The sequence below is a fragment of the Ornithorhynchus anatinus genome, chromosome 20 (genome assembly GCF_004115215.2).
Source record: "Ornithorhynchus anatinus isolate Pmale09 chromosome 20, mOrnAna1.pri.v4, whole genome shotgun sequence".
NCBI classification, from domain to species: Eukaryota; Metazoa; Chordata; class Mammalia; order Monotremata; family Ornithorhynchidae; genus Ornithorhynchus; species Ornithorhynchus anatinus.
Genome location: NC_041747.1, coordinates 29,880,081 through 30,001,976, shown reverse-complemented (window position 1 = coordinate 30,001,976; position 121,896 = coordinate 29,880,081). Strand labels below are relative to the sequence as shown.

The 121,896-nt window shown below is 57.4% G+C and overlaps 3 protein-coding genes and 1 non-coding gene across 5 annotated transcripts; 3 read left to right on the top strand and 1 right to left on the bottom strand.

Annotated features, from left to right (window-relative positions):
* The first annotated feature begins 1,264 nt into the window (after positions 1-1,264).
* On the top strand, positions 1,265-18,012 carry DGAT2 (diacylglycerol O-acyltransferase 2). Of its 2 annotated transcripts, none has more exons than XM_029048336.2 (8): positions 1,265-1,406; positions 5,343-5,471; positions 7,166-7,273; positions 8,388-8,458; positions 13,890-14,094; positions 15,056-15,230; positions 16,228-16,430; positions 16,759-18,012. In XM_029048336.2, exons 1-8 carry the CDS (start codon positions 1,367-1,369, stop codon positions 16,911-16,913), a joined length of 1,086 nt encoding a protein of 361 aa, XP_028904169.1. In that variant the 5' UTR covers positions 1,265-1,366; the 3' UTR covers positions 16,914-18,012. The 2 variants fall into 2 exon arrangements, with proteins under 2 accessions (XP_028904169.1, XP_028904168.1); XM_029048335.1 differs by lacking the exon at positions 1,265-1,406 and adding an exon at positions 4,611-4,641.
* A 5,316-nt stretch (positions 18,013-23,328) lies between these two features.
* UVRAG (UV radiation resistance associated) lies at positions 23,329-72,946 on the top strand. The gene is made up of 15 exons (XM_029048324.2): positions 23,329-23,489; positions 30,536-30,659; positions 30,998-31,032; positions 31,358-31,549; positions 33,165-33,239; positions 34,185-34,270; positions 38,439-38,544; positions 41,384-41,510; positions 45,927-46,011; positions 46,266-46,353; positions 47,173-47,233; positions 47,746-47,911; positions 53,985-54,063; positions 63,472-63,563; positions 71,087-72,946. The coding sequence occupies exons 1-15, from the start codon at positions 23,391-23,393 to the stop codon at positions 71,754-71,756; spliced, it is 2,085 nt and encodes a 694-aa protein (XP_028904157.1). The 5' UTR covers positions 23,329-23,390; the 3' UTR covers positions 71,757-72,946.
* Positions 72,947-80,573: 7,627 nt separating this feature from the next.
* On the bottom strand, positions 80,574-97,110 carry WNT11 (Wnt family member 11). Its single transcript, XM_029047826.2, has 6 exons — positions 96,781-97,110; positions 94,652-94,821; positions 88,308-88,543; positions 87,385-87,662; positions 84,488-84,780; positions 80,574-81,864 (listed from the first exon to the last, which is right to left on the bottom strand). Exons 2-6 carry the CDS (start codon positions 94,738-94,740, stop codon positions 81,690-81,692), a joined length of 1,071 nt encoding a protein of 356 aa, XP_028903659.1. The 5' UTR covers positions 94,741-94,821; positions 96,781-97,110; the 3' UTR covers positions 80,574-81,689.
* Positions 97,111-112,426: 15,316 nt separating this feature from the next.
* Positions 112,427-112,498, top strand: TRNAP-AGG. Its single transcript has one exon. It is a non-coding gene; the product is annotated as a tRNA-Pro (tRNA).
* The last annotated feature ends 9,398 nt before the right edge of the window (positions 112,499-121,896 follow it).

Sequence of the window (121,896 nt, the reverse complement as noted above, 5' to 3'; positions counted from 1 at the left end):
CCCCTCCACAGATTGTAAGCTCCTTATGGACAGAGATCACATCTCCCAAATCTGCTATATGGTTCGTTCCCGAGTGCTCAGTACAGTGGTATCTGCACATAGTGTTCAATAAATACCATTGATCGATCGATTCGATGAATCTCCATGCCTCTGAGCACCGGTGTACTCTCAGTCTCCAGCAGCACTTCTATTCATTTCTTACATACCCATGCTCAAGTCTATTTTTCCTTTCCCTTCCTCTCCCATCTCCAAATTATTTTGGTGTCTGCCTATTACACTCTAAATTCCTTGAGGTCAGAGACCATGTCTACTAACTCTATGGAACCCACCCAAGCACTCTGTACTCGGCTCTGCACTCAGTAAACGTCTAGTAAATACTACAGATTGATTGAGAACCAAACCCTTTGCCGAGTGTCCCTTCTCAAATTCATTCATTCAATAGTATTTATTGAGCGCTTACTATGATGATCAAATAATCAATCTATCGAATTTTGAAAGCCTGCTCATAGCCCGGGGCCAATTTCTGGGTCAATCGGGTACCGGCCTACTCCATCATTCCATCGTATTTATCGAGCGCTTACCGTGTGCGGAGCACTGTACTAAGCGCTTGGAGAGTACAATTGGGTAACAGAGAGGATCCCCACCCGACGAAGGGCTCACAGTCTAGAAGGGGGAGACAGATGCACCTCAAGCCACCCCTCTACGCCCATCGCCCCACTCAGGGAAGCGAGACGAGGGCCGCGGAGCGCAGGCGAAGGGTGAACGTGGAACCCTCGATTGTTCTTCCCAGTGTTTTCCTCCCCCACTTTTCCCGCCCTGTTCCAGCACGTGGCTCTGAGCTCCCGAGAGGTACCACCCCTGGAGGGAGGGGGGATGCAGAGGAAGAGGGAAGGGCTGGGAGCCCCTAGTTTATCAAAAACCGGGACATCCATGGAGTGTGTTTCTACACTTTTTCGGATCAGGTTTCTCCTGGCCTAAAAAAAGGTTTGATCGATGTGTGGATTGATTTGCCTCATCTTCGCCACCGATGCCTCCCTCCCCGGGTGGCAATGGTTTGAGCCAACCTGTCACTCGATGGGATGGAATTTCCCTAGCAGGGGGCGTCCCCTTTCCCCGCCCGGTCCCTCCCCTCCCCGCCCCCTCCCCGCCCCCCATCCCGCCCCCGCCCCGGTGAGGTTATTAATCTCCCCGCTCGGACGGTCCTCCCGCAGAGCAAAGCCGCTCCGCCATCAGGGGTTGACCCCTACCCCCGCCAGGACCCCCTCCCCACCCCTTGCTGCCCCCCACCCCCCGGGAAGCGCTGGCCCCCGAGGCGGGGGATGGAGACGGACCTCGGGAGGGGGCGGCTTCGAGGGAGGCGGTCACTATGAAGACCATCATCGCCGCCTATTCGGGGGTCCTGCGAGGTGAGGCCGGCAGGGTGACCGGGGAAGGGGGCAGGACGGACCGGGAGGCCTGGCCGAGCTGGGAAAGGGGTGTCGCCTTCGACGCCTCTCGGCTTCCCCGGGAGGCGGGATGAAGGGCTCAGCCGGCCACCGGTCCCCGGGTGGGACTGGGGATCCGAGCAAGGCGGGCTCTCCGGGAGGAAAGCGTATTAGACACCCCTGAACGGGCTGGGGGCGGCCGGGCAGGGTCAGACTTGCCCTCCCCAAAGCGCAACAGCTCCGGCTTAGCGCGGAGGACCGGAGCTGGTCCGCCGGAGAAGTTCTGGTCCTGCCAGACCTGGGGGGGATGGAGGGCTCTGACCACACCTGGCCGAATCCCGAGTATCGGGGGATGAAGAATGGTGCTGGCAAATTATCCGGCCCCTGAGCCTTCTCCTCTCTTCCCCGCTCCCCTTCCAGGTGGCCCTCCCCGCCCCCCGCCTCCGGAGGGGAAGAGGTGACCCCCCACTCAAGGAAGAGATAACCTTCCATTCAGGGACGAGATCACCCTCCACTCAGTCCCCCTTAGCGTTGAGTAGGGAGCAACTTGCAGAGGTCAAGGAGAGAATGATGGATTTATTCTAAGGGTCTTGATTATCTTGCCCTCTCTTTCTCTGGGGGAGAATGGACTGGGCAGAGATGTCCAGAGAGCCCCCAGGCTTCGGTGCATCTCTGCCTTCCCCCCGCCCCCACCGGGCAGGGGAACCAGGTATTCCTCAGGGAAGTGGGGGTCCGTGCCAGCAGGCACCTGCTCACCTTTCCTGTTTCTCAGTGCCACGGGTTCAGATTCAGCGCAGAGTCGCCAGGGGCGGTTGCCGGCTGCTCTGATCCAGCTTGAACCAGAGCTCCGAGTGAAACCCTACTGCTTTTTTTAGCTGGCGTGAGCCCTCTCCTCACTTCCCCCAGTCTCCCGGGGGGCCAGGGAGGGGGCAGCGGGGAGACCAAGCGGGGGCCAATTGGACTTACTACAAACGTTTAGTAAAATGCTCTAGTGCTTAGTACAGTGCTCTGTTTAGTAAGTTACTGTGGTATTTGTCAAGCCCTTACTATGTGTCAAGCACTGTTCTAAGCACTGGAGAAGAAGGAAGGTGATCTGGTCAGGCGCAGTCTCTATCCCAGCCAGGGCTCACAATCTAAGTGGGAAGGAGAATAGATATTGAATCCCCATTTTACAGTTGAGGTAATTGAGGCACAGAGAAGTGAAATGACTTGCCCAAGGTCACCCAGCAGGCAAATGGCCGAGCTGGGATCAAAACTTAAGTCCTCTGACTCCCAGGCCTGTGCTTTAGGCTATACTCCTCCTCTGCACCCAGTTAAGCCTTAATCAATGCCATTGATGGATTGGCTGGGCAGAGGGCAGATCTCAGCCTTCTTCCCATCAGACTCCACCTGCCTCAGAATCTGAATTATATCTGGGGAGGGAAGAGGGGCTTGTCCTGAGGGACCCCAGGAAGCAAAGGGAACTGAACATCCCCTCTCTTACAAGAGCTTGAGGGGAAAGCACCTGGGTCTTGCGGGGAGAGAGGCCGGGTGAGGTGCGGGGTTGGGCAGGAGGAGGGAAAGATCTGGTGGCCTGCAGCCTAGATGCCCTGCTCGGCCTCAGATGAGGCCCTACCTCTGCTCTTTAGTCTTTTCCTTTGTGAGCCCCCTCTCCCTGGGCCCCCAGTTCATGTCTGTCCCTTCCTGGTCCTACTGATCTGCCCCACGTGAGTAGACATGGAGGCTAGTGGGCAGGAGGCCAGTGACCATCTGGAGGAGAGATCACTGGGATGCAGGGAGAAGGGAGCCACAGAATTCCAAAGAGAGTGGAGGCTGGAATTCCCAAGTTCCCACCACATTCTCTCCATCTGTCCAGGGCGAGGCCCTTCCCTTCTTCCCACAGGTGGGGCTGAGTAGGGGAACTGGACCTTGTCTACAGGTCCGTGCCGGGGGTGTTGGCACATATTCGAGCCGTGGGGGAATTGGTTCCTCCTGTCCCCCAACAGCTGTGGGGGGCTGGGGCCAGTGCTCTGGGATTCCAGCTGTGAGGACCACTTCACTGTTTCCCCCACAGCTGAGGACCGTGGGACTGCTGGACTCCAGCCCTCCTCTTCCCCAGTCCCCCAGGACCTCCTGGGAGGGGTTTCTCTCACCTGTTTGCAGCAGCCATACCTTCGGGGTAGAGGGGGTGGAAGGGGGCAGGCAGGTGGGGTAACAGACACCTGCCGGAACCCAACCTGTGACTGCAAAATCTGGGTCTCCCGCCTGTAGTGCTAACTGGGTACGACCCCCTCAGGGAAGGGGCTTCTGAGGTCATGTGGGCCATTCCCCTACCTCCACACAAGACTGCTCCTGTCCCATCCTGGCAGATGTTGGGGTCCCCCAACCCCTACATCGGGACAGATTCCGGCAGCCCCCGCTGGGAGCCCCACAGAGGCTGGATTGTCCCACTAACAGATCCGAAAAACTCCCTCTTCACCCAGGCCACACCACCTCTGACACCCGAACCACTCTATCTGGGAGCAGGGAGCAGTGCCCCAGGGCTGGCCAGCTTGAAATCAAGGGTCAAGGGGAAGCTGAGAGCTGGGCCCGTCCAGATGGGGAACTGGATGTTGCATCAGTTCATGCCCTTGGACTCTTTGGGGCAGAACAGTCACTGGGCCTCTGAGCCCTGGCCTGATCTCTCCCAATTAAAGGAGGTGGGGAGGCATCCCCTTGGGGGAGATGCCCATGGCACGGGGAATAGTTAGCCCCCAAACCTGCTGTTGGCACTGCGACTGAGGGATGGCCATTTTGGGGATAGAATAGGCTCCTCGATGCCACCCTCCTCACAGGGACAACCCATAGTTGTCTCCTCTTCTCCCCCGACACCGGTGAACTCTGCCCGCATGAGATCCTACTTAGCATTCCCCTGCGGGCACGGACTGGTGTGTGTGTATGTGTGCGCTTGCATGCACGTGCACGTGTGTGCATACATGAGCATGCGCAAGGGGTTTCCTGCCTGCCCTGGTTGGGCAAGCCTGGCACTGGGGGCTCCTGTGGGTGGTGGCTGGCAGATCGAGTCAGTGAACAGTCACCTGGGCAGAGCCTTTGACCCATTGGCAATGCCCCTGCTCCCATGGATTCCAGATGCTTGTCGGTCTGGAGAGGTCCCGGGCCTGGTGCCGTGCCTCCTGTCACGAAGACGGGCCCAGCAGACCTAGTCAATGGCCCCGGCGGCAGATGGATGGGACCGAGGGTGCGTGTTATAGGCAGGAAATTATGGTAGTATGCTGTGCCACCTGGGGGTCCCGGAGACCTGGGCCGGACAAGGTCTGGGCCCTCCTAGCTCCTGGCCAGGCGAGAGCTGGCCCTCAGCAGGGTCGGCGCAGGATTGACTCTCTGTGGCCAGAGAGAGGCCTCAGGGCAAACACAGGGATTTTCTCAGCTGATCTTTGTCCAAGGCCCAAGAGACATTAATCGTGGCCCAGGGGGGCAGTGGGGGAGCATCGGGATGAGGGGCCGCCCTGGGGGGCAGCGAGGCCGGCCTGGCCTGACCAAGGAGTGGGTGGGGAGTCGGGGCCTGTGTTGGCTGTGATACCCGAGTCCTGAATCTGGGCCAGTGGCCCGCCGCCCTGTATGTGGGTGGTGGTTGGGCTGGGCCAGGGGGCGGAGGGGATGCCGGGATGTAGAGCCCAAGGGAGGAGGAGGGGTCTGGAGCCCTGTTTCCCCTGCCCTTGGTGCCGGGGACCCCTTCCTTGCAGGTTCTGGGGGGCAGTGGGGTAGAGGGCGTTCTCGTGACCAACTCTATCCGAGAAGCAGTCGAGGCAGCCGGGGTGGGGGTGGGGAGAAGCTGGTTTTGTGGCCCACACGCTCAGCCTGTCGGGAACCCTCTGCGCCACTCTGCCCAGTCCCCCCCGGGGCATCGCTCACCTTCTGTCTTCCCGCTGCCCACAACAGGCACCGGCTCCAGCATCCTGTCCACCCTGCAGGACCTGCCGTCCGTCCCCTGGCTCAGCAAGGCCGCCGTCAAGAAGCAGCTGCAGGTGATCTCGGTGCTGCAGTGGGTCCTCTCCTTCCTGGTCCTGGGTAAGGCTGGGTGGGTGGGCTGGACTGGGGGTGGCAGCTGCAGTGGTCCTGGGTCAGGCTGGAGGTGGGTTGGAGTAGGGGGAGACCAGCCGTGGGTACTTCCCCTGGCTGCTGAAATGGGTCCCCTCGTTGATGGGCAGGGGGTTCAAGGTGAGTGTGGGGGCTCCCAAAATTGGAGACGCTGGGGTTCAAGTCCATATTCAAGTTGAAGAAACTGAGGCCCTCGGTGCCCTTCCCAGGGAGACTAAGGCGGGTCCGCCCATGGCAGGCAGAGCACATCCCCCCTTCATCCCCTGCCTGTACCTGCCCATTCTCTTCTCCCCTATCACGCCCCCCTGCCCCCACTGGGGGATCAGGTCAAGTAGAGCAAACAGGGCAGAGAGCAGGGCGTCCGGCCACACGCCCGCGGGCTGGGTGTCTAGGATGCAGGTTAATGATTGAAACCAGATCACCCAGGTCTTGGCACACTGGGCGGGTCCTGCCGAGGCTCGGCAGGAAGGGGCCGGCTCGGGAGCCGGTGGCTGGCTATCTCGTGGGTTTGTGGGGGTGGATTCCAGCCCCACTGGGGTGTCTGTGGACAGCCAGAGGATATAGATGCAGGGCAGGGCTGGACAGATGGACAGGGTGGACTGGGTAAGGGCCACTCAGTTGGATGGATGGCAGAGGTTGCAGTGGCTGGGGCCTTTCTGGCATCAGCTAACAGTGGGTGGGTGGTGAGGGGAGAGTCTAGAAGTGTGGCCTGCTGACTTGGGCTCGCTGACTGGGAGAGGGAGGAGGCGGCAGATGGTGATTTGTCTGGGGACGGTTGGTCCAGGACGGACCCGCTCGTGGCAAGGTACCAATCTGACTGGGCAGTGGACAGTGCTTGGTTTGAACGATCCAACTTGATGTCTGCCCGGGATCTCTCTCCCCAGATATTGACTTCTGATTGCCACCTCTGTCTGCCACGGACCTTCCTCCCACTGCCTTCTCTGCCCCATCAGTGCCTCGACCCCTCACTGACTCCCCTCATCTCCCCATCCCCCTGCCTGGCATTGGGCCACACCACCGATCCTGGGTTCCTCCTCTGCCCCATCCCCCGACACCCCTCACCACCCCCTCCCGGACCCCAGAAGACAGCAGCCGCTGGCCTATAGTTTCTATTCTCACCGGCTCCGGGGCTGTTGCACGTGTTTAGGTATAAACCCCGAGGGAGGCAGAGGAAGATTAAATCTAGGGTTCCTGGGACTACTATTCCCAGCAGACACGGATGTCCCCTTCTCCCTCCTCTAGCTACTACAGATCCTGTTTCGGGTCCCTCTCCTGGGGTTGCCCTGGGTCCGCCTGCCTGCCCCAGGGCTGCTGGCATTGGTAGTCTCAGGAACTCAGCACTTTGGACCCAGCAGTCTCATCCAGTCTGAAAGCCTAGCAGGAAGATGTCTGGGCTGGCTTCGTGCTGGACAGACCACCTAAGAGGGGCACCTCCTCCCCCCTACCCCAACACGACGGTGCCCACCCCCTTGTGGGGTTTAGCGATGGGCGTCAGGTCACTAATCCCAAAAGGGCAGCTAAGTCGGCTTTAGCACTAAACCCCATCCAGGAGGGGTCAGAAGGCAGCGGCTGTCCTCGAGGAGGGGGAACCGGCAGGGCCGCAGGGGAGGCTTCTTACCCTCTCTCCCCCGCCCCTCTCCTCACCTGCCCGACCGGCCCCACAGGCATCGTCAGCACCGGGATCCTCGTGTACACGTTCTGCACCGACTGCTGGCTGATTGCGGCTCTGTACTTCACGTGGCTGGTGTTCGACTGGAACACGCCCAAGAAAGGTACGTCTGGCCTTGCGCCCGTCTGCCCACCCACCTTTCCCTGGGCTCTCAGTCCTGGCCAGGAACCTCCCGGCCACAAGAAAGCAGCAGGGAGAGGAGGCTAGAGCAGAGGCCGACTGGAAGGGTGGTTGAGAGACACTGTGGGGTTACGTGTGGGGTTTGTGTTGTTGGTTTATGGTACTTGTTAAGTGCTAACTATGTGTCAGACGCTGTTCTAAACGCTGGAATAGGTTCGGGTTAATAAGGTTGGAGACAGTCCTTGTCCCACATGGGGTTCACAGTTTTAATAGAAGTCAGTCAATCAGTTGTACTTATTGAGTGCTTACTGTGCCATAACTATTATTACTGTCTGCAGTGCACTGTATTAAGCCCTTGGGAGAATACAATATAACAATATTCATTCATTCAGTCGTATTTATTGAATGCTAACTGTGTGCAAGGCACTATACAAAACGCTTGGGAGAGTACACTGTAACAATACAACTGTCATGTTCTCTGCCCACAGTGAGCTTACAGTCTAGGAGGGGAAACAGGTACTGAATCCCCATTTTACAGTTGAGGAAACTGAGGCACAGAAGAGTTAAGTGAAATGCCAGTGTCCCACAGCAAGTAATTGGCAGAACTGGGAGTGCAATCCAGGTCCTTTGACTCCCGGGCCTGTGCTTTTGTCACTAGGCCACACTGATTCTCATGTGTGTGTGTTTGCATGTACCTTGCCAAGGGGAAGGGGCTCTGCCCTCAACTCCTCTCTGTGGAGCATCTGGGGGAGGGCTGGGGGGGCCCTGATTGACCTAGTCTCCACGCTCAGGCAGTTCACAATATACCCCTGAGCCCGGGCATATCTGAAGATGTGTGAATGAGTGAATGAGTCATGTCGCTCCTTTTAGATGGGCAGCCCCTGGTGTCTCATCTTCCCCACCTTCCCCTGACCCTCGGGGTGTAGAAGCAGGTTGGGGCTTTTGAGGAGGGAGCGAGGTGAACTTGGAGAAGGGGATGCAGGGTATAGGGGGAAGATGAAGAGGCCGAGCCCCTTTGGCTCTCGGGTGTTCCTCGTGGGGAGGACTCGGTTCAGATCGACTCTGCCCCTTGACACCACCTGTTCTGTCTCCCAAAGGTGGCAGGAGGTCGAAATGGGTGAGGAACTGGGCCGTCTGGCGCTATTTCCGAGACTACTTCCCTATCCGGGTAAGTCCAGCAAGCCAGACTCCCTGTGCTGAGACCCTTCCCCTCTCTCCTCCTCATCACAACATCAGCCCTCCCTGGGCTCTGGGAGCTGTTCCCAACAGGGAACAGAAAGGCGAGACCGTGAGCCAGGGGCCAGCAGCCAGGTGAGTGGACACCCACCGAGAGGGAGAGGGAGCAGGGGGCCGGGAGATGTGGCTCTCTCTCCCTTGGCCAGTGTGGCGGCTTGGGGATTGCTGGGTCTTCCCACTTCCTCTTAAGCCTGCTGTGAAATTAAACTCTGTGCCAAATAGAAACCCGGCAGCAGGACTAACGAAACAGGGGAAGCAGAGCTGGTCCAGACTGTTTCCTGGGGTCCCACTTGCCTGGAACCAGGAGGGTCTAGGGGTGGGGGCAGAGCCCACTGCACAAGCTCAGGCCACTTGGGTCCAGGCCTGGGCATTTGCCTGTGTTTGCCCACTCTGTGCCCCATGTCCGTGGCTCTGATGGTCACACGCGACAGGGTCAGGCTGCTCCCTTGCCCATCTTTGTGCCCAGTTGGCCCCCCTGGCTGGCTTCTTCCCTGGAATCTCGGGCAACACCACAGGCAGCCCGGTTTTTCCTGCTGGCCGGGTCCCCTTCTTCACCCCGCCCACGAGGGTTCCCGGGTTCTGCCCCACCCACGCGGGCTCCGGGCTGCCTCTGGATCACCGTGGGGGTCAGCTGGGATTTGGGATTGGGGAGGAGCGTGGAAGGGCCGTGTTTGGCTTCGTGGAGTGGGGGAGGCAGGTGCTCTCAATTGCCCAAGGAAAGAGGGAGGGAGCCACCCTTTCTGGCCCCGGGCCCGGTTTCCCTGCCTCTCTCCCCTGGCAGAGATCCAGCCTCGGGGGTGGCTGGGGCAGAACCAGCCAGGGCTGTGCCCTCTGGGGAGGGGCAGGGACAGGAAAGGTGGCCAGAGAAGTCATGGGCTGTTAAATGGACGCTGTCCCGGACTTGGAGTCTGAGGGGATCCTGGGGTGGCGCTCTCATTCATTCAGTCGTAATTATTGAGCACTTACTGTGTGCGGGGCACGGCACTAAGCGCTTGGGAGAGTACAGTATAACAATAAACAGACACATTCCCTGCCCAGAAAAGGTTATCCCACTGGATCCTCAGGCATTGATCTAGTGCTTCTAGTGAGGATGCAGAATTGCCAGCTGCCCACGCCTTACACACCCTTCCCCTCTCCCCACAACCTCCACCATCCTCTGGTGCCATCCTCACCCCCTTCCAATTAACTTCCCCTGTGACTCCCCTGCCCCACTCCAAGCATACGGCACTCACTGGGCTCGATGGGGAAAATGGACCTCTGGCTGCTATTGGCTCACTGGCTGCTTCCTGGGGGCTGGAGGGCTGGTAAGAATTCCAAGTGGGCTAGTGAACTCCTGCTTATCTACAAGTTTCCCCTCCCTGGGCCCCAGCGATTCAGGAGTGACTTGGTTGGGGTGTGTTTGTGCGCCCAAAGGCAGTGTGGGAGGAACGCCTTGTGCCAGGCTTTCAGCTGGAGCTCCTCTTGTCGTTTCTCTACCTCCATCCTCCCTGGCCCTGAGATCAGCCATCAGAGGAATAGGGCGAGGGCCGCAGACCCGGGTGCCCTCCGGAGGGGCTTCAGCCAGGAATTTGGCTGGTGAAATGAGGGGGGGAAGGGCAGGTTTGGCGGGCGTTGACCCCATTCCACAGATGAGGAAACAGACCCAAGCTGGGGGCAGGCCTGGTATCCTGGCAGGAGTCCAGAGTTCTTCCATCCCTAAATTGTTCACCCTCCCACCCGACAGTGCAGCCCAGAAGGTAAAGGATGGGTGAGAGGCTTTGTGCCAGACAGAGAGGAACCCTTCAGCTTGGGCAAGGGGAGGGCAGAGGGAAATGAAGGTCAAGGACAAGGGTGGAAAGGGAGTCTTACCTCTCCTGTTATTGTGGCTTCTTCCTGAGCATCCTCAGGGCGAGAAGGAGTACTTCCTTTCAATCAGTCGATTGTATTTATTGAGCACTTACTCTGTGCGGAACACTGTATTAAAAGTACTTTGAAGAGCATTAACCCTGGCCAGGTGTGGATTAGGTCCAGCTCTGGACTGAAGGGTGGACTTCGGGTTTCCCACACCATTAGTGTCTCCATGTGCTCTTGTCTCTGGACCCTCTCTCCACTCAGGCTGCGGCTGAGAGCGTGGCCTAAAGGTCGAGGAGTAGAAGAACCTGCCGCAGGCCCCACGGCGAGAGTAGGTGCCCTCTCCCCGATCTGGTTGTCTCGGCTGAGATGCAGGACCCGGGGCAGGACGGGTGGCTGAAACCAGTTGATCCCTAGAAAAAGGAAAACATGTTTATTGCCTCCGAATTCACGGAAAGCCGGGAGGGCATCCTCCCGCCCTTCTGCCTCGCCTCTGGGACCATCCCCCGCCCCACCCCCACAGCAATCGCTGCCCGACTCGGGTTCTCGGGTCCCTCCCGTGTCCTCTGCCGGATGGGTGAGGACAGTTCCTTGGCCACTCCTCTCGAAAGCTGTCAGCCCGGTCAGCCGGGGACAGCCACCCCCAGGGCACCTGGTCAGGAGCTGGGAAATCACCTCTGGGGATGTGGGGTGGGGCGGGGGCACCTCAATTTGAGGAGACTGAGGGGCTCGGGGCTGAGTTGCCCCCCAGCTCCCATCCAATCAATTATGATGACGATGATGGTATTTGTCAAGCGCTTACTATGTGCCGAGGACTGTTTTATTTATCGAGCACTTACTGTGTGCAGAGCTTACAGTCTAGAGGCGGGAGCAGCAGCTCAGACCACAGGAACAAGGGGGTCAGAGGTGGGCAAAGCACGACCCTGCCTGTGTCATGCCTCCTGCAGCTGGACACTAGGGACTGTGCTCTAGTCTGTAAGCTTGTTATGGGAAGGGAACGTGTCTGCTAATTCTGTGGCACTGTACTCTCCAAGACCTTAGTACAGTGCTCTGCATGTGTTAAGTGCTCAATAAATACCACTGATTAATTGGAGAGGGTCCTAGGCACCAGGCCAAAATTCCGGTGATAAGCCATGCTGGGGAATGGGCTTTACCCAGCCACATCTTGCCCCGAACCTTCTCCTGGAGTGTTGGACACCGAGTAGGAGGTGTGTGGGGTGAGGGGGGTAAGGGTGTTGACCATCGAAGGACCCTGCAATTTGCCATTTCCTCCTCCATCCCTCCATAGCCCTGAGGAGAGGACTCTGTTGAAGGCTCCGATGGGGAAACTGAGCCAGGACTGGGAGAGACTCCGTCGCCGCTCGTCCCTGTCCTCCATCCCCCAGTCAATGCAGGGCACCGCGGGGAGCTGGGGCCACTGGTGGTTGCGTAGAAGCAGGGCAGACCGGGTGTGGGCGGAGGGCAGAGCCAAGCTGTCTGCCCCAGGCGGGCATCTCTGCATCTGCGGTGGCACCCAATTTTGTGGCTGGGGCGCGCGGCAGAGTGGGGGGAGCCTCCTGGCAGGGAAAGACTCGGCTGACAGGGCTTTGGCCCTCTCTGTCCATCCGTCCCGGAGGCCTGTGGACAGACCTGGGGCATGTGCTGGGAGGCGCTGGCTTGAGGGGCCAGGTTGGGGTGAGAGGGCGAGTGGGGGGCGGCTTTAAAGGGCCAGGCCGGGGTTCGAGCACCTCCGAATCCATTCTGCTGATCCTGGGGCAGTTCCGAGTCTGTCGGGGAGGCTTGGCGCTCCCCTTTTCCCCTCTCATGGAGGTGCCTTTGCGGCCTGGGGTACCACCATGCTCATCCACAGGAATGCGACCGGCATCCCTCCCCTCCACCCCTGCTCCCCTGGATTCTCTGGGCCTCTTGGCTCCTCCTCCAGTCTGCCCACCAAGCCCAAGGACCCTTTTACTGTCTGTTAGAAGTTGGACTGGGGGTGGGGAACGGGGCTTGGTCAGCGCAGTGGTGGCAGTTCTGACTGGTGGTTTGGAGGGGGAGTTGACTGACCCTATTTACTTCAAACTGGCCACCTCCATTCCCTGAGCCCTCCCTATCCCTGGGCCCCATGGAGGGGGCTGGGTGGGCTGGACCCTGGGCTGGGGTCCTGGCTGTAGCCGAAGTGGGCCGAGTGACTCTCCTCTCTCCAGGGACATTATGCTCTTCCCTCAGGTAGATACAGGGATCGTGAACAAGGGACTTGAGTTGCAGCTGGAGGGATTGAAGCTAGGTAGAGAGGAGATGGCTCTCTCTCTCTCTCTCTAGAGATGGCTGGGAGATGCCAGTCCCCGGGGGTGGTGGATGGAACCCCCTTTCACTGGAATGGGGGAAGGGCTCTTGGAGACACGCCCAGAGAGCTGGCACATCGAGGGGGGCAGGATGGACGTGAGACTTCCCTCTGCCCACATCCCAGGGGGCTCGGCTGGACAGCGGTGAGTGGGCGGGCGGCCTGCTTCTATGGTGATTGGAGGCAGGCGGCTCTGCCCCCTCTCAGCTGAAGGTCTTGGCGGGTGGCCGGGGTGGGGGAGGAGCAGCCAGGCTCTGCCTGCCGGGTCGACCTTTCCCCCTTCCCTCCCTTGCTACTTTGGTCTCTAATCTGCCAGACGGTGAGAGGGGGGATTCCAGGTTAGGTGTCACGGGCCTGAGCCTGGGGCTTCTTTCTGGAGTGTGCCCACCCGGGAAGGAGGTGTGCCTGCACCCCAGTGGACAGTGGGCACAGAGGTGCCCGGGTCCAGTGCACTGAGTAATTTAGGGCTGTCTCTGGGCCTTAGGTTTCCTCACCGTTAGCAGTGCCAGGGGATTGCTTGGGGGAACCCACCTAAGAGTCAGGAGCGGGTCTGTCTGAGGGGCTCAGAGCTGCCTCCCCCTTCCCGCCCCTCCTGGTTGTCAGTCAACCTCGGGCACCCGTGCCAGTGCCTGCCTCCCCTGACACCCCAGCCCTGGGGCTTTTCCAGGGGCAGTGCCTGGACTGGAGGAGAGGTTGGGATAACAGCTGGAGAGACTCGGGTCAGACACAGAAGTGGCCAGGGGTGGGCTTTAAATATGTATAAAGTGCCTGTGCCGAGCTCAATCAATTTACTGTGTGCAGACCACTGTGCTAGAAGCTTGGGAGAGTACAATAAAGCAATATAATAGACACATTCCCTGCCCACAACAAACTTACAGCCTCCACATTTAGACTGCAAAGCTTCTTAAGGGCAAGGGCGGTGTCTCCTTTGGTATGTTGCCAAGGGCCTAGAGCAGCGCTCTGTGCCCAGGAAATCCGGGGCTGATACCCCAGCCCCGGGTGGGCGTGGTCCGAAGCCAGTCTGTCGGATGTGGCCCCCCACCCACCCCCTCCACACCTGCCTTCTCGCCTGGGAAGCCTGGCTTTGAGGGTCTCCTGTGGAGGAGGGCAGGGTGCCCCCTGGCCCCACCCCAGGCTCGGCTTTCCTCTAGGGTCTCCGACTGCATCCCAGTGCTGAATTTTGTCGTGGGGGTGGGGGGTCTCCCTCCAGCTGGTGAAGACCCACAACCTGCCGACGAACCGGAATTACATCTTTGGCTACCACCCCCACGGGATCATGGGCCTGGGGGCCTTCTGCAACTTCAGCACGGAGGCCACGGGGGTTGGGAAAAAGTTCCCCGGCATTCGGCCGTACCTGGCCACCCTGGCTGGGAATTTCAGGATGCCGGTGCTTCGGGAATACTTAATGTCTGGAGGTAAGAGCCATGGAGTGACAGGAGAGATCATAAGCTCCTTGCCTGCTGTAAGCCTGCTCCCTTTTTTTCTTTCTTTTTAAATGGTATTTTTAAGCGCTTACTATGTGCCCAGACACTGTTCTTAAGCGCTGGGGTACATACGAGATAATCAGGTTGGACACATGAGGCTCACAGTTTTAATCCTCATTTGACAGAAGAGGCAACTGAGACAGAAGTGAAGTGACTTGACAAAGGTCACACAGCAGACAAGTCACAGATCGGGGATTAGAAACCAGGTCCTTCTGACTCCCAGGCCCACGCTCTATTCACTAGATCACACTGCTTCCCTTTCATCTCGGTGTGCAAACAATGCTTCTCCTTGGCTGGGACGAGCCCCTGTTTAACCCGACGTGAGCAGTGTGTTCCCTTGGTTGGCAAAGATGATTGAAACTTGGTTGCAAAAATCCAGGCTCTTCAGTCTGTTCACCTCATGCCTCTAAAGGGTCCCGGGAAGAGAACCGTATATCCTTGTGGATTCCGCTTCCTATCTACCCCCGCCTGACTTCCTTTTAGTCCTGTCTGACTTCTCACAGGCCCTGTGATCTGCGAGTCCAGCTCTCTCCCGAGACGAGTGTCAGTCAGTCGTATTTAATGAGCGCTTACAATGTGCAGAGCACTGTACTGAGAGCTTGGGAAAGTACGCTATAAGAATATAAGAGAATATAAGTAAAATATTAGACTCTAATAGACACGTTCCCTGTCCACAGCAAGTTTACAGTCTGGAGGGGTGACGGACATTAATATAAATATGAATATTTATAAATGACGTCCCCCACCAGCCCACGAGACCACCAGAGACTTCCTGAAAGAGGCGGTGGCCGGCAGTATTTAGGCCCGCTGCCTGGTTTCACAGGGGTGAGGGCCGGACCCGATGGCCTGCAGCCCGGCACCCCCTGAGCATCTGGCTCTGCTCTCCGTACAGGTATCTGCCCCGTCAACCGGGACACCATCGACTACCTCCTGAGCCAGAACGGCAGCGGCAATGCGGTCATCATCGTGGTCGGCGGCGCAGCCGAGTCCCTCAGCTCCGTCCCCGGCCGCAACGCCGTCACCCTGAGGAACCGTAAGGGTTTCGTGAAGCTGGCCCTGCGGCACGGGTGAGCCTGGCTCTGGCGGGTGGCTGAGCGGGCACATGGGGCCATGGCGAGACTCCAGGGTGGGGGATAGGGAAGACCGACGAGCACAAAGTTTCAGGTTAATTTTCACAGCCTCTGCAGCGCCGCCCCCCATCACACAGCCGTGGACCAAGGGCAGCTGATTGTGGAGGCAGGGGGATAGACTAGATGATTTGCCATCACCATCCCCTCTCCATCCCCTTGCTCCCTCCTACCTCACCTCCCTTCTCTCCATCTACAGCCCACCCCGCACGCTCCCCTTCTCTGCCGCTCCCCTTCTCTGCCGCTAACCTCCTCACCGTGCCTCGTTCTCGCCTGTCCCGCCGTCGACCCCGGGTCCACGTCCTACCTTTGACCTGGAATGTCCCCCCTCCTCACATCTGCCAAACTAACTCCCCTCCCCTCTTCAAAGCCCTACTGAGGGCTCACCTCCTCCAGGAGGCCTTCCCAGATTGAGCCCTCCCTTTCCCTCTGCTCCTCCTGCCCTCAGCACTTGTTTATATTTGTACATATTTATTACTCTATTTATTAATGATGTGTACTTATCTGTGATTCTATTTATCTATTTTGATGGTATTGATGCCTGTCTACTTGTTTCCGTCTCCCCCTTCTAGACTGTGATACCACTGTTGGGTAGGGATTATCTTTCTCTGTTGCCCAATTGTTCTTTTCAAGCGCTTAGTATGGTGCTCTGCACACAGTAAGCGCTCAATAAATACGATTGAATGAATGAATGAATGAATTCCAGATGAGGGGTTTGCTTTCAGCCCTAGGATTCTGGCCTCATGTCGAGGCTGGAGCTTCCATGGATCCCTTAGGCGCCTCTTCTGTAACCCCCGCCACCAAGGTGCTGGGAGTTCGTTGACACTGTCTGTCTTCCCCCACCTCCCCTTCTTATGGCCCTGTCTCTGCCTGCCCCCTCCAAGGTGGGTTTATGGACCTTGTCTTTCTTCCTTTCGTCCTTCCCTGCACCCCACAGGGCTGACCTAGTCCCCGTGTACTCGTTTGGCGAGAATGAGGTCTACGAACAGGTGGTCTTTGAGGAGGGGTCTTGGGGAAAGTGGGTGCAGAAGAAATTCCAGAAATACATCGGCTTCGCGCCCTGTATCTTCCACGGCCGCGGCCTCTTCTCCTCCAACACATGGGGCCTGGTGCCCTATTCGAAGCCCATCACTACCGTCGGTAAGAGTGAGGGGTGGGGGTGCCCGGGGTGGGGGGCGAAGGGACCGGGTTTTCTGGGTGGCTGGAACTCTGGGATGGGTCCGGGGGTGAGGGGAAGACCTCCCTTGGGACAGACTCATTTGGGGCTTCGCTAGGTGCCCTCCAGATCCCCTTTCTGCCTTGGCTTGCTGTAGGGCCTCAGGCTCTGAATTTAGCTTCTCTGGACCACACAATTTCCCCAGCTGTGTAGTGGGGAATGAGCTTCCGGGGCCCAGAAAGCAACCATCCTAACCCATAAAGGGGAGGGGTGCGGAAACAACTTGTTGACGGCCCTCGTGTTTCTCTCTAGTGGGGGAGCCGATCACCGTCCCCAAAATCGAGCGGCCGAGTCAGCATGAGATCGACTTGTATCACAGCTTGTACACGGACGCGCTGGTCGCCCTGTTCCACAAGTACAAGACCCGCTTCGGACTCCCGCACACCGAGGTCCTGGAAGTGAACTGAGCGTGAGGGCGTGCGGCCCACTCTCTGCACCTCCACAAGAGGACGGTCCCCCCACTTCCTCCTGGTCCCCTTCCCTTCTTCCCTCCCCCGGCTCCCGGACTGACTGCAGGGCCTGCTTGGGGCTGCTGGTTATTTAATACTGATTATGCTAATACTGATAATGCTAATTTTGGTAAAAATGGGACCCTGACGGAGTGTCTTTAAACTCAGAAACTGGACGCTGAGCTCCTTGGGGCCAGGAGAAGACGGGGGAGTCCCGGAGTCCGTGCATCTCCTCTCTAACCCCCAAATGAGGATGGGGGGGCCTCCTGGCCAGGCATTCCCCCACTTCCAGCTGTGTACGCGCCGCTCGTCAGGGCCACAGCTAGAGGTCTCGTACCCCCCACAACCTTCCGTCCCCTGGGACAGGCTAAAGGAGTCCCCCGACCAGATAAATTTTGACTCCACCCACACATGTGAATGTATATGCCTGGTTGAGGGAGGTCCCTCCTCCCTCCTCTTCATCTATTGGAGCATCCGTGCCCCCCTTCAAGGCTATGGGCGGCAGGCAGAGGCTGAGGGTTACAGTCCCAGTCCTGATGCTGCCTTGCTAGACTTAAAACCTGCTCCACCACACTCTCCCCACCTAGGGACAAGCGTGACATGATGACAGTCAGGAGCCAAAACCTCACTAGGGGCAGGAGCCCCCAGAAACCTTCACCCTTCACCACGCCTTTGAAGAGGAAATGGGATTGGGGAGGGGGTGGCAGGAAGCGGGTCCCACCCTATAGGCCATCCCCCAACACCTGCTTCAGGGAGGGGAAGCTTCCTCGGGGGGCTAGCCCCCCACCAAACACCCCTCTCTGCACTGCAGTTTGGGCCTGGATACTGCAGGCCCCCGTGCCTTCTGCCGAACTCACGGCGCTGCCCTTCTGCCCAAGCTGAGGCCCGCCTGGATGGTTCCGCGGGCCTGGTCCGGATGGTTCTGCCGGGCCGGGTCCGGACAGTTCGACCGTGCCCGGTCTGGATGGTTCTGCCGCCCCCCCGTCCTCGGGCTGCTATGCCCGAGCCAGATGTTTTGTACAAATTTCTAGAAATAAACTCATATGGATGAGCCGGACGTGGGTTATTTCCTTGCCAAGGTGGCACGTGGTACTGGTGGGGTGGGATGTGCGGGCTCTGAAGTCCTGACTCTGCCGTGGAGGGGCTCGGACCCCCTAGGCAAGGTGGGATCTGCGGTCAAGGCCTCTGCTCTGCCTCCGTCACTTGGGCCTGGCCCATCTGTCACTCCCTTGCCGGATAATAAAAAGTAAGAGGCCTTCTTCCTTTCCCTGCTCTGCGCCTCCCAGATGCCTGACTGTTTCTTGCAAGCGTTGCCACCTCCTTCCGTCCCCTGCCATCCCTCCAGGACCCAGTGGCCCTTCCAGCCAGTTCGTTTGGCCACCAGGCCCTCTGGCTCCAGGAAACCTTCCCGGCTTACAGGCCAGCTTCGAGGGGAAGGAGAGCACGCAGCATCCCAGCCGGTTCCCCAAACGGGAATGCCGGATTTCTCCCAGCTGTCTGCTGGTCGGTCTGCAAGCATCCACGGAAGGGCTGGTGAGCCCCGGGAGGCGGGGCGGTTATTTTCCAGCCCCCACGTCCCTGGTTTGGAGGCGGGACATCAGGAAGGGCAGAGCAGTGAGTGAAGGGCTGCTCCTGGACGCTTTGGGAACTGACGCTCCAGAGGCAGGTGTCCAAGTGGGAAGACCACTGGGAGCCCGGCACTGAAGTCTTAATTCCAAATACGCGTGCTCCAATCCCTACCCAGCCGAGGCTCTGGCTCCCTTGCAGGCCCTGAGGGACAGTTGGTCCTGCGTTCAGTGGTGTAGCTGGGAGGGATCGGTTGCTAATGTTTGATGACCCCTCCCTAAGCCTGTCCCACTCACACTGGAAACCCCCAGCCCCGAAACACCTCACAACCCGCTGCTTCTGCTCCTGCATCCAATGCGGCGGGCTGTTGCCAAATTATAATAATAATAATAATAATGTTGGTATCTGTTAAGCGCTTACTATGTGCAGACCACTGTTCTAAGTGCTGGGGGAGATACAGGGTAATCGGGTCGTCCCACGTGAGGCTCACAGTTAATCCCCATTTTACAGATGAGGTAACTGAGGCACAGAGAAGTGAAGCGACTTGCCCACAGTCACACAGCTGACAAGTGGCAGAGCCGGGAGTCGAACCCATGATCTATGACTCCGAAGCCCAGGCCCTTTTCACTGAGCCACGCTGCTTTCCAAGCGCTTAGTGCAGTGCTCTGCACATAGTAAGCGCTCAATAAATACGATTGAATGAATGAATGAATGAATGAATGGGAATCCTCTCACAGGGCCGCCTTCACCCCTGCTCTGCTCTGCCACTTTTATTTCTTCCTCTTTCACTCCCACACCCATAACCCCAAACCAACTCTTCCAAACCTTTCATTCCCATCTTAAACCCCCTAATAACTATTACTAGCAACTATAATAGTCATTATTTTTTATTATGATTGCTGAGGTTGTTCCTATTATTATATGCTGCTTGACCAGTTGTAAACTATAAAAATTTTAAAGGAATAAAATGCCATCAGTGGAATTTGTGTAGGTGTCCAGGGGGTCGACAAGGGGGCACCCCATTTTCCTGAGTAAGGGGCAGGTCGGCAAAGAGGACGGCGCATTTCTGAGGGTCGTCGGGGGTCGCCCGGGCTTCTAGCCTGCTCCTAGAAGATCCCGGGCTTGGGAGTCAGAGGTGGTGGGTTCTAATCCCGGCTCCGCCACCTGTCAGCTGTGGGGCTTTGGGCAAGGCACTTCACTTCTCTGGGCCTCGGTGACCTCAGCTGGAAAATGGGGATGAAGACTGTGAGCCTCCCGGGGGACAACCTGATTCCTCTGTATCTACCCCGGCGCTTAGAACAGTGCTTGGCACAGAGTAAGCACTAAAGAAACACCATCATCGTGGCTCAGTGGAAAGAGCCCGGGCTTGGGAATCAGAGGTCATGGGTTCGAATCTCGGCTCTTCCTCTTATCAGCTGCGCGACTGTGGGCAAGTCACTTCACTTCTCTGTGCCTCCGTGACCTCATCTGTGAAATGGGGATGAAGACTGTGAGCCTCTTGTGGGACAACCTAATTACCCTGTATCTACCCCAGCGCTTAGAACAGTGCTCTGCACATAGTAAGCGCTTAACAAATACCAACATTATTATTATTATCATTATTATTATTATTATCATCATCATCATCATCCTAGACACGCTCACGACGGCGGCCGGGCCAACCAGGCTCCAGGCTCGTGGCTCAGTGCTGCCACCTCGTGGCGCCATCGTCACACCAAGGGCGCGACGAACCAGCCTGCCAGGGCTCTGAGTTCGAGTCCTCCTAATCCCGCTCCGCTCTCCCCGCCAGTAATAATAATAATAATAATGTTTGCATTTGTTAAGCGCTTACTATGTGCCGAGCACTGTTCTCAGCGCTGGGGTAGACACAGGGTCATCAGGTGGTCCCACGTGAGGCTCACAGTCTTCATCCCCATTTTCCAGAGGAGGTCACTGAGGCACCGAGAAGGGAAGTAATGATAATTCGGTTGCTAATACGCTGGGTGACCTTGGGCAAGTCATTTCACTTCTCTGGGCCTCAGTCGCCTCCTCTGGAAAATGGGGCTTGAGGCCGTGAGGCCTGCGTGGGACAGGGACTGAGTCCGAGCTGATTTGCTTGTATCTACTCCAGTGCTCAGCGCGGCCCAGTGGAAAGAGTCCGGGTTTGGGAGCCAGAGGTCATGGGTTCGAATCCCGACTCCACCGCTTGCCAGCTGCGTGACCTTGGGCAAGTCACTTCACTTCTCTGGGCCTCAGTCCCCTCATCTGTCAAATGGGGATTAAAACTGGCAGGCTCACGTGGGACAATCTGATCACCTTGTATCCCCCCAGCGCTTAGAACAGTGCTCTGCACATAATAAGCGCCTAACAAATATCACCATTATTATTAGTATTACAGTGCCTGGCACGTAGTACGTGCTTAATAATAATAATAATAATAATGTTGGTATTTGTTAAGCGCTTACTATGTGCCGAGCACTGTTCTAAGCGCTGGGGTAGACATAGGGGAATCAGGTTGTCCCACGTGGGGCTCACAGTCTTAATCCCCATTTTACAGATGAGGGAACTGAGGCACAGAGAAGTTAAGTGACTCGCCCACAGTCACACAGCCGACAAGTGGCAGAGCTGGGATTCGAACTCATGAGCCCTGACTCCAAAGCCCGTGCTCTTTCCACTGAGCCACGCTGCTTAACAAATACCATAATAATAATAGAAGAGCAGGGTTGCCAAGTGGGAAGAGCACGACCCTGGGAGTTAGAAGGAGCCGGGTTCCAATCCCCACTCTGCCACTTTCCTGCTGTGTGACCGTGGGCTAGTCACTTCACTTCTCTGTGCCTCAGTTACCTCCCCTGTAAAACGGGGATCAAGACCGTGAGCCCCATGTGGGACAGGGATTGCGTCCAGCCCGATCGGCTTGTCTCTACCCCAGGGCTCAGTGAGAGCTTAACCAATACCAGAATTAGAAATTATTATTATAAATATCGCCAAAAATAAGCGATCAGGATTTACCTCTCGGTCTGGACGCTTCCAGAATTATAGCCGCCGTAGGACACCGTGCCAGGCGGGCACCCGGGGCTGCTGGGCCCCCTTTCTATCCAGGGAGGCAGACCGGGCACCACCTTGGCGCTGCTGTGCTGATCGCTCAATGCCCACGCCGGCCGCAGCGTGGCTCTTTCCACTGGGCTTGGGAGTCAGAGGTGGTGGGTTCGAATCCCCGCTGCGCCACTTGCCAGCTGTGTGACTTAGGTCAAGTCGCTTCACTTCTCTGTGCCTCAGTTACCTCATCTGTCAAATGGGGATTAAAAACTGTGAGCCCCATGTGGGACAACCTGTTCACCCTGTATCCCCTAAGCGCTTAGAAGAGTGCTTTGCACATAGTAAGCGCTTAACAAATACCACTATTAATGAATTCCTTTCCCCTCTCATCCAGGAGGAGCACGGCCTGGGGGAAAAGGTACAGAATGGGGAGCCAGGAAGTCTGGGTTGTTGACCAGCGTGCCCTAGTGGATAGAGCCCGGGCTTGGGAGTCAGAAGTCATGGGTTCGAATCCCGGCTCTGCCCCTTGTCAGCTGTGTGACTGTGGGCAAGTCACTTCTCTGGGCCTCAGTGCCCTCATCTGTTAAATGGGGATGAAGACTGTGAACCTCACGTGAGACAACCTGATGACCCTGTATCTCCCCCAGCACTTAAAAGAGTGCTCTGCACATAGGGAGCGCTTAACAAATACCAACATTATTATTATTAAAACGGGGATTAACTGTGAGCCTCACATGGGACAACCTGATGACCCTGTAATAATAATAATAATAATAATGTTGGTATCTGTTAAGCGCTTACTATGTGCAGAGCACTGTTCTAAGCGCTGAGGTAGATACAGGGTCATCAGGTTGTCCCACGTGAGGCTCACAGTCTTAATCCCCATTTTAATAATAATGTGGGTATTTGTTAGGCGCTTACTATGTGCAGAGCACTGTTCTAAGCACTGGGGTAGATACAGAGTCATCAGGTTGTCCCACGTGAGGCTCCCAGTCTTCATCCCCATTTTACAGATGAGGGAACTGAGGCCCAGAGAAGTGAAGTGACTTGCCCACAGTCACCCAGCTGACAAGTGGCAGAGCCGGAATTCGAACCCATGACCTCTGACTCCCAAGCCCGGGCTCTTTCCACTGAGCCATGCTGTATCTCCCTCAGCGCTTAGAACAGTGCTCTGCACATAGTAGGCGCTTAACAAATACCAGCATTATCATTATTATTATTATTAAAACGGGGATGAACTGGGAGCCTCACAGGGGACCACCTGATGACCCTGTCTCTCCCCCAGCGCTTAGAACAGTGCTCTGCACATAGGAAGCGCTTAACAAATACCAACATTATTATTATTATTATTAATAAAAAGTGTTGACCAGGGATCCAACACACTTGGGCCTACTCTTCGCCCCCGCCCCATGACTTGTTACTATGGTTACGGTGTCAGGGCGGAAGTGGAAGAAAGGGCCGCGGGCCTCTGGGTCAGGTGACCCGGGCCTCCACTTGCACGTGACTGGAGAATCCCGGCGTTGCCCCTCCCACCTGTCCCCGCCCGCCTTTCCTGATCGATGTCCGCCCCGACCAATGAGCGTGAGAGCCTCCAGGTTAGCCCCGCCCCCCCGGCCGCGCCTCCGCCAATCCCCAGCGGGCCCCGCTGGCCAGACGCCCGCTCGAAGGGTCCCGCCTTTTCCTCCTTCCGGGAGCTGACGGACAGGCGCTCCGTCCAATGGGAGGCCGTGGCGTCGCCCGCGGGTCCCGCCCCCGGGGGAGACGGACCAATCAGAGGCGGCGGGACCGGTTGGGGCTGGCATTGCGGTAATATGGCTTTTCCTTAAGGAGCGCCCGGAGCGGCCGCGGCCTAGGATGAGTTGCCCCGCGGCGCCCCCCGGCCTGTCCCCGCTGCCCCCCGGGCCCGCCGCGCCCGCCCCCCGCGCGCTGCACGTGGAGCTGCCCTCCCAGCAGGTAACCCCTTCAAGTCACCCCCTATAATAATCAGGTTGCTATTTGCTAAGCGCTTCCTAGGTGCAGAGCACTGTGCTAAGCGCTGGGGGAGCTGCAGGGTCATCAGATTGTCCCACGTGAGGCTCCCAGTCTTCGTCCCCATTTGACAGATGAGGTCACTGAGGCCCGGAGAAGTGACTCGCCCCCAGTCACGTGGTTAATAATAATGATGTTGCTATTTGTTAAGCGCTTCCTATGTGCAAAGCACTGTTCTAAGCGCTGGGGGAGATGCAGGGTCATCGGGTGGGCCCACGTGAGGCTCCCAGTCTTCGTCCCCATTTGACAGATGAGGTCACTGAGGCCCGGAGAAGTGACTTGCCCCCAGTCACGTGGATAATAATAATGATGTTGGTATTTGTTAAGCGCCTACTATGTGCAGAGCACTGTTCTAAGCGCTGGGGGAGATGCAGGGTCATCAGGTGGGCCCACGTGAGGCTCCCAGTCTTCATCCCCATTTGACAGATGAGGTCACTGAGGCCCGGAGAAGTGACTCGCCCCCAGTCACACCGATAATAATAATGATGTTGGTATTTGTTAAGCGCTTCCTATGTGCAAAGCACTGTTCTAAGCGCTGGGGGAGATGCAGGGTCATCAGGTGGGCCCACGTGAGGCTCCCAGTCTTCATCCCCATTTGACAGATGAGGTCACTGAGGCCCGGAGAAGTGACTTGCCCCCAGTCACGTGGATAATAATAATGATGTTGGTATTTGTTAAGCGCCTACTATGTGCAGAGCACTGTTCTAAGCGCTGGGGGAGATGCAGGGTTATCAGGTTGTCCTACGTGAGGCTCACAGTTGATGCCCATTTGACAGATGAGGGAACTGAGCCCCAGAGAAGTGACTTGCCCACAGTCGCACAGCTGACAAGTGGCAGAGCTGGGATTCGAACCCATGACTTCTGACTCCCCAGCACGGGCTCTTTCCACTGAGCCACGCTGCTTCCCTTTCCCCCTTGAGGACCCTCCCTCTTTCCCTCGTGAAGTGACCCCCTTTAATAATAATAATGTTGGTATTGGTTAAGCGCTTCCTATGTGCAGAGCACTGTTCTAAACGCTGGAGGTGATACAGGGTCATCGGGTTGTCCCATGTGAGGCTCACAGTCTTCATCCCCATTTGACAGATGAGGGCACTGAGGCCCAGAGGAGTGACTTGCCCACAGTAACACAGCTCACAAGTGGCAGAATCGGGATTCAAACCCATGACCGCGGACTCCCAAGCCCGGGCTCTTTCCACTGAGCCACGGTGCTTCTTTTTACCCCGTGAGGACACCCCTCTTCCTCCCCTGTGAAGAGATCCCTCCTTCCCCCCGTTGAGAAGACCCCCCCCCCCTTCTCCCAATGAGGAAACTCCCCTCCCCCCTTTGAGGAGCCCCCACTTTCCCCCTTGAGAAGACCCCCCCTTTCTCTCGTAAAGAGATCCCCCCTTTTCCTCCGTGACACCCCTCTTCCTCCCCTGTGAGGAGATCTCTCCCTTCTCCCCTTTGAGGAGACCCTCCCCTTTCCTCCATGAGAAGACCCTTCTTTCCTCCATAAAGGGACCTGCTTTTCCCCTTGAGACCCCCCCCTTCCCCTCATTGAAGAGATCCCCCCTTCCCCCCGTGAGGAGACTCCTCTCCCCCCTGGGAGGAGACCCCCTCTTTCCCCCTATGAGGAGCCCCCTCTTCCCCCCGTCAGGAGATCCTTCTTTCTTTCATAAAGAGACCCCCATTCCCTCATAAAGAGACCCCCTTTCCCTCATAAAGAGACCCCCCCTTTCCCTCTTGAGACCCCTCTTCCTCCCCTGTGAGGAGGTCCTTACCCCCATAGAGAAGGCCCCCTCTCCCCCCTGTGAGAAGACCCCTCTCCCCCCTTTGAGGAGACCCCTCTTCTCCCAGTGAGGAGACCCCTCTTTCTCTCGTGAAGAGACCCCCTTTCCCTTGTGAGACCCCATCATTCTCCCTGTGAGGAGACCCCTCTTTCCCCCGTGAGGAGACCCACTTTCCCCCATGAGGATAGTCCCCTTTGCCCCTGTAAACGCCCCCCTTTCCCTTACAAGACTCCTCCTTTCCCCTATAAGACCCCCCCTTACCCCCATGAGGAGACCCTTCTCTTACCCCTATGAGGAGACCCCCCTGCACACCTTTTTTCCCCCCCAAAGAAACTCCCACTTTCCCTGTGAGGAGACTCCCCCGACTTGGGGGTCTCATGGGAAGACCCACCTTGGAGAAGGGGTCTCGGGACATCCCCTGCTCCCATCCCCAAGTCTTTGGACAAATGCTCTCCCTTCCCTCCCCCAAGGTGGGAGGGGATCCCTAGCAGTAGGAGCGGGGCAGGGGAAGACCCCCATCGAGAGTTTATATCCCAAACTCTCACTTTCAGGCCATCTACCCACTAAAGTGCTCACACCCGTCTGTAGTGGTGTCCTCCTCTTTACACTCTGTTAACCCGTACCCCCCCTTATCTATTTCAGTGTTTGTTTCCGTCTCTGGACTTGTCAGCTCCTAGAGGGCAGAGATCAAGTCTTCCTGGCACAGATATGTTGCAGGAGGGGTTGTAGTTGTAATCGTATTTATTCAGTGCTCATTACGTGCTCCAGATTAGATTTGTGGGGGCCGAGCGTTGGAGAGACAGCAGTAGCTGGTACTATAGATGCTAATGTGTGGAAACAATCGCTGGTTGTCTCTTCCGAGGTCTCTCTAACCATGGCTGTAGAGATCCGGCACAACCAGCGCTCATTTCTTCCCAGAAACAGAGCCCTGGACCCACTGGGTCATCTTGCTCAGGTCTTTTCTGGGCAAGAAGGAGGACCCGGGAGCTTTGGTAGAAGCCAGGCTTCTAGTTCCCTATGAATTTTGCAAAAGGGCCTTTGCTTTCTCCCCCTTCCTTCCTCCCCACCAGTGGCCGAACTTTTCCTCGGCTGGCAGCTTGGACAGGGAGTGTGAGATCTCGGGAGAGCCTGCTCGAATCAGGGGCAGATTAAAACATGATCCGGAGCCCTGGGAGAGGGTCTGGTACGAGGCGGGGTCCTCTTCTGTGTCAGAGCCCGGGAGAAGGGAGTTCTAGCCCCAGGAACCTGTTAGAGGGATTAACACTGTGTGAAACATACTGGAACTGTGTATATTTGCTCGCCGCATCTCAGCGGGAAACTGCCTATCCTTGATCTCCGTCTCCTACTGCTCGTACTGTCCTTTTCCCCCCACCGGCCCGGCTGGCCGACTTTGCAAAGACCGTTCTGTCTTCTGCCTGTTTCCGTTGCGGGTAATGATTGACTCAGAATCCTTGGGGATTTGACCACTTCTGCATCCTCAGAGGAAGTCAACTGGCGGTGAATTGTTTCGGCCTTTTCCCAGAGTCTGGTTCTGGGTAGGATTGGGGCTCAGTCCTTCTCCAGCCCCCACTCTCTCTTTCTCTCGACGGACCCTAGAGCCTAAACCGCCGGGGCCGACCTTGGTTGAGTAGCCTGAATGGTCTGGCAGAGGGGTATTGAATTCTCTGGTGGCAGAGACTGCTCAGGGACTCGGAGACTCCATCTCCAACTCAGTTCACCACCTGCCCCCACGGGAATGCCTCACGCCGTCGTGCGGTTTGCCGAGAGAGCCCAAGGCTGGGAGCTGCAAGACCTGGGTCCCGGTCCCAGCTCTGCCCTGGCCTGCCGTGTCACTTTGGGCATGTCGCCGAACTTCTGTGGGCCACAGTTTCCTCATCTGTAAAATGCCTGCCCTTCTGCCCTCTTAGACTGGAAAGCCCCTGGTTGGGTAGGGACTGAATCTACTGCAAAACATAGCTCAGTGTTTGGCCTAGAGAAACACGATTCTTCCCATCATTGTAAGAGGGTTTGTGAATGCACAAAATGGAAGAGATTCGTTTCTGGTAACGTCCAGCTACTGCTTTACCAATCAACAATATAGGGGATTTACTTTACCAACCAACAATATAAGTGATTTCAGAAGCTTCCAAGGAAGCAGCCTGAGTGTCCTCTGCTAGAATGTTAGGTTCCAAAAGGAGGGAACGTATCTGCTAACTCCACTGGGTCTCCCTGGCACCCGATATGGGGCTCTGCACACAGCAGGTGCTCAAATGCCATTGATCAGTTAAGCTGCAATGGTTACTCTATAGTTGGGCTGGTGTATCCCCAGCACCCTTAATAATAATAAGAACAATGGTGATATTTGTTAATCCCTTACTATGTGCAGAGCACTGTTCTAAGCACTGGGATAGATACAGGGTAATCGGGTTGTCCCACGTGAGGCTCACAGTTAATCCCCATTTTACAAATGAGGTAACTGAGGCACAGGAGTTAAGGCCCACAGTCACACAGCTGACAAGTGGCAGAGCTGGTATTTGAACCCATGACCTCTGACTCCCAAGCCCGGGCTCTTTCCACTGAGCCACGCCGCTTTCTCCACCCAGTCACTCAATCAGTGATATTTTTTGAGCACTTACTATGTGTGGAGCACTGGGAGTGCAGTAGAGTGCAATAGAGTTGGTAGACATATTCCCTGCCCATAAGGAGCTTGTAGTTTAGAGAAGGCAGCTGCTCTTGGACACCCTTTAATCTCTTGCCATTCACCCCTGCACCTCAGTCCCATAGAATTATGTCTGTATCCATAATTTATTTTAATACATCTCCCCCTCTAGACTATAAATTCCTTGTGGCAGGAAAGGTGCCTACCAACTCGGTTGTACTGTACTCCCTTAAGAGCTCAGTACAGTGCTCTGAACACAGTACACACCCAGTAAATACCATTGATTGATTCGAGTTTTGTTGCAGGAAAATCCCTTTCTCCTTTTCTCTTGAGGAGGAGGAGAGAGAGTAGAGTATGTGATTCCGGCTTCACTGATGTCCTCCAGGCCCTGGCTGAGGCATGAAAATCAGAATGAAACTCGCAGGAATTAGACCAAACCAGAAGTGAAAGTACCTACCTGTCCAGCCTGAGAAACGCAGGGAGGGAACCAGACCAAAAAGATCAGTTTAGGTTTGAGTCATCTGTGGGGGTGCTGGGGTGGGGTTGAGGGGGAGCGGAGGAGCAGAGTGGATGGGGTAGGTTGTAGCAAGGGGTCAGGTCAGTCCAGATACCCCCAGAGGGTGCCCAGGAGGTGTTTTGATGACAAACCTGTGGGGGTGGCTCGGGGGGCCTGGTCAGGCCGGATCCACCACCTTGCCCGTGTCAGTGTGAGGAATTCCAGAGGGAGGGAGTAGCGTTCGGATGAACGGTTCTTAGTTGGAAGCTGTCCACGTGCAGTCAGATGATCTGACCATTTGCCTGGGCTGACTAGCGGTGAGGCGACGGAGCAGGGGGTGGTTTCTAGGGTAAAGGCAGTCCAGCCGGCATTGCCTAGGGGGTGGGGCAGGCCTAACCCCACCTTAACTCTCTCCTGGCCCCCTCATAGTGAGCCGTGTGTATTCATGCAGGTGAGATGGGGACGGGGCTGTCGCTGAGCTCCTGTGCCCGGTATTTCCCCAGGTCAACGGGCCTTGCCTGTCCATCCACCTGCCCGGTTCTACTCAAAAAGTTTCATACCCACCTGGGATGCCTGTGGCCTCGGGGAACTTGTCAGGGAGAGAGGCCGTAGACACAGAGATGAAAAACGATTCCTTCCTTGGCCTTTTCTTTGGGGTTGTGGGGACCTGGGTGGCCGGGTTGCCCTTCCCTGGTCCAGAAGACTGAGTGGCCCGGTGCCACCGAGCACCAACCAGCATGACCCTCCCTGTTTAGCCCAGAGGCTTGGGGGAGGAGCTCCGGGCACCTGCAGCTGGCGCGTGCCGGAGGAGCCGGAGGAGGAGTATTTCCCACTGGGTGTGTGTTGGCAGGCGGGTAGACTGGCAGGCAGTCTGATGAGAGGCCAAAGTGTGTGGTAAAACTGAGCAACCTGACCCCAAAAGGTCAGTTCCTTTCTGACTTGAATACTTGCCCGTTGGTGAGGTGGGAGCTTAAGTTTCTGGAGGGGCAGGGAGGCATGGGTCTTGCTGGGTTGATGTTTTGGTCTTTCTGTGTCCTCCTGCCTGGCTGTCTTCTCAGTCTGGGAAGCAGCATGGCCTAATGGGTAGAGCTTGGGCCTGGAAGTCAGAAGGACAGGTTTCTAATCCCTGCTCTGCCACTTGTCTGCTGTGTGGTCTTGGACAAGCCGCTTTACTTCTCTGGGCCTCAGTTACCTCGTCTGTAAAATGGACATTAAAACTGTGAGCCCCATGTGGGACACCGACTTTGTCCAACCTGACTAGCTTGTATCTACCCCAGCGCTTAGTATAGGGCCTGGCACATTCACAAATACCATTAAAAAACAACAACACGCCCCCAGTTCTTGGCTACTTCCCAGCAGCCCATGGCCGGCTCCGATGAGCCCACGGAATCCCGACCAAAGGCCGCTGGGCAGGGAGTTGTGTTAACGGACGTTGTGGAGGCCAGTGGATTCTTTCTTATTTGGGCTCTTGTCCCCATGCTGCTGTGACAGCATCTGGCTGTCAAAGCTGGAAACCTCAGGAGTCCTGGGGCCAGTGCTCTGGGATGTCATACCTCCCTGGGCTAGTGGTTTCCCCACCCTGAGCAGGGGGAGCTGAGCGATCAGAAATGCGTGTCCCGTGTGTGCTGGGCTTGGGGAGAAGGGCGGGACCCCAGCCAGCACTGAGGCTTCTGAAATCCAGAACCTACGTGCCACGAGGAATGGAGACATGGAGGTCGACTCTGGCCACCGACTTTCTTCTCTCATCCCATCCCCTCACCCTATTTTCCTTGCCTACCGCCACACCCGTGCATGGAGTCAGCCCCCTCCCCCCAAGCACTTAGGTTCCTACCCCATCCCCTCAGTAATTATTCACATATCTTTCTTTCTAATTGGTTGCTTCCCTTACCTGCAATTTACTTTCATGTCTGTCTCCCCTGCTGGACCCTGAGGTCCTTGAGGGCAGTGATCGTGTCTACCAACTCTATTGTAATGTGCTCTCCCAAGTACTTGGTACAGTGCTCCGCACTCAGTTACGCTCAGTAAATATCGTTGATCGATTGTCTCCGGTTCTCCTCTTGGGCTGCAGCGGCGCCTTCGCCACCTGAGGAGCATCGCTGCACGGAACATCGCCGTCGCCGGAAGGAACGGCCACCGGCTCCTCGACACCTACTTCACGCTACACCTGTGCAGCGACCGGCAGATACACAGAGGTGAGAGCCCCCGGGCACGGGATCTGGGCGCGATGGACCAGCTGGGTCAGGCTGCCTTGTGCTTGGGATGCAGCAGCGAGGGCAGAAGCTGGTTCCTTGGGGACCTGGTCGGGCTGTTCTGATGCCAGAGGGTAGCAGAGAGAGCAGAAGCTGGCCGCCCGGGCCTCAGGATCGCCTATGGTGAGGGCCTTGGCCACTTGGACCCAGACGGAGGCTTATCCTTCCCTCGCAAAGCACCGACTGATGTTCAGTGACTGGCTCTCTGTTTCTGCGCAGAGGGGTTTCACTTGGGGCCTGTGTCTTCCTCCCCACTCACTGTCCTCTCTCCTCTTCCCCAGAGTTCTACCGGAGTGAAGTGATCACCAACTCTCTGGTAAGGGTGATGGCCCGAGGGACTCAGGGCCATCACACAGGGGGCTTAAGGGTAGGGAGGAGTCCCGGGCCCCGGGAGACCTGAGACTTGCCCTGTTCAATCCTGCCGTGTACTTTTGCCTCACACTCTGCGATACGTCCCCGGGGAAGCAGCCCAGTAAGACCAGCCCGCCAAGCGCTTCTCCTGGAGCCACGGCATCCAGAGACTGAATCGGCCACAGCTGGCCGGTTTGGCAAATTAGCCACTCCGCGTTCCAGGGGCAGAAGGGGCAGGGCAGAAAGTTGGCTCTCGGTTCTGCTTGAAGCCTTTTGTCTGTGTTCCCCAGAACCCGACGTGGAGGAGTCTGGATTTTGGAATCATGCCTGATCGGCTCGACACGTCCGTGTCGTGTTTCGTGGTGAGGGTCTGGGCCCGAAAGGAGAAGGAAGAGGAGAGGGAGCAGAAGGAGGAGGTGGCCCCGCAGCTGCTCATTGAGTGGAAAGTCTCCTTGGACGGGCTGAGATTCCTGGGCCAGCAGGTAAAGGCCTCACTGGGGTCGCCAAGGGGCTGAGGGCCATTTCCGCGGAGGAAGGGCACTCCCAGGGGCGGCTGCACTCGGCCAGACCCCACGAGCCCGGGAGAGCTGCGGTTTTGGCTAGAGGCCCCTTCCAAAGTTCTGACGGCTCCAGGGGTTGTGTGCTTTTCCCGGCCCTCCCTTAGGATGAACTCTCCCCAGTGCTGACCACAGCATCTAACGCTCTGCAGGCCCCTGACCTCTAGGCCTGCATGCCGGGGAGCCTCCAAATGACATTAGGGTGGACCGAGCCTGGGCCGGCAGCTGCTTGCTCTGCTCCTGAGCTTCCCTTGGGAAAGAAGGAAGGAAGGGAGGACAGGCAGACGTCCTGCCGCCTCCTTCCATCACTCTTCTGGGACCTTAGGCTTCCTGCCAGGCCAACTTCCTCCTGACTTCACCCTGAATCCCCTTTAGCTACTTCAGCCACTAAGGGGGCAGATGAGAGAGTGTGATTAGCAGCTGATGACCAGGCATGACCAAAATAGCCCCAGGGATGGTCTCGAGAAGTCGATCAATAGTACAGATCGAGTACTGAGTCTGTGCAGAGAGCACTGTTCTCAACCCTTGGGCAACTGCAGTAGAATTAGTAACACAGTCCTCGACCATCCAACATCCTTGTCCCTCCCCTCTCCATCCCTGACTCTCCCCAAGTGGCCCAGCACGGACCCTCCAATACTCCTGACTCTTCTCACAGTGACCCAGCATGGACAATTTTTTTTTTCCCCCAAATGGTATTTAAGTCTCAAACACTCTTCTAAGATCTGGGGTAGATACAAGATAATCGGGTTGGACACAGTCCCTTTCCCACAGTGGGGCTCACAGTCTTAATCCCCATTTTGCAAATGAGGGAACTGAGGCACGATCAAGTGAAGTGACTTGTCCAAGATCACAGCAGACAAGTGGCAGAGCTGGGATTAGAACCCATGTCCTTCTGACTCACAGGACTCTCATAGACTAGGCCGCGCTGTTTCTCAGGGACCCTTGACCGGGAATCTGTCCGAACCCCCCGGGACCCGTCGGCGTTTCTGACTGAACAGGCCCCCGTGGGAACAGATTCCCTATGCTCACCCCGTGTTAGAGGAGGAAGTGTTTCCCGTGGTTGGTGTGAACCTGCTATCCTCCAGCTCCAGTGGGCACCCCTTGCCCTTTTGGGGGAGGGTTCCTGGGGATCAGCAGTTTGGGTCTGACCTGGGAAGCTCGTTTCTACTGCCTCTGAGCCGGTCATCCGGCTGGAACCGGGATGCGGTTTGAGTCAGGGATGAGGAGGCCGTCGGTGGCTGCTGCTGCCGCTCCTCCTGCCCGCGAAGCCAGTCCGTCACATCCATCTCAGCCTCTGACTGATTACTGGTTTGGCGGTCAAAGCCCTTCTGTTTCCGGGCAGGGCTCCGCTGTCCGAGGGAACTCAAGTCACCCTCCGACGGCTCCAGCCAGACCATCGGGCTCAGGTAGACTGGCCGCTGCAGTGGGTGCCGGGAGCGGCCTGGCCGTGGGCCTGGTTCTCCACTCTCTGCTCCATCTTGATCACATAGCTGGGTAGAAGCCGAGGAAGCTGACTGCCCTGTTGTGCGTCCCTTATTAGATCCACGCCCGCAACCAGAATGAACTTATTTTCGGCTTGAACGATGGCTACTATGGAGCCCCGTGGGAACAGAAGGTGAGTGTCGTTTGGTGGCCACAGGTGCCCGTTCCGCTGTGTGGGGCGTGGGGTCAGGCCTCCGCGGGGACCCCGTGCTGCCCTCCAGACCCCCTGGGATGGATATCGGGAGGGCCTGGAAGGGCGGGAAGCCGGGAGCCACTCTTGCAGTGTCATCCAAGCTCTGTTGGTGCGCTCCAGTGGAGGCTGCCCTTGCCACGTCTTTGGCTGTCTGCCCTCCCTGTCTGCCGGCCATCACCACTCCCGGTGTGGCCCTGAACTCGGGCGGGCGGGGAACAGCTCCCGATACTCAGATAGGGGGGCGTTAGTAGCAGGAACTGGAGACTAGTGAAAAATCACTGCTCCACTCGCTCTCCATTTGCTGCTTTACTGCCCGGCCCTTCTGTCTGGTCTCCATCACCGCCACAGCGCTGGCTGGTGAGATCTTCGTGGCACCGAAGCAAGCTCCCCTGCTCTGAGGAGACGCCACCCACCTACCCATCGTCCTTCCTAGTTTTCTGATCCCTTGTTCCGGGCCCAACTCTGAAGGCGAGTTGATGGGGTTGGGAGACGCTGGACTCTGGAGTCCTAAGTGTTGGGGCAGTGAGTGAGGTGTGTGTGGAGGAGGAGAGTAGGATGAGAATGGGTTGGACCCCTCTTGTTCTGTCAAAAAAAAAATGGAGGTTGCCGCCCGTCTTGCCTGGCAGCCGTATTGTGGAGTCACTCGGCCTGCCTCGGTTTTGGCCCCGATTGTCCCCCGCCGCCCCCGGGACTCCCTGATTTCCAGGGGCCAGGCTCCACGGGCCTCCCAGCTCCATTGTGCAGGCTGGCGTTTAATTGACGGGATAGTGGCCGATGCCCCTCCCCCTCCCCCCCCCCGGAGCTGTTCGGCTCCTCCCCTCTTCCAACTTCCAGCCTTTAGGGACTGGGTCTGGGCCACTTCATCTGTGTGTTGGTGTCTTTCAGGGCTATACAAGCAGCCACAAGAACAGCCTTCTGCACGTGGACCAGAACTGTGTCCGGAACTCCTACGATGTCTTCTCCCTGCTGCGGTGAGAACCTTCTGATTCTCGTTCGCTCATTCAGTCGTATTTATCGAGTCCTACCTGTGTGCAGGGCACTGCACGAAACGTACTCGAGGTTCCGGTTCCCGCCCTGAGCGTGGTGGGGATCGGGACGTGCGTTTGCTCCCAGGTGAGACCTCGGGTGGGTGGGGCGGCAAGGAGCTGGGGGTCTGGTTCTGGGGTGTTGCTGCGCTGACTGTGGGCCTGGCCCGTGCCAGCCTGCCCGACTGGGCTGGTGTTCTTGGGGCGGCCTGGCACGGCGAGTGGCACGGTCAGCAGTCCCCCAAGGATTGGATTCCAATCTGGTGGGTGGACCGAGGGGCGAGCCTAGATCTCATCCTTAAAGACTTTGGGTGGGAGAACTGGTGCAGGGGGAGAGGCTGCTGAGACTGGTGGGATTTGGGCAGGGTCCAGGCTGGGTCTCCGCGTGCCGCCGGGCACTGATAGTCCGTGCCATCCCCGGCCGGGGACGACGCCGTCCTACGGCCGGGATGGCCCTACGCCGCTGCTGTCGCCCTGGGGATCGTTCCGGGCCAGTCAGCCCCGCCTCCTTGGCAGCAGAGGAAGTGGAGCTGGGACTCGAGGCGTCCAAAGCATAATCTTGGACCTCAGCGACGCCCCCGTCCCCGCGCCCGGCAGTGACTCCTCCCGGCCCTCTGTCCGCGCCACCAGGGGTCACTGTTGTCTTTTGTGAGGCCCGGATTTGGCCGAGCAGAGTTCTGGCCTGGGGTCCGCACCTCAAATGCCGAACCGGGACACTTTTGAGAACCAGATCTTCAGTGCCCCAAACCCGAGACGACCCCTCAAGGGGGGCTGCGTTGACCGTCGCAGGGAAGTGCTGTGGGTGTGGACGCTTCCTGCCTGGACCGAAGGCCTAAAAATGGCCGGGATGACGGGGGTCCCAGGGCAACGGGATGCTTTATTTCAGGGAACGGGCAGAGCTGTCACCTCGGGGACTTCCTGGGCCTAGTTTCCCCTCCCTTCACATTCCCTTGTAATAATAATGTTGGTATTTGTTTAGCGCTTACTTTGTGGCACGCACTGTTCTAAGCGCTGGGGTAGATACAAGGTAATCGGCCACGTGGGGCTCAGTCTTCATCCTCGTTTTACGGATGGTGTAACAGAGAAGTTAAGCGTTTGCCCAAGGTCACACAGCTGACAAGTGGCGGTGCGGGAATTAGAACCCACAACCTCTGACTCCCAAGCCCAGGCTTTCTTCACTAAGTCACGCTGCTTCTCTTTCCTTTCCCCGTCCCATGGGGGGAGGGCAATCTCCACCAGAGGAGGAGGACATCTTGTTGCGTGGGTCCCGCGGATGAAGTGGGTAGGACCAGTGAGGCGGGTGGAAAACCGGGAGCCAGGACTCCTCAAATTTGACTCCAAATGAGCGCGTGTGGCCGTACGGTCCGGGACTGAGCCCGGCAGATGATAATCACCGTCTCTGGGAAAATGCAGTGGTGAATGATGGCCGGCGCCGGGGAGAGCCGATCAGGACCTGGTAGGAGGAAGCCAAGTCCAGGAAGAGGGAAATGGGAAAATCATCAGTCTTCCGATTTTTGAGTCCACCCAGTGGCGGATTTACGCCCCCAACTCAGGGGAAGGGCCACCAGCCTACTGGCCTTTCTGACTCCTTGTCTTTCACGGTCTCTCCAAGCTGCTGTCCGTGTCTCCTTAAGTGGTTTCCGTGTCCCAGTTTTAGAAACAGAAGTGTTCACGCCGCCTCTCCCCACCCCCTACCCCAAGAGAATGCCACGTGTTTAGGGGTGGCTACCAGCCCCAGCGCTAAAGTCTGCAATCTTTCCAGGCTGTGCCTAGGGGTAGCGGGGGGCACCCGGGCTGAAGGGAGACTCAGGGATGGAGAGGGGAGAGTTTGGGGTGTTGGCTGGCCTCTGCTGGGGCTCTTCCCCCTGGGGAGGCAGAGCTGGGTCAAGCCAGTTATCAAGAGTGCCTGTGAACATGCCGCTCTGCTCCCGGGGGGGCAGACTGCCCAGGCCACTGACTACTGCGGGACGAGGGCCCGCGGCATACGTTCCCAGCACTCCGCTTCGGGCGTAGTGCCGCCCTGCACTCAGCCTGCAGGACAGTTGGGTGGAAATCTGGGAACAATTTCACCTGCTGTTAAGCCCATGCGGTTACCCGGAACTGTATTTTCCTGCGGCCCGATGTTATTTGAGACACTCAGAGCTGACTGTTGTCCCCACAAGCTCTGTTGCCTTCCGGCATTTTTGTCACCGCCTCGCTAACGACTGGGCGAGACTCCTCTGACCCGCCAACTCCTCAGTCTGTGCAGACCGAAGTAGCTCCTGCTCACCAGACCATCCTCTCTCCCCAAGCCATATGCTAGGATTGAAGGAAGGGTTCTGATGGGACTTTCCCGGTCTCATCCTGGGAGGCAGAGGCATGTTGAGACTGTCAGCTCCTCAAGGGCAGACACTGTGTTTTCTAACACCTTTGTATTCCCCCAAACATGGAGCGTGATGGTCTACGTACAGTCCGTACTACAGACTGACTAATCAGCAGAAGAGCACTTTCTCATCCCAGCTCCACCACTGGCCTGCTGTATGTGTCCTTGGGCAAGTCACTTACCCTCTGTAGGCCTCAGTTTCCCTCTGTAAAATGGGAAAGCTTCCTCTCTCCCTCCCTCCCTCCGGGGATGTGATGAGAATAAAGGAAGAGAATCGATGTCAAGAGGCTCTGGGGGAAAGCAGACTCCGCTGATTGAAGGTGTTGGAATAATGATTATTTTTGTTGTCTAAAAATATGCAGAGGGCTTAGGCTAGGAAAACTGCGCAGGGAAGAGAGTGAGGGAGGGAGAGAAAGAGAATGAAAGAGAGAACAAGAACAAAGCTTTGAGTTGGATCTGTCTCTGGGGGCTGCTTCTATGCTTTCTGCTCAGGCCTTGGGTTGGCTGGGGAAATAGGTATCTGGACTCAGAGGGGAATGGAGAAAGAGGGAGGGAGAGAGAGAATGTATGTGTGTGTTGGGGGCAGAGGGTGTCCCACGCCTCGTGGGGGGCCACACTGGCCTTGTCTTTCGCCAAATCAAGGAACTGCCCTAAAGCTAGGTGCTGACTCAGTTCCCTCTCCTCTGACTGGCCCTTCCACGCCCTCTCCCTCCCTGCCTGCTTTCTTCCTTCCTTCCTTCCTCTCACCTTTCCCCAAGCCCTGCCCCAGCCCAGGGAGTAAGATGTCCTATTGAAAGTCAGAGGTCCCCTAGCCTTCATCCTCCTTATCCCCCTTCTCCTCCTCTTCATCCTTGATATCGTCATCCTCCTCGCCCCCACCATCCTCCTCCCCAATCTCCTCCTTGTCCCCCATTACCAAGGAAGACGCTCGGTGGAGAGCTGTGGTGATGTAGTGAAGACTCCGAAATGCTGTTTGGATAGCACTGGAGATTGGGGGAAGTGGGATTCTGCCTGTATGTTTTAAGCCCCTAAGGTAAGATCAGAAAGCGTCTGGGGCAGAGAGTGCCAAGTAGCTGAAGTCATACGTTAATTATGGCCATGAATCATTTTGATTTTCAAAGCCGTTCCCTTTGACAAGGCTGTTTGCCTAGTGCCAGGGCTTCAGACGGCACTTTTTCCACTGCTCTTTGAAAGCTGCAGGACACGCTATTGCTTCCCCCGGTCGGTGGCTATCGTCCACGACCACTGCTGGGAGCCGAATGAGCCGGGCGCCTGACCGGTCTTCTCTCCGTGGGCTACTTCCAGACTCTCGGCCCAGCGGGATCTGGACCTGGGTGGGAGGCCAGGCACCCTGGAGAGCTGGCGAGGTGGCCACTGGATGCAGACACTGGGAAGGGAGACTTCTGGTAGCCGAAAGCTGGCACGGTTTACTTTCAGGAGGTGCGTCTGCCAGCAGGGCAGTGCGGATGCCGACCGAGGCCCCTGCAGGCCTCCCGTGAACAGTGGGGTCTCCCGTTCAGTCTCTTCATGTGGGGAAAGATAATCGAAGAGTCATACTCAGAAGAGTCATACTTCGTCTCCCAAGGGGATTGGTCGGGGGCATCGGCCCGAGGTGGGATACCGTACCCAGGCCCCTGGCGGATGAGGCCCCTGCTGGGACCTCCTGGGCCACCTGCGGGGCTGGTGTAGGGAACGGGGGAGCCCCAGGCCCAGCCACGTGGATTCTGACTGCCGTGTTGCTTTCTTTCGTAGGCTCCACAGGGCCCAGTGTGCAATCAAACAGACTCAGGTAACTGTGCAGAGAATTGGGAGGGAGATCGAAGAGAAACTGAAACTCACATCTACGAGCAACGAGCTGGTGAGTTTGGATGATTTTTTTTCCCTTGGAACTAGAGGGTGGTTTCTGGGGGAGCCAACTGGTCCCGTGACCGTCCCCGAGTAGCGTGTGGTGTTCTATCACCACGTCGGGCTGAGGGATCGGGTTCTGGATCCCATGAAATCATTAACAGGCTCTTTTGTTAATACCCTGTAAATGGGCAGTGTAAACGCAGACTGTGTGGTGAATACAAGATGGCTGCCAGAGAAAGCAACACCCTGGGAGCTGTCTCGGGCTCTACAGAATTAATTAAAGATATGTTTGGATCAAGCCAGTGGGTCTGGCTAGTGGCCATCTGCCCCCCGGGAAGGGGATGAAGTGCGGGGCCGGGAGAAAACTGGCCATCTGCCCGGCAGGCCACCGGCTGGCTGGCATCTCGTGGTGGTAACGAGCGATGCCTCTGCCCTTTGAGCTGGAGAGAGGGACTCCTGGGCCCCGGAGCTTGAACTTGGCCGACAGCGGGAGGGCACCCTGGCTGGCCAGTGTTTCCGGGGGTTGGAGAGCTGTTCCTCTGGACTCGACTCGGCTGCCCTCGGCTCCCTTAAATCCAGCCCGCTCCGCTGGGTTTCCCACCGCCCTCCCGCCCCACGTCTCACCAAACACACTTTCTTCTTCCCCGCAGTCGGGGACCTTGAAAGGCCATGTATACTGAAGCCCCTGCCCAGGACCGGCCCTTCTCCACAGAGGCTTTATTCTCCCCATTTCCCTGGCCTGAGGCCAGCCCCGCAGATGCCCGATTCCGTTCTCCCGCAGCGCGAGCTAGGTCTCTGGCTGGGAAACGCATGTTTCCTGCCGTTTCCCCTAATCCCGGGCGGTGGCAGTTCCCCAGAGCAGAACGGAGCGGCCGACCGGGGTGGCTGGCCGCGTTCCCGGGCGGAGGGCTGCCGGGAGCTGCTTTCGACTCGACACGGGGCTGCTTCTCTCCACCAATTTTGGGAAGAATGTTCCACCCGGCTCCCCGGGAGCCGCTGGACGGTTCCGGCCAACGACCGTGGGACGGGGAGAGCTGAGAAGAAGGGACTGTCACCCTCAGATGCTGCAGCCTAGTGTGGGCTCATTTCCTGTAATCATCCCTGGACACTGCAGTTTGGCGTGGGTGTCTTTCCCATGGCCACTCCCTGGGCACTGCAGCTTGACGGGCTCGTTCCCTGTAGCCGCCCTGGCACTGCAGTTCTTTCCCGTGGCCGCTCTTTTTTTTCTTTTCCTAATGGTGTTTGTTAAGTGCTTTCGATGTGCCAGGCACTGTTCTGAGCGCTGGGGTAGATACTAAGTAATCAGGTTGGATGCAGACCATGTCCCACATGGGGCTCGCAGTCTTCATTCCCATTTTACAGATGAGGGAACTGTAGCACAAGAAGTGAAGTGACTTCCCAAGGTCACACAGCAGACAAGTGGCGGAGCCGGGTTGGAGCCCAGGTTCTTCCGGCTCCCAGGCCCATACTCCGTCCGCTAAGCCTCGCTGTTTTTATTCTCTGGTTACTGTGGCCTGAAGTAGGCTCGTTCCCTGTAGCCGCCCCCGGGCATCGCAGTCTGGCGTGGGCTTCTTTCCCGGTGGCCACTCGTGACCTGAGGTGGGCTCATTCCCCGTGACTGCCACTGAGTGCCGTGTCCTGAAGTGGGCTCATTCCCTGCTGCTGGCCTCGGGGCTCTCCAGTCTCTCCCACCTCTCCCTGCCAAAATTGCCTTTTCTCACTGGAATCCCGTTCTCCCGTCCTTGATGTTAACACCTGCCCACGTGGCCCGCCGGTCTCACCGGGACCCAGGAGGGATCACTCGGACTCTGGCCGGCCAGCCTCGGGCACGCTAGATGTCCGCTCCTCGGGCGGCGTGCTCCGCCTGACGGCTTTCCCAGATGATCTTGCCATCTGTTTGGAATCAGTGTCGGCCCACGTTGGGGGAAGAAAATATTTTGGGTGAGAAATTACCAGTCCAAACCTTCGCACATTGCTGCCAAAATCACTTTCCTTGCCCGCTGTGATGGTCCTGCCATTCCCCGCCTTCCCCAGCGCCCTCTCCCCTCCAGATCCAGCAGGAACTTGGGGTTCGCCGGACTCACCCTCCCCTCTGGCCGTCTGCTCCCTCCTCGCCCCGGCCTGCGCTCTCTGGCCACTGCCAGACTGAGCCCTCTCCTTGGTTCGGCTAGGCCTCGCCCTCTGGCCTGACTGCGCTGAGCCCCTCCTCAGCTTCTCTGGATGCGTGGGGAGACCCTCCTCCCTACTTCCCTCCGCCGCTGCCTCCCCATCTTCCCCCCACCCCCTCCCTCCGGCCTCCTTCCCCCCTCCCTGCCGTCCGGCATTCCTCTCTCCCTGTGAATTTCATCTCCAAGAAGTCTCTTCTCATTAACCCAGTGCATTTTCCAACCCCCGGCCCCCAGGTCCTGCCCCCCTCCTCCCTCTCACACAGTCCCGGAGTTGTCAGTTCTGTCTGCCACATCTGGGTTTGTTATCTGTGTCGGGTCTCAGCTCCTTGGCCAGGAAATCAACTCGCTGAGCGCGGGAACTCTGCCCAGTCACTACCCCCGTGGTGTCACGCCACACACCCCGGGGGCTCTGACTCCCTGTGAACGGGAAGCCCGGGCCCTGGCTTCTCCAGCCCTGCCAGTGTGTGGCCAGAGGAGCTGGGCCCGGGTCCTTGGCCTCTGCTGGTCTGGGCCGTGGAGTTCGGGGGCCTGTTGTTGTATTATTACTACCACAAGTCCCCAGTGAACTCCTCCACGCCTAGATGCGGGTGGATGTCGGCTGTTCATTTCCTAGCCTACGTCGTCCGTCGTGTAAGATTCCCTCAAGCCGAGTTTCTCCATCTTGCCTTTTTTTTTTTTCAGAAAAAAGAGAGCGAGTGCCTTCGACTGAAGATCCTCGTCCTCCGGAACGAGCTGGAGCGACAACAGCGGGTCCTGGGGCGCGAGGTGGCCCTCTTACAGAAGCAGGAGCTGACGTTGAGGGACCAAGGTGAGGAGGGAGAATGGTGCAAGCAGGGAACTGGAGCCCTTGGTCGCCCCATCTCTCTACCGTGTCCCTACCCCACGCCTCCCCTCCGGCCGGATCTGAGCAGACGATGCCGGGAGAGTCGTCTGGGGAGAGGGGCTCGGCTATGGGACCGGCCGGCCGTTCGCTATGAGGTCTGTGTGATGGAAACAAGGGGTGTGGGCCCGGCCCACGAGAACCCTATGGTCTGATGGGAGAGACCAGGACCCTCGTGGATTGCAAACGGCGGGGACTCGTGGGGAAAATACAGGAACGGCCGCTGACTTCAAAATCAGCCCAAGGATGTATACATCCAAGGGTTACGGTGTGGTTTGCTAAGGGCGGCTTGGAAATAACCCGATTGTGAAGGTGTGGGGGGTGTCCATCAGTCAATCAATGTTATGTATTGAGCATTTGCTAAGTGCAGGGCACTGTACTAGGTGCTTGGGAGAGTACAATACAACAGAACTAGTAGGCGCATTCCCTGCCCATGGTGAGTGTACAGCCTAGAAGGGGAAATAGATATTAACGTGAAGCGGTGGCTGGGGGGGGTGCCCTTGCCAGGAAAGTGGAGGTCATTTGGAGCAGGCCTGGGAAGAGGCCTGACCAGGATGGTAGGGGTCAATCAGGGAGGCCTCTTGGAGGAGGTGGATTTTTAGGAAGGCTTTGAAGATGGTGAGGAATCCGTCAAATGTGCTGTACCCATAATGACCCCTGAGCTACTGCTGCACACATGATTCCTCCAGAGGAGGAACTGGGGTTGATGGTAAAATTCCACGGGAGAGTGGAGAAGATGGTTTTCCCCCTCAGAGTTGAGACGTCGGTAGCTAGGTCGAGCCATTGCTGAAACAGGTGGAAACCCATTCCCAAGACCTCCCTCCCTCCACCTGGAAGGAAAGTTAATCCGCATACATGCCGGGTATTCAGCTGGTGACTCTGCCTGGAACCTAGCCAATCCCAGGGATGGATTGGGAAGGAGGAAAGGGTTAGAAAATGTGCAAGGGAAGGAAGAAGCCCACCAGCCATTTCAAGTCGGGGGTGGGAGAGCTGAGCAATCCTGGGAACAGGATGCAAGTGAAAGAGTCTCCAGGTTGGGGTTCTGAGCTCCGACCCCTGACTGGGAAAATGGTCATGCCGACTGGCAGGAGTTCTGCCCTGGCCTCTGCCGACCTTGAGGGTGCTCCTTGTGGTCAGGGAACACGTCTACCAACTCTGTTATATTGTACTCTCCCAAGCGCTTAGTATAGCACTCTGCTCAGAGAAGCGTTCAATAAATACCATCAGTTGATGGCTGTGGAGGGGTTGAACCGGCTCCTGGAACTCCCCCAGAGAAGGCTGAAGAGAATGGGCCAGAGGGGGCCCCAGGACACGGCAGAAAAGTAGAAAGGCTCCTGAGAAAGTGAACGTGTTAGAAGAAAGGGGCATTCGGATCAGAGTCCTCTTATTTGTTACCCAATTGATTCATTAAAATCCCTTCAATTTTTCTAATCAAGAGCCAGAAAGAGCTCTGACCTCGTGCCTACTTTCGGAAATGGGGCTCCAGGGATTCCTAGGGGTCGGAGAGATGTATCTGTAAGGGAAGCAGAGGGACGGGGGGAAGGTGAGGCTCCTCTGAGCTCCCGGCAGCCGACCTCAGGTGGGAGGCCGGCTGACTGCACCCGAAACGATTCCCTTGCTTTTTTAGTGTCCATCTGAGAGCCGGGGGCCCGTGGCAGCAGCCGAAGGGGTGGAGGATTGGGGTTCACTTGGTGGAGGTCTCCAATTCTCACCCGTTCATTTCTAGAAGGAAAAAGTAGAGGTTTTTAGGGCCCAGTGAATACACCTCCAGGGTATGGCTCCAGGGTTTCTCTCAGCCAGGAGAGGGGCTGAGGGGACCCCAGTATGTTACGGCCCCAGTGCCTTCGGAAGGTCCAGCGAGTGCCCTTGCTCCCAGTGCTCAGACGGATGTGCTGGTGTGTGGATGGGCAAGGGGAGGAGGAAGCCACCCGCCTTGGTGTGGGTTGGAGAGGTTGGAGGGAGAGAGAGGGAGCAGAGGGCACTCGGAGCGACAAGTGGGATACTCGAGGATGAACCATTCCATTTTCCTTGGAGTTCGGGCTGACTCGGCCACGAGTGTTTCTCTGTTTTGCTCTGTTTTTCACGGTCCCTGGATATCTCTGAAACCACATCAGAGAGCGGGAGCCGTCTGCCCTCCCCTGTGTAGCCCACATTAGAGAATCAGCTGGTCAGCTGTGCTCCGTCCTCCACAACGTAAACGTTTTTCCAGGCATCTGGACATTTTGGGGGTGTTTACCGGCTCTTTTTTCAAAGAAAACCTTGACAGATTGATGGTAACATTCCACTTCATAACACCTCCCCGGCGAGCAGGATCGAGTCCCTTATGCCGCTGAAGCCGTCAATCAACATCCGGGTTCCTAGTGCCGCCGCCGTGGCTCTTGGAGGGACGGGTCATCGGCCGGCTTGGTGGGCGGGCGCCGAGCGTGTGCCAGGCATCCGCCGGTGCCGGGCTGTCACTCCAGCTCGGTAGGACCCTCCCGGGAGCCATGTCCGTCAGTGCCCCGTCTGTCAGCACCGTGTCCATCTGGCAGGGCGGCCCCATGTGCTACGGCGGGTTCGGGATCGGGCGCGGCCTTGGTCCAGGGGAGAGATCCTTCCTCCTCGGGGACTCCGGAGGAGCCCAGGGAGCATCTGCAGGAGGTGCGATGCCATAGAAGGGTGTTTGCCACACTAGCAGACCAGTGGGTGTGGGTCCCACCAATTCTGTCCCCGATCTCTGACCTTCCCCCCCCCGGGAGCTTGGCTCCCAGGGCCTGGCCCTTCCTCAGAGCCTCGGGCATCTCTTTCCTGCTTGGCTCGAGGCAGGCACGGGGTGGCTCAGAACTGGAGCGGCTAGAAGTACCAGCTAGCCAGGTCTTGATCCCAGGGGCACTGAGGCTTGTGGGTTGAGCACTTGACCGAGTTAATGCAGATTCAGCGGCAGTGGGATTTCAACAGGGCAGTCCTTGGGCCATGCCGAATCGTACTTTCCAAGCGCTTAGTACAGTGCTGTGCACACAGTAAGCGCTCAATAAATATGATTGAATGAATGGGAAGTTGAACTTTCTCTGCTACTGAATCCCTGTTGGGTTCGCCTTGCAGCATGACTCCTTTTCGTTCCCATCAACGAAAGTGTCCAAACCCCAGCTTTGAATAAAACAGCTTCTGGCCTCTCCGAACTGGGTTAAAATTCTGGGGGTCGAAACCCACACATCCAGAGAGCGGAGACGCTGCCGGCATCGGGCGTGTCAGAAAGCCTCGCGGACTAGAGCCCGTGCTTGTGCCAGCTTTCCACCTCCTCTCTTCCCACTTCCTCGTCAGACACGCAAGCTGCCGGGTTTCTGGCTGAGTGTGCGGGCAAGTCTGCTTTGGGCTGCCTCTCTTGGCCCGCATCTCGGGTCAACCTAGCCCTGCCTTCCTCTGCCGGGGCGGCTGCCGAAAGAACCCCACCTCCTCCAGAAGGCCTTCCCTGAGGACCCCCCCCCTCAGGGGCCAGCAGTCTGTGTCATCCAGGGCCACCCAGCACAGTGGCTGGTGACTGGCTCTGGAATTACCCCCTTCCGGGTGGGGGTGGAACTGAAAAGCCCACACCCCACTGGGCACACGCGAAGACGGTCCCTGGTTGTGCCGCTGAGACATTTGCTATTTGCAGGGCTGGTCTTTCCTCTGAGTCTCATGATCTCTGGAGGCTTCTGGTCAAAGCCTTTCCGTAACAGAGCCCACCAAGCTGGCCGGTCTGCCGCAGCCGTCTCCTTGCTTTCAGCTACCCTACGGCCCTGGCTGACGTGGGCCAGCTGCTTTTTTATAAATGGTATTTGTTAAGTGCTTACTATGTGCCAGACGCTGTACTGAGTGCTGGGGTAGATATAAGCTAATCAGATCGGACATGGGGCTCACACCTCTAAACCTTATTTTACAGATGAGGTAACTGGGGCACTGAGAAATGACTTGCCCGGGGTCACAGAGCAGACAGAGTTGCGGAGCTGGGATCAGGACCCAGATCCTCCGACTCCCAAGCCTGCGCTCGTTCCGTAAGGCCACGCTGCTCCTATCTGGCCTCCCCGGGCCCGGAGAGCATGGCTGGAGGCCTGGATATATGTAGCTTGACAACCAGACCTTTCTGACGGGCACCTTAGCGTCCGTCTTGGAAACATCTGTGGGACTCGGGGTGATTGTTGTTCGGATACGTGGCACCTCCCGTGGGGCCGGCTTCAGGGAACACGACTGGGAGACCTGAACCTCGTTCTTGGCGGTTGTTCTGCTGACCTATTCTGCCCGTGACCGCCCCGTGCCGAGATGCGGGGAGTGCTCCTGGCTGTTTTCCCAGCGCCGCACTCTTGACTGAGCTACCCCATCTCCCTGCAGGCAGCGCGTTTGAGGCAGAGCGCCTGAAGCTCCGACTGCATCAGGATGCCCTGCGGGAGCTCAGGAAGACATGCACGGCCAAGAGGTGAGCACGACGCTGCCGGGCACCTGTCGGCGGCCCACCCTCCCGGGGTCCCTGAGCCAGCAGCAGGCCACCCTGAGGTTGCCCGCTCCCAAGCCTCCCCAAGGAACCCCGAGCCTGCTCCCCACTGCTCTGCTGTGCCCTCGCCCGCCGCCCCCCAGTCCCCGGGGGCTAACCCTCAGCTCTGTAGGCTGGAGGGGATGGCTGGGGTGGGGATCCCTAGCCCTGACAGTTCCCCGATTCTCCCTCCCGGACAGAGAGCAGTTCCTGAAGACGAACGCTCAGCTGACCGTCCGCTGCCGTCAGCTGCTGTCGGAGCTCGCGTACATCTACCCCATTGACCTGGTAGGTCACCACCCCTGTCTGAAGCTCCCACTCCCGGCCTGCCTACAAGTCAGCCCCGAGGACAGACTGGACCGTGGGCAGCCAGGGAGGGGCAGAGGTTCCACCGGGGCCAGAGGAGGTCCTGCTGACTGCTTCTTGTTGGATTCCATCTGGCCAGAGGCTGAAAACCCAGGATTTGGACTCTGGAGCCCGTATGGTTCTGTGGGTGAGCTGGATGTGCAGTGATCCATCCCTGGCACCCTGACCCCAATAGCCCACCCAGGGCTTATTTAGCCTTGAGGCCGCTTGTAGGCTAGAAGACCTTGTTCTTGGCTAAGCCCTGAGGGGAGCTGGCTGGACCTTCCCGTGGGACTCAATGGCCAGCAGATGGTTCGGATGACCTGACGGGCCTTCCTCCATGAACCCAGCCAAATCCAAGGTAGCATTTTGGCAGGCAGAGCTGCGGACCCCGGGGGAGCTGGAGTGGTGGACAGCCTGGACCTCCTGGTCTCAGACCAATTGCTGGAGTTTTTCTTTTTTTTGGCATTTCTGACATCAAGTGTTATTTTGAACCCCGGAGTCAGGTCCGGGGGAGGAATTTGACATGGCCCTCGCCCCGTGGGGCCGACTGGACCCTTCAGCCATGACTCATTATTCAATCAGTTTGGGTTTCAATCTGCCGGGGAGCCCTACCTGCCCCCCGGCAAGAGATTTGGGTAGATGAGTTGCAGCTGCAGGCCCGGGAAGGGCGGCAGCAGTGGTGGCGACGGGTGTTTGGCCCGACTTAGCTCAGCACAGCATCGCTCGCCTTCTGACGGGTGTCTCCTCCTCGATCCACAGAATGAGCAGAAGGATTATTTTGTCTGCGGAGTCAAGCTGCCCAATTCAGAAGACTTCCAAGGTATTCTGCTCTTCTCTCCGCCACGGGGCGGACCGTGGGACACGAGGGCAGACCGTACCCGGGGAGCGGAGAAACTGAGCCGGGGCTGGGAGCAGAACAGAAAGTGAGAGAAGGCTGGGAGGCAGGGATGTGGGTGCGTGATCCTGGCACAGCAGTCTCCCTTTCAGTTCTCTTTGCAGCACCCCACCTTTCCTCCTTCCCTGAGCCTTGGTGTCCCCCGTTTTGGACTTAGCATTAAAGGGCACCCAGGAGTGTTTGCACTTTGAAGCAAAATCATTCCAGCCATTCGAAGACTTAGAGGCAGGTGAAATGTGCTGTGTCTGGGCTTTAGAACCAATCGAAGACTAGCCGGGTGGGGTGGTGGGGAAGGCAGTTGGAGGGAGGGAGAGAGAGGAAACTCACAAGAGATGCCAGGTCACAGCAGGAGCTCCTTCCCGGAGAAGGGAAAAAAAAGGACTGAAGAAGTAGCCAGGTTTTCACACGGCGCTTCCCCCCTTGTGTTCCCCTCGCAGCGAGAGACGACAGCAGCATCGCGGTGGCCCTTGGCTACACAGCCCACCTGGTCTCCATGATTTCCTTCTTCCTCCAAGGGCCGCTCCGGTACCCCGTTGTCCACAAGGGGTCCCGGTCCGCCATCAAAGACAACATCAACGACAAACTGGCGGATAAAGAGCGCGAGTAGGTGATGCTTTCTGCAGAAGGCCCCGGGCGGGGGGGTGGGGGCACAGAGCCCTACTCTGTTCCAGTGAGGAGGTGGTGGCTTGGGAACCGGGGACTCAGCTCTTGGTTGTAGCAGAAGTCATTCGGGTCCTGCTCGGCGACAGAGTTGAGGCTGAGGCGGAGACGAGCTAGAGATACGGTGGAAGGGAAGGGGCTCGAGGAAACCAGGGTGTCCCGTTTCTCCTATCACCTCACGAGGCTGTGGACTCACCTTCCAGGCTCTCCACCATCTCGCCCCTTCTTTCCCATCTACCCAACTCCTCCTCTTTGCTCCTCCCATGCAACTTTCCACTGAGGCTCACTCTGGCCTCTCCCTCCTCCATCCCCTCGCTCATGCTGTTTTCCCAGGCTCTCCCGAATTCTGATCCCTCCTGAGATCCCACCTCTTCCAACAGGCCTTCTCCGACTCATTCCCAGCAGCCTGAGTCATCTAAACCCCTGAGCCATTTCTAGCACTTAGGAACTTACTGACACTAATCCTTGGCACCTGTATATGTGCGTTTCTTCAATCCGACTTTTATTTATTTTGATAACTGTGTTTGTAAACACACATTTCTGGCTTCTGCATTTTTGTCATCTCCTTGTGGGCAGAGAATACGTCACTTGAGAAGCAGCATGACCTGGTGGAAAAGAACCCAGGCCTGGGAGTTGGGAACTGGGTTCTATTTCCGGCTCCACCACTGTCGGGCAAGTTACTTCCTTTCTCTGGGCCTCTTTTTTCTCATCTGTAAAATCGATGTCATATTTGAGTGCTTACTCTGTGCAGAGCGCTGTACTGAGCGCTTGGGAGAGTATATTTTAGCAGAGTTGGTAGACACATTCCCTTCCCACGACAGTCTTACAGTCCAGAGGACGAGCTAGGGGTTCACTTCTTGTTCTCCCTCCCCCTTGGACTCTGAGCCCCATGTGGGACAGTGATTGTGTCTGATCTGATTGTAGGACGTCGACCCCAGCGCCCGGTGCCTGGCACATAGTAAACGCTTAGCTAATGCCACAATTCTCATTATTGCTTTAGTATGGGGAAGCAGCGTGGCACAGTGGAAAGAGCTCGGGCTTGGGAGTCAGAGGTCATGGGTTCGGACCCGGCTCTGCCGCTTGTCAGCTGTGTGACTGTGGGCAAGTCACTTCCCTTCTCCGGGCCTCAGTGACCTCATCTGTAAAATGGGGATGAAGACTGTGAGCCTCAATGGGGGCAACCTGATTACCCTGTGTCTACCCCAGCGCTTAGAACAGTACTCTGTACATAGTAAGCGCTTAACAAATACCAACGTTGTTATTATTACTTTCCCAAGAACTCAGTATAGTGCACTGTCCCCAGGGGAGCGCTTAAACAATACTCTTGTCAATGCCGCAAGGGTGGGAAATAGTTTCCCTGACCTGTGACCCCTGACCCCCAGACCCCCTAGGCATCTCGCAGCAACTTCGTTGTCCCGTTCCCAGTGTCTGTGGTCATGCCGTCTCCCAGACCGGGGTCTGGCTCTCCAACTTCCGGCCATAGCCAGTTGGGGAGTGGGAGCCGGGTCTGGCATTCTGCAGCGACCGGCCGGTAGAATTCCACCCTGCCCGAACTCAGCAACCCTCTGGGCCTCCGGTCACCTTCCAGTTTGGGGATGGCAGGGTGGCCTGCTCGAGGCTCCTCGCCGGAGCCAAGCATTATGCTCCGTTCGGAATGAGAAACAGGCGGACGCCGTTAAAGTCTGCCAATTGCTTGCAAAAACCTTAGCGCCCAGTGGGTTGGAGAGGCAGGTGGTTGGATGGAAAATGAAAAGCAGTCACCAGCACTTGAGGCGCATCGGTACATATGCGACTGATCTCTCTGGCTAAGGAGGGCGGAGTTGTTAAATCACCGCATAAAGCCATAAAGATGTTCGGACCTGAGATGGTGTGAGAGCGGACGGAGAGTCTGAAGGAAAGTTCTGGAGTGGAGGTTCCTTTAGCCTCCCTTAACTGTTAACATCTGACTGAGCCAGGAGGACCGGCATGTTTATGGCGGGGCCAGGCAAATATCGAAGCTGTCGTGTGATGTTGAGCAGGGAGAGATTAGACTAGTAACAAATAGGAGACCATAAAATAGAATGAGATTTCGATGACGGGAGAGCCCGGGCCCAGGCTCAGCTTCGAGCGAGCAGGCCAACGCGGCAGAGTGAGTTTGGACCGGAGGAAGGTCAGTCGGGCCGACGGGATGGTCTCAGTCATTGTGCTGGTTCCCAGTGGCCGTGGCCGGGCAGGTCCCTGGGCATCCCCCTCAAGCGCGGTATCCGAGCCCGGGGGTGGGCAGGAGTAGCCGGGCAGCGATCGGGGAGCTCATGTCCACCTCTGCTTCCTGGTGAGACTTTCCAGAGTGCCTCACACCCTGGAACCTTCGGCCTGAAAAATGCTCTTTAGTGAAAGTCACCGTCTACTTAACTCCCCTCCCCTACTCCCTAAAGTTAATCCCACCCTGGCCCATCCAGCCTGGGATTCTGCTGGATTCTCCCAGGTACCAGAAACCTGGGAGGGACCATGTGCTGGTCGCCCTCCTGGACCCCTCGTCTCGTGGTTTAAGGATGGGCCCTCCGTCTAACACCCCGGGCTCTCCCCCAGTGACCCAGCGCGGATCATCCAATGCCCCAGACTTTCCTCTCTCTAACCCTCCCTGAAATCTTTGAAAGAATCACAAGTTATTGTGGCTTACCTTGGGCGCTAGCCTTCCAGATCCCAGCTCTTTTTGAAAATGACTCTGGCATTGTCAAATTCTCCAATTTGTGCCCAGCTCCAATCGTACTGAGTTTTCTCCCTCCCATAATAACCGTGGTATTTGTTAAGCACTTATTTTGTGCCAAGCACTGTAATAGGTGCCGGGGAAGATAGAAGATAGCGTGGCTCAGTGGAAAGAGCACGGGCTTTGGAGTCAGGGCTCGTGAGTTCGAATCCCAGCTCTGCCACTTGTCGGCTGTGTGACTGTGGGTGAGTCACTTGACTTCTCTGTGCCTCAGTTCCCTCATCTGTAAAATGGGGATTAAGACTGTGAGCCCCACGTGGGACAACCCGATTCCCCTATGTCTACCCCAGCGCTTAGAACGGTGCTCGGCACATAGTAAGCGCTTAACAAATACCAACATTATTATTATTATTAAGATAATCAGGTCAGACAAAGTCCCAATCAGTCTGTCGGTGACGTTTATTGAGCACTTAATGAGCACAGAGCACTGTTTGGAGCACTTGGGACAATACCGTAGAATTGATAGGCACGTTCCCTGCCCACAAGGAGTTTACAGTCTTTATGGGGAGAAAGACAGTCAAATAAATTGCAGAGAAGGGAAATGGGAGAGCAGAGGGATGTGTACATAAGTGCTGTGGGGCTGGGGCAGTGTGTCGGGGGAGTCCTTATCCCACAGGGATAAGGAGACCAATTGAAGGGGGTCAATCCAGGTGATGGAATGAGATCACTAGGCACACCGCAAGCCCCCAGCACCGGGCTCTGCACCTTGTAGTCGCCCAGATTGGAGCTTGACACACAGTAGATGCCCAATCAGTTGTGTTGATATGATTACTGAGTGATTATCAGACCTCTGCCTTCCCGGTGCGATGCTGTCATCCGTGGCGAGGGCTGGCCAACGGCTCTGACAGCCAGGCTTTTGAAGACTATCTGGGCTGCAGGGGGAGAGAACCTGATAAAATTCTTCCCAACTTCTCCTCCCATCACTCCTGCCAGTCAGCCTGACTGACTGGGTTCTCAGAGCCCATGAAGTGCAGTTCTGGGCCATTTCCATCTCGGTGACGATCCAAACCCCCAGTTGGCTGAGGCCTGGCTTGGGGGGTTGACTCCGGCCTGGGGAGCTGAGAGCAAGCCCGGCCCCGGGGGAAGTGGAGGGAAAACACCCTTTCCCGCCGTCCCCGCTCCCCCAACCAGTGGGTCAGAGAGCCTTCAGCTGCTCCTCTAATCAGAGCAGACACTCTGGCCTTCAACCCACAGCTCAGACTTGCCCAGAGGGCACCGTGCACTGCTCCAGTGGTTACGTACGCAGAGGGTGTGTATTCATTCATTCATTCATTCAATAGTATTTATTAAGCGCTTACTATGTGCAGAGCACTGTACTAAGCGCTTGGGATGAACAAGTCGGCAACAGATAGAGACGGTCCCTGCCGTCTGACGGGCTTACAGTCTAATCGAGGGAGATGGACAGACAAGAACAATGGCAATAAATAGAGTCAAGGGGAAGAACATCTCGTAAAAACAATGGCGACTAAATAGAATCGAGGCGATGTACAATTCATTAACAAAATAAATAGGGTAATGGAAATATATACAGTTGAGCGGACGAGTACGGTGTTGTGGGGAGGGGAAGGGAGAGGTGGAGGAGCAGAGGGAAAGGGGGAAAAGAGGGTTTAGCTGCGGAGAAGTTGGGGGGTGGTAGAGGGAGTAGAGGGAGAAGGGAGCTCAGTCTGGGAAGGCCTCTTGGAGGAGGTGAGTTTTAAGTAGGGTTTTGAAGAGGGGAAGAGAATCGGTTTGGCGGAGGTGAGGAGGGAGGGTGTTCCGGGACCGCGGGAGGACGTGGCCCGGGGGTTGACGGCGGGACGGGTGAGACCGAGGAACGGCGAGGAGGTGGGCGGCGGAGGAGCGGAGCGTGCGGGGTGGGCGGTAGAAAGAGAGAAGGGAGGAGAGGTAGGAAGGGGCAAGGTGATGGAGAGCCTCGAAGCCTAGAGTGAGGAGTTTTTGTTTGGGGCGGAGGTCGATAGGCAACCACTGGAGTTGTTTAAGAAGGGGAGTGACATGCCCAGATCGTTTGTGCGGGAAGATGAGCCGGGCAGCGGAGTGAAGAATAGACCGGAGCGGGGTGAGAGAGGAGGAAGGGAGGTCAGAGAGAAGGCTGACACAGTAGTCTAGCCGGGATATAACGAGAGCCCGTAGCAGTAAGGTAGCCGTTTGGATGGAGAGGAAAGGGCGGATCTTGGCGATATCGTATAGGTGAAACCGGCAGGTCTCGGTAACGGATAAGATGTGTGGGGTGAATGAGAGAGACGAGTCAAGGATGACACCGAGATCGCGGGCCCGAGAGAAGGGAAGGATGGTAGTGCCATCCACGGTGATAGAGAAGTCTGGGAGAGGACCGGGTACTGTCTGTGGTGTGGCTGCGTGCACTGAAGGCGCAGGTACCACTCTGGGGATTAGGTACTTGAAAGATGGCCTTGAGGGAAAAGGCAGAGGGGCCTCACACGTTCAATCTTGGCCTGCCCCACTGGGGCTGAGCGTGCGTCCTGCTCTTGGCAGAGGCTGGGGGCACCGCTTCGCGTCCTGCCCCAGACGGGTCTGCAGCAGATTTAAACACTTCCAATTTGCAGTAAACAAGTCTCCCCTTTTGCTCCGCGAGACCTTGGGGAGTCGTTCCAGCACTTCCTCGCCTCTCGAGGACGCGCGAGGGGCCTGGGACTCAGGCAGGGAGGCCGCTGGGCTGGAGTGTCGCCTGCGTGACCGCGCGGTTCATCCCCGGGGGCCGCTTCCTCTCTTCGGCTCACGTATTGGAAGGCAGAGTGGGGAGACAGCCGGGTGGGCAGGGCGTGGGTTTGGGGGAGCCGGGCCAAGACCCAAAACTTCAAGGTGTTGTGAGCTGCTGGGGAGCTAGCCGAGCCCAGCAGCAAGATGATGATGATGGTATTTAATAAGCACTTACTATATGCCAGGCACTGTTCTAAACACTGGGGTAGATACAAGATAATTGGGTTGGGCACAGTCCCTGTCCCACATATGGCTCACAGCCTTCTTTCCCATTTTACAGATGAGGGAACTGAGGCCCAGAAAAGTTAAAGGGACTCGCCCAAGGTCACACAGCAGACAAGCGAAGGAGCCAGGATTAGGACCCGTGTCCTTCTGACTCCCAGGCCTGAGCTCTATCCACTGGGCCGTTTGGGGGTCCCGGACTTGTCCAGGGTCCCCAAGGCCAGTGGTTGATGGGAAAGTTGGATTCTTTGGGCTGCCAAGCGACTTGGATGGTGGCGGCCATCCAGAGCCCCGATGGGTATCCGATTGGCTAACGTTTCTCCCTCTCCCCAGGTTCCCCCTCTACCCCAAGGGGGGAGAGAAGTTGCAGTTCGATTACGGCGTTTACCTTCTGAATAAGAACATCGCTCAGGTAGGTTCCCGGCAACATCCCTCCCTCTCAGGCGCCTCCCCCCGGTCTCGGAGAGGCCAGCGTGAACTCGGATGCCCTCGATGGGACTGGTTGACTGCGGGAGCCCGGGTGGGCTACAGGTCAAGACCTGGCCGTCGTGCCAAGTTTGGGCCGAGAGCCATTCCGGTTACGAGAACACCGATACCTTGTCCTTCCCGGAGCCACCCGGGAGCACGTTCCTCTCTCGGTCTCCAGCCCTCTATCCGAGGTGACCAGAAGCCATAAACTTTGGCCAGTCCGTGCCGGGCACCCTCCATAGGTAGAGGGGCTCCCGTCCTCTCCCCACTGTGGTCTTCTGCTGTCCGGTCGGATCGCCGCCGCCTGGGCCGAGCCGCTTATGGGTCTCACCCAGTAGGCTGGGAAGCAGGGACCGGTAGAGTCGGTGCCTCCGTCCGGCGGCTGGCCACACCGACCACGGGCCCCCAATACTTTCTTGGCTGGACCGTGCAACAGGCCCACCGGTCAGGAGGAGGGAGGAAGTCCCGGGGCAGGAAGCCGTGTCCCATGTTGCTTGTCTCAAGCGAGCTCAAGGGTTTGAATAGTCAATGGGACCTTTCATCACGGCAGGACGGGCAGAAAAGTCTCGCCTCGGCCAACCGGCATACTCAGCAACATCCGGTTCGTGAATGCCCGGGATGGGCCTTGCCCAACCCTCAGCTCGGCAGAGGCAGACTTGGCGCCGACGCCTTTGAGGCCTTTCCTCCGGCCTGGGGCCGTGGGGCGCCAGGCTTGGGAAAAGAGTTTGGGCTCTGAGTTGCCCTCAGCGCTCCGGAGGGGTGGTCGGTCCAAAGATGGTCTTGCGAAATGAAAGGTGGCAAGCGGGGTTGGGAGGTGGGAAGAGAATCCTGCACCCGGGGCAGATTCAGAGACAGGATTAATTTTGGGGCCGGGCTGACCGCTACTGGGGAGCTGGGGGGGGCGGTAGTGGGCAAATATGGGGCTGTGGACTGTGGTGATGTGGATCAGGGAGACGGGAGGCTCTTGAAGATTGGTTCGGGGGGGAGTATCGCTGGGGCCAGAGGTCAGGAGAGACGTGGAATGTGAGGATGTGGACCATGGGGGCGAGGCTTAGGAGTTGTGGGATGGGGACTGAAGGGCCGAGGTTGGGAGAGGAGACCCTTGAGCACGTGCCAGTTGATGTATGATCCTCCGTACCCCCAGCCGAACATAGGTGAATAACGGATGAAGCGGATTTGAGAGCACAGTGTCATTTGGGCTGAGTTGGGAGTGGTCCAGGTAACCCCTCGGGGACTTTTCCAGCCTGAGGGAGCTTAAGGTGGCCAGACAAATGACCCCAGACAAGGCCCAGATGGCAGGGCGCCGGTCCAGACCCCCTGCCCTTGTATGCAGAGATGAAGCAAGATGTAGCGTTGAGCTCTGCTTTTATTCGACGTTGCGAGGGATGGAGTCGGGGGCTCGGAGAAATGAGGGTACCCGGTTTCTGTCGGGACACCCGGGTGTTTGTCCGTCACTCTGATCTGGGCCTTAGGTGGGGAGAGGGCAGATCTCAGTGAGGGAGAAATGCCAAATGGTGGCTCCGACCCTCTCCTGGGCACTGTCCCTGAGCCCTGCTTGAGCCAAGACAGCGTTTTTCGAATGCATGGTGGGAGGACGCTGCTTTCTCATCTCCGCGGAAGAGAGAGCAAGTGCTTCGGTCCAGTTTGGTGCTGTCCCCTCCCTTCCTCGCCCCTTCCTTTCCTTGCTGTTGTTGCTCCTGCTTTCTCCTCCTCCCTGCTGCTGCTCCCCACCCCCACCACCCGGCTGCTGCTCCCCCCCCCCCCCGCCAACCTCCACACTGCTGGGACAACGCCTTTCACTGTTCCCTCCCACCGTTTCCTCCCGCCCTCGCTGGCCTCTCCCCTGCCCTGGATTCTCTGGATTTTCAGCTGGAATTCACTCGAGCTGCAGCTCAGACTTGGCCCCGGACTCTGCCCGCTTTAAGGGCCAGACCACGTGCGGTGGGAGTTTCTCCGAAGGCCTCTGAGAGTCCATCGGAGAGGAGCATTTATCATTTCAGCGTGGAGCAGGAAATGCGGAGCTGGCGCACGATGGGTCCCGAAGAAGTTCTGTGGTCTCTTAAGAGGCCATTCTAGCTCCATCTCCCTGCCAAGAGAAGGTCAGTCGCCTTCCCGATGACGTTCTCTCTCTGGAAAGCGGAGGCTGAAGGATGCCCGGAAGCTGTCTGGGCACTCGATTGGCCGGAGCACGACGTTGGCGCTGCCCTGTCTCCCTTTCCTTCCTGGCCCCCGGCCTATGGCGGGGGGTGAAGCTGATGCATCTCGGCACACGAGGGCAGGGAGTCTGGACCGGCACCCTGCCATCTGGGCCTGGTCTGGGGTCATTTGTCTGGATCTTGGCCCTTGCCTGAGAACCCCGAGCGCAGGAGACCCCGCCCTCAGGGTCGGGCGGAGTTTGGGTGAGCAGCGCCCTGCCGAGGCGGGAGCAGAAGGTCCTGGGAGCCGAGCGGTGCTACTGCAGCGCCTTGTGGACCCTTGACCCCCGGACCCGTGGCCCCCATAGCCTCCGTCCCACCCCAGCAACCTGTTTGGCAGTTGCACAGGGTTGGGGGTGGGAGCACCTCGGGATGGTGAGGGGGAGGCCAGAGAAAGGGGCAGACCCCAGGCAGCAAGGGGGAGGCCTTGAGTGGGCTGCTGTCCCCTAAGTTCCCTCAGACTCATTGAATCACCCCTTAACTGGCCACAGCGTGGTTATCATGGTTACTATAGGGAGGCAGGGCTGCCTTCTACCTCAGGCCTGAACTCCCCACCAAGCCTAGTTCTGGAAGTGGGTTAAGGAGCAGCGGTGGTGGAATGGCGGGAGTGGGGGTGGGGTTGGCCCGTGACCCCTGGTGTGAGAAAGCCCCCTAGGGAGCTGGGTCGGGGAGAGCCCAGGCTGCGACCTTCACGGCATCCAGGTCGGGGGCATCCCAAGGCAAGTGGGGGCGGGAGGAGGGGGAGCCATCAGCGTTTGGGGGACGTCAGGTCTCCGGCTGCCCACGGGGGCCAGAGATCGGGGCGGGCTTGTGGAGGAGACAAACAGCAGGACATCCCTGGACTCTCTTCTCCCACTACTCTTGGGCTGGGACTTATCCGTTAGAAAAAGACGAAGAGTCTGAGCCCACCCGTCCCCCGCTGACCAAACGGTTGGTTCCGAAGGCTCAGTAAGACAGTCGAGAAGCTCCCCGGATCGTCCGGGGAGGGGTCTCGGTTTGTCTGCGAGCCATCATTTGATCCTTCCTATCGTCGGTTCTTGGCCGGGGGAGGGGACCAGGGAGGGCCCCGACCCTGGATTCAGACCGGCGGGGGCGAGCACTGCAGGCGTGGGAGCGGGACCGGGGGTTGGAAACAGCGAGAGCCCCCCGGGCGCTGAGGCAAGCGCCAAAGACGGATGGTTTTCCAGGGTGTCCCGGGGGGCGATGGCCTGCTAATGGGATGTTCTGGGCTGGAAATATCTAGTTGTGCTTTCATAGTTTGAAAACCAAAGTGGATGTTTCATAAATTTAAATCGTCCCTAGTGGCGCGCGGCGTGAAGCTGTGTTTGACCGAGCCCATGAGTGATTTAATGTGAACGATCGTAGTTAACCCCAGCCACGAGAGACTTAATAAAATGCGGGCGGACCCTTGCTGCTCTGAAAACCACAGTTTTCCCGGCAACACCCAAACCTGCCGGGCTGTCTGCGTGGCTGCGGGCTCGATGGTCGCCCTCCGGGCTCGGGGCGGACTGTGGGAGGGGGCGACTTCCGTTTTGATGATGGCAGCTCTTGGGGGGTCGTGAGGACGGCACTCGGAGGATCACGGAGGGAGCGATCCGAGAGGCTCGTGTGATTGCGGTTGGCCCACTCCTGGCACCCTACTGACAAGGGAGAGCGAGGGAGAGAGACACCCCCTCTTTGCTGTGTCTGCTTGCTAGCAGTAGCGGTGACAGGACACGCTGAGCACCCCCTGAGGTGACACTCTACTGAGCACTTGGGAGAACAATGAACGATTGAGACCCAGAAACTGGGAAGGAGGGGTGACAGTCTGACTTTGGTTGGGCCTGCCCCTAGCCCTCCTACCTTGGCGTGAGCAGGGCAGGACCAATGATGCCTTCCCCTTCTCATCCCCAGGTGCGCCATCCCAGATTTTGAGCCTGCCGGGCACCCGTTAATAGCCCTCTCACCCAGTCCGAGATTAACAGAAGCCCTCGCCCGCAGTTGTGTCAGATCACAGGCTGATCCCCTGGGCCCTCCCCACTTCTGCAGGTTGAGCTTGGTGCGATCTCCTGGCCCCAGGGGCTGGGCCAGTGCTCCCCCAAGGGCCCTGGGATTCCCAAACTGGTATAGAGGACAGGGGGAAGCATAGAGAGCCAGTGGGGAGGCAGGAATGCACATTTTCTACCATGGAGGCACTCATCCCCACCCCTACTCCCACCCCCACCCTCTGAGCAATCCCAGCACGTGAAGGGTGGATTTCCCCCAGCAGGAGGCTGACATTTGGACTTCATTAGCGCAGGAAGTTGTGCAGCGGGAAATATCAGCAGCTTTGCAAAGGGACGTGATGGACTATTAGAGGGAAAAATTAGGGATGTCAGAAGGAAATGGGATTTAGAAGGATTAAGGAAGGTTTAGATGGATTCATGGGCAATAGGTCTGTGGTGGGTCCCTGTGAGGAGAATCGGGGATGGAGAGGGGAGAGTCAGGGGGTTGGACTGTCGGTGCCGGGTCACTAGGGGAGAGTCGGGCAGGTGAGAAGGTCCGTGCTGGGTCACTGGGGAGACTCACGGGTGTTGGACGGTCCGTCCCCAACCGTGAGCTGGATGTCCGGAAGGACAGCCGGCCCATGGTTCCTCCCGGCGTCCTGGATCTCCCGTCAGAGACAGAGTCCTGGTCTGGGTGGGCCAAGGGGCTGACTGGGAAGAGGAGGGTCACTTGGGGTCTGACAGTATTTAAACGGAGTTTTGATTCTGGTTCTAGCCCTGTCAGAACCCCCCAACCCCAGGAACTGGAACTCCCAACTCGTAGTCGGGGTTGGCCAGAGCCGATGGAAACTATGAGTTGCCCACATCACGCCTGGCAGTGAAAATTTCTCAAGATTCACAGGCTCGTGCCCAGAAACACATCCTGTCTCTTCTTTGCCTCGCAGCTCCTCTGGCCCAGACTCAAGGCAGCAGTGGAGAAAGTGATGGCCTAGCAGCCGATGGGGCCTCTGCCTGCTCCGTTCCTGTTGCAAGGCAATCGGTGAATGTCATTGGGAGGCCAGGTCTCCACGGTTCTCGGGGACCCCTTCCTCCACCTCCCTGGGTACCGGCGGGAGGTTGGGAGCCAGGGCAGTACCGGGGCCGATATGCCTCTGCCACACAGATTGCCCGGAATTTGTTTCTGAGCTGGGAATGATTCTCTGGCTGCGGAGGGGACAGGTTGGGGTGTTGCTGGGGGCGATGGCACCGGTCAGCCCCGCCGCGGCGACTGGAACCGCAAATCGATCTGATGGGGTTTTCTGGATCACCGCCGGATCTGCGGTCAGAGCCATATTTAACAGCGAGTGAAAGGCTAAGATGCTAAGACTCAGTTATATACCTTAAGCCAAGATTAGTGCCGTTTGCCAGTACAGTCTGTGCCAAGCTTTCTGTGCACACTTACCTTGGAGAGTGGAAAACGTGGCCCTTTCTAAAGCCCTGCCTTCTGTCACCTGGCAGAGCAGCGTGAGGCCCCCTTTCTGCTAGGAGCAAGCGAGGGAAGACACTGACCTGATGACAGAAGCGAGTGAGGTGGGGTCCTGCCGCCCCGGGCTTGGGGCTCTGGTTTTCGGCCCAGACCCTGGTGGAGGTTCCAGAGCGGCCAATGGGGACTGAGTCGTTCCTGGGCTTCCGGCACCCACCTGCCTTTCCTCCTCCCCATCTGGGTCAGGCTTCCTGCAGGCCTGAGGCGGGGTGGCTGTGACTGCACCGGGGAAAGGAAGATTGAGTCCTGTGTACCTGCCGGACCTCTGGCCGGCGTCAGTATCACCAGTCTAAACTGAGCACCGTGCCAGGCATTGAAGGTTCCGGGTGTGGAGGGGGAATGCCGTCTCATAGACGAGAGGGAAGGAGCTCCTTGAGGACGAGGGGGAGCGGGTGTGGACGAGGGGTAGGAGGCGACAGAAGACAGGCAGGCTTTGGGGTTGTGCCATCATTCACATGGGGACTGTGTGTCATGCCTCCTGGAAGACCTGTTGGCTCAGAATATGGTCCGGCTGCAAATGGTCAGATGGATTTGGGCCAGGCCGGCGGATCGGAGCCTGTGTCGAGCTCGAGGCAGGTGAACTTGAGCCCGGACCCCTGGTCCAGCTGTGGTTGATAACCGGTGGGTTCTGGAGTCCAGGGATCGCTGACCTTGTCTTTTGGCAGGGTTTTTCTGGCTGCCCAACACGGTTCTGGATTGGGGATCCATCATCCTGAAGCTCTTCCCTCCGGTGAGGTTCTTTACTCTCCAGGGCCTGTGGGGTCATTTTAGCTGGGCCGTTTCCATTCGATCAGTCATTTATTGAGCGCGTACCGTAAGCACAGCACTGTACTAAGCTGTTAGGAGAGTACACTATAACAGAGTTGGTAGACACGTTCCCTGTCCACACTGACCTTACAGACTAGAGCGAGGGGCAGACGTTACTGTAAATAAATAAATCCCTTCAGTCGGGGCCCGGGTAATGACAAGCTGGCGCTCCAGGAATCCCCCTGAGCTGGGCCAGCCCGGAGTGTGTGGGCCGGGGCCGAACACGCGACCTCCAGGAGAGGCCTGGCAGTGCCTATGCTTGGTGAATCCCGGTGGGGCTGCAAGCGGGGAGCCAGGCAGAGGCGGGGCCTGAGAGCGAGGGCAGTGCTGCAGTCGGCCCCCGGCGCACGGAGGGGCCAGCGGAAAGAGACTAAACATCGCCTGTAGGATCGCGGCGGCACACGGCTGGGGGGTCGGCCACATTCCAGAGAGGCGGGAGCCAGGAGACGCCAGCATCACGGAACTCTCCCGGCCCGGGGAGCGGCGGCAGCTGCGGGCACCTTGCGACCAGACGGTCTGCGGCGGGCCTGGCGCGCATTCGGGGGCGGGCAGGGAGGCGGAGGCTGGGAGGACTGGCAGGCAGGAGGAGGGGGAGGAGGAGAGCAGCCGGGCGTTGCCCAAGTGACCATGCTGAGAGACTGAGCTGTTGTGTCTGGTGTATCTAGGTTGATATTTTGGGGGGCAGATGGTGAGCTAAATTCCTCCTCCCTTCTACCCACCACTCTGTAGTACTGAAAGGCAAGCCCAGCCCCTGGACAGTGAGCGACGCTGCCAGACTCTGCCTGCCTGCTCTGCCTCCCCGCCCCTTCCTCATCCTCTCTCCCTGTGGTTTTCCTCAGGTGAGGGACTCTCCAAGGAGTGAATTAGGTAGGATGATCCTATGGAGGAGAGTGGCCTGGACACCCCCACGAGTGAGCCCCCTGCCCCGGGAAACAGCCCTCATCCTGGCTTCCACCCAGCTGAGCTGGAGGCTGCCAGCCGATGGGGACCATAGCGTTGGGGGCTAGGAGCCGTGGCCCGAGTGAGGGAAACAACGTGGCACTTAACAGAGAAGTTAAGTCATTTGCCGGCGGTCACACAGCAGACAAGTTGGGCAGGTTTCTCGTCTGTGAGCTCATTTCGACTTGCACCTCTCAGCCCCCTGAGAGGCCCGTCCCCACCCCTGGGTCTGAGTGGATGTCGCAGTAAGCCCTGCGGCCGTTTGTGAGTCCCGCCTCTTAAACCAGTCCCAAGGTACCCACGGTACCCAGGGTAGGGGGGACCCCCCCCATACCCGGAGGTCTCTCAGGGCCTGCGGTGTCTGCTCTGTCCCCTGCAGTATCTGACCCATCCACTTCACACACCCTGCCCCTGGCCCCATCCTCCCCCACCCCCCGCTTCCCAGCAGCATCCGGCCTGCCCTGCGTGTACATTATAACGTGCCTGTTTCAGAGGAGGCGGTGTCACTTTCGGCGGGTGTGAGGGGGGAAAGCCCATATTTCTTCTTGCAAGCTGAGAGCTGACCGGGCTAGGCGCTCAGAGATCCAGGCTGTGCTGGCCTGGGATTCGGGCAGAGCTGTCGCCGCCCATCCGTTAGGGCTGCGTCCGTCTGAAGTCGGGGGCGCTCTCTCCGGGACTGAGGTTAAAACAGCTCGTCTCCTGGCTCCTTGCCTGCGGTGAAACCAGAGCGTCCCCGGGGATCTGCGTGTGGGGGGTGGAATCGAGGCCCAGCGTGGGGGCTTCCAGTTGTGGCTGTTTAATAGTCCGTCCCCGTGGGCTGCACGAGGCTCTGCTCGCTAGCCTCCTCGCAGTGCCGGTGCCGGCCTGAGTGAGTCTGTGTCAGCTGGCCTGTGTCCACCCCCACGGGGGACCGGTCAGGGTCCCGGGAGACCGGCGCGGTTTGAGAGAGGGGAGTCACTGCCATGGACATGCGTGTATGAGCATGTCTATATGTGGATGTACGTGCGCTATTCTAAACGCGTTCCTTTTCTGCGCCAGTGCCCAGGAGATCCTGTGGTTCTGGGCACCGGGATAGTGCTGGGAGGGCATTTGCTGGTCGCAGAGATGGATTCTAGTCTGGGTGTTCACTAGGCTCTGGGACAGCACTTAAAGGAGACTTGCTGGGTATGGGAAAGGGCACAGGGAGGACACTCCCCGGGAGCAGATATACGTGCCAAGCGTTCACTGGATGCCAGGGTGGCACTAGGAGGGGACTTAGTGGGCACCGGAGTTTTACTGGGCACCAGGGCAGCACTGGGAGGGGGCTCACTCAGTGCGTGCAGGGACGGGCATTGGGAGGGGTTCCGGGAAGCTGCTCGACAGGTGCAGGAGAGGCTCTTTCTCCCAAGTGTAGTCACCCTCATTTGGGACTGGGGCAGCCAGGTTTGCTGGCAGGACCCTAACTGCGGGATGCGACCTCCATCCAGCTGGGGGTGGGCCAGGCCAGCAGCATGGCCCGCCAGGCTGGGGCCAAGCAGACCACTGTGTGGATCAAAGGTTGGTGGGGTTTGCCAGTATGTGGGCTGCGGAGCGAAGGTCTCCGCTCCTCACAACCCTTTCCCTGTGCTGTTTCCGGAAGCCAGGAAGTGGCCTCTGGCCGCTGCTGGGAAGACCCACCGTGGCGGAGAAAAAGGCCCCCAGGTGGTGAGCGTTTAACTCTTTATTCCATGTGGCATTGAAGTCATGGATCGGGGGCGGAGCCGCTCTTCCTCTCAGTGCCCAGGAACACTCTCGACCCCTCTGTCTCCCCGCGGGTGGTCGGGGGAGATTCATATTGGCCGTAGCCTGCTGACCTCTCTCTCGGCCTTCCTTTCACCGTCCACCCGCCTTCCGTGCGGCCGAAAGTGCTCAATAAATCTCACTGATAGATCGATTCTTTCTTGCAGCTGAGATACCAGCATGGCCTGGGGACTCCAGACCTGAGACAGACCCTGCCCAACCTCAAGAGCTTCCTGGAGCACGGGCTGATGGTCAGATGGTAAGGGGGCGGTCGGCGGGGGGTGAAGCGAGAAGACTGGAGGCCGCGAGGCCCAATGGTCGGGGAGCTCCCGGTCTGTTCCGGGAGCGTGAGGGCACCTGGCAGGGCTTGGGGTGGGAGGGATCGCACCACTACCTCCTCAGTTTTGGGGGGCCAGTGGAGATCTGAGCCGATGGGTCGTCTTTTGGGCGGAGCGGAGTCGGGCAGTGTTGTGACCCTCTCGCTAGCCTCTGCCTAGGCCCTGCTATCGGGGTCACAGGGAACACGCGAGCTGTGCAGGAAGGGAGCGGGTGAAAGGGGTGAGGAAACCAAGGCGCCCGATGAGCCGGCCCCTCTGCAGCTGAGCCCGTGGCATGGCTCGGCCAGGGGTGGGGAAGGGGCTGAAGGAAGCGTGCAGAAGTCTCGCCGAGCGAGAGGGAGAGCTCACAGCCCAGGAAGGAGCTAGAACAGGCCACCGCCAGGGAGGCTGAGCATCGCCAAGAGCAACAGCAGATCAAGGAGGGGCCCAGGCCCGCAAACCTCAGTGCAAAGGGCAGAAAAACGCAGCCTCCTGTGGGAAGATCTCCTTTCAGTGTCTAACAAAACATTGGTGTTTCCTCTGCGCTGGGCAGCTGCCCCGGTGGCCGGGTTGGGGGGGAGCTCAGCGAAGCCTGCGGACGGCACGCCTGAGCAGGCGTGCGATGTAGCCCGTGGATGGGCACGAGGCATAACTGCCAGACGGGCATGCACAAGCCGGCAATTGACAGAGCCTGCAGGCAGCATGCGGGGATGGCACACAGCGTGTAGCCCCCGGACGAGCGTGCTTGGACCGGCACAGCCTCGGTCCCTCCTCTGGGCTTTCCCAGTGGTTAGTAAAAAGTGTGAGTGCCATGAGAGGCCCCCAAGCCGGGGCAGCCGGTAGCCCCTATCTGTTTAATCGAGCCCAGGGAAGCCTCTGGCCCCCGTTTTGATTTCCTTTGCCGGAATCTGGCCCACGTCACCGGGGTCTACCCGGCGGTGCCCGCCAAATGACCTGAGCCAGGGCGGGCGTGAGCGTGCGGGTTGAGCCTCAGCCCCTAGGGGCCAGCCCTCTCCAGGCCAGAACCCCTTTTCCTCTTCCCGGCCACGGGGCAGCGTAGAAGAACAGGAAAGACGGGGATCCTGCCGGCGTTCGGAGGCTTACGGCCAAACGGCCCGGCCTGGCGCGGTGCCAGACACCCGCCACTGAAGCATGCGGTTTTTCTTTCCGCTCCCCGTCCGTCCGTGCGTGGTCCCGGGCCCGAAGGGCTCGGAGCGTCCGGCTGAATGATGTTCCGAGAACAATGCGCTCACGAGCTGTCGGGTGACGGATGCCGGCGAGATTGAAAGCTTGGATACGAGCGTGGCCGTCGCGGCTCGTCGGGACCTGGGGTTAAGGTGCTCTGGGTGGCGGGGGGAGGCGCAGGGAGTCTCTGGAACCTCCCCGGGCGTCAGGGCTAGCAGTGGTCCCCCTCAGCCAGTCAAGTCGCTGGATGCGGTCCAGCCCATCTGCCCTTGATTTCCAGGGGTCGGAAGGGCTTGGCTCTGCCTGCGTCCGGGGGCGTGGGGGCCCATGTCTGACTGCAGATTTGCAGACGCAGACCCGGCAGATCTCTGACCCAGGAATAGTAGTAATTGCATTTATTAATCGCTCACTGGCCGCAGGCCGCTGTAATAAGCACTGGGAGAGAATACACGGGTGGTAATTAAACATAGTTCTTGTCCCTCAGGGAGCTCCCAATCTAAAGGCCCACATCTTTCCTCCTCCTTGCCCAGCTAAGTATACACACGGGCTGAGGAATCCAAGGAAACCAAGACATGAGGAGAGACAGAGCGGACTGGCATCTCTTCAAGCATTGGATCACTCCAGGCTTGCCGGGGAGGATGGAGGGAGCGAGGAGGGGAGGACCTGAGGGGTGTTTGGAAGGACGGGGAAGGAGAGCAGAGGAGGACCGATGGTGCCAGGGAAGGTTCTCACCGGGTCCTCCGGCCACTAAGATCAGAGCCGTGCACTGAGCCGGTGGAGAGCTGACCGCTCCCCCCCGCTCTGCTGGCTGGGTGTAACCCTATCGGGCTCCGGGCCAGACCCCTTGGGTTGCCGAGCCTACGAGCCTGCGGTGGACCAGGGCTGGCCACGGGACTGTCCTGTCTGAGAGCTTGGGGGACCCCCGCAGATTTGGGGGGTTCTATCTTTAGCTATTTGTTCCTCCCGGCCAACCCTCCGGTGAGCCTATTACTGTCTGGGTTTGGATCTTCCATCTCATCCCAGAAACCACGTTTTCTGCCTCTCCCTCCCCTCCCTTTCCCCTCAGTGGGTGTGTGCTGGCGAGCCTGGCCTGGCTGAGGGCTTAGGGGTTCCTCTCTCCCCACAACACTGCCCTTCAGTGGGGTGTGTCCTGCTGATCCCATGTGTGAGGGGGAGCGTAGGGGAGGAGAAGGATGAGGGGAGGGAGGGGCTCGTTTGGGGGAAGAGAGCGCTGTGGGGCTGTTGCGCTCTGTTTCTCTAGAGCAGTAGAAAACTCTGTAGAGTGATGCCGCCACTCACGGAGAATTAAAGCTGGGCAAACAACCCTGACGTTTCGCAGCGCGCTGGCCTCGGGCCACCGCCGCTCACAACCAGCCACCCCGGCGGCCGCTGTCATTTTGCAGCTGGGCGGGCCCTGGCCGGCCACTAGCCTCCGGCCGCTTGCATCGGACTTTGGGTTCGTGTCCTTGTGACATCTCCCCTTCTGCCCTGCCCGGGTCCCCCCGGGGTCTCCTCCCACAGTCCGGCTATTGCAGGATCATTGCAGCAGAGTCCTGGCTGGCGGCCCCCTCGGCCTGCTGACCTCTGTCTCTCAGAGCTGCCCGTGGGTCACCCCGAGGCCACTCCCCGACGCCCCGGCCCTCACCGATGCAGCCGGCCCGAGGGGAGGTCCCGTGGCCGTCTGACAGCCTCTGCACCAGGGTCCCGATTGAGCCAGCCAGCCCTTCCTGGCTCTGCCCTGGCCCGATCCCAGCTGGACTCCCGGCGGGAGTCTTGGGCTCCTGCATAGGGCAGTTTCTCCAGAGAGTCCGGCAGGGAGGCAGCGGGGGCAAACCAGGTTCCAACTGGTTTTTGCTTTTCAGCAAAAATGTTTTTTTATAATAGTCATCATCATGATGATAACTGAGGTACTTCTTTAGCACTTCCTATGTGCCAAGCACTGGACTAGATCGAGTTAATCAGGTTGGACACAGTCTCTGCCCCACATGGGGTTCACACCTTCCTCCCCATTTTACAGACGAGGTAACTGAGGCCCAGAGAAGTTAAGGGACTTTCCCAAAGTCACACAGCAGACGTGGCGGAGCCGGGGTTAGAACCCAGGTCCTTCTGACTCCCAGGCCCGTGCTCTGTCCACTAAGCCACGTTGCTTCTCCCAGCGCTCCTCGGAAGGATCTCCCAAATCCCCAGCTAGGCCCATCCCCTTGGCTATGGTCCCTCAGCCCTTGCCTCGGGGCCAACAGATGCGTGACCATTCGGGTCTGGTTAAAGGATCCGGTGGGGAAGTGGGGCAAGGTTACCTCAGGCCCGGCACAAGCTCCTGCTCCCTGTTGGGTCAGAGGAGGTGACCCAAACCCTCCCACCAAGGATTTGGTGTCTTCGCTTTGGTCTCCTGGGAGGATCGCGGCCCCGAGGGGCATCTGCTTCGAGTCATTTGACTTTGCTCGAGGCTTGGCCCAGCCTGGTACCTGCCTCTCCTCCCACACACTCCCGTCCCGCTCCTGCCTCCCTTGCGCACTCTTCCTCACTTCCCTGCCCTCCTCCCTCCTCTCCCCCTCCGCCCCTTCCTTTCCCTCCCCCACCCACCCGCCCACCCACGGTGGGCCCAGCCTCGCCCCGCCGGACAGCTGACCGGTTAGTAGCCCTGGCATGCTGGCCACCTCCACTGAGTGGGTGTTATGCCCCTTTAATTGGCCCCTTCCCCGAGGGGTCTTTTCTGCTCTCTGCCTCACCAGCCCCCTCCACCCTGTGAGCCTAAACCAAGACAGAAAGCCCTTGGGGCGACTCCCCTCTTAGAGGCAGCTAAACGATATCTTGCAGACCCATTCCGGTCCTGAGAAGAGGCCTGGGGTTGGCACGGCACAGCGCATGGGGAGTGGGGAGGAGCCCGATGCAGCTCTCAGGCGCACACCGTTGGCTCCGGAAGCATTTGTCACCTTTGTGTCCTGGGGAGAGGCAAGGGGGAGGTTCTCGGTCGAGCCCAGATAGAAACATTTCAGCATTCGGGTCGGTGGCAGGGCTCATCGCTCTCTCTCTCTCCCTCTCCCCTTTCCCCTCTCTCTGGCCCCCCTCCCTGTCTCCCTCACAGCCTTCTCCCTTGTTCTCCAGCCCCCTTCTCCGTGTCTTCCCCTCCCCCTCACCCCAGTCCTCTCTCCCTGTCCCCCTCCCCACCTCCCCTCTCCCTATCTCACCCCCTCTCCCCCTCCCTGTCTTCCTCTCATCCCAGCCCTCCTCTCCCTGTCCCCCTTCCCACCCCCTTCCTCTCTGTCTCTCTCACCCCTTCTCCCTCTCTCCATCTCTCTCCCTTCCACTTTTTTTCCCTCTCCTCTCTGTCCCCTCCCCCATCCCCCAACTCTCATATTGGAAACTTTACCTTGGACCCCTCTGGGGAGAGAAGCTCTAGATGTTCAGTTTGGCTCCCCCTCCAGCCGCTCTGCCCTTCCCCGGGCTCGATCCAGAGAAAGAGAGAGGGAAAGGAAGACGCTAAAACCGGCGCTGGCCGAGTTTTGGAACCTGTGGTGGGCTAATTTATGGTATGAAGAAAAAAAAAACCCAAACGTTCTCCGAAGGTCATAATTTCTCAGTTACCGAGAGACGTAATTTTCCCTCAACTTCATCCTGACCGCCCTGTCCTGGCACCTCCCCTGCGCTGTCATTACCAGCATTATTTCAGCAGTAATCTTTAAGAAGGTGAGAAACTATTATTGCTTTTTAGCACAGTTGACATGATATTGGCTCTGAGCAGTGCCTGGTGCTTCAAACATTTCAGATGGCTATAAACCAACTTAAACACCTCCATTCAGAGTCCTTACCACCATGAGGTCATTGCTCGCTGCAGAAAAAAAAAGATCAAATGATGTTTAAAAGTTATTTTTTTTAAGTATTCTCATACCATCGGGTTGTAGCTGTGGCTTTTGGCGGGGCTCCAGACAATCAAGATTTAGTATTCTGACCAGCTGTGATCTAGTTAAGTCCCTCTGAGGAAACATTCTGTAGGGAGGGAAAGATACGTATTTGAGCCTGAATCGTACTCTCACACAAGACTGCCTGATTTGGGGCCGAGCTGCCGACAGATAAAATGATGGAGCGGGAATAGAGAGAGCACTGTGGAAGGGGCTTCGCCCTGTGCTCTGGCGTCAGCTCCGAGAAGGCTGTTGATATAGGGCCGGGTCCTCGTCCCCCTTCTTGCCCTGATCTGCAGTGCCCCCGGGGCCTGGTGTGCCCCGGTCCAGCAAGTTGCATGCGAGGGTGTCACCCCATCAGGAAGGTGGCGTCTTGCTCCGTGCCCTGGCAGCCAGGCTCGGGGATCCGGGCAAAGGGAGGCTGCAGAATCTGCAGGAGTAACGGTGGGGGACCAGACCCGAGGAAACGCAGTAAATCCATGATGGTTTCCGTGCCTGGGCTAGTCGAGGGCCCTGTGGGGCAGGGGAAAAACTGACCCACCCACCTGGAAACACCAGAGGGTTCTCTTCTGTTAATTGTCCCCTGAGGCCCGGGCTCCACCCGCTGCTCTCTCGATCTCATTCCGCACCCAGGGCTGCGTGTGTCTTGTCTCTCCCAGCCTCAGTGGGGGCAAGTCCCACCACTTACCCTGAATGCCTCCCCACCCCGCCAGTCACGTCCATCTGTCTTTCTGCCTGTCTGATTGACTGACTGTCTGGGCCTCCCCGGCCCCAGTGAGTGCACCTGGCAGAAGCCCCGGAGATCCAGAGGACCGGCTGAAAGTCCCACCGTCCTGCCCTCAGCAGTGGTAACTGGGCCCAGCACTGATGACCGGGGCTTGCACTGGGCAGGTCACGGTACTGAACGCTGGGCAGACCCTCTGACCAAGAGCAGGGTAGATATACGGGAGGGTGGGGGGCGGGCAGGCTAAAATTAATTAAAACAGCAACAGAGTAAAAGTTTGTTGCTTGTGGTGGGGTAAAGGGTCAGTGCACCTCACCCCCACTTCTGGCCCACCACTGCCCTCATGTTCATCCTGCCTGTCCCTGACACCCTTTCCTACTCCTCAACTGCAGGATGTTGCCAGCAAACACCCTTATCCCCCAAGTGATTGGCACTGGGAGTTCCAGGCATCGGGCCTCAGTGGAGGGGAGCGTGGGCTGTGGGAGTTGGGGAACAGCCATCCTGTAAACCCATCTAGGGGAAAGAAATTTGGATTGGATGGCTCACTGCCTGCAGACCCCTAGAATGTGTGTGTGTGTTGAAGGGGGGCAAGCAGGTCTGGGAAGGTCCTTGGTGAAGGGGAGCCTGGGGAAGGAAAGCATGGGCCCAGAACGGCAGAGGTTGTGTGGCATTTGAACTCCAGGCTCCTCCTCTTCTAGATATCTGAGAGAGGAGGACAATAACCCAGCCCTTGGAGTAGCCTCTTTCTTTCTTGGAGGATAGCTGGGTCCCTGAGCCCTCACTCCTGGCCCTCGGGGCCGATAGCGGGGTAAGAAGGGCTGTTTGGTTTCTGTACCCCAGGCCTAGGCGCAGCCATCCCGGGAAGAGACCTTGGTAGCTGGATATTGTAGTGGAGGTTTGGAAGGGGACGCACGGAAGCTGCCATCTGCATCCCCAGTATATGTTGAGGGATTACTGTGTGCAGAGCACTGCGCTGGGGCCTTGAGAGGGCTCAGACAAGTTAGAAGAGAGAATACCCGCTCCAAAGGAGCTTACAGTCTCACGAAAGAAACGGGCAGACAGACTGTAAACGAAGCGGCAATGAGGGAAAACACAGATTCAGCGTAAATCAGCTACAGGTGAATAGACGAACAGACCTGCCTATATTGCCGTGGGTAGTAATAGTATTTACTAAGTGCTTCCAGTGTGCAGAGTACTATACTAAATGTTGGGAAAGAGTACACAGTTGGGAATCAGACCCCGACCCACAGAGAGCTCACAATCTGTGAGTAGATGTGTTGGGAGGAAGACAGGAAACAGACTCAGCGAGACAAGTGAAACACTAAAACAGCATAAAGGACAAGGACAAAAGGGCCATACACACAAAAAAAAGTCGGTAGAGGAGTAGAATTTCAGAGTCCGTACTAGTGGCTCCACAGCCGCTACCTTTCCCGAGTCACACGAGGGGTCGAGCGGCAGGTGCAGGTCTCCGGTTTGTCTCGGCTCCAGGAGGGACTGGGGCAAGGTGGGTTCCCTCAAGTCGCTCCTAGTTGCTCACCGCGTGGCTAGCCGGGGACAGCAGGGCCTCCTGTCGGCACCGCTGGGTTCCGGGTCCAAAGCGCTCGTTCTCACCCAACCCCGGGGCGGGCCGGGTTAACTCGTTTCCGTTTGCCCCCAGCGACAGACATCACGCCTCCAGCGCCATCCCCGTGCCCAAGCGACAGAGCGCCACGTTTGGGAGCGCTGATGCTGGCTTCTCTGGCGGGCCCCCTTCGCCGGCCCCAGTGCTCCGGAAGCGGGCCAGTTCGGAGAGCGAGAGACTGCAGTGCCGAACGCCGCCGCCCAGCTACGACTTGGCAGTGGCCCAGCCCACCCCCGGCGCCCGCGGCGGAGAGGTAGAGCGGGACTCGCTCTCCTCCTCCTTGAGCCCCTCCTCGGACTTCTCCAAAGGAAGCGAGAGGCGAGGACGGGGGGCGGGGGGCGGCTCCACCGAGGAGGCCTCGGGGGGCCTGCCCGGTGGCCCCGGTCAGCGCGAGGGGCTCACCGACCACCCGGGCGCCATCAACGGGACGCTTCTCCCAAGCGAGCCCGCGGGCCCCGCCCCCGCCGCGGGCGCCGACTTCTGCTGTACGGTGGAGCGGGCCGAGGAGATCATCGGGCTGGAGGCCACGGGGCTCAGCGCAGGCGGCCAGCTGGAGGCGTTCGGCTGCATCCCGGTGGACAGCGCCGTGGCTGTGGAGTGCGACGACCAGGTGCTGGGGGAGTTCGAGGAGTTCTCGCGCCGGATCTACGCGCTGAACGAGAACGTGTCCAGCTTCCGCCGGCCGCGCAAGGGCTCCGACAAGTGAGCCGAGGCCACGGGGCCGGCGGGAGGCTGGGGGGACCGGCCGGAGGCACCGGCCGGGGGAGGGCTCGGCGCCTTGACCTACAGTCGGGGATGCACCTTTAGGTCTGGGTCGACTGTGGGACAGGAGAGAGAGCGGCCAACAGGCCGAGAGCGAGTGAAGACCCAGGGGGCCGAGAGAGCGCTTGCTGAACCTAGGGATTCCGCCGGGCAGGTCAGCCCCCGGCCCCTGTCCGCACAGGACCCCTGTGGATTCCCCGGGGACAGGCCAGCCCCCGGCCCCTGCCCACCCAGGACCCCTGAGCGTTCCCCGGGACCGGCGTTTTGGTCCCTGACCGCTCAGCTTGCCACCGGCCCAAAGCTCAACCCCGCAACGTTTATCTGCTTCTGCTATTTACAGTTCCATTTTCGTCTTGGAGGGGTATGGTCCTCACTAAGGCCTACACGCTTCTCCCCTCCCTCCCGGCTTTCCGCTTGCCTCAGTTTCCCAAGCTCTTGGGAATCATTGCTGGAAATTGTAGACTGTCACAAGGCCTTTGTCCTCCTGAGGAGTCTGGACCCCTTTCCCTAATGGGTGAAGGAGTCTGAGAGGCCAGCCTTCCCTCCCATCTGCCCTTTCAAGATCTCAGGTTTCTGAACACACACCCATAATCTCACACGCACAAGCATGTGCATATACGCGCGCACACAGGCACGCAACACTGCACCTCCCCTCCCTCGTCCCTCCCCACACGCACCGCCGCCTTCGGCCCCGTCCCGACGTCCCGTCGTGTACCGCGTGCGCCTCAGGTATCGGTGGGTCACCGCCGATCGGCCGCCCTCTGTGGCTCGACCGCTCGTTCTGCAGCTGGCCCCGAAGCCAGGGTAAGGCAGGGTCAGAGGGATCTGGGTGTGTGGCCCCCCTTCTTCTCTTGGGGTGCAGCTCACCTGCAGGCACAGGATCACTTCCACACAGAGCCGGTTTGGACGGTGAGGGCCGGGCAGCCGGAGCTTGGCGACGGTCTGATGGTGGAGCGGGCCTGATGGCCAATTCACGGGAGCCCCTGGTGTCCCCGGGCTGGGCGTCACGCCGGTGCTCTCCGTCAGCCCCCTCTGGCTGCCGCCTGCCCCCCGCCCCCCACCCCCCGCTCTGGGTACTCTTGAAAGAACATCTGTCTCCCAGGCTGTGCGGGAATAAACGCTGCGTTGACTGCACCGGTGGGCCAGGCTTTTCTTCACGGCACCGAGCTTCCTCGCCCCGGTTTCCCCCTGCGATTCGCTCTGTGAAAATACGTTCCTCAAACACCTCTGCCGGGCGGGGCTGCGTCCAGTGCCGGGAACAGGGTGAGGGGCTGGGGGAAAGGGGCTGGGCAGGGGGAAGGGAGGAATTGTTGCTCCCCAAATCCCACCCCCTAGGGAATCCATTCCCACGGAGACCTTTGTAGCCGGAGCCGCCTCTGGACAAATCCAAGGATGAGCGTGTCCCTTTGAATTACCGGTGGAAGAGTCAGGGGTGTCGGATGGTCCGTGCCGGATCCCTGGGGGAGAGTCAGGGATGGAAAGGAGTCTGCGGGGGGTTGGATGGTCTGTGCAGGGTCACTGGGGAAGAGTTGGGGGGCCCCTCTGCAACCAGGAGTAGGTGTCCAGAAGGGCTACCAGCACTCCGTTCCTCCCAACATCTTGGCCCTGTCAGGGACGGTCATCAGCAGAGAAGCAGCGTGGCTTAGTGGAAAGAGCACGGGCTTGGGAGTCAAAAGGTCGTGGGTTCTAATCCCGGCCCGCCACTTATCGACTCTGTGACTTTGGGCAAGTCACTTAACTTCTCTGTGCCTCAGTTCCCTCATCTGTGAGCCTCACGTGGGACAACCTGATTGATTACCTTGTATCTCCCCCAGCACTTAGAAACGTGCTTGGCACGTAGTACGTGCTTAACCAATACCATCATTTTTTTAAGCGCTTAGTACAGTGCTCTGCGCCCAGTAAGCGCTCATTAAATACGATCGAATGACTCGGCATCGTATTTATTGAGCACCCCGGGAGTGCAGAGCAATGTGCCGGCCCCTTCGGGGAGAGCAGGGGTCATGATGGGGGCTGGGCCTTCCCCTCCTTCTCCTCCTCTTCCTCCTCTCACCCTGTCCCTCTCCCCTTCCTCGCCCCCTCCCCCAGCTCCGTGGCGGGGGGGCGGGGGGGCGAGGTGATTGAAAGCGGCGCGAGCTGTATCTCAGTCGCAGAGCTGGGAACAATTATCGCCGTCCTGGAACAAATCTCCCACGCTGGGGGGTTACGACTCAGGTTGAGAGCAAATGGATCCTAGGCCCGACACCGCCCCTCCGAGCGGGGGCGGCGAGGGGGCAAGGGGCTCCGGGGTGGAGACCAGACCCTCGTTCAGCCCCCCTCCCCACCGCCCCCCGGGGTCAGTCCTTGGCTGGCTCTGCACGGGCCGGCCCGTCGCGGGGAACAGGATGCTGCTCTCAACACCTTCCTCCCCCTCGCCCCCCAACCCTTGGCTCGGCGAACGCTTCGGGCCTCAAAGCCTCATCTTCCCCACCCCCCACCCCCGCCCCCCGCCCGGCATTTTCTCGTCTCCCGGGGCCCGCGAGCCCGGAGGGGCGGTGTTGGCTTGGACGGTTAGGGTCCCCACCTCCCCCCGACCCCTCTCTGGTTTCTGTTGCTTTTCCCGTCTCTCCCCGGGCCCCTACTCCCGGGGGACGCACGTCCGTGGAATGCTTAATCCTCGTGTTAGTGATTTATTTAGACTCGGGCCCGTCCAGCTCGCCGCCTCTCGGGCCGGGGGACAGCCCGGACCTTCGCAGCCTCCTTTCATCTCCGGCACACGCGTGGCCGGCGTCCAAGCCCTCCAGATGGCACGGGGTTGGCGTGGCTTCGGGACCCCGAGCCTCTGGAAGGGCCGAGGGGGGAGCGGGAAAGGAGGACGAGGGGTCCCGCATCCCCTACCCGAGAAAGCTTCCCATTTCCCCGGCGCCAGCCCCCAGCCTTCCCTCCGGCCAACTCCGGCCTGGTTTCCCGGCCCGTCCGAGCCGCCGGCGGCCGGGCCCGGGGCCACCAGCAAGACTTCCCAGCTGCCCCCCCGGGGGCTGCCGGGTAGGGAGACAATGCCCATTGCGCTTACAGCCCCTTAACGGCAAGCGAATTCTCCGTTTGGCGGATGAAGTTAGTTAGCCGTGAGCGAGAGAGCTCCCCGGGAATCCGAGCCTGAAACCCCGACTCCCTCGGCCATGGCCTCCCCCTCCTCCCCAGATGGCTTTGCGTGATCTCTCTCCTCCGGCTTCTCGGGTAATCGAGTGGGCTGGTTATTATCATTATTATTATTATTATTGTGGTATCTGTTAAGCACTTACTCTGTGCCAAGCGCTGATTTGCGCGATTGTGATTTTGACGCTGAAGGAGACGTGCTGAACATTTAGTAATCCAGGAGCAGCGTGGCCAGTTGGAAAGAGCACGGGCCTTGGTGTCGGAGGACCTGGCTTCTAACCCCGACTCGGCCGCTTGTCTGCTGGGAGACCTTGGGCAAGTCGCTTAACTTCTCTGGGCTTCCGTTTCCTCATCTGTAAAATGGGGATTAAATCCTACTGTCTCCAGTTTCGACTGTGGACAGGGACTCTGTCCAGCCTGATTAACCCGTTTGCACCCCAGCGCTTAGAACAGTGTTTGGCACAAAGTAAGCTCTTAACTATTATTATTATTGTTTCGGTAGTCTGGGGGCGAGGTGGGGAGGGGCTGGGGGACTCTGGGGGGCAGCCGTGTCCCTCTCAGCTTTGCACCTGGCTGCCCTGTTTCCCCCTGTCAGTTCCCTGGGAGCCCCCACCCGACAGCTAGAGAAACTGAGGCTTGGAGCAGACACCCGGCGAGTGGTAGTCAATCGGTGGTGTTGACTGAGTTACCTACCGTGTGTAGAGCAATAATAATAATAATAATGTTGGTATTTGTTAAGCGCTTACTATGTGCAGAGCACTGTTCTAAGCGCTGGGGTAGACACAGGGGAATCAGGTTGTCCCACGTGGGGCTCACAGTCTTAATCCCCATTTTACAGATGAGGGAACTGAGGCACAGAGAAGTTAAGTGACTTGCCCACAGTCACACAGCTGACAAGTGGCAGAGCTGGGATTTGAACTCATGAGCCCTGACTCCAAAGACCGTGCTCTTTCCACTGCGCCACTGTACTGTACTAAATACTTGGGAGAGTCCGGTGGAGTAGGGAGATATGACCCCTCCCCTCCTGGAGCTTCCCATCTAGCAGGGAAGGCAGACAATGAAATAAATTACCAGAAAGAAGAAGAAGCGGGTGCGTCCATGAGTGCGTACTTACCTAGTAGGCGCGGACGGGCACGTAGGTGGACGGAGGTGCTCCGGTCGGTTGTGCGGACGTGCATAGCTGGTCCAGAAGTTGCTATTAGTGGAAAGAGCCCAGGCTTGGGAGTCAGAGGTCATGGGTTCAAATCCCGGCTCTGCCACTTGTCAGCTGTGTGACTGTGGGCAAGTCACTTAACTTCTCGGTGCCTCAGTTCCCTCATCTGTAAAATGGGGATTAAGACTGGGAGCCCCATGTGGGACAACCTGATTACCTTGTATCTACCCGGCACTTAAAACGGTACCTAGCAGGCACTTAATAAATACCGTTATTATTATTATTATTATCATAGGGGACAAACGGGTGGGCTGAAAGAGGGAGAGTCAGGGAAGTGGGGTGGGGGTAGGGGGACGAGTAGAGTGTGTGGGGGAGGTGGAGAGACAGGGGATGGGGGGTCTGTGGAGAGGGAGCCCGGGGGAGCGGGAAGAGCGCAGCCTGTTTCCCGTCAGGGCCTGGGTCTCCCTGATGAGGTGCTAAGACCAGGCGCAGCTCAGCAGAGACCCAGGCCCCTAATGAAACACGTCCGGACCCCAACTCCCCCATCCCCCAACCCCATAGGGGGAGGCTGGCGCGCAGCCCCCTACGAGAGCCCCCTCCCGCCCCGGCTCTTCCTTCCCAGGCGGCCCCTCTCCCTGCTGGCCGGCCTTGGCCCTTTTTCCCTCCCTATCCCTGATCCTCTCCGGCCCCCCCGGGCCCTCGGATGCAGCTCTCTCCTCACCTACGGCAGTCTTCCCCATCCCTTCCAGCTTCTCAAAGAGAGTTTGGGGGTGGCGGCGTCCGGGCAGGGTCACGGGGAAGAGTTAGGGATGGAGAGGGGAGAATGGAGAGTATGGGGTAATCCGTGCTGAGTCCCCGGGGAGGGTGAAGGATGGAGAGGGGAAGGTTGGGGGTGTGGGATGGTCCCTGCTGCATCAAATCAGGGATGGAGGGAGAGGGGAGAATCAAGGCCATTAGGAAGGTGGGATTAGGAAGGTCCTCGCTGGGTCACTGGGGAGAGCCGGGGATGGAGAGGGGAGTCAGGGATGGAGAGGGGAGAGTCGGGGTGTTGGATGGTCTGTGCTGGGTCACCGCGGGGAAGTTAGGGATGGAAAGCAGAGAATCAAGGGGATTCCACGATTAGAATCCATCTCTGATGGTTAGGGTCCATCTCCAACCATGAGGGCGGGGGTCCAGGAGGACAACCAGCAAATAGTTCCTCCCAGCATCGTGGGGCGGCTGGTCCGAGAACGAACCCCGGGCTGGGTGAGCCGAGGGGTGACGGGAAGGACGAGGCTGACGGGCTGGGCCACAGGCGGGGGCAACCCCCCTGCCCCGGGCCGCCTTTCATCCCCGCCGGGGGCAGACCGGCAGGGGTCGGGGTGCAGGGGCCGTGGGGTCGTGTCGTCTGTTCCCTCGGGGGTCGGGCCGTGACCTCCCACCCGCCCTTGTCCCGGCTTCTGCGGCGGAAGGCTCCGAGCAGGTGTCGGCCGGGAGAGGGGCCGAGCTTCCAGCAGAGATTAAACTGTCCAGCGGCTGCTGGACACACACACAAAAAACACACCACACACTTGCCTTAGATGAGCCGAGGGGGCAGAGGGGGGCAGCTCAAGGGGCGAGGTCTCTCCATGATGGCCCATTACCCTTCCCTCCCCTCTCCTCCTTCTCTTCCCTCCTTCCCTCATCCCTCCTTGGATAAAAATAATTGTGGTATTTGTTAAGCGCTTACTATGCGCCAGGCACCGTACTAAGCACTGGGGTGGATACCAGCAAATCGGGCTGAACGCAATCCCTGTCCCACATGGAGAGTTGAACCAGAGCGTCTTCCCCACCCGGCTGCGTTTCCTCTGCCACCCGTGCCTTTGGCAACCCGTGCCCCCACGGATGGCGGGATGGCCAGCTGCAGTGGTGATGCCAACTCAGCCCGGCTGGCTCGGCAGATCTCGGCACCATCGAAGGCGCCCGCCGAGGCTCCGCGGCTCTCAAGTGGATTATCCGCTTTGTGGATTATCCGCTTTGTGGATTATCCACGGAGGATTTCGCAAACTCGAACCTGCAGGGAGGTGGCCTCCCCTCAGGCCCGCTCCCACATTGGTCCCGCCCCTCTCCACAGGGTGTCTCTGCCCACCGCCCCCCGTGACCCCAGATCTATCTCTCCCTCCACCTCTCCCGCTCTCGGTCTAAGCGGGACCACTCTCCGACTCCCTTTTTCTCCAGCACAGACAGGGTCTCTCGTCTCTCCCCCGCTCCCCTTCCCCACCTCCCCACCACCAGCTTGTTTTACGGGCTCTGGCTAACACGGCCGAGAGGCCGACAGCAGAACTAGCTATGCGGTAGCCCGGGCCGGGGCAGCCAAGCGGATATTGGTTTGCTCGGAGAGGAGACCAGAGACCCTTAAACGGCGCCTGGAAAACACATCAGAGACCGCGGCCATCTCGTGGGGGTGGGCCGGCCGACCGGCGGGCGAGCGTGCACGCTGACACCAAGTGTTTTACGGAGGCGTTGGGGGCCGCTCTTCCTTGCACAGAGGCCTTCCAGCTGACCGTTGGGAGTCGATCGAGATCGGCGGTCGGGGACACCTCCAGCCTGGGTCCCTGGTTCTCCGGGAGCTGCAGCCAGCCTCAGAGGCCCATCGGCGGCCCGGCCAACGGGAGCCTCCGGCCACAGGCTGACCAGCTGCCTGGCAAATGGGAGCCTCCGGCCGTAGGTTGACCTGCCGCCCCTGGAAAACAGGAGCCTCCAGCCACAGGCTGGCCAGCGCCGAAACCCCAACGGCTGTGTATGAATGAGGATCATGTCGTGCGTGCACAGGTGCTTACGTGTGGGAGTGTGTGCATATACGCGCATGTATATATCTGCATGTGTGTGGCGGGGGAAGTGCATGCCCCAGGCCAGGGTCTGTTTCACTGAGAGGATGGTTTGAAGACCCCCAGTAAAATCAGATTAAAGGGTAGGTCAGGGTCTCTTTCACTGAAAGGATGCTCTGAAGACCCCCCCAGTGAAACCAGATTAAAGGGTAGGTCAGTAAATCCATGAATTATATTAACTGAGGGAAATTGGGAAGGCGAGAGAGAGAGAAAGAGAGAGAGGGGCGGAGAGAAAGCCAATCAGGGAGATTGAAAAAGACAAAGAGGGAGGGAGGGAGGCAGAGAACCAGAGTCAGAGAGATTTAGAAAGACAGAAAGGGAGAGAAGGAAACAGAGTCAGAGTCAGGAGGAGCTGAGTAAGAGACAAAAAGCCAGAAAGGGAAAAAGAGAACAGGAGAGAGGGAGAATGAGAGAGACAGAGTCAGGGAGAAAGAGAGAGAAGTTGGCAGGGGGAGGCGCAGCTGGTGGCCTGATTTGGGGATCGCGGGGAACATCTCTGTCCATTCTGGATATTGGTCCTGGTCTTTTTCCTGTTTTCCTCTTCCCTGAAAGATACCTTCTCTTAAACCCTCTCTCCCCTCTCTCGTCCAACCTGCGTCAGGATCCTGGCCGTTTTCGTTTCTTAGACGGATTTGATTCTCATCCTTAAGACAGGCCTCGGGCCAGACCTTACTCCTATGGTCATCGCCAGCATGTCCTGGGCACCCTCCCTGTGCAGAGCGCTGTGCTGGGCGCCCTCTGTGTGCCCAGCACTAAACTGCGCATATGGAGCGGAGCACCCGATGTGAATGGCCAGCTTCCTGCCTTCAAGAAGTTTACAAGACTTCATGGATCTCCACATGGAGGTCCCACCTTCTTATTTACTCCCTCTGCCCGCTGTCTTCGTTCCTCCCTAGCCGTCCTTCTTACTGTACCTCAGTCTCGACTCTCCCGCCTCCGTCCCGGTGCTCCTACCAGTCCGATCCGCATTATGGATCACCCTCCCTCCCCGCGTCTGACACCTCAGTTCTCCCCATACGCACAGCCCTTCTGAAGACCCACCTAAATAAATCAATAAATCAACTGAGCACTTGCTCCGGTGTAGAGCTCTGCACTGTACTAAGTGCTTGACAGAATACAATAGAGTGAGTAGTCATGATCGCTGTCCTCCAGGGGCTTCCAGCCATTCCCCCTCCTCCTTCCTTGTCCCTCTCCTGCCCCTCTGGAAATGATTTTGGCTGAAATTTACTTCCCTCTCTCTTCATCTCTGTCTCTTTCCCCTTCCTCTCATTCGCTCTCCTTGTCAACACGGTTTAGGTTTCATGGCGACTGCCCTTGCCAAACTTGGAGAAGGATTTCAAAATATTGTAGGGATGGGGTTCGGGGGGAGGAGAGGGAGATGGGGGTAGCGGAAGGCAAAGGGGGTAGGAGGGATGAAGGGAGGTGGAGAGGGTGACGAGGGGAAGAGGTGAAGGGAGTGAAAATGCGGAGTCGTCAGAAAGTTGTGAGTCCCCCACCGGAGCTGAAGGTGGAAAGGATGTCTCTATCCGTTGCCGAATTGTACATTCCAAGCGCTTAGTACAGTGCTCTGCACATAGTAATCGCTCAATAAATGCTACTGAATGAATGAATGAATGTGCGGGAGCCTAGGCCCGGTAGCGGCGGCACCGTTCCGACATTTATTCCGAATCACTGTGCAAAGCTCATTTCAAATATAGATCATATATTTATATATATAATATATATATATCAAAGGGAGAGGAAAAGAGACCGCAAGATGGGTTCATAAATATGGCGAAGGTTCCGCAACCCAGAGAAGAATCATTACACCCACAGTTAGGCTTTTCTGCGTGCGGCGCGAGGGAGGCCGGAGGCTGGCTTGGGCTCGCCGGCCTGGGGAGTTGGGATTCTGCTCGCGGGAGGGTGAGGAGAGGCGTTTCTGGAGGTTGGGTCTGGTGCCCACCCTGCTCTGCCTCGGTGGTCCCAAGTGGATGGCCCTGCGGCCCGTGCCTGGGTCCAGCCCACGAGGCTTCGAACCTCCCTTCGGTCGCCGGGATCCCCTAGGGTGTCCGGAGCCAGTCTGGGGTTCCGCTTTGGCCCAGGCAGCCAAGTTGGATCCTGGGTCTCCGAAAGAAAAGTCCGCAGGATCCTGGGGAGACGAGAGCTGATCCGATGCCCCCTCTAGGACCATCCGCTCCAAAAATTTTTAAACGTGGACCCCACGCATGGGGATGTGTATCTGTGTGTGTGTGCGTGCTCCCGAGTATGTATCTAAATCCCCATCTCTAGACTGTAAGCCTGATGTAGGCAGGGATTGTCTCTCTCTATTGCTGTACTGTACTTTCTAAGCGTTTAGTACAGTGCTGTGCACACAGTAAGCGCTCTATAAATACGACTGAATGAATGAATGAAATGGATGTGTGCATGAGGGTGTCTCTGAGTGTGTACACATGGATGTATATTTGAGTGTGTGGGCGCACGTGTGTATCAAAATGTGTGTACACGTGTGTGTGTGTGTGTGTGTCTATGTATGGGTGCATAGGTGAGTGTGTGCGGCACCCACGCGCGGATGCGTTTGTGTGTCTGGGCTTCCTTTTTCGTCCTTTCTTTCCCAGGCCTCCTCAGCTTTCTCTATTATCTCATTTTTTTCTTTTTATTGCATTGGCGTCCGCGTGCCGGCGAGGCGCGGCGGAGAGACGGTCTGGGGAGAGTCCCTCGGGGACAGATAGCGCTTCGGGACGCCGGCGGCCCGCGAGGCGCGGGGGGCTCACTTGCACACGTAGCGCTCCACCACCCGCTCGCATTTCTTGCAGGTGACGTAACAGCACCAATGGTACTTGCAGTGACAGCGCTCCACCACCTTGTCCATGTACGGGTTGTACCCTCGGCCGCAGCACATGAGGTCGCAGCTGTCGCTGCCGTTGGAAGTCTTGTTACACTGCCTGCGGGCGAGCGAACGTGTCCGGGTGAGGTGAGGCCTGCCCCTCTCTCGCCCCCGCTGCCCCACCCCTGCCCACCCCCGCCCGAGAGGCTAGCCCGGGGCCACCGCAGCCCCGGCGGACCCGCCCGAGCTCGACCGGTGTCGAGTGACGTCCACCGAGAGGGCTCGGACCTGAGAGTTGCGGGCTCCCGCTGGGCAGTGGGGGCAGGGAAGCTCCTGACTTGTCCTCTGGGCCATGAGCTTGTTACGGGCAGGGAATGTGTCTGTTCATTGTTGTCCTGGACTCTCCCAAACACTCCCTACAGTGCTCTGCACACAGTAAGCGCTCGATAGATACGACCGACTGACTCCTGTCCGGCCGCACCCGGGGCCCAGCTTTAGGGGCTCCCTCCAGGACTCCGGGGGAGGCTGGATGGACCTGCCTAGGCCGAAAATGTGTATGTGTTTGTCGGGGGGTGGGAGGCGTCTCTCCTTCTGGGCCCTGGCTCTGGAATGGCCCTCAACTCTCCATCACCACACCACGGTTAAGTGAAATCTGTGGATAATCCAGAAAGTCCTCCTGCCCCCTCAGCCCGCTCTTGTTCTGCCCTCGAACCGGCCCCAGGCCCTAAGTTCCGATGTGAGAAAACGGTTCTCCGGTTAACGCGGCGGCCACGGGTGGGATATCGCCACCGGACCCGCTCCCGGGGGGTGGAGATTTAGGGGGGAGCCGGCTCCGGGAGCCAGGGTTTCTCCCCTCCTTCTCTCCTTTCCCGCTCCGCCACGGCCCGCAGCTGCCCCCGCCGCCCCGCGGAGGGGCTCCGTGGGGTGCTTGCTTCTCTCCGGCTGGCCGGCCCGAGCTGTGATCGGTGCCAGGACCCCCCTCCTCCAGGAAACGGCCGCTTGTAAACATGCAGGCCAACACGTGACAACGGAGTGGGGAGGCCCGGATGTGGGGGGTGGCGAGGAGGGCGTTGGGGAGGAGGGGGAGGGAAGCCAATCCCAGCCTGGGCTAGGAGTCAGTCCCGGGGTGCCATGGGTGGGGAGGAGGGATGCTGGGGGGAGGTGGACCCGTCTCAGTGGGATCAGCGGATCCCGACATCGGGGGTCCTGGCAGAGGATAGAGTACGGGGCGGTGGGAACCCTTCTCCCGGCAGAGCCCAGAGCTGGCCCGTTGTCAGGGAGTGGGGTGTGGTGGAGAGGACAGAGGGACACTCTCTCTCTTGCTCTTTCTATCTCTAATGAACATTGAGGAGAGGCAGAGGGAGGAGGAAACCTGCCCTGTGGAACTGCCAATCTGAGGGGAAGACAAGTAATACGTGCACACGTACACTCTCTCTTTCTCTACTGAGCTTGACACACCGGCCTGGAAGTCGGAAGGTCATGAGTTCTAATCCCTACTCTGCCACTCGTCTGCTGTGTAACCTTGGGAAGTCACTTCACTTCTCGGTGCCTCGGTTACCTCATCTGTAAAATGGGGATTGAGACTGTGAGCCCCACGTGGGACAGGGACTGTGTCCACCCCAATTTGCTTCTCTCCGCCCCAGGGCTTAGTACAGCGCCTGGCACATAGTAAGTGCTTAACAAATACCAGAATTATTATTAACAAATGCCAGAGGGAGGACTGAATTGGTGGGAGGGAGGGGGGTGTTGGGGGCAGCTCTCTCAACTCCCTTTCTTCCTTCCCCAAAACAAGGTTCCAGACAAGCCAGCTGTGGCCATCTGGCCCCCAGGTGCCTCAACTCGAGACCAGGGCAAAGTGATCCTTTCGAGGAGGGGATTTTTGATGGAATCGGGGGGAGGATGGAGAAATGCTCGGGGTGCTCTCCCCACCCTCTGCGGTCATAACCCCACTGGGCCCTGGGGCTCAGCAGCCAGGAATAAGTCGACTGCATATGCTCCCTCCTAGACCCCGGGGGCTCCAGGCCAGGCGGGTCCCGCCCCCGCCTCCTGGAGCAGCCACAGAGAAGGGTTTGGCCTGGTCCGCTCAGAGAAGGTGTGTTCAGTGTCCTCTAAAGAAAGGCCAGCCATCCAACGGCGAGGCCCCTAGCCTCAGCTCAGCCCCTGCAAACTTGTTAGAACCAGGGCCCAACGTTCGTTTGGAATGTGAGTGCACCGCAGGAAGGATGGTTGCTCCATCACAGAGTGACCTGAGAAGTAACAGGAACCCACGCCCACTGCTGGGGAAATGCGTTCCGTGGGTTTTACGTGGATTGTGGCGTTAGTCACCCTTCAGCTGGGCCGACTATTTCTCACGGGCTCCAATACCTCCGGTGACCCCCTGAGCCGTCAGTCAAACAGGCTCAGACCAGGGAGTGTCCTCACGGATGTCCACAGCCCTGTCCACAGCCCATCCATCCGCGCCCCCTCTACTCTTCATCCCCACTTTGACCATATCCCTGTCCACCCTCTGCCCACAGCCTACCACTCTCCAGCCACACACCAGTCACAACCCCCTCCTCACTCCGTTCTTACCCCATCTACGCTCCATCTGCAGGACAGGATTCGCCCCCGACCATGCACACCCCATCCACAGTCCCCCAGCCCCCACCACCGGGGGTTCATCTGGCCCAGAGGGATCTTGGGTGACCTCCCAGCTCAGTCCCTTGCCCCAGCACCCGTCCGACCCTGGCAGTGCCCCTCACCTGTCCTGCGTGCCGTGGGAGCCCACCTTCTCATTCTTCATGCAGAAGTCAGGTGAGCTCTGCAGGTAGATGAGTTCCGTGTCCCGAACCGGTCGCACGTCGATGTCCTTGGGCACCAGGTGCTTGTGGGTGCCCATGGGCCGGTGCACCACCTTGGTGGCCGACAGGTACCTGGTCTTGAGGTCCAGAGCGATGTCCCTCAGCTCCTGGAGGCCCCGCCAGCAGGTCCTGATAGAGCAGGAGCCAGAGACCCCGTGGCATTTACACTTCATCTCCAGAGACGCTTTCAGGGCCTGGGGGTGAAAGGGCGAGCACACAGGGGAGTCAGGCAGCCCCTATCCTGGTTTCCGACGTGCCCCCTCCCCTCCCCTAGGAAAGCCACCCCAGAGAAGCGGCATGGCCTACTGGAAAGAACACGGGCCCGGGAGTCAAAGGACTGAGGTACTAATCTCGACTCCATCACTTATCTGCTGGGTGACCTTGGACAGTCTCTTTTCTCGAAGCCTCACAGTTCCCTTATCTGCCAAATGGGGATTCAATACCGGTCCTTCCTCCTATTTTGACTGTGACCCCCAAGTGGGACCTGATTATACGGTGTCTATCACAGCCCTCAGCAAGGAGTAAGTACTTAACAAATGCCTTTTTAAAAATTATTATTATAATCATTATTAACTGGGGTTGAGGCTATCTCTTCTGAAATTAACTCATGGCACCAGCCCTGTGGCTCATCCCTAGGATACACCCCACAGCTGACCCTTGGGACAACCCTGCAGCTCTCCCCTCGGACACAGCCCGCTCTCCCCTAAGAAGAACTTTCACCCCAGACAGGATGGGGGGCTCTCCAGTGGATTTTACCCCCACTAACTCACCCTCATTTTAGTTCCTCCCTCCTTCTCCCCTCCCACCCACAGCTCTGCCACCCCCACCCTGTTTTGGCATGAGGAAATAAGGACCGATGGGAATTGAAAATCTGTGAGTTTGTGCTGCAGGTGCAGGTGGGGAGGGAGGAGGCCCGGGGCAGAAAGACTAATGACTGTGGTATTTGTTGGGCCCTTTCTATTTGCCAAGCACTGTACAAGATAATCAAGTGAGGCAAGGTCCCTGTCCCACATGGAGCTCATAATCTAAGTAGGAGGGAGAACAGGTATTTAATCCCCATTTTACAGATGAGGAAATAGGCACAGAGACGTTAAATGACTGGTCCCAGGTCACACAGAAGAAAAGTGGTGGAGCAGGAGTTAGTACCCAGGCCCTCTGACTTCCAGGCTCGTGCTCTTTCCACTAGGTCATGTTGCTTCTTTAGGAAGGAGGCTGCAGGGATGGGGGGCATGGTGGGGTCTGTGTTGTCTCCTAAGAGTCTCCCCTTCCACCTGGTGAGGGTGATATTACTTGTGTCTCAGGGCAGTCAGTACAGCCCCCCCCCTTCATTCTAGAAGTACCTGTTTAATCATAACCCCCAATTAAAGCCTGAAACGTCACGTGGCCCCTTCCAAGACCAGCCCCTTGGCCCCACAGGCCTATCAGTCAGGCAGTGGTATTTACTGAGTGTCTAACATGTGCAGAGCACTGTACTAAGCACTTGGCAAAGGACAATATACAGTATCTAGTTGGTAGACTCGATCCCTGCCCGCAAGGAGTTTACGGTCTAAAGTTGTGGGTTCTAATCCCGGCTCCGCCACTTGGCAGCTGTGTAACTTTGGGCAAGTCATTTAACTTTTCTGTGCCCCTGTGACCTCATCTGTTAAATGGGGCTGAAGACGGTGAGCCCCACGTGGGGCAACCTGATTACCTCGTATCTTCCCCAGCACTTAGAACAGTGTTTGGCACATAGTAAAGCGCTTAACAAATACCATCATCATCGATTTTATTATTTTTATCAAAGGGGAGAAAGGGAAATAGTAGTGCATAGAGAGTACTAAGTACTCTGGGGCTGGGATGAGTATCAAAGTGCTTAAAGCGTACACAGACAAGTGCATAGTTGACGCACAGAGGAGGGCGGATAGGTGAAATAAAAGGCTCCTCCCTGGATTTATTCCCTGTGGAAAATCCACCCGGGACGGAGGCTAATCGGGAAGGTGTGGGAATCCTGTCCCGTCTAGTCTACGGTCCAGTCCGTCAGAGGCACGCGGCTCCTTTCGGAGTTTCAGTGGGATCCTGAAGGACCCCGTCCCAGAGGACCAGAGTGGGCCGGGCCGAGACACCCGCTCGGGGGGAAGTGGAGGCTGGAGGCGACGCTCGGCCCTATTGTGCCGGACTGTCCCAAGCGCTCAGTACAGTGCCCGCAGAAGGCACAAGGGCAATACTGCTGTTATTGACTGGCTGGCTCCCCCTGGTGGGGGGAGTTTTGGTGACAACCTGGGAGAGCCCTTCGGGTCAGGGTCCGGGTCAGTCTTGACCCCAGGAAAATTCGGCTCCTGCGCAGTTGGACCAACCTGCGTCTCCCCCCATTTCCTCTCTACGACCCCTTGCCAGCTCCCCTCCCTGGGCTCCCCCCCAGGGGACGGTCCGCTAGCCTTCCAAGACATTGCCCCCACACCTACACGGCGGTCAGGACGGCCCGGGTGAGGGGTCCGGGTAGATGCTGCGGTTGGGACGGAGAAGTGACTGGACGGTTTCCAGGTCTCATCCGTCGGCTGGCGGGTCCACAGCCGCCCCCTCCCCTTTCTTCCCTCCATTCCCCTCTCCTGGGGCCCTGGCGCCTGAAGGCGTGTGAGGGGCGGGCGGGGGGGGGGGATCGAGACACGCCCCCCACCCCATCTGACCAGCTCGAAAGTCAGCGACCCTGGTGGTGTTACAACTATTGGGCCCCTGGTGGGAACTGGGGCGAGCCCGAAGGAGGTTGGGCGACAGGAGGGAGGGGGGAAGTGGGGAAGGGGAAGGGGGAGGGTCGCGGTTACCTGTCTCCCTACTTCACTGTTGTGGAGATGCATCAATTTATTGGTCTGGCCTCCTGACTTTTTCACCTTCATGGGAGCGTCCGAAAATTTGGACCCCATGAGGAGGCCGTAGTAGAGGTTGTCGGCGCAGCCTCCCCAGCGGTACCCAGGCCCAGGGCTCTCACCTGGGACCGGGCCGCAGGAACAGCCCGGCAGGTCCCCGGTGGTGCACGCTCTGGCGATGGTGTGGCTGATGGCGGCGGCGGACAGAGCGTACACGAAGGCCGACTCCCGCGTCCCTGAAACGGAGCCGGGGCAGGCTAAGGTCAGCGCCGAGGGCCGGGGCCGGGGGAGGGAGGCAGTGGATTAGGGTGGCTTTACTGGGGACGGGGGGAGCGGGAAAGGAAGAGGGGAGCCGTCCTCTAGGGCCTCTGGCCAGCCAGGACATTCTTGGGTCTTCTAGAGGGGCCGAACTGGAGCCCGGTCTGCCCTCATCATCTCCTCCAATCCCAGGTGGAAGGACACTCCCTCCAACTCAGCTCTTCCTCCCCTCACCCCATCCCCTCAGTCTGGGAATGCAGGAGAAATTTGGGAGCCACAGATTTGGGGAAAATTTCCAAATGACACATCATCAACATCGTCATTACTAGTATGATTGTATTTATGAAGTACTTACTGTTTGCAGACTTCTGTGTTAAACCCTGGGGCAGATACAGGATACACTACCACCCCACAAACATACGCACACTCGCACAGGGAGGATCTAATGCCCTGAGCGTCTTACACACGATCAGCACTACCAACACCCAATGCCTCACACCTCACTGACTGAGATACTTGGCGTGGTGTGTGTGTGTGTGCGGTGTGTCAGTGTCTCCATCCAGCGGGCTCCCCCTTGGACTGCCCGCCACGCTCCCGCCCGCTGGGGCCCTCGCCCTCGTCACCTCTCTCCAGGTCGAGCAGGTAGTTGGGGGCCCGCTCGATGGACGAGCAATTCCAGCGCATGTCGGAGAAGGTTTTCCGGCACGTCTTGACCACCTCCCGCGCCGCCTGGACCACAGTGTGCATCAGCTCCAGGTTGCTCCGGCACAGCTGCACCTGCGAGGCCACCAGCCCCTCCAGCTGCTTGCAGTGCTGCGTCTGGTTCAGGGCCAGGGCCGAGGGTGTCTTGGATAGGGCCCTGGGGGGGTGAGAGGGAGAATAGTTGGTTGCCAGTCTGTCTGGTGGCGTCGGCTAGGGCCCCTCCCTCTGGGGATGGCGGCATCGGTCCTAAATGCTGACCGACCACGTGCTCCGGCTGTGTAGTCAAGGTGCCTGGGCTGACGGTGTAGACGCACCCAGCTCTGGGCGGAGCCCTCCTGACCTCTTCCCCTCGTCTTAGAGAGAACCCCCCTCTGACCATGGCAGAGTGTGGGCAGCGGGCTCAGGGGCCCAGAGCTAGTTTAGGCCCAAATCCCAAGCGGCATGGGCACCCGCCTCCCCGCCGACTCCTGCCTGCCAGGAGTCTGGGCAGAGGAGAGGCTCAGCTGCTCGCCACACGAGCCCCTTCTTGCAGACAGCAGGGACTTAGACCCCACCCTCTGCCCTGCCGAAAATCTCCAGGAACCCTCTGGGTCGGGACATCGGGACAGGACCCCGGGGTGAGATGCTGGGCCGGGACGCGGGACAGAATGCGCAGATAGGCAGGGACATTGGGCGAGAGACGGAGATGGTCTGGACACCCAGACTCGGACGCCTCCCTCCCTTGCCCTTCCCCACTTCCAGTGCCTCTCCCACCTCTGGAAATCTTCCCAGAGTGACCCCTCCCACCAGACCCCCAACAATCACTGCCCTCCTTCCCTAAATCAGGGGATTCACTGATTGCATTTCAGCAACCACTTGTCCGCCGCGGAGCCTTGGGCAAGTGGTTTAACTTCTTTACGCCTCAGTTCTCTCATCTGCAAAATGGGGAATCATTACCACCGTTCTCCTTCCCCCTTAGACTGTGAATCCCATCTGGGGCAGGGATTGGATCTGATCTGATTGTACCTATTCCAGAGTTTAGTACCGTACTTGTCACATAGTAAGTGCTTCAAAATGCCACAATTATTATTATTTTATTATTATTTTTTACAGATGAAGTAACTGAGGCCCAGAGAAGCAAAGTGATTTGTCCAAGGTCACACAGCAGACAAGGGGTGGAACCAGGATTAGAACCCATGACCTTCTGCTTCCCCTCAACTCCTCAACTCCTCCCTTCTTCAGAGGGCACATCCTGCTGGGGTGAAGCTGGGTCTCCCCATGCCCGCTTCTGAAGACAAGCATCCCCTTGGGCCTTGGGATTTGGCAGCTGGTGAAGCCAGGGGATCCCAGGACCAATGTCTCAGGAGCGAGTTCTTGACCCCCCCGGGGTTTGGCCCGGGAAAAGAAGAGGGAGGGCTGGGCTGCAGTGGGTGTGGTGGTGAGGTGCAGGTTTAGAGGGGTGTAGGAGAGAGAGCATGGTCTAGTGGAAAGAGCACATGCCTGGGAGTCAGAAGACCTGGGTTCTGATTCTGCCTCTATCACTTTGCTGCTGTGGGACCTTGGGCAAATCACTTAACTTCTCTGTGCCTCAGTCCCCTCATCTGAAAAATGGGGATTCAAAACCTGTTCTCCCTCGTACTTAGACTGTGAGCCCCATGTGGAACCTGATTATCTTGTAACTACCCTCAGCACTTAGAACAGAGCTTGGCACATAGTGAGTGCTTAATGAATACTATTACCTATTATTGTTATTGGAAATGGCAGGGGGCTAGGAGTCAGAAGATTCAGGTTGAAGTCTCAGTTCGACCACTGGCCTGCTGTGTAACCTCAGGTGACTGCCTTACCCTCTCTGGGCCTCAGTTTACTCTTCTACCGCACCCAGCCTCCCTCTGCCTCCCCTTTTCCCCAACCCCGCCACACACACACAAATACACACACACACCCCTCTACCTTTCCCCTATATCCTCTAGACGGTAAGCTACTTGCGGGCAGGGAACGTCTACCAATTCTGTTATATTGTTTTCTCCCAAGCCGCTGGCATGCAGTTCTGCAAACAGTAAGTCCTCAATAACTGTTTTTGATTGATCTCCCTCAGCCTCCCCTCCCTTGCCGGGACCTCCGGGGAGAGTGTCCGCCCAAGGTCATGCCAGGACTGTGATGCCGGGGATTAGAGTCCCTCAGAAACACCCACGGCCCGGAAAAGGGCCGAGGCGGAGGGCGGACCCTGGGCTGGACCGGTGACTGGTACACCCAGAGAGCGTATCTGGGGAAAAACTTGGGGCGATGGGCGCGGGATAACGCGGGGCTGGAAGGTCAGAGGGATGTGGGAAAAAAGGAGAAACGCGTGGAGGGGAAAAACGAAGGAGCACAAAAAACCTACCAGAGGCCCTGGAAGAGTGAGTAGGGGAGGGGAGAAGCAGCCCCCAAGGAATCCCTGGGGAGACCACCCGTGGGACCCACGCATCCCACCCCCTCCCGCTCCTTCTCGGAATCTGAGAGCCGGAGAGCCAGTGCCACCCGAGGGAGGGGGTCCGGGGCTGGATAATAATTAATAATGACGGTATTTGTTAAGCGTCGACTATGTGCTAAGCGCTGGGGGAGATACAAGGTAATCAGGTTGTCCCACGTGTCTCACAGTCTTAATCCCCATTTTGCAGAAGAGGTAACTGAGGAAACAGAGATGTCCAACATCATACAGTGGACAAGTGGTGGAGCCGGGTTAGAACTCATGTCCTCTGACTTCTGGGCTCTCTCTGCTAAACCACAGTGCTTCTTGTAGCCACGCTGCTTTACAGCATGGTGTAGTGGATAGAGCACGAGCCTGGGAAGCAGAAGGTCATGGGTTCTAATCCCGGTTTCCCCACTTGTCTGCTGTGTGACCTTGGGCAAATCACTTCGCTTCTCTCGGCCTCAGTTACCTCATCTGTAAAACGGGGGTTAAGGCTGTGAGCCCCTTGCGGGACAGGGACTGTGTCCAACCCTATCATTCATTCATTCGATCGTATTTATTGAGCGCTTGCAGAGCACCGTACTAAGTGCTAGGAAAGTACAATATAGCAATAAAGAGAGGCAATCCTTGCCCACAACCGGCTCACAGTCTAGAGGGGGGATTATCTTCTATCTACCTTCTATCTCCCCCAGCGCTTAGAACACTGCTTGGCACATAGTAAACGCTTAACAAATAACATTATTATTATTAAGGGCGGGCCTGGGCCAGCCCCCGGGGACGAGAGGAGAGAGGGGCGACTTGCCTCTGAGCTGACTAGCCCAAATCCGCCAGTCTCACAGAGCCGGACACCCCCTCTTCTCCCGAAGAACTTTTTTCTACCTAATTTCCATCCTATCTCCACTTTCCTTCTCCATCTTCTCCCCTCCCCCCCGACCTAAGGCCGCCAACTCCCTGCGAAAAGTCTTCCCGCGAGGAGCCTAGGTCTGTACACCGCCCGTGGGGGTGGGGATGGGGGGCAGCTCCCCACATTTCATCTATCCTAAGAAATACCAAATTATTATTTTGACTTCACTTCTCTGGGCCTCAGTTACCTCCTCTGTACACTGGGGATTAAGACCGTGAGTCCCATGCGGGGCAGGGACTGTGTCCAACCTGATAGACTTAGAACAGTACTTGGCACATAGTGAGCGCTTAACAAATACCATAATGATTATTATTATTGTTACTCCGAGTCGGGCGAGGGGGTCATTCACTCGTTCAGTGGCGCAGTCCCCCATTCAGCAGCAGCGTCCACCTCGGGTGGGTTTGGACCCCTCGGACCTGGCCATCAAGATCCAGATCCAGATCCAGTTTGGCAGGGGCGGAGGTGGGAGTAGGGTGGGGGGCGGGAGGAGGTTGGGTGGGGGTCTGTCCTTGGCTGGCCAGAGGCTCGAAAGCCGCTTTAATCCCGCAGGAATCCGGCCGCCCAGATGAAAGATTTCCGGCCGGTCAAGGGGCCTGGGGCAAACGGCCGGCTCTCCCTGGGCGGCCCCTGCGCGGGGGGTTGCGGGGGGGGATAGGTGTGAACTTTAGAGGGAGAGGGGTCACTGGGGTGGAACCCTCCCCGCGGACCCCGGCCCGGCCAAAATGATCGGTTTTCATTTTCCCCCGGAGATTTCGCTCGCGACCTCTCTTTGCCGAGGGGGAAGGGGGGCGGGCCACCGGCGAAGGCAAACCAAACGTCAGGTCCTTCCCCCACGTCCCCGTCCCCGTCCCCTTAACCCCCCCGCCCCTATTTATCTTTTTCAGGCTGTGCTAAAGAGGGAAGCGCGTCTCCCTGCCGAAACCCCAAGTCCGGACGAAGGAGTTTGGCTGGAAGGGGTAAGGGGGATTGGGGAGGGGCACGGGGGGAAGGGACCACCTCGGAGCGGCGTCCCTCGCCCGCTCCCCACCTGCGCTGAGACGCCCCAGGGAGAGGTCGGGAAGGGTGACCACCCTCGCTTTCCTCTGGGCGAAGTCGCCAGAGGGGCGTGCGACCCCGCTCAGCCGCCCCGGCTGGGCCCGGGGTGTCCGGGGGGCTTCAGTCCGCAGGGGGGGCTCCCCGGAGGCGGCGGCGGCGATCGTTTCCCCAGCAGGCGGGGTCCCCGGGAGCGAGCCCCGCCGCCTCCGCCCTCCCAATTCTCTGCCTCTGGGTCTCCCTCTGGGTTTCTATCTCTGGAGCTCTGTCCAAGTCGAAGGAATTGGCGGTGTCGGGCAAGCGGGACAATTTTTCTCGATTCTTGAGAGCGAGTGACAGATTTTTGCCTCGGGCGAGGGGCCGGCCGTCGCCGACTCCCACTCTCCTGCCATCCCCGGCAGCTTTCCGGGGGTCCTGCAGAGCTAAGAGAGCTAAGGGAGACGGAGAGCTAAGACTGCGAGCCCGTTACCGGGTAGGGATCGTCTCCATCTGTTGTCGAATTGTACACTCCAAGCGCTCAGTACAGTGCTCTGCACACAGTAAGCGCTCAATAAATACTATTGAATGAATAATGGGGCAAGCGAATGGCTCAGTGGTTAGAGCACGGGCTTGGGAGTCACATAGGTCATGGGTTCTAATCCCGGTTCTGCCTTTTGTCTGCTGAGTGACCTGAGGCAAGTCACTTCACTTCTCTGGGCCTCAGTTCCCTCATCTGTAAAAGGGGGATGGAGACTGTGAGCCCCACGTGGGACAGGGACTGTGTCCAACCCGATTTGCTGGTATTCATTCATTCAATCGTATTTATTGAGCACTTACTGTGTGCAGAACATGGCTTGTATCCACCCCAGCGCTTTGTTCAGTGCCCGGCACATAGTAAGCGCTTAACTAAATGCTGTAATTATTATTATGATTCTCTGGGCCTCAGTTCCCTCATCTGTAAAATGGGGATTGAGACTGTGAGCCCCACGGGGGACAGGGACTTGTGTCGATTTGGTGGTCTCCACCCCAGCGCCGAATACACAATGCCTGGCACATAGTAAGCGCTTAAGCAGATGTCATTATTATTATTATTAGAGTGACCGGTCCTGGACTGCTCCCAGGCCTGGCGGCGGCCCGCGCCCTCTGCCCCAGGTCAGGAGCAGGTGGTTGGAAATACAAATAAATCCCGGGCCCTTCCCGCGTCCACTGCTCCCCCTCCCTCCGCCCCGGGCCTTTCCCGCCGGGACTTCCCGGTCCGGTTCTGCTCCAGCTCCCGGCGGCATCCTGAGCCGGTTAACCCTCGCTTTCCCTACTTCCTCACCAAGGGGCCGGAGACCCCTCTCCGCGACCCCCGAACCCCAAGGGCGAGGAGGAAAGTTGAACCCAGGTCAGCACTTTCCTCCCACCCCACCGCCGCCCCCCCTGACCCCAGGCGGGGCGAAGCCGGGACCCCCGTCCAGGGAGACGGGGTTCCTTTCCTTCCGAAACCTGGAGAGCGCCCGGGGCACGAGAAGGCGGCGAGGGAAGGAGGGAGGGAAAACCGGACCGGTTCTGTCCGCTAAGCCCTCCGCCCACCTCGCCGGCCGGCAACTCAACTCAAACTGCGGCCTGCTCTCGGTACGCCCAGGTCGCCCCCCTCAAGCAAGGGGGGAAGGAGAGGGGAAGGGGCCACGACCCTTTCTCAGGCGGCCCAGGGCCGGGAAACTGGAGCTCCTCCTATCTCTCCCTCCTCCCCTTTCCCCAGGGAGAAAAAATTGGGGGGGGTGACGGACAGGCCCCTTCTGGGCGACCCCGACTTTCCTCTGCGTCCACAGCCTCTCCCCAGTGCACAAGCCAAAGTGCCGCCCGACTCCCCCCAAACCACCGCGGTGCTCGACGCAAAATACCTTTCAGGGTGGGGGAGCAAAGAAAGAAATACTCACAGCCATTTAATTCCCGAGGAAATTCCAGCCTGCAAGAGCAAGGACAGAAAAACTGCCAGAGAGACTCGCCGCCGCGGCTGCAGCGTCATTGCCGCCGTCCGGGGCCTCGGGCCGGGTTAGATGTTCCCCAAATTTCCAGTGGAAAAAGTCCGAGGGGCCGGAGCGGCTGTCTACGAGGCAGGGAGAGAACCCGATCGGAGATTAAGTCGAGCGGGGACGAGGGATGGCGAGAACGAACGGAAGGGAGAGGCAGGGAAACGGACAGAGGTGGGGAGAGATGGAGAAAGAGGGAGAGGGATGAGAAGGGACAGAGATGGAGGCGGAGGGAAGCGGAGAGGCGGAGGGAGGTGTTATTGGACTGGAGATCTGCTGGGGTCTTTCCTGCTCCGACTCTTGATGGGACCTTTATAGTCAACAAAGACAGTCAGCACGTATGGCTTGAATTATCCGACTGATTGCATGTTTCTGTTTAACCGGCCATATGGGATCCCTCCCTCCCCGCTTTACACAGGATCGTGTGTGCGCATAGGGTTCGGTACAGATGTGCGAATCTCAGGGCACATATATCCCGCCTCCCGCCCCCTCCCCGGCCTCTATCTGTCTCCGCTTGCATCTACTTGTCTCGGCGTCTATCTCTGTCTATCTCTGCGGGTCTCTCCGCCTCCTCCCTGTCTCTACCTGCCCCTCCTCTGCCGGCCTCCGCCGCTGCCGTCTCTCCGGAGATCACGAAGAAGAAACCGGAGAAGCCGGTCACGGCGACGGTCCTGAGCCAAATGTCCAGCCCCGCCCCCTGCCCCTCCTCCTCCTCCTCTTCCTCCGCCTCCTCTCCCCCCCCCCCCCAGGACCCTCCGGAGCGAGGCTGGGGTCCCGGGGTGGGGGGGGAGGGGCTAGGCTGGAGGGATCTGTACCCCCAATCCCAATCCTCCCAATCCTCCCCCCCACCCCCATTCTGAGATGGATGGACTGCCAGTCCCCATCAGCTAAACCTTCCAGCAAACTCCATCCCTCCTGAGGGCCAGAGGGGGACATTTCCCTCGACGCCCCCAGATTCCCCTCACGGGAAGTGGGGGAGAGGGAGGACCCCGCAGGATTCGAACCAGGGGTGCAGCCCTCCCCCCTTCCCCTCTAATCAGTTATTTCTGTCCCCTTTATCGGACCCGAGCGGGGACACAGCTAGCACCGCCCTGGAAACTCTCGTCCTTCTCGTCCTCCTCCCCTCTCTTTTCTCTCTTCCTCCCTCCCTTCCCTCTCCTCCCGGCCTCTCCTGGCAGGGGGCTTCGTCAGGGGGCGGGATAAGGGGGGGCGCGCTATTTCCGAGCCCCTTATCTTATCTGCCTCCCTCAACCTCCCCCGCCCCACTCCTTTCTCGGACCGTCCCGAGAGGGTCCCGGACCCCGCTGGGGTGGGGACGGCCCCCTTCCTCCCGAGCTGGAGGTGGGGGGGGGGGGGGGGAGAGGCTGACCCACCTCCCCACCCTTGCCCCGAAGCCCCCTCCCCAGGGGTCGACCTCGGGGCCGGACAGATGTTCCGGCCACGCCGGTGACCCGCCGCGGCTCCAGATGTGCAAGAGAAGTTAAGCCACCCCGGGCGCGGCGGGGGGCGGCCAGGCTGCAGAAATTGGGGGGCGTGATGAAAAGCGGAGGCCGTCCTAAACAGAGTCGGGGGCTGTGAGCCCGTCATCGGGCAGGGCTGGTCTCTATCCGTTGCCGAATCGTCCATTCCAAGCGCCTAGTACAGTGCTCTGCACATAGGAAGCGCTCAATAAATACGATGGAATGAAATGCTATTGAATGGATTAGGGCTGGGGTCCGCGAAGGGACACGCCCAACCGGGGCTCGCCCCCCGGGGCCTACTCACCGTTGAAGGATTTTTCGGGGGGAAGCAGATGAAGTTTGCTTCTCCCCCACCTCACCTCCACAGCTCTCCCCCGAAGGGTCTCACCCCCACCCCTCCTCGTGGCGCCCCATTTTGGTGTGGGGGGAGAGGGGCTTTGGAGACTCCCCCCTCCCCCAACCTATCAAAGCCCCCCCACCTCCGTCCGGGGGTGGGGGAGGAGAGAATTCCTTCACATCTAGGGCTTTCAATCCCCTTAATCCGAGAAATCCCCCCTCCCACCCTCCCCCTCTTACCTTGCCGAGCGGCGGCCGAGAGATCTGCCCGCTGGATCTCTCGCTATCTCTCTGTCTCTGCTCTATCTCCGCCGCCTCCCTTCTGTCCGGCCCGGGTCTCTCGGCTGTCTCTCCCTGGTCTCTGGGCGTCTCTCCGCCCGTCCGCTAAATCTCCCCCCGCCCTTCGCCTTCCCTCTCCTCCCGCTGGGAACGGCAGACACGGAATCCTGTCCAGGCCCAAGGCCGCGGAGGAGAAGGTCAGGCGGAGGTGACCGCCACTCCAGTCCCGGCGGGGACGGCTGCGAGGAGAGGGGGACGGGGGCTCCCCCCAAACCCCAAACGATCCGGGCGGCCGGCCTGCACGGTCCCCTGCCCCCACCCCCCTCCCCGCCCCCCGTCCCGGGAACCTGCCTATATGGGCCTCGGCCCCTTTGATCTGACTCTGACGTCGACCTCCTTAGCATAACAAAGCCTGCCCCGGCCCGGGGGCGGGGTCCCGGTGGGGGGTGGGGGGGGTGGGCCGGGGGCGCTCAATAAGGAAACGCATTGGGACAAGTGGTTCCCGGAGTCCCGCCCCCTCCCCGGGCCAACGGGGGTCTCTGCTTTTCCCGGGCCGGCCCCTCCCTCCGCCCCTAAGAATAATAATAATGATGATGACGGTATTGCTTACTATAATGTTGGTATTTGTGAAGCGCTAACTATGTGCAGAGCACTGTTCTAAGCGCCGGGGTAGGTACAGGGTCTTCGGGTTGTCCCACGTGAGGCTCACAGTCTTAATCCCCATTTTACAGATGGGGGAACTGAGGCACAGAGAAGTTAAGTGACTTGCCCACAGTCACGCAGCTGGCAAGTGGCAGAGCCGGGATTTGAATCCATGACCTCTAGACTCCCGAGTCCGGGCTCTTTCCACTGAGCCATGCCGCTTCCGAGCACTGTTCTAAGCTCTGGAGGCGAGACAAGGTAATCGGGTCGTCTGATGTGGGGCTCACAGTCTTCAGCCCCGTTTTACAGAGGAGGGAGCTGAGATCCAGAGAAGTGAAGTGACTTGCCCGAAGTCACACGGCTGAGAAGTGGCGGAGCGGGGATTATTCATTCATTCATTCAGTGGTATTTAGTTTATTAAGCATCTACTATGTGCAGAGCACTGTACTAAGCGCTTGGAATGGACAGTTGGGCAACAGAGACCATCCCTGCCCAATAATGGGCTCAGTCTGAACTGGGATTAGAACCCACAACCTCTGACTCCCAAGCCCGTGATCTTTCCACAAAGCCAAGTTGCTTCTCATAAGGGGAGGGGGGCGGGAGAGGGAGATCTCCCTCCGGCCGGGGAAATCTCCGGGGTCCTGGAGTCTCCCAAGGACTGGCTATGTGGTCCCCTCTCCAGCCCCCCCGGGACCTGCATCCCGTTAGCTCTTCCCGAAGAGTCTCTCTCTCCCTCCTTCCCTGCACTTCTGTCCCTGCCTGCTTCTCTGATTCCGAGTCTCTCTCTGCCTGTCTCCCCTTGCACCCGGATCATTAGCATTTAATAAGAATAATGATGGTAGTTAAGTGCTCACTATGTGCCAGGCACTGTTCTAAAGCGCTGGGGTAGATACAAGGTAATCAGGTTGTCCCACGTGGGGCTCACAGTCTTAATCCCTGTTTTACAGATTCATTCATTCAGTCGTGTTTATTAAGCGCTTACTGTGTGCAGAGCACTGTACTAAGCGCTTGGAGAATACAATTCAGCAATAAAGAGAGACAATCCCTGCCCACACCGGGTTTCGTTCCCCGTTCTGCCCCACAAGTAATCTCGGTTCAGCCTCTTCTTCGGTCTGGAGCGGCCTCTTTGAGACCCCGAACAGCGATTGCAAAGGGAGAGAATGAGCGTGAGTATGTGTGGGGGTGTGGTGTGTGAGTGCATGTACACGTGGGCATCTGTGTGTGGAGGTGTCTGTGGCCTCGAGTGTCTGTGCGTGTTTGCATGTCAATCAATCAATCAATCAGTAGCATCTATTGAGAGCTAACTGTGTGCCGAACCCTGTACTAGGCAATTGAGCACATGTGCCTGTGTGTTTGTACATATGTCAGTGTATGTCTTTGCACGAGTGGGAGATTTGGGGTCTGATTGTGTGTCCGTTTGTGCATCTGTGAAACCTTAAGGTTTGGCATCCTTGGATTTTGAGTCTGGGTCTGGGTTTGATTGATTGATTGAGTGGGTCTTAATGGAAAAAGCCCCAGCCCTCACTCCTGCCCGTGGGCTATCTGTCCACTTATGTCTCCCATCACCCACGGTAGACCGTAAACTCTTGAGGGAGGGGATCAAATCTTCTCCTTCTATTTCCTCCGAACACAGTGAATAGGTACCCAGACCAGGATCTGCTCCCAAGGCTTCAGCTACCACTTTTTCGCAAATGACTCCCAAATTTACCTCATTAGCTCTAACCCTTCTCCTTTTCTGCAATCTTCTATCTCCTCCTGCCTCCAAGATATCGCTCCCTGGATGTTCCCCACAGCACCCCAAGTTCAAGATGTCCAATACTGACCTCTTCACCTTCCCTCCCAAGTTCTCCTCCTCTTATCTTCCCCATCCTAGTTGACCACACCACCCATCTTCCCTGCCTCTCAAGGCAGGCCATTATACTCTGATCCTCTTTCTTTTTCAACCCCCCTTTTTCAGCCCCTCATTAAATCCTGACAGTTCTTCTCCACAACGTTTCCAGACTCTGCCCCCTCTCCTCCCCCATTGCAACTGCCCCATCACGAGTCCGAGGATTTACTACATCCCAGCTTGACAGATTCAGCCAATTACACTTACTCTCCCCATCTTCAAAGCCTCACTGAAGGCACATCTCCTCCAAGAGGCCTTCCCTGACTAAGCCTTCATTTCCTCTTTTCCCATTCCCTTCTGTATCACCCTGACTAATCCTGGTTCTGCCACTTCTCTCCTGTGTGATCTTGTGATATCTATAATTCTATTGATTTATAATGAGGCTATTTATGCCTGTTTACTTGTTTTGATGTCTGTCTACACCCTTCCAGACTGTGAGCCTGTTGTTGGATAGGGATTGTCTCTATTTGTTGCTGAATTGTACTTCCCAAGTGCTTAGTACAGTGCTCTGCACACAGTAGGCGCTCAGTAAATATGAATGAATGAATGAATCTTGGGCAAGTTACTTCACTTCTCTTTGCCTCAGTTACCTCATCTGGAAAGCGGGGATTAAAACTGTGAACCCTATGTGGGATAGGGACTGTATTCAACCCGATTTCCTTGTATCTACCCCACCACTTAGTACAGTACCTGGCACATAATAAGTGCTTATCAAATATCAGAATTATTATTATTATTATTAATAGTCTTTATTAAGCACTTACTGTGTGCAGAGTACTGAATTAAGGACTGGGAGAGAATAGAGAAGCAGCATGGCCTAGTGGTAAGAGCCCTGGCTTGGGAGTCAGAGGACATTGGGTTCTAATCCTGGCTCTGCCACTTGTCTGCACTGTGACCTTGGGCAAGTCAGTTAACTTCTTTCTGCCTCAGTTACTCCATCTATAAAATGGGGATTAAGACCATGACCCCCCACGGGGGACAACCTGATTACCTTGAATCCACTTGAGCGCTTAGAACAGTGCTTGGCACATAGAAAGCACTTAACAAATACCATAATGATTATTATTATTGCACAGATGCACATTAGGTAAGGACCTCGCCCCTCAGGGAGGAGACCGGTGACCCTTTCCCACTGCGGGTCCAGACACTGACCGGCCCGGCTGCCCGCCAGGCCCCGGACTGGGCAAACAAGAGCCTCCGGCCGAGAGGCATCCATCAACCTCTTGGGGCGGCGAGATGGGCTGAGGACTCCGACTCGGCCCGCAAAAGAAAGCTAAATCCCTGGCTGTTTGGGAGGTCAAAGGACATTTTCCTCTCCCCGAGTTACGGAGGTAATTTCTGTTATCTGACATCACTCGCCATCCGACCCCCTGCCTGATTCCCATTGGTGGAGTCCACCAGCTCGCCCCCGACCCCCTCCCCAGCCCAGCCTCTCCTCCCCTCCTTTCCCTTCCTTCCCATCCCTTCCCTGCTCACCTTTCCAGCCAGAGAACCCCGAGGTGCGAAGCGCAGTGACCTGGGATTTTGACCCTACCAGGCCGCCAGGGTGACCACCTCCCCCACCAACATACACAACCCTGCCCGCCTCTTGGCAGCTTTCTGATCAAATCAGGTCTTGCCTGGCTGCCAGGCCCCCTCCCCTCCTCTTCCCTCCCCGCCAGAGCGCATCCCCCCAAGTGAAGGAACTGTTGAGAGTAGCCCCTCGCCAAGCAGGGCCAACTCTCCATTTTCCCAGGCCAGAGGGCCGAGGGGGAAACACGGGTAATGGAGACCTGCAGGTAATCCAAAATCCAATTTCAACCACTGGGTTTGCTCGCTTCCCAGCATCAAACCTTCCATCCGAATCAAATACCAAGAGACTCCAGTGACTTGGGACCCCCCTCAGGGCTAGGCCTGCTGGTTGGGAACTCCACCCCAACTGTGCGGTCCTGGCAGTGGGGACCAACTGGTGCTGGACAGGACTGAGCGGAATGCTGAACCCCGATAGTTGGGGCTACTTGGGAGAGGGGGAGTTTTTTTGGATGTTTTTATGGTATTTGTACATGGCTTACTTTCTGCCAGGCATTGTTCTAAGTGCTGGGATAGACACAAGATAATCAGGTTGGACACAGTCCCTGTCGCACACGGAGCTCACTGTCTTAATCCCCATTTTGTAGATGATGGGGCAATGGAGACACAGAAAAGTTAAGTGACTCACTCGAGGTCACACAGCAGACAAGTGACAGAGGAGGGATTAGGACCTAAATCCTAGGAACAGCTGGAACAAGTTAGCCTCGGGGGGTGGAGGTGGGAGAGAGACAGGGTCTTCAACAATATACAGTGGTGGTGATGGTGATATTAATAACAATTATGGTATTTGTTAAGCGCTGACTATGTGCCAAGCACCATTCTAAACGCTGGGGTAGATACAAGCTAATCAGGTCCCACACAGAGCTCACAGTCCAAGTGGAAGGGAGAACAGGTATTTCATCCCCATTTTATACTTCAGAAAACTGAGGCACAGAGAAGTTAAGTGATTTGGCCGTGGTCACGCAGCAGGTAGGTGGCAAAGCAGGGATTAGAACCCAGATCCTCAGACGCTCAGGCCTATGCTCTTTCCACTAGGCCATGCTGCTTTGCATTGTAGTGGTAGCATGGTGTAGTGAATAGAGCACGGGCCTGGGAGTCAGAAATCATGGGTTCTAATCCCAGTTCCGTTACTTGTCTGCTGTGTGACCTTGGGCAAATCGCTTCACTTCTCTGTGCCTCAGTTATCTCATCTGTAAAATGGGGCTTGGATTGAGACTGTGAGCCCCACATGGGACAGGGACGGTGTCCAACTCGATTTGTTTATATCCAACCCAGGTCTCAGTACAGTGCCTGGCATGTGGTAAGCACTTAGCAAATACCATCAATATTATTATTATTATTCGTAGTGGTCACAGCAGCAGCAGCAGCATTTATTGAGCGCCTGCTAGGTTCTTGGGAAGTACCAGATAGTGAAGTGATATGTTCTCTGCCCTCAAGGTGCTTCCACTCTAATGGGGGAGACAGACCTAAGAGTATTTACAGCTAGAACAGTCAAAATGAATTGAGCAGACGTATGTACATGAGTGCTAAGGGGGGTGCAAATGCAACCAGAACTGCTCAGTTGGCACAGTTGCTGGGAGACTGATTTAGGAAGCTTGTTGGAAGAGGAGGTGGGATTTCAGGAGGGCTTTGAATGGGGAGAGCTGTGGTCTGTCTGATGTGGAGAGGGAAGGAGTTCTAAGCCGGGGGAACAGTGGGAGCAAAGAAATGGAGACAGGAGAGGTGAGAGGGAGGGACAACTGGAAGGTTGAGTTGGGAGAAGCAAAGACAGTGTGTGGGGAGTAATGGGTGAAAAGAGCAGATAGTTGAAGTGGGGCCAGATGGTGGTCACCTTTGAGAAATTTTTGCTCAAAACCAACAGACCCAGGGATTCAGCACGGGGAATGAGTCTAACTCTACTGTTTTGTTCTCTTCCAAGCAGTTAGTATAGTGCTTGCTTAGTATATGGAAAATGCTCAATAAATACCATCGATTGAGCAAAGGCTCAATAAATACCATTGATTGATTGATTGAAGAGAGATGTCGGCTGAGTGACACTTCAGGAAGATGATCAGTGCCACAGCATGTAAAATGGATGGGGGGAGGAGAGGCTGGAGGCAGGGAGACCAGTGAGGAGCCTGATGCAATAGTCTAGCTATGATATGACCAGAGTTTGGACCAGGAGGGAACTATTTGGGTGGAGGGAAGGGTGGATCCAGAAAATGTTATACAGGAAAAACCGGCAGGATTTAGCAGTAGATTGAATGTGAAGGGCTTTTTTTTATGGTATAGTATGAAGAGTTGACAACAACACCGAGGTTGTGGGCTTCTAAGATGAAGATGGATGGTCATGGGGTTGACTGATATGGGAAAGTTAGTGGGAGGAGTGGGCTTTTTATGGTATTCATTGTTTACTATTTGTCAGGTAGTAAACTAAATGCTGGGGTGGATACATGATAATCAGGTTGAGCAGTTCCCGTCCTACATGGGGCTCACAGTCTTAATCCCCGTTTTATAGACGAAGGAACAGAAGCCCATAGAAGTGAAGTGAGTTGCCCAAGGTCACTCAGCAGACAAGCAGCAGAGCTGGGATTAGAACCCGTGACCTTCCGACTCTCAAATCCCTGCTCTATCCAGTATGCCAAGAGGTCGTGAGTGGAAGAGCTCTCCGAGGGGGTGAGGGTCAAACAAGAAGAGTAGAGAACACACAACAGTTTGGGGGGACCCTAAGAGGAAAGAGGATGAGAGGCAGGAGGTGACCCAGGATAGTACTGGCTCAGCAAAACTGAAACATGACTGTGTTTTGAGGAGGAGGGAGTCGTCCCGTGTCAAAAGCAGCAGAGAGATCGAGGAGGGTCAGGATGGAATAGAGGTCTTCGGACTTGGCTGTAAGGTCATCGATGACTTGGAGAGAGCGGGCTCATTGGAGTGAAGGGGGAACAGCCAGGTTGCAGGGGGTTGAGAAAAGAGTTGGAGATGTATGAAGAGGAAGCAAAGGCCTCTTGATCCGTTCTTCTATTTTGAACAGGAAAGGGAACAGGGAGAAGGGCCGGGAGCTGGACAGACCAACAGGGGTTGAGAAAAGGGGAGGAGGGCATGTGCCTGTCTGAAGGCAGAGGGGGAGGAGCCATCGGAGAGAGAGAGGTTCACTGAGGGGCGGGAGGAGAATAGGAGAATGTGATTTTCAGAGGTGAGAGAGAATAGGTAGGTTCCGAGGCACAGGGAGACGGGATGGTTTGAAGGAAAAGATGGGTAGCAAAAGAATGATGAGAAAGCAGTGGGGTGTTGAGGGATGATGGGGAGACTTGGGAAAGTTCATGTCTCAGGCAGGGTCATCAGGGATGAGGGAAGGAGAAGGGGAGCAGAGGTGGTAGGGGATGGAAGGTTGGAAAGAGCAGGTGAGAGGTTGTGGAACTGTGAGTCAAGAAGGGAGGAACAGTAGAGAGCAGGCACCATCTATCCAGGGCGGGTTCATCAGTCATCTGCCTGGAGGCAGGAGCCTGAACCAGAAGGTCGGGGAGCCACGGGAGATCCAGGCCCGGGCGTGGGTTCCCAGTCGGGGAGGACTCTGGCTAGCTGGGTATGACCCAAGCCAGCCAGGCTGGGCACCAGCGGGCGGGCCCCGCCCCGATGCCCAGCACAGGCCCGGGCCTGAGCTGCCGCATCTGAGCTGCGGTGAGAGCGTCCGGGTGGCCTTGCTGGGCCCGGGCGGGTCTCCACCGTCCCCCTCTTCAGTCACGTCCAGAGAGGCAGGGTCGCTGGGCTGGACACCCAGCAGCAATGAGGGGAAGGGGAGATTACCAGGAGCCAGTCTTCACAGGAAAGTTACACCTGAGCGTCTAGCAAGGCGGGAGTGGACATGACTGTCGGTCTAATTGCCAAAAGGCACAGCATCAGCCTTGGGACCGTATGGGCTCCTCGCTCTCCACATACATGTGCACCTGCACATGCATGCACACGTGTACACTTGCACACATCTACATGCTTGCATACAGATGCCTTTACTCAGGCACACATCCACACGTGTTGTGTAGAGGTTGACGGTGGGAGCAGCGGCAGACGTTTGGAGCCCCGTGTTCTCTCGGGATGCCGGTGGAGTCAGGAGATCTGCTTGGAAGGCCCCTAATAATAACTGTGGTATTTGTTAAGCATTTATTATGTGCCAAACACTATGCTGAGCACTGGGGAAGATACGAGATAATCAGTTTGGACACGGTCGCTGTCCCGCGTGGGGCACCCCCAACTCTCCCCCTTCCGGATGCCTGTGATCTTGGGGCTCCAGGCCGGAGCCAGCTGGCACAGAGGTGAAAGGGGACGAGGTCTGGGAGGGAGATGAGGAGTTGGAGAGGTACTGTGGGAGCATCAGCCCCAGTATTTATCAATCATTTCTTGAGTGCTTACTGTGTGCTAAGCACTGTGCTAAAAGCTCGGAAAAGTACAGTACAACCCTCTTTTGTATCGTACTCTCTCAAGGGCTTAGTAATGTGCTCCGCACACAGTAAGCACTCAATAAATACCACTGATGATGATGTTGTTGTTGATACAACAGAGTCTTCGAGGAGCTTAGGGTGAGAAGAGAGCTGTTCGAGGCACCTCCTTTGCACAGAGGCTCTACCGGCCACTGACTGTGTGCAGAGCGCTGTATTGGGCATCTCACAGAGCGCTGGGCTGGGCACCAGCACACCCACCAGCTGCTGCTAGCAATGATGTCTCTCTCCTCGACCGGCCTTCCTGAGTCAGATCCCCAGTGCAGACCTCAGAGCAGTAGCCAGACTCAGTGACCTAAGTGGCAGAAAGTCCAGGACTCAGGGTCCCGCCCGGGCCAGCCGGGCCCCGCCCCACCTCGCAGACCCAGGGGCCCCCGAAGTTGGACTCTGACATTCCGGGCTCTCCAGCAGACGGCCCCACGGGGGACCCTTGAGTCAGAATTTGGCCGCTTGAGTCATCCCGGAGTTGGCCGGACAGAGCCGTGCTTTTTCCGCTGTCTTTGGGGACCTGCTCGCTGCTCCCGCGTCTCCCCGCTCCCAACAACATCAACAACAACAGCAGCAGCTGACCGCATCTCCTCCGCCCAGGGATGGGGGGCCGGGAGGGGTGAGGTTAGTGGGAGAGTGAGTGGGAGCGGGTGTGCCTCTGGTCCTGTGTATGTGCGTGTGTGTACGTGTGTGTGGTTTCGTTTGGGGGGGGGGGGGCACCTGAGGACTTGGCACTGGAGGAAGAGGTTTGCTGGGAATCATTGGAGAAAATGTTCTAGAATCAGGATCTGGCTTTCTGCTGCCCCAGCCGTCCCCATCCCCTAGCCCCCTCCCCCACCAACCCTTGAGACTCGGTCCGGTGCGGTGACACCGATGCCCTGGGAGGAACTTCGTGCTGGCTGCCCTCCTGGACACTTACCTTCATGACTTGGCATGAATCATCTCCCTCAGTAACCCAGCAAGGGCCACGCAACACCCCTGACCCTCCCCTCTCCATCCCTGACTCTCCCACACTCACCCAGCGTGGGCCACCCAACCCACCCGACTCTCCCTTCTCCAGCTCTGACTCTCCCCCAGGTAAGCTCCTTGAAGGTAGGGATTGTCTTCCAACTCTTTTGTCTTTTTCCAGTACTGTGCTGAACCTGAAGGTGTTCAGCAAATGCCATTGATTGGTTGATTGATTCAGCACGACTACTCATCCAGGGATCTGTCCAGACCCCTCTGAATCTGCTGGTGTTCCTGGCTGAACTGTGAGAATGGATTCTCTGGAGGTGGACTTTAGGGAAGAGCAATTCCCGGTCCCCCTTACCCAACCCTTTGTGGTTCTGTAAACCCTAACCCTGTCCCCACCTGACTTCTGTCCTTTTCAGGTCTTCCTCTTCCAGAGGCTGTTCCATCCCTTTGACCCTCCCGATTGCCTTGCTTTGTCCCTCCCGCAGTTGCATCAGTTCGATTAGACAGTTCGGTTTACAGTCCGATTAGACCGTAAGCCCGTCCAACGGCAGGGACCGTCTCTATCTGTTGCCGACTTGTTCATTCCAAGCGCTTAGTACAGTGCTCTGCACGTAGTAAGCGCTCAATAAATACTATTGAATGAATGAATGAATGAATGAGTTCGTTCTGATCCTACTGCCCAGAACTGCCCACGGTGCCTGTGTTCCTCTTCCTTTTTCCTGTCCACTCCATCTCCCGCCCCTGCTCACTTTTCTCCCCTCCTCTGTCCACTCCTTCCTCTCTTCTCTGTCCACTCCTCTCCCTCTTTTCTGTCATTCCTCCCCTCCTCTGTCCACTCCTTCCTCCCTCCCAGTCCATTCCTCCTCCCCCCCTTCCTCTATCCACTCCTTCCCATCCCCTGTCTACTCTTTCCCATCCCGTCTACTCCTCCCCGTCCCCTGTCCATTCCTCCCTCCCTCCCCTGACCACTTCTCCCTCCCTCCCCATCCACTCCTTCCCCTCCTCTGTCCACTCCTCTTTCTCTTCTCTGTCCACTCCCCCCGTCCCCTGCCCGCTGCCCCCCTTCCATCTTCCCCTCCTCTCCGCCCCCGCCGCCTCCCTGGGGCTGGCCTCCGGCATGCTCATTTGTATATATTTTTATTACCCGATTTATTTTGTTAATGAGGTGTCCGTCCCCTTGATTCGATTTATCGTGATTAGGTTGTTTGGTTTTTGTCCGTCTGCCTCCCCCGATTAGACTGTGAGCCCGTCAATGGGCAGGGATTGTCTGTTGCCGAATTGTCCGTTCCAAGCGCTTAGTCCAGTGCTCTGCACATAGTAAGCGCTCAATAAATACTATTGCATGAATGAATCGCCCCTCCCCTGGGGATTTAGGGGAGGCCTGGGGCGGCAGGGACGGAGGGGACAGCGGGCGGAGACGGCGGAGGGGGCAGGTCTTCTCCAAGGTCCCTCCCCCGCCGGCCTGGCTTTGATGTAGGAGCCGCCGGGTTAATATTACAACGAGTCCGGAGGGCCCAGCCGACGACACCCCCCTCGCCCTCCTCCCTCCTCCTAGGGAGCCTTGAAAAGCAGCGACGTCCCGAGAGAGGGCCGGCACCAGCGGGGGTTGGGCTGTACTAAGCGCCTACTGGAGAAGCAGCGTGGCCTTATGGAGAGAGCACCGGCCCGAGAGTCAGAAGGTCATGGGCTCTAATCCCGATTTAGCCACTTGTCTGCCGTGAGACCTTGGGCAAGTCGCTTTACTTCTCCGAGCCTCAGTTCCCTCGTCTAGAAAATGGGGATTGAGAATGTGAGCCCCATGTGGGACAGGGACTGTGTCCGACGTGATTGGTTTGTCTCCACCCCGGCGTTTGGTACAGTACCTGGTGACGTAGTAAGCGCATAACAAGCACCATTATTATTATTACTATATACAGAGCGCTTCTGCAGTTTAGAGGGTACCGTACTGGACGCCTGCGGTGTGCCGAGCACTATATTGGGAACCCGTGATATGCAGAGTGTTGTACTGGGTACCTGCAGTGTGCAGAGCGCTAAACCGAGAATTGCGGTGTGCCGAGCGCTGTATGAGGAGACTGCGGTGTGCAGCGGTGCTTTATTGTTCTATTGTACTCTCCCAAGCGTTTAGTACAGCGCTTTGCACACAGTAAGCGCTTAATAAATACGTTTGAATGAATAAATGAATGAATAAAAACACCACATCGAGTCCCACTCCACTCCAATGCATGGTCTAGAAGTCCATTGCCCAAGCAGCATGGCGTAGTGGAGAGGGCACGGGCCTGCGAGGTAGAAGGTCATGGGTTCTAATTCCGATTTAGCCACTTGTCTGCTGTGCGACCTTGGGCAAGTGACTTTACTTCTCTGGGCCTCAGTACCTCATCTGTAAAATGGGGATTGAGACTGTGAGCCCCACGTGGGACAGGGACCGTGTCCAACCTGATTTGCTTGTATCTACCCCAGGGTTTAGTTCAGTACCCGGCACATAGTAAGCACTTAAATGCCATAATAATAATAATAATTTTTAAATTAAACCTTGGGTTGATGCTCCGGGGGGTCCGAAAGCCATACGGCTGCTGGGTGGGGAGGGGCTGGGGCCCGTGGCGGGGGTGGGAGGGGGTGACCCGTGCCTCAGTGGCAGCAGCAAACAGCAAAGACCATCTTCGGGCCTTCTCCCGGCGCGGAATAAAGCGGGGCCTGTGCGGGCGGCTGACGGCTGGAGCTAGCACCGGGGGGATGGGAGGAGGGGGCGCTCCCCCTGAGAGGGGTGGTGTTTATTTTAATGTAAAAATATCCCTTTGATCTAGGCTGGTGCGGTGTGCGTGCCCGCGCGCGTGTGTGTATATGTGTGTGTGAGCATGTGGCTTTGCAAACAAGAAACGTCACACATGTTCTCATCTCATTGCTACTTCCCTGGGATCATCTCTTTGCCTGTCTCTGTCTCCATCCAGCTCTATCTCCTTCCGTCCGGGTGCCTCTTTAGCCGCGTCTCTCTCAAGATCTCTTCCGTTTTCTTTCTGTGTCTCCCTTGCACTGTCTTCCTCAGACTCTCTGGCTGGGTCTCTCTGTGTAGCTCTCGTTCCCTACATTTTTGTGTCTCTGGGGATCTCCCTCTTTCCGTTTTCTCTCTCATTGCCTCTCTGGCCGTGTCTGACTCTGCCTCCCTCAATTTCTATGTGTCTCTGACTGTGTCTCTGTCTCCCTCTGTCTTTCTGTGTCAATCCCTGTTTCCCACAAACTCTGTGTCTCTGAGTGTGTCTCCCATCTTGGTCCTTCCCCATGCCCCCCATCCCCCTCTCTCTGTGCCCTCCTCTACACTCCCTCTCCCCAAAGGTTCAGCTGTGTCCAGCACCCAGTGAACAAGCAGTAGGCAGGACACAGTCCCTCCCTCAGGCAGGGCAGCAGAAAACCCGTCCCTTCCCTCTGCCGTCCCCACGGCCAGGACTGGCTGAAGTCCTACTGAGAGCGAGGCCAGGTCCTACCCCCAAATGGTGCCATGCCTATTTAATTTGTTAATGAAATGTAAATAGCCTTAATTCTATTTATTTGCTATTGTTTTAATGAGTTGTTCATCCTCTCAATTCTATTTATTACTACTGTTCTTGTCTGTCCGTCTCCCCCGATTAGACTGTAGACTGTCTCTATCTGTTACCGATTTGTACATTCCAAGCACTTACTACAGTGCTCTGCACATAGTAAGCGCTCAATAAATACTATTAAATGAATGAATGAATGAAAGTGCAGTGACTAAAGATGGCCAGGCCTGTAAGTGCCAGGACTACGAACAGCCAGGTCCGGAGATCCTGGCTATGGATGACCAAGCCCAGAGGTGCTGGGGCTACAGATAGCCAAGCCCGGAGGTGCCAGTACTCGGGTCCCCGGATAAATTAAACACCGTGCAAGCCCTGTTACTAGGCAAGCAGCCAGTTGAGTTAGTCAGTCAATCAACTGTATTTATCGAGTACTGTGTGCAGAGCACTATAATAATAATTAAATTACGGTATTTGTTTAAGCGCTTACTATGTTACCAGGTACTGTACTAAGTGCTGGGATGGATACAGGCAAATTGGGTTGGACACAGTCCCTGTCCCACGTGGGGCTCACAGTCTCAATCCCCTTTTTAAGATGAGGGACCTGAGGCACAGAGAAGTGAAGTGACTTGTCCAAGGTCTCACAGCTGACAAGTGGCTGAGTGGGGATTATGATAATAATAATAATAATAATTTTTTACTTTCCAAGCACTTAGTACAGTGCTGTGCACCCAGTAAGTGCTCAATAAATACGATCAAATGAATTAATTAGTTAATTAACCCATGACCTTCTAACTCCAGGGCCCATGCTTTCTCTGCTATGTCATTCTGCTTCTCCACTGTACTAAGCGCCTGGGAGAGCACAATATAACAATAAATAAACACATCCCCTGGCCACAAGGAGCTTATCGTCTAGGGACTCTGCAGTGCACCTTTCTCTTCTCCCTGCCCTCTTCCCAAATCCACACTGATTGGATGCAGTAGGAGGCAACACCACCATCTTCCCTAAACCAGTGGCTGCAACCTCGACTTCTCCCCATCTTTCAGCTCTCATAGTCCATCAGCTTCTAACAACTCCTACTCCTACCAGATCTTGCCCTGATCCAACTCCCACCCCCGCCCCTTCCCCCCCACCCGAAAAACGACCACTCTGGTTCAAACTCTTGTCATATCTTGGATGCACCTACTTCATCAGCCTCCTTACTGGCTTCCCTGCCTTCATCCTCTCCCCTTCATTCCAAGCTTCATGCTGCTGCCCAGATCCCACTACCTGTAATTTATTTTAGTGTCTGTCTACCCTGTTAGACTGTAATATCCTTGAGGGCCGGGAATGTGTCTTAACTCTACCGTACTCTCCCAAGCTCCGAGTACAGAGCTCGCACAAAGTTGACATGAACTGTGGATCATGCTAGGCTGGATCATATTAGCCGGCACCCCGGCCCTGCCCAGCCACAGGTAATGGGCTGGTTAAGACCTGGAGGAGAGGCGATGGGCTACTGGGGTGATAATAATAATAATAATGTTGGTATTTGTTAAGCGCTTACTATGTGCAGAGCACTGTTCTAAGCGCTGGGGTAGATACAGGGGAATCAGGTTGTCCCACGTGGGGCTCACAGTCTTTAATCCCCATTTTACAGATGAGGTAACTGAGGCGCAGAGAAGTTAAGTGACTCGCCCACAGTCATACAGCTGACAAGTGGCCGAGCTGGGATTCGAACCCATGACCTCTGACTCCAAAGCCCGTGCTCTTTCCACTGAGCATGCTGGTTTGGGAAGGGGCTTGGGCTGTTTCTTGTATTCCACGTGCAAACAAGACACCAGGCCAGGACCTTTTTTTTTTTTTAAATGGCATTTGTTAAGCGCTTACTATGTGTCAGGCACTTTTCCAAGCGCAGGAGTAGATACAAGGTAATCAGGTTGTCCTACGTGGGGCTCACAGGCTTAATCCCCATTTTACAGACGAGGTAACTGAGGCCCAGAGAAGTTAACCGACTTGCCCAAGGTCACACAGAAAAGTGGCACCTCCCAAACCCCGAAAGTCTTCTTCCCTCTCTATTCCTCTCCCCCCATTCCCTCCTCCCCACCGTCTTCCTGCTTTTTCCTCCCTCCCTTCCCTCACCCTTTCTCTTCCCTTCCCCTCCCAGCCCGGCACAGCCCTTTAAACAGCTCTCGCCTTATTTTCTTTTTTTAGCTCCCGACCCTTCCCGGCAGGAGAAATCTTTGGAAGATTTCGGATTTGGGGTTCGGAATGCCATTCGGACCCGACCTGTGGGAAGAGACGGGGAATGCCAGTGGCAATGTTAGATCGCCCTCTCCCAAGCGCTCAGCACGGTGAGCTGCACACGGTGAGCGTTCAGCGCTCAGAACAGTGCTCTGCACATAGTGAGCGCTTAACAGATGCCATCATTATTAAGAAATACGATCGATCGATGGATTGATTGACACCAACACCTGGTCCGAGGGGCTAAAGGCCTCCGTATACGGGCAGGACGTTACAACCAGGGCCGAGGAGGGAGGAGGCGGAGCCTGGGACTGAAGCTCCTCATAACGCGCAGGCGGGAGCGTTTTGCAGCGCCGGCTCGTTGGTCTAGGGGTATGATTCTCGCTTAGGGTGCGAGAGGTCCCGGGTTCAAATCCCGGACGAGCCCTGTTTTATTTCGGGGAATTTTTTTCCCCCCCCCCAGAGCTGCCATTCATTCAATAGCATTTACTGAGCGCTTACTATGTGCAGAGTACTTGTCTAAGCGCCTGGAATAGGCAATTCATTCATTCGTATTGAGCGCTTACTACGTGCAGAGCACTGGACTAAGCGCTTGGGATGGACAATTCGGCCACGGATAGAGACCATCCCTGCCCAGTAACGGGCTCACAGTCTAAAAGGGGAGACAGACAGCAAAGCAAAACGGAACAAAACAAAGCAAGACCACATCATCAAGATAAATAGAATCAAGGAGATATACACCTCATTAACAAAATAAATAGGGTAATAATATATACAGATATGTGCAGTGCTGAGGGGAGGGGAAGGGGGAAGAGCAGAGGGCGGGACGGGGGGAATTGGAGGGGAGAAGGAGCAGAGGGAAAGGGGGGCTCAGTTTGGGAAGGCCTCCTGGGGGAGGTGAGCTCTCGGTCGATCGTGGGATTCATTCAGTCGTATTTATTGAGTGCCTTCCCTGTGCAAAGCACTGTACTGAGCGCTTGGAAGTACAATTCAGCAATAAAGAGAAACAATCCTTGCCTACAACGGGCTTACAGTCTAGAAGGTGGGGGGGGGGCCGTCTCCGCCGGCCCCCCTCGCTGTAGGGAAGAGGGGGAGGACAAAGAAGAATTTTCTCCGGGAGAGGAAAAAGAAGGGAAAGGGAGGGCTCTACGGATTTGAATCCAGAACCTCTAGGACCGAAACCGAAAATCATACCCCTCGTCCAACGAGCCGGCTTTTTTTTTGGCGGGAGGGAGGAGTCTTTATCCGGGTGAAACCCCCTTGGAGGACGGGGGAGAAGTATATTAAGAATGATAATAATAATGGTATTTGTTAAGGGCTTACTATGTGCCAAGCACTGTTCTAAGCGCTGGGATAGATACAAAGTAATCGGGTTGTCCCAAGTGAGGCTCACAGTCTTCATTCCCATTTTACAGATGAGGGAACTGAGGCACAGAGAGGTTAAGTGGCTTGCCCAAGGGCACACAGCAGCAGACCGGTGGCAGAGCCGGGATTCATTTGATCATTCAGTCGTATTTACTGAGCGCTCACTATGTGCAGAGCACTGTACTAAGCACTTGGAAAGCACAATACAGCAATAATGAGAGACAATCCCTGCCCACACCGGGCTCAGAGTCTACAGGATTAGAACCCACGTCCTGTGACTCCCAAGCTGTATAGCGAAGAGGGAAGGGCGATGCCGCGCTCCAATTCCCGAGGTCCAGGAGGAGTGGGGATCAGACCCGCCTGACCCATCCTGGGAACGCGACGAGCCACTGTCCACTCTTTCCCCTGCCCCGCTTCAACTTTGTCGTTTCTTTCCGGTTTTTCATTTTTCCATTCTTCTTTTTTCCACTTTGCTAGTCCCACTGCACGTGCCTGTCTCCTCCATCAGCTAGTCAACGCCTACTATCCTCTACTTCGAATTTATTCCCTCATTTATTCGACAGTATTTATTGCCCACCTGGGGTTTACAGAGGACTGTCCTGGGCGCCTACTGTATGCAGAACGCTGTGCTGGGCACCTGTTGTGTACACGGTACTGTGCTGGGCACCTACGGTATGCAGGGTTCTGTCCTGGGCACCTATTGTGTGCAGGGAGCTGTATTGGTGTGAAGGGTGCTGTATTGGGTCCCTGTTCATTCATTCATTCCATCGCATTTATTGAGCTCTGAGTGCAAGGCACTGTACTAAGCGGTTGGAAGAGTACAATATAACAATTAGCAAACAAGTTCTCTGCCCACAACGAGCTTACAGTTGTGTGAAGGGGTCTGGGCTCGTACTGGGCACCTACTGTGGGCAGAGTGCTGAGTACCTACTATGTGCAGGATGCTATCCTGGAATTCCTCAATCGACTGCGTGCACCTGTTGGAGACCTAGGGCTGGCCTGGAGGGCTGGGGAGTTGATGCAGGGGGTTTTGCTCGGGGACTGATGATCTTAGATCCCAAGACCTCATGCACCCCAGCCACCTGGGCAGGAATGGTAACCCGGACGATGGAGAGAATCCCAGCTGGAAGCGGAGTCGCTGAGCCCGGCTCTCCTCCGTCCCCAACTAGAACATTTCTGGAGTCTTGTCTCCTCCCTGATCCCAGGGGGAGGCTACTCATCCCTCCCCATTTGATAGATGAGGAAAATGAGGCCGATAGAGGTTAAGGACCTTGACCAAGGTCACACAGCTTGGAAATAGGCAGATCCCCTCCCTTTCTCCCTCCCCAGGCCCTCCGCTCTCTCTCCCTCCCCCACCCCCTCTGTCTTTGCGCAGTGACTTGGGGGAACTGTTAGAGCCAAACAAGAAACACACCAGGGGCCTGGTGACACTGTCCAGACATTTGTCTCTTTTGGGCAGCTTCCAGGATCGTCAAGTCCCGGAGCCTCGGATGTCCCCGACTCAGAGTCCCGAGCCCCTCGTGGCTTCCTCTGCCAGCAGCTGCCTGGCCGCCTCGGCCACGGTGGCCAGAGCTGACTGGTCAGGGACCTCCAAACCAGGGCGGGACAATGAGCCATGGTGAACATGGGATTGGAAATGCGAGGAAGCCGGACTTTCCCTCCCCTGCGTGGGCCCTGTGGCTCCCGCTCCGAGGGCAACGGTCGGATGTGGTAACCGTGGCATCGGCACCAGGGCCAGGACTCAGAATAGTCCAAGGACTGTGCCCTAGATCCCCCCGCAAGGCCCCCATCGAGCTCCTGTCGGCCCTCTTCTTCTCCTCTTCCCCACCTGGCTGCTTCCCTGGGGAAGTAAGCAGGAGAGCAGACCGACGCTCTGGGGAATGGGGGGAAACAGTCTCTTCTGAAAAGGTTCCCGACTGTCCAACTGGGGCCACCCCTCCTGCGGGTCCAGAGGCCTCGGCCGCCAGACCGTGGAGACGGGGGGTCCCAGCCCCCAGCCCGGCCGACAGTCGGCCAAGCCGTGGGGGGTCCTGCCTTCCCTGCAGCTGGGAGACCTGGGCCCCGCAGGCGCCACATCCGGCTTCTCGCGTGGGGTCACCGGCGTCGCCGACGAGCCCCGCTCAACGGCCAGCGGCGAGACGGGATCCCCCACCCCACGGCTCTGGACCCCAGCCAGCTCACCCGCCTGGAGCCCCTGCTCAAGGCAGCGCAGCTCCTCTGGGCCGGGCGTGTGCAGACGATGGACGTCGGCAGCACAACCGAGCGGCTGCCGCCCGGAGAGCCACAGTGGGGCCCGAGCAGGCGGGGAGGCCTTTGGGTGTCTGGAGACCTGGGAAGCAGTGAGGTCTAGTGGATAGAACAAGAGCCTGGAGTGAGAAGGACCTGGGTTCTAATGCCGGCTCCACCACTCGTCTGCTGTGTCAACTTGGCCAAGTCACTTCGCTTCTTTGTGCCTCAGTTACCTCATCTGTAAAATGAGGATTAAGACTGTGAGCCCCATGGGGGACACGGATTGTGTCCAACCTGATTATCTTGTATCCACCCCCAGGATTTAGTTCAGTTCTCGGCACAGAGGTAAACAACAATTATTTAAAAAAAACAAGATGGGGATAGGACTTGGTCTAGTGAAACCGGCCTGCGTTTGAGAGACAGAAGACTTGGGTTCAAATTCAGATCTGCCTTTAATCTGTTGTGGGTGACCTCGGGCAAGTCCCTGGACCTTTGGGAAGTCCTCAGTTTCCCCACTAGGGATATTATGAGGGTAAATTGGGGTCACCAATAGGCAGACATTTTGGGGAATAATAGTAATCATAATAATAGTTATTATTATGGTACTTGTTAAGTGCTTACTTTGTGTCAGGCACTGTTCAGAGGTCATGGGTTCTAATCCCAGCTCCACCACTTGTCAGCTGCGTGACTTTGGGCAAGTAACAACTTCTCTGTGCCTCGGTTACCTCATCTGTAAAATGGGGATTAAAACTGTGAGTCCCACGTGGGACAACCTGATTACCTTGTATCTACCCCAGCGCTTAGAACAATGCTTGGCACATAATAAGCCCTTAACAAATACTTTCATTCATTCATTCATTCATTCAATAGTATTTATTGTTTACTATGTGCAGAGCACTGTACTAAGCGCTTGGAATGTACAAATGTACCATCGTCATCATCACTAGGGTAGATACCAGCTAATCAGCCGAGACACAGTCCCTGTCCCATAAGGGGCTTACAGTCTAAGTAGGACAAAGTAGGATTGAATCCCCATTTTACAGATGGGATAACTGAGACACAGAGAAGTGAAGTGATTTGCCCAAAGTCCCCCAGCGGACATGTGGCAGAGCTGGGATTAGAACCCAGGTCTTTCCGAGCCCCGGGCCCACGTAGACCTTGGGGGGGCTGTGGTTCAACACACCTTCCAGGAGTGCCCTATGGAATCCTGCATGGCGAGAGTGACTCCCGCCCTCTGCCCAGCTGGCAGGGATGTGCACAGAGGTTTCGGTCTACACCCTGTGACCATCCCTCCACCCGCCCCCTCTGCCGGCGGCCCTCCGGTGGTCTGTGCAGCCGGGTGCCCTCCTCACGTGGCAGGGCCTCCCAGCCTGAGTGAGATCCGGCCCCTCACCCCTGGGCCCACAGAACTGGCCGCCACAGAAACAGAATCAATCGTTAACTTTAAGACCTGGCACAGGAAATATTAAAAGTCAATTAGGGACCATTTCCATTTTCAAATTTCCTCCCGACCTCTGGATGTTCCCAGCCTCCATCCGGAATTGGATCTGGAGCGGCGTCTCTCCTAGCTATGTGTGTGTGTGTGTGCGTGTGTGAGTGTGTGTATGCCGCACGCGTGTAAGTGTATGTACCTGGGTGCATATGCGTGAGCTCGACACCTGTCCCAACCCTGAATCACACACGGATACACACCACCATCTCCACAGTGTAGGGAAAAGACTATCACCCATCCCACTGCTCCCCTCAAACCTCCGGCCCCCAGGGTCTCATCCCCCTGGGAAAGGAACAGCTTTTCTTTACTGGCTTGAGGAGAGGCCCAGGAGAAGCTCAGGAGAGGCTGAGGAGGGGTCGAGCGGAGGCCCAGCAGAGGTCCAGAAGAAGTCCAGAAGAGATTGAGGAGAAGCCTGGAGTGCATGCTTGGTGAAATTAGAGAAGGTGGCACAGCAAAACTCCTGCAGGGCTCTAGACTTCATTGCACTTCGGAGTCGACAGTCAGCCAATCAATAGTATTTGCTGAGTATTTGTGGACAATGCCCCAGGATCCCAGTGCTCCAGTTTGCCGAGGCTTAGGACCGACCCCACCCCCGGCCCGGGGACCGTAACAATCTGAAGCCCCCGTATCGATTTCTTCCTATTCCCATCTCTTCAAGTTGTTTTTCTCCCTTTTCTTCTTTTTGTTACAGCTTTCTTTGTGTGGCAGTTACCAGCGCTCCCCACGCCTTAGTTGGGGGTCAGGGATTGTGTCTCAGTCTCATCCATGTACATTTTTCCCAGGGCTTAGGACAGTGTCTTGTGCACAGTCGGGGCTTAATAAATACTATTAATGTGGTTACTACTGACAATAATTACAATAATTATGGTACTTATTAAGTACTTACTTTGTGCCAAACGTTGTTCTAAGCGCTGGGGTAGGTAAAAGTTAATCAGTTTGGACACAGTTCCTGTCCCATATGGGCTCACATAAATCGTACAAGTCCTAAGGAATAGGATTTAATTCCCATTTTATAGATGAGGTAACTGAGGCACTGAGAAGTTAAGTGACTTGCCCAAGGTCACACAGCAGGCATGAGGTGGAGCTGGGATTAGAACCTAGGACCTCTGACTCCCAGGCCCATGCTCTTTCCACTAGTCCTCGCCCAATCCAACCCCAGAGCACCCTGTCTCCCACCGAGGGCAAACCTGAGCCTCTGGTGGAGAGGCTTTTGTTCTGGGGCTTGGGGGGCAGAGGGGGGTTCCTTTAGGGGTCATCTCAGCATGGTAGGTCGGGAAATCTGTGGGCCGGACTCTCTAGGGTCCCTGACGTTCAGATGAGCGCTGGAGCCCTGGGGTTCCATGGGGGAAGGCTCCGGACTCAGAGGAGCTCTGGGGCCTGGTGTGATTGCGAGGTCCAAAAGGGGACTCCACGGACAGCCCCCTCTCCACTTTTCCTGACCCCTTCAGGCAGCTCCCCAGGGGGGTGGGGGAGAGAAGTCTCCCGGGGAGGGCGGGAAAGGGAAGAGGGAGAGCAGTGTACCGACCAGGGTCGGAGGCAGGCCTGAATCCCCCTTTTTCCCCCACTCCGGGGGGCTTCTCTTGGGCAGTCGGTAAACTCCCTTGGGCTGGTAGAATGATGCTTTTAGACCTATGTAGCGTCCCCCAGCTCCCACCCCCGAGGACGGCTTGCACGCTAACCACCAGCCCGCACTGCCTCTCTCCCCCCAGCAGCCTCCTCCTCCTCCTCTGCGCCCTGGCGGGGCTGGGAACAGGGGCGGGTTTGGTTTCAGCTAGAAAGGAGGGGCAGTGAGGTTGGGGGAGCGTGGGAGGCAGGGAAGGAGGAAAGGAAGGTTCTGGTTTGATTCAAACCGGTTCACCCCTCCAAGTCCCTCTGCAAACACCTCCAACCGCCCTGTTCATCCTCTTAAAATAGCTTGTCTGGCCGCGAGGCGCGGGCGGTCTAGGCCCTTCGGGAGGGTGTTTGCCTCGGGCCAGATGCTTAAAACCGAGAGTGTGGCCTACTGGGGCCTCGGTAAAACACAGGGGGGAGTTCGCACCCAGAGCGGGACATCCTCGCCCGGCCCCCAGGTTCTTGTTCCCTCAAACACCCCGCCTCCATCCCCCTAGGTTCCCTGTATTCCCAGAACCCCCACCCCTTCCCCCTGGAGTCCCTGGTCTCCTGAATCCCTCACCCCATCCCCCTGGAGTACCGCTCTCCACTGAACTGCTCTTCCACCACCCCTCCCCACCCCCCGTGGTATGTGTCTCCCCTGAAGCCTCCTCCCCCCGGCTCTTACTTTCCTGAACCCCCACCTCCATTCCCTCCCGACCTCTCGCCCCTAGAAAACACTGGACTCATCACACCTGCGGCTCAGCTGGTTGCCAGCTGCCAGGGAACCCTATCCGGTCCCACTCTAGGCCGAGAAGCTGAGCTCAGGAAGCCGAGTCCGTCCTTCTTCACCCATTCCCGGCCCCTGCCTTCCATCCCCTGGGTGACCCCTGCCTCCCATGACCTCCCTACCGTCCTCCCGTCCTGTCCCCTGGCACCCTGCAGTTTCCCATGAGAGCAATTGTGGCTGGAAAATAATAATGATGGTATTTGTTTAGCATTTACTGTGTGCCAAGCACTCTTCTAAGCGCTAGGGTAGATGCAAAGTAATCAGGTTGTCCCATGTGGGGGTCACAGTCTTAATGCCCATTTTACAGATGAGGTAATTGAGTTGAGTGACTTGCCCAAAGGCACACAGCTGACAAATGGCGGAGACGGGTTTAGAACTCATGACCTCTGACTCCCAAGCCCATGCTCTTTCCACTAAGCCGCACTGCTTCCCGCGAAAAGCCGAAAAAGCCAACATGGGACCCATAGTCCCCCCTCAGAGATCTGTCTCTGTCTCTGCTTCTCTGTCTCTCTCCCTCTTTCTCCTTCCGTCCCCCTCCTTGTTGTGCAGTTGTGTTTGCTGTTCACAGTGCCAGCGCTGCTTTTGCTTTCACCTTAATCTCCCGATCCCACAGAGTTTATCCCAGCACAGAGCCGGGTCTGTCCGGTGGCATTGCTCCGGGATGGTCAATTTGAGGCCTGTCAGCCTGGGACAACTGTCTCCCGTTCCCAGCTCCATCTCTCCCTCCCGAGCTGCCCCAGGGCATCTGACTCCCTTTAGATGACAGTGGGGCTGGTCCAGAGCTTGGGACTCCAGCCCCAATCAAGGAGGAGATGGGATTTCAGAAGGGCCTTGAACATGGGGAGAGCCCTGGTCTGCTGGAAGGGAACAGGGAGGGAGGAAGGGAGGAAGGGAGAAAGGGGTCGGCAACAGCGGGAGAGATGAGGGTGAGGAACAGAGAAGAGGGAAGGGGGAGGGTCGGGTGTAAAAAGAGCAGGAGAGGAGATCTAAACAGCAGACACAAGCAGTTGAATCCATCAGTAACGAATAAATATGTCAGAGAGCTGAGAGGGCCGCCTGCCTGGGGAGGTGGGGTTCAATCAGGAAAGGCCTCCTGGAGGAGGCGGCTTTTCCTAACACTCAATTGTTATTGATAGTATTAGTATACTATCTTAGTATAGTATAGTATACTTAGTATTTACTAAGCACTTACTGTGTGCAAAGCACTATATTAAGCGCTCAATTAATACAATTGATTGATGATTGATTGTAAAAGCCACCTTCTCCAGGAGGGCTGTGGAGGACAAGAGGAATGTGCTTTGGAAGATATGTGGAGGAGGTGGGAGGGACGTCCCATGACAGTAAGCCAGGGGATGGAGAGGGAAAAGGGAGAGTCGAGGGACAAGGGAGAGGAAAGAGTCAAGGGCCTGCTCTGTCCAGAGCCTGAAGGGGCAGCAGAAAAGGAGGAGATGGGGAATGGCTGGGGGGGAGTGGGGCGGGGCGGTTTGAGGGTCAGGGGTCTCTATGCCTACGGCAGGACATGCCCCCTTGTCCTATTAATAATAAAAATGACCATTATTATTATTATTGTAGTTGTAAAGTCCTTACTATGTGCCGAGCACTGTTCTGCCTGCCACAGCCAGCGGGCTAAAGACAGTCCCCCATTCTGACCCTGACCTCAGGCCACAGTCCCTCCCTCTGGGCCCCAGGGCATCTTAGGGAACATTTGGGGTCCTCCCCACCCCAGGTTGTTGAATGTTTCCCTTGGCTCGGGGTCCAGACCCCAGCTGGAGTGGGGAGAGAGGGGCCGCCGTGCCAGCACGTTCAGGTAACGAGCCGAGCAGCGTTTCCGGCCCACGCGCAGCGCCTCGCCGGCTGCGGCTCCCAGCGGAGCAGAGGAAGCCCCCTCCCCACACCCCCTGCCCTCCCCCTCACAGACAGGCCGAGAGGAAGCCCGTGGACCGGGGGATAAGGGGTGGGGGGAAGTCGGTGTGGTGCTGGTCTGTGGATCCGAACTTGGGGGAGGAGTCGGGGGCCGAGGTTTGACTGAAGTGATGCAGTCAGAGCCCAGGGCAGGAGATTTGGGGGTGGGGACGCCCCCCAACTGAGCGGAGAAGGGTTATCACCTGCCCACCTTCCCCCTCGCCTCGCATTGGCCCCTTCCTCGCCCTGATGAGGGAAGGGGAAGGAAGGTGAGAGTGACCTGAGCCAGCTCAGAGAGTACCCGGTTGGCACAGGGGTCTGGGACCCCGCGGGGTCAGAGAGGTCTGGACGGACACACGGACCAGAGAGTCCAGGCTGGGTCACGGGGAGAGGGTCAGGAGGGTGGAGGCCGGGGCAGTGGCCGACTCTGAGGGAGAATCTTGGCTGGTGACTCTAG

Excerpts from the sequence above, each read along its gene's own strand:
- WNT11 (XM_029047826.2), bottom strand. The coding sequence starts at position 94,740 with ATGACGCTGCAGCCGCGGCGGCGAGTCTCTCTGGCAGTTTTTCTGTCC. Across the intron at positions 84,781-87,384 it reads ACAGTGAAGTAGGGAGACAG|GCCCTGAAAGCGTCTCTGGA; the intron begins GTAACCGCGACC and ends TTTCACCCCCAG. Across the intron at positions 81,865-84,487 it reads TCCCACGGCACGCAGGACAG|GCAGTGTAACAAGACTTCCA; the intron begins GTGAGGGGCACT and ends GCTCGCCCGCAG.
- UVRAG (XM_029048324.2), top strand. The coding sequence starts at position 23,391 with ATGAGTTGCCCCGCGGCGCCCCCCGGCCTGTCCCCGCTGCCCCCCGGG. Across the intron at positions 23,490-30,535 it reads TGGAGCTGCCCTCCCAGCAG|CGGCGCCTTCGCCACCTGAG; the intron begins GTAACCCCTTCA and ends CTTGGGCTGCAG. Across the intron at positions 31,033-31,357 it reads AAGTGATCACCAACTCTCTG|AACCCGACGTGGAGGAGTCT; the intron begins GTAAGGGTGATG and ends TGTGTTCCCCAG.
- DGAT2 (XM_029048336.2), top strand. The coding sequence starts at position 1,367 with ATGAAGACCATCATCGCCGCCTATTCGGGGGTCCTGCGAG. Across the intron at positions 8,459-13,889 it reads GAGACTACTTCCCTATCCGG|CTGGTGAAGACCCACAACCT; the intron begins GTAAGTCCAGCA and ends GTCTCCCTCCAG. Across the intron at positions 14,095-15,055 it reads GGAATACTTAATGTCTGGAG|GTATCTGCCCCGTCAACCGG; the intron begins GTAAGAGCCATG and ends CTCTCCGTACAG.